Genomic DNA, 144,179 nt, shown 5'->3' on the forward strand with positions numbered 1-144,179 from the left:
ACAAGTCACACAAAGAAACACACAATCAAGCATCGGTACATGTGTGTGCGCGGAGCCACACGCGGAGCCACAGTGGCCTCACATAGCCCCTGCACTAACACACACACAAAATTTGACCACACATATGCAGCAATGCTCCCAGCATGCAACTGCACAGTAAAGAAGCTAAGGATGAACAACAGTCAGATGCAGGAAATGTGAGCCTTTTGTGGAAGCTAAAATCATAACAATTTTTGTGCCATCTCACTCATACGTTTAGATGACCATGCCGTTGCTCCAGTGGCCCATTTTTCAGAAACCCAGAGTTCGAAAAATGTTCCATTGACAGCCAATCATCCTGAAAACAAACACAAAACAAACGCAAATGGTTCTGAAGGCCCGTTACTCTGAAAATGCAATCTCCCCAACTTCCTAACCCTATATGTTGTCCAATAGGTGCCTATATGAAAACAGTTTTTTTAAGCATTCTGTGTATATTTGATTTGTTTTCTTACGTCAGGTTTAATATATCCATATGTTTTGCTCCATTTCTGTGTATTTTTTAAAAAAAAAATCTATAGTTATTGATAATTATTACAACTACTGGTAATAGTTTACTGTTTCAGGACCCTGTTATTATTTTGGACAGTAATTGTATTGTTAAACTAAAAAATATTCAGTCTCTATTTACAAGTCTTCGTCACAAGTGTCACCCACATTTGAGGGACCGTTGAAACAATGGGCCCTATCTTATACCTGGTACAAAGCCATTGCACTGGTGGCACAGGTGGTTTTGCTATCTTATGCCATTTTTGTCACTTCTGCAAGATAGCAAATGAACTTGCGTCGCCAGGGGTGTTTACTGTCTTGTGCCCAGCAGATTGAAGTAAACAACCACTTGCATCTTAGACCAGCTAAAACCTGGTCAAAGCACAAAGTCTGTGGCGCAATAAGTCTGAGAGAGATAGCAACCAGCGCGTTTGGCCGAGGCACACACACACATCTTCACAATCACAAAACACCTTCATTTATATTCAGTCTTTTCAGTAAAGTGTCCTTTGACCATATTTTGGAATTGGTTCACCTCTCCTCACGACTGCACCATCTCTCTGCCCCACTCCTCACTCCTCTACACCACGCCTCAGCCAATGGAGCTGCATAATAATGATGATGATCATAATGAATTATAAAATATAACACGTTTTCAAGGTGTTTCAGTGTAAAACATAACCAGTTACATATCTGCATGACATTTAAAGTTCATGTATTGCACTCCTTTTTGCAGGCGTTAATGTAAAATAAAGTATTTCCAAATGAAGCTGCTTTGGAGACGTCCTGCCGTCTCCATATAATGCACATTCTCGCACTTTAATTTCTCAAACCAGGATTTTTTGTCTCCTTGAAAATTTTCTTTTTGTTTCCTCCTGGTAATTCCACCATCTGGCTCGCACAACTTGCACTACTGGCACACCTGCTTTTTTAAGTTGATGAGACCTGACTTTCTGATTGGTTTATTGCATGCTCAGCCTAAACTCATCTGTGAATTAATGAGGACACTTGGGTACAACTGATACGTGCATCCCGCTGTGTGCTGGTGGTGCAAGGGACGGGGCAGGGCAGGGTACCCCTGCACTGCTGGCTCAAGATGGTAAAGGTGGATCTGGACATACCTTGAATAAATTAAATCTACTGCACCTTACACTTTCCACTTACTCTTTAGTATATATTCTATATTCTATGTGATACTACCTAATGTCAAAAATAACTTGAAATGTTTCAAAGCCCCTGCTGATTCAGCACCATGGACAGGTCCGGCAGTCATTGAACTGATAACTGCAGGCAGAGTGTGTATTTTTGGAGCAATGGGCCTTCAGAGCAATGGTTGTTACATGTTATGTGTAATGGGCTGTTTGATAAATGGGCTTTCAGTCAAACGGGCCATTCTATCAACCATTAGGGTTTTGGACAAAAGGGCAATTTCACACAATTAGCGTCATGTGTTGTATTGTATGTGTCCATTGGTAGCACTCCAGAGTCTTGTCAATTACTGCTTTAAGCTAGCATGCTAGCTCGCTAATCAAAAACAAAGCACATTTAAGAATACATACAGTAGTTATGACATCTATTTGACCATCATTAGAATTAACTATATGCTACACCACAAGGTGATTGCACTGCATTTTTTTATTTTACCAGTTACGTTTTTGATTGAACAGCGTCAGTTAAAAAGATAACTTTCTCTGTTTTGAACTCCACTATGTGAGCACCTCTTTAAAGGCCTACAATGTTCAAGACCTTTTTATGGTGAAAATTCACACTCACAAGTTCAACAAAGCTCTGGTCTGATTTAGTCTGCTGCTATTAAAGGAATCCACTAATTGTAACCATTCCAGTGATAGTAGGGATGGGCACAATTTGTTTTTAGTCCCATGATTTTGTTTTAATTCTATTTTATTATTGTACAGCACTGCTTAACTGTGGCTTCTAAGATGTTAGCCACTCATCACTAGACAAGGCTGCAGCACCCTGTCCTCACGTTAATGACTGGATGTAACCCAGTGAGGTGGGACATCCTGTAAAACCAGCATGGCTTCAGCAGTTCTGTATTTTGATTTAGAAATATAAATAAAGCTTTGCAATTGTATATAGGTGGTGTCAGAATATAAAGAAGCAATGTGTGTAACCACATTCAGCACAGGCAGGTGGATGGAAGCCACACTTTGTAAACCAGTACAGCTGAGTGTTTTCTTACTTTTAGACTAGTCGGCTAGTCTAAATTTGATATTCTAAATAATCAACAGTGGTAATTAGTTGTTAAGAACATCCAGTGCAAAATTTAGCTATGAAAGATGCTGGTGTGACTGGAGGTTCGGGGTGATACCTTGTGCATGTGAAGTATCAAAGATTTAAACAAACTAAAGGAAATTAGACATTTTACAGCAGGAAGACTTTTAAACTGATGCCAGTAAGTAATGTATAGAGGAAATACAGAGAGAGAGAGAGAGAGAGAGAGAGAGAGAGAGAGAGAGAGGGATGATGGGACAGGTTGCAGGTAGACAGGGAGGGTCAGAGGTGACAAGGGTCTACGTGCTTGTGCTTGTGCTTGTGTGTATTTGTGTGTGTGTGTTCTGTAGGAGGTCCAGGCAGGCTGCATCACTGCTGACACACTGCTGCTGGTAAATCCAGCTTAGTGTGTCTAAAACAGGACGACGAAATCTGCCATAGGGCCCCTAATGCTAGGGCCGCTGTCACCCTCAATCACTCACACACACCTAATCCGCACGCCGTGACCCAACACACACACACACACACACACACACACACACACACACACATGCACACACACACACATAGCCTGGCTACCCGATGCACTGGGCCCATTCAGCTTGGCAGGCAGTCCCAGTACCAGGAGACACCAGCCACAGGGTCAACTTTTCATATCGTGGGGGAGGGATGGAGGAAGGGGGTGGTGGTGGAGAGGAAATAGAACATGGAGTGGAGGAATAGGAGTTGGAGGGGTTTGGATGAGGAGGAGGTGAACAGGTGGAGGTAGTGGAGTGGTCAAGATGTTTTTATATCTGTAGCTTCCCAGTAGTGTTCCTTACATATTTTAGTACAAATGTTTTAGCATTAAAATGCTATTTTCCCAAGCCTTGCTAAAAGCGTTTTCCCACCTGACCTGATCTTGGTTTCCGCATGATGATGTTGCAATATATAAAAACCCTATGTGGCAACCTGCAGCTGCAGAGCCACATTCAGTTCTTTTGCCCTTCTCCAGTGTGGCTTTGATAAAGAATTATATGGACATGAATGGACATTATTTTTAAAACATTTTAATTGTTCATTGTTGTAGGCCCTAAGTGACATTCTTCAATTGCAAGCATTTGCATCCTAAACATCAAATAAAGCATCAAGTTTTATTATTTTGTCGGCTAAAATACGCCTCATGGCCTACATTTAGGCTGTACCTTTAAATTTTGCTAGTGGCTAGTCTTGAGTTTCCCTCATCTAACAATGGTTACCAAATATAAAAAAGAAAAGTTTCTAAGAAAAATAGAGAATTTAATAGTTGCAGCTCCAGAAAAATTTTTAGGGGGCAAATAGAGTAAAGGGTGCAGACTCCTGCCATCAGCACTCTAATCTACATCACAGCTTTTTGCTAACAGCTGAGTGGGCATTTCCATTTGAAAAATCCAGAAGAGAACACAGATGGAGTCACCCTTTAAAGCAGAAAAACACTGAAATCAGACATGATTTTGACATTAGACAAAGAAAACATATTAAAGGCAAGAGCCAAAACAATTAGCTGCAATTAGTTGCAGCTGGTGTCCCCCAGATAATCTACTAAAATCTATATTTAAAGAAGAGCAGGAGCCAGTGCTGAACTCAACCACTGAATTAAAATGCTATGCCAAGAGATCGTCCTGTCAGTTATCATGTGTTAAGTTACCATAATACTACGATTGACAAGGTAACTGAATTTAAAGTGGCTAAAATAGATATTTGTATAATAACAGTGTATCAAATAACAAAGTGAAAACATTGTGATAATGTGAAATGTGGCGATTTTTGTGATGAACGTACAGGAAATTATCACCTGAATCTGTAGCTCCACACAACTTTACTGAGCTTTATAGTGAGTTTCAGCTCTCTGTTTAGCTGTCCAGCTGCAACTTTACTGTGCAGTCTGATCACTCAATTTTAAGCAAATGATTTTAAGTAATAAGTTTTTGCAAGGTTTGTGTGAGACTACTTAGAGTGAGATCTGATGAAAAAGGAGACAAAAGTGTCTTAAAGTGTTTTAAAGTACCAGGGACTACTTTGTTTCCGCATGAAACATGATGCTAAACATAATGAAAATGAACATTTATTATTAAAAGTTTAGTATTGTTTTACATTCAAGACTTATGTATGCATGCATTTTTTAATTATTCTTAAAACTAACCTAGCCAATCTTACAATATTGAAAAAAGTTGTTTTTTGTGTTCGACAAGGCCTAAGATTTTCAAAAAAAATCTAGCCCGTTCAGCCGAAGCACACATTTTAACAATGGTTCTAATAAAGCGTTGCAGTAAACCCTGACAGTGTGTCAGTGAGCCAGCATGCAAAATACCAGAACTCTGAAACTGAAGCAGCTGAATGGAATTTATCCCATAATTCATAATTCTGAGAAAAATCTTATACCCCATAACCAGTGAAAAAGGATGAAGAAGCATCTAAGAGACTAGTGAACAACTTGCACATGTACAAGCCCCTGATTAACTTAGCCAGTCTGGACAACATACAGCACATACAACTTGATGATGTGTGTGAAAACATGGTGACATGGTGTACTGACTGCTGTGGATTGCATGATTACAGTCAGGAACTCTGCGTGACAGTCTGGCTCTCTGATGTCTGGATCTGTCTTCCATGTTTTTTTTTTGCACTCATGCAAATTGAATGCCTGTTGGTCGTAACAGTCCTTTTTGTTTTGTTTTGGGTTTTTTTTCCTCCCAGGTTCTCATGTGCATGCAGTGCCAGACATGAGGATGAAAAGACATCCATGAGACACATCCAGCTTCAAGTTCAACCGTCTTTCTGGATCTCTTTCAGTGAATTCAAGAAGCCGGTTTGTTTTTACCAACATCCTGTTGTGTCTGAGGATAGACCCACTGTATATGTCAGGATTTGTACCTTTATATACAGACTTTCTTTATGTAAAAAGACTGGAAATGCTCTGGCCTGTAAGGTAAAGTGGCCACAGAGAAGAATTAAGGTAAGAGTTAAGTTAAGAGGCCTATCAATGTAACTTAGCATCGTCTTGCACTAGTAGCTTTAAGGAGACTAGCAAGGCTTTTTGGTGCTCTTGCTGAAAATCACTAACATGAGCGTCTCAGCTTAAATCCTAATTGTGTCTGCAAACAAACTGACGATCCACTATTTAACAATATCTCTTCTCAGCCCTACAAGTGAGCATTTGTGACTACTTGGATTAGTTTTTTTTTTTTTAATGACTTACAATATTTATTCTTCCCTTTTAAAATTATTATCAGTCTGGAATTGGGACAGTAATCCTGCAGAATTACAAGATGGATCTTTTGTGTACAGTAACTAACTACTTACCTCCACTATCACAAATACACAGACAGGCTACAAATATAACTTGTCAAACTTCCCATAATGTCTCTAATGTTCACATTAAATAGAGAACTTTTTTTTAATGTGTAATAAAGCTGATTTTTTGATGACTTGTCAACAATGTAAAAGTAATTATGTTCTGTATCTACATTATTTCCTTCAATGTGTTACTTTCATAATTTTAATAAAGTTAAAGCAGATGCAGTTGCTGTTTTCTGTCATTACATGTGTTCATGCTGAAGTGTGAATGTGTATGAAAACCCCTTTTAACAGAGCTGACTGGTAGCTATTTATTTTTCACTTGTTGAAATTATATTTTGATAAGTTGAAATGTCAAATAATTTTGACATGTCAGTCTTTAATTTAATTATAGATATCAGTCATTTCTAACTAGTAACAGTGATGCTATTGCAATTAAATTTTCTTGTGCTGAAAAGGGATTGTGACTTGTGGACATTAAATTTATTTAACATTACATCCCACAGATATCAACAACTGTGTGTCTGAAATGTCCAAAAGATCAACAAACCCTTTTTGATATATCATTCTCATTAGCATATTCATTTAAAAAAAAAGCACATTGAAGATATCTAAAATAACATTGTCACTAGCGGAGATTTTTGACATTTAGACATTTTTGATATCTAAAATTCAGCTGTCACTGGTTATAACATGAACCACAGGTATCTCATAATTGTTGCTAGTACAAATTATATTTTAAGTGGTTACAGTTGTATTTCAGATATCTTAAATTCTTACTGGTAACAATTCTAAGCCAAACATATCAGTAACTTAATTTTGACTGGTCAGACTGTAATGTCAGAACAATTGTAGATGAGAATTTAACTGCTGATTTCATTAATAACATTTTGACTGGTGAAAACTGGGTTGTAGATATCTTCAATAAGAACTGAAACTCATCAAAATGACATTAAGGATATGTCGACTTGAGAATATAAAGTAAAAATCGTATAATATACATCTGTAAATGAGTTGGAACAGAAGTCAGTGGTGAATGTTGACTAGTTATAAGTTACAGGTGCCTACAATGGACATTTCACTGGTAAGAAACTAGTTGTTGATTTCAAGAATTAACAATTTGACTAGTTGGGAATGAATTGTAAACATCAAAATTACAGTATGGGTTGGAATTCCAACTTGTCAAACAGCAACTGTTGCTACGTTCAGTTAAAATGTGTGTGTGTCCAGAAATGCTCGCACATTCAGACTGCAGGTAACATTCAGTAATGGAACAGGACAGTGATCCGTATCATCAGACACACACGCACAATGAGGTGTCGTGGCAGGATTGGCTGTCTGACAAACACACGCAATCTCCGAAGACTCGGAAGTGTAATTGTTTACAAGAGTCAAAATAGGTTTCCTCAAATAGATAAGTACACACAGAAACTGAATTCTGTTATGAAATACTCAAAGATCGGAGCAGAGACAAGATTGCCACCTGCTGGTCATATGAATAGTTTTCAGATGAGCTGCAGTGGACAGAATGGATGGGTGACAGTACAGGACATTATACAGGACACTATATTAATATTCAGGGTGTGTACATGTATGAGCAGGTTAAATGTAAAACTTTTTTTTAAGACTTTTCCTGCCACTGTTTAATGAAATTTAGGACAGATTTAGCAAAATTTATAAACACAAAATATGCAAACACAGGCATAGTCTTGAACATTAAATACAAATTTTGTCTGTTCAAAATAATAAGTACATTGTAATGAAAGTAACTGGTTAAGTTAAAGGATATTCGTCCAAATACGTTTACAAGTGTGAAAAAAATATGTCTTTAATGATACTACACTTGTCTTATAGACAGAGTCTAAAATGAGTTTATATCAAGGTAGAATCACAATTTCTAATGCTAGACGACTATTTTATTTTTTGTGGTTTTCTGTTTTGTAGTTTATACATGGATTTTAAATAAATACATAAATGCCTTCCTGTCTCATTTAGCCAACAGACAGTTGGCAGTCTGTTGGTTAAATTAATCTAGTCATCTTCCTTGCTTAGACCGGACTGACGATTGCTCCACTTTTTCTAGCTCATCTTTTTCCCAACTACAGGTGGAGTTGGATAGTTATAAACCCTGTCTCCTACACATTATTCAGCCAGTATCGTTCCTCATACTTTAAAATTACAGAGAATGTAAACCCACAAAAACTGGACAGACATAAATAGCAAAAACCTAAAAGATAGAGGCATTCAAATTCAATTCTTGCTTCTTCTTTTTTTTGCCAAAGATTGAACAGCTTCTTGAAGTGAATTTTACTCTACATATTTCATCAACTCATTTCCAAATACACAATATCACTTGTTGGGATAAGTTGTGGATTAGTGAAATGTCAATAGCAAGGAACTCCAGGTGCTTTTATCGTCTCACAGATGCCACCTGCTGTTCAACAAGAGGAGTGTTGTTCAGTCAGGATATTTGGCAGAATGTGGGAATAGACCTGAACAATCTCTCCATTATAATGATAAAAATCAATGCACTTTCTTAACTATTTAATTTAAAAACCAAAACAGAGCAGTGTCACTGGTCTATTTGATTTTATTATGACAGTTGTTTTAAAGGGGTTCACAATAAATCTGACGGATTTTTTATTGCAGCTTTACAAATGTGGAGATGGCAACAAGGTCGATGTTATAAACATACTGTATAAAATAAGCTGTAACAAATATTTTGTACACATTCACATAACAGGGGTCACACTAAATAAGCAGGATCCAGAAACTTTGTATTCTAAACATGTAAATATGGAATGTGGAATGTGTTACTTATGTTGTTTGTCCACTAAAGATGGTTTAAAGTGCAAGATCAGAATTTAAACATTGTGTCACTGGTGTATATTGATTTTTGTCAAAGGCCACTAGAAATATCTGTTGAAACATTTGCAGTCAAACCTGTATCAATCCTTAATAAGTTTCTACTGGTGTGCACTATTAACCTCCCTGTATACATTATCTTCAGACTGTTGCTAACAGTGTCAAATTGTTAAAATGTTCAGTTGGGCTGAGTCAAGCACACTGAAAGTGAAACACTATGATGAATCGAGGTCTGAAGTTTGTGAGGGCATCTTTACTCCCGTTCTGCGATGGCGACCAGGTGGGCTTCTATCTCCGCCTCTGACAGCGTCCTGCAGGAGGAAGAAAAGTGAAAATAGGAATGATACTGTTGTGGTGTCGTGGGTGTAGTTGTGGCCCATCCTAAATGACTAGGAGGACATATATTTTCATAATTTTTTTTTTTAATAATTAAAATTAACATTTAAATACACAATAACCATGAAGAACTGCTGCCTTAAAAGAACATACTGTTTCAATGTGTCCTTGACTAAAATAACCCTGTTCTGCTTGTAATAAATACCAACTGTCGCTGGTGAATAATAAGCTATATTGTCACTGAAAATGTTTTAATAAAATAAGTTTTGGAATCAATCAGACAGGCTTGTTGCCTTCCACATCATGGTATCAGTCATTTCTGTTTTAGCAAGCGTACCAGTTTCAAATGGTGAAAGTAAGGCAGTATTAACTCCTGTACTTAAAAAGCCAAAATTACTCTGGATAATCCAAAATTAAAATCCTGGTGCCATGTCTGGAATAATGCTTGATGAACAAAGAACTAAGCGTAAGGAGTGAATAATGAGTGATGTAAGACAGATAATATCTGTAGGACAAAAAAATACAATGCACCAGGTGTACTCTACTTCAAAAATATAAAATCAAAACAACAAAGAATACATGACTAAGTTAAATATCTAAAAATAAAAGTCAACTGTCACATATACAATCAAACACAGTACAATGTAAAGTGAGATCCAGTCAGTATTTAATCCATCCTTGTATCAGGAGCAGTGGGCAGCTGCTGTGCAGCACTCAGGGATCAACACAATCTGAAAACTGTGCACACCATTTTCCTACAGTTTCCAAATTAAAGACATGTTTCCTCAAACCTGTGGACAATGGAGTGCAACAGGCTTTCAAGCATGTTTTCTCTCGTTTGGTTGGATGTGTCAGATGTGCTACCCAATGAGATGTGACCTATATATAAACAATGGCATACTAAAGAGGCATTGCAGTCCATTTCTGTACACAACTGAGAGTTCAACCCACCACTGTCTCAATAATCGTTTTGCTAGGAGCAAAAGCAAGTCCAACACCTTGGCCTCACCGTGACTATAGCTCATCTTTTTGAATTCACTAAATCATAATATCCATCATGACTGCTGTGAATTCATTGTACAACTCCTGACTATTTGGTCTGAAGTCAATGTACTGAGTGAAGTTACCTGAACTTGGGTTTCTCCTTGGTGACCACGCCAACCTCCAGCTCATTGGCCTTGAAGTCCATGGACAGGACGGAGGCCAGACATGATATGGCCAACTGGACAGAAAGACAGTTTGGTGAGTGTGCTGAACAAATCAAACACATACATGCTTCTCTAAAACCCCTTTTACATTTGGTATTATAATACAATCTGGATATGTTATCCAGATCAGGACAAATAAAGTTTAAAGTTGAAGTTGAAGATAAGGAAAAATGTCTGTTAATTCAAGGTGTTGTTATCAGACTGTGAGTGTATGTGCATGACCACATCTAGCCTAGCCTGAAAACATGCTGTGATCTGTACACAACATAACACTGACACAGATATTTGATTTTACCTAACATAAAATAGAGGTTTTTCTTCAAATTTGGAGAGGAAGCAAGAGCAAAGGCTCTAATTACTGATTAACACATCTATTCTGTTCCATGACAGCACCAAAATATTCAACAGAACCACATGAAAAAAGAAAATAATACTATGGTCGGAAATAAATGATACACAGTAAGAAACGACAGTGTGTGCAGCGGTATGTGCTTCATTCATTTGTGCAGCTGATCCACTGTTAACAAGGCATAATTTATCTAGTCAGAGTCTACTACACACTGGAGCACCATGTATACACCGAGCACCTAGTATGCTGTTGTAGTAATTTACCATCACCTTAAATTACTCACGCAGGTTTTGGTCTTGAGATCCGATCTCAATTAGGATAATGAAAACACATTAGAAATACCTGGTGTAAACGCAAACGCAAGATCGGCTAGTTTATTATCCAGATAATTTATCGAGATACAGCTCCCATTTTAATACCAGGTATAAATGGGCTGTAAATGTTCCTTTCAGTCAAGGTCACACTGGGAAATCTAGTAGTGGATTGAAGGATTCAAGGATGCTCCAAGTACACGCTTTAACTAAAATAAAATGTAGTAAATATTAAATTTCGTTTTCAAAAGTCTTTTTTGTCAAGAAATATGAAGCAAATGGGAAAACATTGGTTCAGTGTTTTGTTCAAAGAAAATTCATGAGGAAATGCAGCTGTTAATGGACACTTAAGTCTCTCTGTTAGAGGAAGGTCCCACAGGGGTGTTTATCAGGCCCAGTCTACTCTTTCTACCGTGGACTACAAATGAAAGAAATGTCTTGCTCAGTCGTCCATCTTGTTTATGCAGCTGTGTTAACCAGGTTTCACTCTACCTGTACTGTCCTGTCGTGGGTCAGCTCAGGCTTTTTCTTAAGCTTCTTCTCCAGGTAGCTGTTGGCCTCTGTTTGTTTGGCCCCTACTGCTGTTGCCCTGAAGCCACAGTAGTAGCCTGCTGGGTCACATTTATATAGGACGGGACCCTGCTGGGGGTCTATCGCCACCATGATCATACCTGCAGAGAGAGGAAGAGGAGGAAGAGAGGCAGAGAGGATGAAAGAAGGGATCACATCATTACAAGGAAGAGGCTCCTCATTTAATGTGAATTTACTGCATGTTTAGCCATTTTCAATGATTCCTTGCAAGCTTTTACACTTCAGTAGCCACTCATTTTTTAAGCTAAACATCAAAAATAAATAAAAAAAATATAAGCTTTGGGACAAGACAGTTAAAGGAAATTAAAATCAAAGAGAAACAAATTACGTCCTGAGTAGTGAATGTCAATATGAGGTAAGCTGTCACATCTGAGAAAGTGCTGATCAAAGAATTGAGCACTAAGAGGCAGAAATCAAGACTTCCACTCACAGCAGCCTAGAGGCCTCATTTCAGCGTTTTGTGTATAAACCTGGGAGATGTCCGCCAACCTGCGACACAACACGTCCGCTGTGATGTCATAACCAAACTTGTATTTCCACTCTCCTGCTTCCACTCGTGCCCGGTGAACCTGGGAACGACTATCCGCTGCGCAAGAGAGAAGAGGGGGAAACATCAGGGGGAACATCCCCAAGAGTTACAAGATACTCTAATACTCTGTTAACAGTAACAGTTAACAGTGTGTTGAATATATACCGTTGTGTCCAGTCATCACACAGCCAATGCGAGGGGTTAGTTTGAACATGTTGGTCACAGTGGATGAGTCCAACAGCTTGTCCTGCCATCAGGAAGAAGAAAGAGTGTCACAATAAACTTAACTTGTGCTGTCAGACATCAGTATAACACTGTACTTGTGAAAATATCAAAGCTGCATGTACAACAAAATTTAACACGATAAAATGTTTCATTTCAGTCGATATCAATATTTATTGATCATTTCTAGTGACGGCTGGATTTAACCACTTTATTTTGAATTTAACCACTTAATTAATCAAGTCGCACAAGTAATAACGATACCTGTGTGACTACCACAACAATGAAAACCACACACAAATACAACGTAAATTTATTTACACAACTGATTAAAAATAAATTATACACATTAAATACTGTCACAGTAAATGATTGGCTGTTTGTGCATCCCTATTAGCACGCTCCATTATCAACAGATATGATTATGAGCCAGAGCGCATTTGTTATGTGCTTTCAGGATGATTTGCATTTAATGCATTTAAGTGAAGCTGTTGAACACTTTACTGAACAGTTTTCTTGATAGTGTCTAATGCTGAAACATATCACTATTGTTTAATTGCCCAGGCCTCATCAGGAGCATCACTACACCAAACCAGTGAGCTGTGGTATTGTTCCCACCAAAGCTTTTTAACTCTGTAAATATTGAGTAATAATGTATGAAAGAAAAGATACTACATAAAATAAAGACACTATTGGTTTACAGATATATTATGTTGATCATGGGCTGCAATTCTCTCATTATACGAACTTCAACTTAAATAGATCTTTGAATAAAAATATTTGGATTAAGGAAAGGAGCAGTTGGCAGCCGCTGTGCAGCGTCCAGGAAACAACTCCAAACCAGTTTCTTTGCCAAAGGTACTGACAGGAGCAAACGTGTTTTTGATGGTGGGCATCGACTCAGGCATCCCTCTCTCAGGGAGAAACATGCAAACTCCACACAGAGAGCCACCACCCAAACCAAGATTCAAACCCTCAGCCTTCTTGCTGTGAGACAAAAGTGCTAACCACTGCACTGTGCCATCCTGAAAACAACTCCTGCATAGAATGGGGCATCAAAAAAATTGGGTAAAATTCATACTGTTTCTATCCGTGGAAATCTTTAGCTTTACACGATCTGAACAGAAACAAGAGTACCCATTATTATTATGATGATGATTAGACACTGAAAATAGAGGGCAGCTTGTGGCTGGGGCACGGCTTCTCTGTGTGGAGTTTACATGTTCTCTGCGTGGGTTCTCTCCGGATACTCCAGCTTCCTCTCACAGTCCAGAGACATGCGCCTTAATAGGTTAATTGGTGAAAGTGTGAATGTGAGAGTGAATGGTTGGTTTCTTTGTGTCAGCCCTGCAATGAACCTCAATGAACCACCTCTCGCTCAGTGTCAACTGGGATAGGCTCCAGCCCCCCGTGACCCTTGAAGGATAAGCGGTTACAGACAATGAATGAATGGCACTGAATGTGACAGGAGATGGACATAATACAACATTGCTTCTGTCCTCTTTTGGTATGTAAAAAAAGCTTGCCTCTCTGGCTTGGTAATGTGAGTAACAGTAGTATCTTGTTCATATACTTTATTTGAATGCCAGGTCAGCAAAAAGCTGGAGTCATGACTCCTGGGAAGCTTTGCTGTTTCACTTGAACTCACATAATCATCATTCAAGTCAGTGTCTGTAAGTGTGTGTGATCTCTTACAGGTATTTTCTTTTGTGTGACCACTACGACGCTGTCCGTCCCCCGGACCCCCACAGATGTCAGCCCGCCTTGGGAGATGGCTTTGAAGGCATACTCTGCATGACAGCAAATGTGACACACACACAGAATGAAATAAAACACAAAAGAAACATTTTTAATGTAACAGTAAAGGATTTGATCCTGTTCATGAGTGCAGAACTGCATGCTGGCTCCTTCACCAACAGTACATCAGTATAGCATTTCTTCACGGCAGCCATGTTGATATGAAATAATAGGTAAACACAGGTTTAAGTAATACAATTAATTAGGGTCCCATTCCTTTTAGCATAGCAGAGCACAAATGTAGAAACAGATACGTCGGCCAACCGATATAATCAGCCCTCTACAAGCCTATCGCAGCTATATCGGCCTATGTATTATATTGTATGTATTATATTCTGCATAATGTAGCAATATCAATTTTATAAAATAGTAGAAAATATCACTTTTTCCCAAATCCTAAGGTGACATCCTCAAATGTTTTGTTTTGCTCACAGAGGAGTAAAGAAACCCAAAAATATTAACATTTAAGAAGCTGGAGTCAGAGAATTCTTACTTTTTTTTCTTAAATAAATTACTCAAACCGTTTAATCAATTGTCAAAATAGTTGAGGATTCATTTAATAATTGGTTCATAACTGATTAATCGACTAATCGTTGCAGCTCTAAAATGTATTTAGTTACTTTTTCACCACTGCACGTAACGTTAGCTGCCACTGGAGAATTACATGGGATATAGCTTAAATAATGTTACTAATTTACTTTAACCTATAATCTGAGTTTACTTTCACTTATAATGGCGGAGTTTATTGAGAGAATAACTTTAGGTTTTACAAAAAAAGAAAACTTTGATATAAATTTTGTTGCTAACTGCACTTCACTCAATCACAACTGGACAAGCTAACTTCTTTAGCTAGCTAGGTAGTAACAATATGTAGCTAATACGGAACAATAGGAAATAACCTTTGCAATAACAGTAGTAATAATAATTCATAAAAGTAGTAGTAGACTTCTCGTGTGCAATATAAAGTATGTTTATGCTCCAGAACGAAATCACCGGAGAAAATGTGTCTCTTACCAACTTGGTAAAGGCGGCCCTCCGGTGAGAAGATGGTGATGTGTCGGTCGAAACCTGCGTTTGAACCCCGCGACATGTTTTTTTTCTCTCCGTGACCTCAGATGAACTTCGCAGCTCTTTAAGGTATGTTTGTGTGAATAACAGACCGAAAAACCGACAGCTTGTTTGTTTTAGATGGTCAGTAAATAGTAAACGGCATGTGTTTGAGCTGCTGCTGAACGATATGCAGAGTAATGGAGCCTGTTCACTTCCCTCAAGAAAGATTCTTACTTTCTCTTTCAGTTGTGCTCTGTGGTGCAGCTCCATGACTGGCCTCACTTCGTTATTATTGGATGGCAGCAACAAGGAAGTCAAGTGACTCTACCAGTTAGACTGGCCCTCCCCTCCTCTGTCTTTCCACTTTAAAGTTATCATGACTCTTCACGGGGGACAGAAGGATTGCTGAGGGTTTAATTATTAGGGGGAGGGATGAATGGAGGACACGTCCCCCTCTGTCTCTGACTGTCCGCTGTCACTGTGCTGCTGGTGGCCCCCTCACACACAGCCAAATGTCAGGCCGCAGGGTTGGCTTCTGTCTCAGCGATAAGAAGCGCAAGAGGATGAACCTGGACGCCTTTGCAGACCTCTGTGCGTAAGTTGATGCAAAGTTTTAACTTTTTTTATGCCAAATTTTAACTTTTAAAAACTAACTTTAACTTTTTTTTTTTTTTTTTTTTTACTTTTTAGAGATAATGGTTCAGTTGTGTCACAGGTAATATTTAAGGGGGCGGGTTCCATAGCAAAATAAGGAATATACTGACTATTATGGTTGCAGCTAACGATTTTCATTCATAATTTTCAAGACTAATTGATTGATAAAATGCCAGAAAATTGCGAAAAATGACAAATTACGTCCTCTTGTTTTGACACACCAGAAAATATTCACATTTGTGAAGAGGAGTCAGAGAATTTGGGTATTTTTTCATTTAAAAAAAAGGAAACGACTCTAAACAATTATTTGATTATCAAAATAATTGTTGGTTAATTTAATAGCTGACAACTAATCCATTTATTAACTTATCTTTGCAGCTCTATTAATTACATTACATTTTATTTTAGCACAAAACAGATTATTTCGGTTAGGGAACGTGTAAGGGATAATGTACAGTGAGCAGGTCATTATTGTGGAATAAACCCTGACAGGGTGATACAGGAAAGTGATGTGACGCAGAGGGTTTACTTCTGAAGGGGTTTATTTCGCAATAGTGACCTGTCACTGTACATTATACCACTTATTACATAGAAACTTACCAACAATCACTAATTTGACACAAAGTAATAATTTGATAATTTTGATTTTATGGATTTTAATGTGATTTTATTGTTCCTCCGGAGTCCAGAGATCAGGACTGCCTCCATAGCAACGGTCTGTTCCTCTTAGCAACAGCCAGTCATACATAGCAACAATCTGCTATGCAGAAATGAGAGACTTAAGAATGCTGTAAATGACCATTCAGAATCGAGTATTTAACAACACCACATAATAAACAATAATAACTTTCTGTAATAACAGGGCGACACCCTCAGTTTAATCTAGTGTACACAGTTGCGCAATTCTTTATCAACAGGCAACAGTAAACATGTCAGTATTTTCCCTGCAGAGGCCATGGAGTGGAGGTGGTGGAGGTGAGTGTTTGTCTTCACTTATAAAATTTTATAATGAAGGAATGAAAAAATGCCAAGTGTGTGGTGAAAAATGAGGAAGAGGGTTTGCCCTTTCTTAATGCTGTAACCCAACACTGTTTGTGTCTTTGTCATTGTTCCGTGAAAGTAGGTGTGTGTTTGTCTTCATGCAGGATTTTCTTTGCCATGACACACATAGCGTGTTGTAGGGCTGGGCAATGTATCTGTATTATATCACCGTCATTATATGAGACTAGATATCTTTTTAGATTTTGGATATTTTTGTATCATGACATGGCAAACATATCTCATTGTGTTAATATTCTGTGAAAGCATTAATAGTCATCCCACAATGCTGTTGCAGTAATGTCAATAAATAATCAATATCAAAGTATTCGGTACATATCACCTAGTCCTAGTATCTTATCATTTTATGCCACTGGTACTGTACAACAGTATGACAGTAGGGGTGTTAGTTTGGTCACACTGTGCAGCCACAGACACACACATGATGTGTCATGTACAGATGTCCACAACTTTACTAATCCATGTCACAGCCACCTGCAGCCTCCTCCAACAATCTGTGTGTAGCACAGCAGAGGAACAATGTACCCAGTGCACATGCATATGAATATCTGAACAAGAGCATCAGAGACACTTATACAGACGGTATAAAGTAGGCACGAGTATCAGCAATGAATATCAGAGGTGGTGTTCTTCTCGGGAGTAGAGGTGAAAAATAAAAATGGTGACCATCATTCAGTTGAATTAAAGAGGGTCTGTGTAGCAGGATGCAAACAACATGAAAATGTTGCATGTGTCAACTTTTATGGCTCATCTAGGGCAGTGGCGTTCAATTTTTTTTTTATGTGACACATTTTTTAAATATTGCCACGGTAACCTTAACTGAAATGAGAGACTATATATATAGATATATATATAATTTTATTTTAGCTGATTTTTGAAATGCACAATATTGTTGCAGCTGTTTTTTTTTATTTCAGCTAACTATAATGTTTTTTCTACAGTGACCTCACATAGGATATAAAAGGAAATGTTTTTGCTCTGTCAGATTGATCTCGCGCAGCCACTGGTACCCCAGGGACCCTTTGATGTCATCGTTCACAAGCTGTCTGATGTCATTGTGGAGGCTGAGCATGACAGCCAATCACAGCAGCTCCTCGCCAACTTCCAGGTAAGGCTGCATTATAAAAGACCAGCTTATTTGCATCTGTCCGGAATAATACTGTTTTTACCTGGTGCTGCTGGAGGAGTCCTGAATAGATTTCTGAGTGGACAAAGAGGGAAAAAATACAGTTGGTCACTTATCTGAAATGCAAGAAGAGGATAATGCACATACTGCTATTGGAGTACAGAGCAAAAGAGGGCGGGACTAAGGAAGGGTCACTACTTCAGTCATTCTTGTCTGTCATTTACATTACAGAGCTATGTGTCAGCTAATCCCAGTACAGTTCTCCTGGACCCCCTGCCTGCCATGACCCAGCTACTAGACCGCTTTGCCTCTTATCGGATCATGACCAAGCTACACAATTCACTGCGAGGTGAACTTCACCTTCATAATGTATACAGTAGCTAACTGTTGCTTGTAGATATAAACGCCTGACTTTCCTATTACCTCCTATCCAACAGACTGGCGTATCTGCAGTCCTCCGTACCTTGAGATCCACAGTGCCAGTGACCTGTCGTCCATTCAACAGGCTGTGATGACCCAGGGCCTGAGCTTTCCTCTCAGTCAGTTCACTGTCTGCCTGTAGCCGTTCGGTTCCTTATTCATTTAATTCTTATGTCTTTAATTTCAAGTTCAGCATGCTTTGTTTGGGAGTTAAAAGTCTCTGAAAAAAGAAAATGGTTGGACCAACTAAAATAAAACACAACCAGAAAACACGTCAGTTAATAACATGCAACTGAATACGGTTTTCATATCGAGTTATCAAGTTAGATTAACACAATTGCTTTCAGTTGGATGTGCCTAATAATCTGACTGCTTTCAAATAAATTGTTTGCATCAATGCAACTTAAATTAAAGGGAATTTCCCAACTCAATTATTTGATTAACCCAAAAATAAATACTGCTCCTTTAAAACCTGATAGTGTGGTTTCAGGAAAAGCAGAGCGATGAAAGTATTCTAAATATTGTTTTTTTTTGGACTTTTTGTTGCAGTGAATGCGTAAAGTCACTTCAGAGTAAAACTTGTCTGTAAGTGAAGTCTAAAAGCTCATCTGCACTATAAATAGTATAGCGACAGTATTAGTCAGATTATTTCAGAGTAGGTTTGTGGTCAGTGGTTTGTTAACCCTCCAAAAGTCTCTCAGGTTTGCATACTTTTGAATTCAATTATCCTTCTTTCCTTTTTGCTTCCCCATGAAGTATGACAGAACCCTTAAACACTTCCTCTCTTTCTCTGTCGACCCCAGTTTGTAAAACCAGAGTGGCCCACGGCTCGCTTTCCCATGAGGTGAGTGGTTTTCTTGAAAATTGTCCATGAGCAGTCACATTTGTTTTCTTTATTCTCTCTCATGTGTATTATCTGTGCAGATGTCTCTGATCTTCAGTGAAGGAAGTCTGGCTGATATTCATCCTCCCTGTGTGCTACAGAGCTTCGTCAACCACGGAGCTGTTCTGCACAAGGTGTTTGTTGTCGGAGACAGACACTTCTGTGTAGAGAGGCCCTCGCTCAAGAACTTTCCCTCAGGTCCATGTGGTCAGTCTGCACCACACCAACAAAATATGAGACATTTGTGTTCCTTTCCTATCTTGTCTTCCTTGCCCTCTTTTGTCTTGTCCTCTCCAGTCATTCCCTTCCCTGTCTTGTTCTTTCCTTCCCTTTCCTTTTCCGTTATTCTTTCTTCTACTTCCCGATACATATTTTTCATTTACTTGTTCTTTTTCTTTCCTTCCCTCTGCTTTCCTTTCCTTTCCTTTCCTTTCCTTCTTGCCTTTGTCCTATGTGATGCTTCCTTGTTTTTCTTTGCTCTAGTTGTTCACTGTATCCACTGTAATTGTGACTTCTGTCTGCCTCCAGACAGAAAGACCATCTTCTTCAACAGCCACCAGGTGTCCAAGCCAGAGTCGAGCTCCGATCTCACATCTGTAAGAAAATCAAGTGGCATCACGTTAACAAACTAATACCACCATGCACATGATTTGTACCACTGTATGCATCAAACTAATGATTTCAGTATTATAACATGTCCTCACTATATTTCCTAAATTCTTTAAGATGAAATACAGTACTGTTTTAAGAAAAGCACCACATGTTTTAAATGAACTTCTCCCCCTTTTTCTCACTTTGAAATTCTAACCCAAAGGCTAATTTATCAACAAAACTGCACATATGGCTTTTTAAATCAAAATTTGCAGTTAGACACCCACCCAAAAATGTCCTCTCTCCCTCTGTTTTCCAAGCTGGATGAGCAGATGCCCTTCCTGCCTCCCCCCAGCTCTGAGGCTGTGGCTGCACTGGTCAGAGAGCTCCGACTTCAGCTTGGCATGGCCCTGTTCGGCGTGGACGTCATCATCAACATACACACACACACCCTCACCGTCATCGACATCAACATCTTTCCAGGTACTGCAGCTGTATGGACCATTGACATATATGAAGATTTAAAAAAATCTTCATGCTGTGAACGATATAGACATACATACAGCGATGTTCTGATACACTCCTCTGTCTCTCAGGTTATGAAGGAGTGCCCCAGTTCTTCTCCTCTCTGCTCAGCCACATTGAGTCGGTGTTGGACAAACAGACTTCTGCTGGTCCGCAGGCTGCTGGCTGTCCTGAGTCAGTGCAGACTACAGTTGGTCCATCTGCTGCAACGACTGGTCTGTGAGTCAACTCAGCAAAAGGTTGAGGATCGTTCTGTGTTTCACCAGCTTCCTAGGGCAAATAAAGTCATTGGCTTTTTCACTGGTTTGTTGGGATCGAGATCAGCTGTTTTTAAGCCTTGGTTCTGTTAGAAGATGTTATTTATTTGTAATGTGTTACATGACTTGATCTGAAACTGTATCACATGTGGAGGCTTATTTCCACCAGTATGATGTAGGAAAAAGATCCTGTATGTCATTATAATGAGAAACTTTCTCAAGATAATGACTTAGTCCCCCAAAGTAATGGAGTAGTATCTTTAAGCCATTATTTGGGGAAAATTTCTAATTATATTTTGAGATTGAGTCATTTTTGTGAGGTAACCTTATTCCAAAAAAGCCTGAATGTCTAAAACATAAATGAAAACTGAATGTAATGACTTTCAATGTTTCAGGCTATGTTCAGTTGAAGTATGAAGACAAGATATATAATGTTAAAACTGATTAACTCAATTGTTTTTGTAAATATGAACTCAGTCTAAATTTAAATTTTTATGAGAAATTTGAAATTCTTTCCCATTCTGGCTTGATATACAACTTCAGCTGCTCAACAGTCCCAGGTCTCTGTTGTAATATTTTGCACTTCATAATGCAGCACACATTTTCAATGGGTGACAGGTCTGGACTCCAAGCAGGTCAGTCTAATACCTGATCTCTCTTCTACTATGAAGCCACACTCTAACACGTACAGAATGCGTCTTGGTATTGTCTTGCTGAAATGAGTAGGGTCATCCTTGGAAAAGATGCTATCTGGATGGTTGTTGTATGTACCTTACAGCATTAATAGTGCCTTCACAGATGTTTTAATACAACCCTGTTCTCTCACAGATGCTTGCTTGTGTGTTGCAAGTGTCAAATTCAGGATTGTCTGCATTTAAGTGAATAGAGGTCAAAAAGGATTTTCAAATGATCACATTTTGTTTTTATTAAGGTTTTAAAAATTTTTTTTTTTTTTGGAATCAGGTTTGTACCCCAATTTAATTTGTCATTATAATGGCTAACAGGATCTTTTAGTTTTTCATCACATTTCCCAGTAAATCACACTAATAATGACATGCTGTTAAGGAATTCTTCTTTATTTTCTAAGTCAACAAACCAAACAGATGACACATGATGGATTAATACATTTTCTGTTTATTGATTGACAGGTAGCATAGAAGAAGATACAGCAGGCACAAAATACAGCACTCTGATTGGCCAGTAATATTACAAATGGTGTTTTTGTTATAATTTTCTTTCTCCTGTTGTTTGAAATGCCCTCTACACCCTTATGTCACCCCCGGCAGACATTTCTTCTGTCTTTCTTGCTGGTTTCTAAGGTAGATACATTTTGTGGAAACATTTTGCACTTCTATAGAAAAAAAAAACTACAATACATTATTTTTTCATTTATTATCAAGTGAACAAACATCTCATCTTTGGAATAGACAGTAATGAGCTCATCAGTGTTTACTGATCATGTGTATTATTATTATTACTGTGTGTTGAAATACATAAATGTATTGTAAATCTTGGCTGTGTAGAAAAAGAGAGATTATATCTGCTATATGAGTACTGTATGATGTAGTTGAATACATATTTAAATACATGAAATAATTCATTATTTGGCTAATTATTGCATTCATATGTGCTGTAGTCTATATTGTGTTATTGCAGTAAGTGGGCCTCCAGTGGTAACCCTGTTAATCCTGCACAGTGTGCATTTCTACCCAGTGTCCTCTTGGGGGCGGTGTTGCTTCATATTTCCTATGACCTTGGCTTACAGACCATGATATCTGATATTTACACAAATGACATGACAGCCATGAAAACTGTGATGTAACACTACTGAGCAATTATCAATTTATCAAAAAGACAACAAAATGGCTTTAGTGTCTCCCTCATCCTTCGACTCCTCCTTGGCTTGTTAAGTTAAGAGTGCAAAGCTGGCTGAGAACCTGAAGTGACACTTTTAGACCTTGTAAGCTCTAAGTACATCACGTACTGTCACCACAAGACAAACTTAACATCTGACATAGGTGGCAGAATTTCAAACCTGATCAACTTCACCTCCGTGTTTTGTTGGTGTCACCCGGGTTCATCACAAACAGTCTGGTTTTAACAGTGCGTGAGCCAAATGAAACACAATCCTTGTTTCTACTTTATCATCAAAGAAACGAAGAGGAAATCATGACTTACTCCTGTGTAGAAATATCAGTAATGTATACTGTTAACAGTCAGAACAGCAGGAACAGCTTACACATAGTTATCAGTTATTATTGCACAAAATATATAGTGAATTACACATATTATTTTATAGTAGGGAATCTGATTTTCCCACTAAGAACACACCATCAAGGATGATTGCTTCATAAAAAAAACACTGCTTGTTGCCGTATTCATGATGGAGTTTATGTGGTTGGCAATCTGCAGTCAAAAATAACATCTGAATAAAAGTGCTGAATGCTCTGTATCCATGGCAGTTTACAACTGAAGTGAAATCACCTGTCTACGTTATAAACAGCATTTACTGAGACAGGGACACGAGTGGAAATGGATGCAAAGATCTTTGAGATTCTCTAGAAAACCACATCTCTTTTTCCTCAACGCTCAGACACATTCAAATGAGCACAGAGAAAAACAGTCACAGCCTTTTCCAGCCAATCTAAAAGCACAAATGAAACAACAGTATGTACAGTTTCTACTAATGTCTGTTTACAGATTTACATCTGAAGACAGTTCTCTGAGCGCTGTGGGGATTTGAAGGCTGTTAAATGGAAAATGTGCGAGCTGAATGTGCGACTGTGAATGCAACAAAGGGTTCTGTCAGTCTGTTGTGCGTGTGTGTTTGTGTGTATGTGTATTTGTGTCTTATCCTCTGCGAAGCTCCCTCAGCTCTGCAGCGACTTTGCGCAGCTCTGCCTCAATCTCCAGCAGCTCCTGTGGACAGACATAATGAGAATAAACGACACAGAAATGCAGAACACATGTCAAAGCTTTAGATTACAAAGTAGAAATATTTTGTACACATGGGGTAGTGCTAAAACCTAATTGGGACCCTGCTGAGAGTGACATAGAAGTGAATTACACTATAAATACTTTTGAACTACCTGATCTGACAGTGAGCCGAGGCTTATGCAGCATTTCTCAAACTTTTTACAGTCCTGTAGCCCTTCAGACATTCAACCTCAAGCTACGCAGGAATGGTTTTCAAATGAGTATATATCAAAAGGGATTAGCAAATTATCACCTTTTGTTTTATTTGTTTTACACAGCTCCCCAACTTCTTTGGGATATGGGTTGTAATGGTATTTATTGATGTTACTGACTATTGTGTAAATATAACAGAATCTTTACTTTGTATTAACAACCCTACGAAGACAAAGTCTTTGCAGAAACAGAGTTACGTTGTTTTTGCGACATGTGACGTTGTGTCAACCTACCAAGTGAAATTCCAGAGCATCGTAGCCAGCACGTTATTTTAAATGTCGCCGGTGTGTTGTCCCTACATTTCCACCACTTTTTGGAGATGTTGTAACAATATCACTTTAGATTGCTGGAATTTTGCATGCAGCATAACTGTTTAAGGGTAATGTTGCAGGAACATTGTTGCAATAAAACATTTTATGTGTAACGTTGCAGAAACGTCGTTACATTATGAATGAATGAATGAATTAATGAACATCACAATCAGGGAACATCATGCAGAAGACGTCGATGCTGCAAAAATACCATAGACTAACTCTTATGTTCTAACATTTAAACAATCTAGCTGCAGCGTAACTAGTGGTAACGTTGTAACTGTAATGTTGCAGTAACATCTTTACGATGTCACAAATGAAAAGTCAGAGTCATGACGCTGCCCTGTATACCCTGGACCTACACTATAATAAGGCAGCTTGACTGACAAGACATAAAAGCTGGTCTGATGATCAAAACTAATGTTCAAGACACTAATAAGTTTTCATTTTCCTTTCTATTTATATATTTGTCCTGATTTAAGTACACAGTGAGTATTTAATTAGTAGCATGTATATATACTTAATAGTTGTGAGCTGTAATATAAAGTGTTAACAAACAGACATAAAAACAGTAACATGTTATTTGCACCAGCTTACCTCCCCCTCATCTTCTTCGGCATCACCCTCATCATCTTCCTCCTCCTGCCCCTCCTCATCCTCTCTGACAAAATCATCCTCATCTTCATCTTCCTCCCCCTCCTCTTCCTCGTCCTTGTACCTCTCCCGCTCAAACTGCTGCGTGGCTTCATCGCTTGCTTTCTCCATCACTCTCTTCTGCTGCGGCTCCTTCACCTCTGCTGCTGCCTCCTCCTTCTTCTTCACTTCATTCTCTGCTTTCTCGTCAGGTTCTTTTTCTCCTTCGCCCTCTTTCTTTTCACTCTTCTCCTCCGCTGTCCTTCCCTCCACATTGTCCTCTTTCTTCCTACCTTGCGTCTCCTGCTCCTCTTCCTGCACCCGCTTCATCTTCCTGACCAGTTCTTCCAGCTCCTCCTGCTTCTCTTTCCTCTCCCTCTCCTGCTCTGGCTTGCTCTTGCTGTCCTGCTCTTTGAGCAGCTCTTTCAGCTCCTTCTCCACCTTCTCCTTCTCCACCATCAGCTCCACCTCATTCTTCCTCCTCTCCTCCATCCTCTGTTTCTCCAAGTCCTCCTCTGTTTTTCCCTCCTTCTCTTTGTTCTCTTTCTTCTCCACCTCCTCTTTCTGCTCCACTCCAGACTCTTTCTGGTTCTCCCTCTCCTTCACTGCCTCATAGCGTTTCTTCTTCAGCTCTTTAAGCAGCTCTTTGAGCTCTTCATCATTCTTCTCCTCCCCCTTCTTGGTGATCTCCTCAGCCAGCAGCTCCTCCAGCTCCTTGGCTCTCTCCTCTTCACTGTCGCTCCCTCTGTCTTCGATCCGTGGCTCTTCCAGCATCTTCCTCTTGGTGTCATCTTGCTCTTTCTTATCCTCTTTCTTTTCCTCTGTCTTTTTTGGAAGGTTGCTCACGTCTCTCTCCTCCTTCTCATCCTCCTCCCCCTCATCCTCCTCCTCCTCCTCCTCATCCCTCTGCTCAAAGTCGCTCTCATCGTCGGCCAGGTTGTACTCATATTGCTCCCTCTCATTCTCTCGTTCACTGTCTCTCTCTGCAACAGTCAGATTGCAACAGCAGATGTGGTGTTACAGTTTTTTCTTTTTTGTATCACTCTAAACCAGTTTAACCCTAATTTGTGCTATATGTTTGTGCCATTTGTTGATACAAGTACAAAATGAAAAATGACAGCAATCGTTTCCCCAAAGATAACTCCAAAGGTAACAAACAATGCTGCACTTTTTTTACACTCTTTTGCCCTGTAAAATACTATAAAAAAGAGACATTTTCTAAGAAAGTTTTTGTCATTAATTGTATCGTCTCATTCTTGTTTGTAGGTCTTTCAGTGCCCGTGCATTGTGGTTGACATTTAAGACCTACAATCAGCACCTAGACTAGACAAATTTAGGATTTAGTGCAGTCTTTCTTTACCAAAGAAATAATAAAGAATTTCAGCCAAAAACAGAAATATTCAGAAACAAAAAACTGTATTGTACTGCAATAAATTTTTTCATGTTATTCTTTTTGGCTGGACCACAACAGCAGGGCCAGCACTATATAGTAAACACAAACTCTGCCATGGCCTCTTACTATCCTTGTGTGCTTTTGGCCTCTTTGGTCCATGCATGCAAGTAGCAACACGGAGGTGGCATCTTTTGTGAACAAGGAAGAGTTATGCAGTTTCTCACAGGTGCATTACAGATTCACAGTTATGCAAGTAAATTCTATCAGCTGTGAAAAGATGTTTTCCTTCTGCTTTTAACACAGTTAATCCAATAGATAATTTGGGTCGTTTTATGAGATCTGTGTCAACTGTTTTGAAAAAGGGTGTGAAAATGTTTGAAACCAAGGAAAAAGTGTTGACACATTTGCAAAAGAAGACTTCTGCTGTGCTAATAAGGTGACGATGAAGATGAAGTGGATCCTAGTTTCATTAAGCGTGTCTTAGCAATTGAGAAAAACTGTAATATATATGATTGAACACATGTATGATTAATGCTGGAACTAAATGAAACACCATATTGGACTTGCAATGTTTTCCAGCTATGAAAAGTGTGTTAAAAATACACCAAAGTGAGTCAATGTCAATTTGCTCATACCATCAACAGCCAGCTTCTGCAGCTCCCTGAGCAGACCCTGATGTCTTTGCACTTCATCAAGTTCCTCTGCAACAATAATGAGACACAGCACTTCAAAACAAGAGCGCAACAAAACGAAGTACAGAACACCAACAGAGGATCTGTGGATCTCAACAGATGTAGACAAGTCTTTACACAACCAGAGAACTGTGTCGAAACACCCATCACACTCAACAATAACAGTAAATTTAGATTAATTACAGTAGTTCAGAGATGCAGACGAGCCATTGTTTTGCAAGTCACAAGTAAGTCTCTAGTGTTTGCATTCTAGTCTCAAGTCAGAAACATTGGTCAAAACTGTCCCAAGAATGTTTGAATTCTAAACAAGTCACAATGTGCTCTTTACCAAATGTAATCCCATTTCAACAACAGAGCCTCGGCTTGGTTCTTTGTGCGAATGAAATTGTCAGACGTTATTAAGTCTCCATCTTTAATTTTTAAAGCCAGACAGATATATTGGACAGCTGATATTACTGGCCTGATATTGGCCAAACACTGCTCTACATCTATATTTCTTCCAATCAGAGCTCAGTAACATCACATTAGTTCTTTGTGGTTCTGTGGTTCATTGGAAGCTGTCAGATTGCTTCAAACAAAGTGGATCTGAAAAATTAAGTGGTGACTTGCTGAGAATTAATACATAATATAATAACATCAACGCTGGCTGATTCAGAGAAAAACAGACATTTTAATCTTTGTGCTTGAGGGAAGGTATGAAGTATTTTTAAGTTAAAAGGCGCAAGTCCAAGTGAAGTCACAAGGAACTGGTGTTTAAGTCCAAGACAAGTTGCAAGTCTTTTTTTGATTTTGTCTAGTCGAATCTAAAAGTGACTCGATTGACAATTTGTGACTCAAGGCTGATTCAAGTCCAAGTCATGTGACTTAATTCCACACCTCTGTTATCTTGTATTTCTTTGTAATGTCACATTGATAGTTTATCAATCAAAGGTTTAGTCTATTTAATGTCAGAAAACAGTGAAAACATTATGTTACAAAGCTCCAGTTGGAAAAAATGATACCAAAGATAATACAAGAGCAAAGACTTATTTGTGACTGACAAAACAATGACCTGGTTCCATTTCTACTAAACCCTGCATTAAATGAACTGAGTATTGATGAGCAGATAATTAGAGATGTCACCTGCTAGCTGTGGGCCACACTCATGTTGTGACCCATCATCATTCAGTGTCTCCTGAATAATGCATTCAACCTGGGGGCACAAACACAAAAACAAAATTACAGGTTGAGTGATCAAATTATATTTATATTATGCTGAATGATAGGAGAAATAAAAAGGCATTTGTTTCTGACCTTTGCATCATTAAGGGGTGAGGTTACTGGCCGGCTTCCCACTGAGGAACAAAACAAAGAGGGAGATACAGAAAGTGAGGGAGAGTGGAAACAAACATCAATATGCTTAACAGTTCCGCAACAGCAAAAACTGCACCAAACCATGTTACAGAGCCGTACATATGAACTCATTTGTTTACTTAGCGATGGTTAGTGCTGCTCGGGCGTGGGTGGAGCTGTTCTCATTACAGTAAGCACAGTCACCCATTGGTAAGCAACACAGCAAAGAAGCTTAACCCCATGCATCTCTCTCCCTCCCTCTGTAGGATGCAGATATCCCAAAGGCTTTAGCTCGCAGGTAGTTTCCCACCAGGGCTAAATCAGTCACCAATCCCTGCCTGCCAGCACATCATTAAAGGCACACTAAACAATGCCATCAGTACCTTTTCTCATGGAGATACACTGAATCTAACAAGGGCCTAAATGTCAGTATAGATCACAGTTCATGTTCAGCCTGCAGTCCGTGACCTTTTCTTTTATTGTTATGTATTTCTGTGCATGGACTGGCTGAGGCACAAGATATGATGCCGATCAGTTATTGCACCTTCATTTGGTCATGAATCTAAATGTCAGCCTGTAATATTGTGGCCAATTTAGAAAGATTTTTATGCTTTCTGTCAAACTGTCACCACCATCAAATCAAATTAAGTAGATGTAAATTAAATGAAGCATTATTTTAAAAAACACTGCTGAAAAGAATGAGTTAAATATAAACTATACAAATCGTAGAAGAATTAATAAAACTAATCCTTTTTTCATTTACTTCACACAAATATACAAGTTTTATTTCTTCAAGTTAATTCAACACAACAGTTCATATTATAAACAAATTCTAACTTGAAGTCTTTTGTCTTGAAATGATGAGTTGAATGAATGCTCTGTGCCAAGTTCAATCAACTCACTGAATAAAAAACATGATCAGCATATTAGCAGACTTCCCAGCATGCACTGTCTCAGAGTTAAAACTCTCCTCCTTTTTATAGTTTTAAGAAAACATATATGATGAGTATTATATGAACATATATATGAGTACTGAATTCAGTCCCTACCCCCCACACTTAAAACAAACTGTTCAAACTGAGAAAATGTAAAAGGAAATCATATTTGTTTTTAACAAAACAGTTGTTGGTTCAAAGTAATATCTTAATATCTTTCTCAAGTAAAACTGGATTATTATTAAGTCTATTTGAGGATAAAAGTTAATTTGTTTTGAATCATTACAAAATTACCTCAACTTGTGTTTTCAAATTAAGTTAACTTAAAATTTTAAGGCAACCAGTACACTGTTTTTTTTTTTGTTTTAAGTTAAAACAAAGAGTTTAATGTTTCATTTCCATAAAGTCAACATATTTCATAGTGGATAGTTGTACAAGCATCTGAATGATCAAACAATCACCTATTTCATTTAAAACCTTTTGTGTTCGTTGTATTTTTTTTCTACTTGTTGTCGACTAAACACACTGCTGTTGCTTTAGACATTTTCTTGAGACTTTTCTTGAGACTAACCAAGTTTAGACCCCCAGACTGTGATTATTTAGCTAATCCATAGTAGATATGATACAGACTGATGCACTGAAGACTGAGGTCCATGCGTTCCTTCAACTTACAGGACACTTAAGGTATAAGGTGTAAGTTTGATCTAAACTCTGTGGTCAGTGTCAGCACAAAGCCAGATCAGTACAGATCAGGATCAATTGGACTAATTGACACCATGTCTACTGATGAAAACCCCCTGCAGACACGTGAGCTGCCAACAGTTTGGCTCTATAATACTCTGCCATGTCCATGTGATGTGTTTTTTTGTGTGTGTGTCTGAGTGAGAGTGTGTGTGTACTTTCCTAAGCTTGGACACCCCGGCCCCATAATTAACACTGTGATCTGGCTCTGGTGTTATTGGCTTGTCCTGCTGCTGCCCATGAGGGTCACCCAAACTCCAGGTTAAAAAGTTTAATTTTATTCATTGGTTATTTAAAACGGTGACAGAGTACAATAAATGTACAGCACAATGCTAATTTCCATCTGTTGCCCCTGTGAGTGTATACACATACAATATAAAAGTTCATGTAACACACATAAATACAGCTGTAGGACAACATTATCAAAGCCAACATGACTCTCTGTCTTTCAACCATTTTTTAACATTACTTTTAAACTGATTAAAACTATCACCCACACACAGATATTTGTAGGAGTAGTATTAGAGACTGACTGATATATCAGCCGACCAGTATTATAAGCCCTGCATGTCTCCATTACATATTTTTGTCACAAGTACAAGCACATTTGACAGATCATTCCAAAATGTATATGTCCTATATATTATATTCTGTAGAAAGAATATAAAGAATATCAGCCAGTACATCACTTTTTTTTCTCCTTGATATTTGCACTGGCCACAGAGATTCAGTATAGGCCCTATATATTTGTAATTTTTCACCGTCTTTTTGCTTTGCTGTTTTGTTATTGAAAAAAAAAAACTTGGTTGGAAGTATGAAAGTTATGTTTTTCATTAGCTGTATTTTTGTCATTCTGTCCTGACCTTTTGTATGAATTAACTTATTTAAGTTGAATCCTTGTTTTGTTGACTTCTAAATTACATGTTTAGCATGCATGAAGGTCATTGTTTCTAGCTAGCTCATGATGTTTTGCCATGGCTGATTAAGTGGGTCAGTGTATAAGCTAAGCAGCCATATCAAAACAGACCACATGACATTATTTTTCAGCATAAGGTAATCATTGTTTCAGATTTGTACAACAATCAATTGTAGTAAGTTTGTTGCATTGCAAATTGTTCCATTCTTTATGCCTCACACTGAAAACAACAGCATGTTTTACACATAAACTAACAAAACCGAACAGCTGTCATTTAATAAATATTATAAAATAAATAAATAGCAGCGCATTATTGTAAAACAATGCATATTTTCCACAACACTATGCTTTTTGAACAATATGTCACATATAACCATCTTTAAATGTTGCGAGTAATTAGCAGAGAGATGTAGGTTAAACATATACAGATTTGGTTGGTCTGGTCCAAACCGTCCCTCAATAATTGAGAGAAATGCAACAAGAGTTGCAACCATCCCCAGTCTCCCCTACTCGTCCTCTTGACATTTAATTGACGTCGAGCTGCTGGGGCATTTGAGATTATAATAATACCAACCGTTGCTGGTTCTGGGTTGATATGATTTTTTTTTAAACATAGTCTACATAAAGGTTTAATTTTATTTCGTTAGGGTGGGGTTTGACAGTTATTGCCTTCACACACTGCGACAGCAAAACCAAACATGAACCCAAACAGTTTACAGTCTGCTCTATGTAGGTTATCGGCTGTGTTACTGCATAAGACTGCGCCTAACCCCACTGCAGACTAATATTTACCCTATTTTTACACACACGCCTCTGTGGGAGGCTCACTCCCTTCTAATTGTCTCCTTATTGGGGGTCTGCACTTCTAATTTTAACTCATTAATACGTTTTTACGCAGCTGGCGCACATGTGCGCTTTTCCGCTCACCTGTGCGGAGGATTAGTTCCCATTTATGTTGTTCAAGAGGGCTGTCATAAATAGTCAAACATGCTTGTTTTTTAACCCCCCCATCTTCACCAGTGACAGCAGCGTCAGTCCAGCAGACAGAAACAGAAAGGTGGGCGCAAAACAAATTATGTAACAACGCTTTTGTTTAGCCTATTAGTCTAAACCCCCGAGGCTGTCGCAGTTAGGTTACAGCACACACCTTCAGAAAGTGTCATTATAACGCATGTAGTTTGGTTTGTTTCATGCCGGTAAAGGCAGTAACAAGGCTTCAGTGTGTGAAAGCGGAGGCTTGTCTCCGGCGGAGCCTGCTGAGAGCTGGAATCACTCGCAGCATTTTGTACCGTCATTTCACACTGAGAGCCCCGACAAACACACACTGAAGCCGGGTACAGATGAAGAGTGATGGATGCTTACCTCCGACGACAGCCCAGAGAAACGCTGCGGTTATCAAAATTCCCATAGGATCCGGAAAGTGAGGCTCCTGCAGGAGATAACCTTGAAATAACGGGCTGGATCTTCTTTGCACACCCGCCGAGCCGAGCGAGGTGGAGCCGAGCACCGTGTGTCTGTCTGTCTCTCTCTCTCTCTCTCTCTCTCTCTCTCTCTCTCTCTCTCTCTCTCTCTCTCTCTCTCTCTCTCTCTCTCTCTCTCTCTCTCTCTCTCTCTCTCTCTCTCTCTCTCTCTCTCTCTCTCTCTCTCTCTGTGTGTGTGTGTGTGTGTGTGTCAGGTGACTGAAAGCAGATCAAAGCCCAAACCCTGTTAAGGTGCCAGAGATGTCAGATGGTCGACCTGTACCTACAGTTTGTTAACAAAATGTTTGGGGATCTGCAGTTTAATCTGAGTATCTCATCGTTGCTTCTCAAAGCGGCTCCGTGGTCCATTTGAAGGACTTAAAGACAGGGAAAGAATCTCACTTAAAACATTTTATTAAGAGCCAAGTATGTGTATAAGTAAATGTAAAATAAATATAATCAGTGAAATTAGACACAATTCCCTTTTAAGACTTGGAGAAAATAACAGTTAAAGAAACATGAAAACAAAACAAAAGAAAAAATAAAAATGGCTATAGTTTGTCCTCAGTATTATATTTTTAAAAAAATCTTTCTACCTTTCTATTTTTTTTTTTTTTTTACAAAGGTTGGCATCATCTTGCCAGCAGAGATGAACAGACAGACCAAATTGTCCACTGCCAAAATTTGTCAAAAAAACCCCAAAAAACGCTACATTTAGTGTTTTATATCTTATTTTTAAGGTAATATTATGGTATTGTATACATTTAATTTAAAGACAGATTGGGCCCTTTGTTAAAACAATGTGGTTTATCATGTGGATGAGTTTGAGTAATGAGCGTCAGAACACTTGTCAGATATTTTAGGAGGGAAAAAAAGATACTGCAGTTCAATGCTCAATTTGTTTTGTTTTGACAGTAAAGTAATTTCAACAAGAAACTGGACTGACAGAGTGATCTGGGTCATATTTGTGGCTTTGTGTTGAATTCTAGTCCAGTTTTCACCTATGTGTTGGCGCTGACATTATTTTCTAAGTGATTATTGTTGGCGGTATCCCCTGGACCCACTAGCAGAGTTAGGACTCATGACCTGAGTGTTTTTAAAATCCCGGCTGCGGCCTTGCTCAGAGGCTTGAGGACAGAAAAACATTAAACTTCTCTGTAATTCCACTCTATTCAAATCCCACTAAACACGCCCAGTGAGAATATTACTATAACAGCTTTCAGTTTATTTGCAAAGTCCATGCAAACACCATCACCTCCCAGAGCTGCTGGTTAATTACTTTTGCACATCAATTATTCATACTTTGGAACAGCTGGTGGTGTAACAAGCGCCTGTATGTTACCATTGGGAGAAGTCTTTTTCACTGTGCTCCATCTGCAGGCCCTCCTCAAGGTCACAATGTCATTTGTTGTGTTTGTGTGGTAATGTACGTATGTATGATGTATATATTAGGGTTGTTCCAGTACCAGTATTGGAAAATGCCTCCAATACTGCCTATAATACAGGTATCCATAACTGTAAGTATATTAGTCCATTAGTCCAAATCCAATACCGTGTAATTTATTAACCCTGAACCCCAACAGAATCATGTATGTCTTTTTTTCCCAGGATGGTGAAGTCATGTTTTATTCATTGTTCAAATTTTATGAAAGGTTTAACTTGAGCTAGACCATACAAAGATTGTAGCAATCACGTCTCATTAATAAAATATCAGTAGTATACAGCTGTTAAAAAAATTGTAACCATAATATCTTTCTTCTTTTAATGCACCGGTACTGGATCAGTACTCTGTATCAGCCGATACCCAAATTTCAGGGATCGTGAAGGAAAATGTCTAACATACCTAACGTACTTAACAGCACTGGGCACAATAAAAGGCAGACCGAAATTTAACACTTTATTAGTTCTTTTTTTCATGGTCCTCCTCATACGCTGGACAACACATTCAGGCTTGTGTTCCTAATTTCATGACATTCAGCACGATAGGAAAGAAATATATTTACACTGACAGTAAACTGAAAGGTTAAGACCTGATCCATCACCTCAAAACACTGATGCACTCAACTAAAACAGTCAGACTGTATGAAGCATTTTTATGTGTATTAAATATCTGCTTCCTGTCTTGACTTGGTGGTGTAGAATGAGACCTGGCTCCCACCTCAGGTGTTCGTGGACTGGACGGTGGCTGGCTGTACAGCGCTACTCTTGTATTTGTGTCATCTGGTCTTGGGAGCAGGCCTGGGAGGTCGACTGTGCTGGTTGGGTCCTATGTATTTCAGTGGAGCGTACTTTGGCTTCTCGATCACTTCCAGACCCAAATAAGGCTGCAGAGCTCGGGGGACACGCACTGTTCCCTCCTGAGGAGATGGAAAGAAAGGGTGGAGGAGAGGGGTAGACAAAAGTAGAAAGGTCAACAAAAATTCGAATTAGTAAAAACACTGTGATGTTCAGTAAAGTGTACAACAGCATATTGTTGCCAAGCTAGAGAAACGTTACCACGTAACAAGAAAAGTTGATAAGTAATAAGTTTGTATGTCATAATAATGTGAAAATGTCTTGTTATAATGTGAAAAACATCTTATAATGAACGTCATGTGATACTGATCTCACTTTCCTTTTTCAGGCAGGACAGCAACATGCTTCCAAACAAGTAAGTGTAAAAAAAAAGTCCTGCAATAATTATATTGGAAATATTTATGTATTAGCTAGGTTTGCTGCAGTAAATCCCTAAAAACATGAATATAATCTTTTAAAAAAATGTAATAGTATTTGACATCTAGTTACTCTTTAGAGTTCGTTAAGGCTAATTTTTATGGAAGATGTAAAATGCACTAGTGAAACCAAATCAAACAAAGAAATAAAGTGAAATACAATAAACCCTTCACACTGTATTTTTATGTGTGCGTTAAATGAGAACTATATGCTGAGCAACAATTATGTAGTTATTTTCCAGTGTTTTCTCTGTAACTGTAATACAGCTGTGGCACTTTGAGCAAAAAATCTTGTTTTGTCTCACATCTGCTTGCTGTTTGGGTCTTAGTTATGCTTAAAATTCAAATTCTAATGTTAAATCTTTTTAATAATATAATCATTATCTCTAAAACATCTGAACTACAGGTTGTTTAGTTACAGATAACATTAAGGCTAAATTACTGTGTTTATACAGATGTTACCAGTGGTGGTATTTTTCTTGCTGTGGTGAAGCACCACTGTTAAATGAATACAGATGAAACACTGTAATGAACTGCTTGTCACTGTGACATGAATTTTCCATGCCGTGTTAAAATCAAATCACAAAGTGAGGAGGTGTATTGCATTCCAATGGTGTTCAGAAGGAAAATAAAACAGATTTAAGCTTCTGCAATATTTTATGGTCATTCTACAACCAAGACAGGCATCTCACGCAGGTAAAGAAAAGTGGAAACTGTTTAGTAACACTGAGAAAATTAATTAAAAATTAATATTTCAGTATGTCTAATGAAGTACATTACGATTTGTATAAGGATGTCTTGACTAACAACGGCCTCAAGGGGGAGCCGCTCTGCTACATTTGTACACAGACAGGTGCATGCAAAGAGATAAACATTTAACAAGGTAGCAGGTGAACAATAATAAGAGATAATAAGAGACGATGAAACTAAACTACTATTTTCCAAAAGAAGGTTCACATTTACACAGTTTAATTGAAACATTGATTTTTTTTTCCTTTCTTTGGTTCACTTTAAAGCTGGGAATATGCATGAAAATGGAACAACTACTGCTACTAAAAAATCAAAATATAAATCCCTTTCAGAGACCTTTCTCAGAGACTATTTGGATAAGACCAACAATATCTTTATATATTAAACTTATATCTGTCTGCTAATAATGCTAACCATTTAAAGATGGTTACTTATGACATATTATTCACAATTGCTGTTTAAATGGAAGAAGTCAGATGCTGCAACTGACCCCAACCCTGGCAACAGGTGCAACACAAACAAGGGATGGTTATGTTAAAAATACATTAAATTTCACAAATTGTGCTGACTTTTGCTTTTTGTCTCAACAAGCACGGTATTGTGAAAATATGCAGTTTTCCAAAATAATGATTTTATTATTTATTTATTTAGTGATATTTATCAAAAAAGGTCATTTTTGCTTGTTCACAACAGTGAAATAACTATGAGCCCAACACATGATATTTATTGCATCTATTCTCTCTCACAGCGAAAATTTCAGCCGTCAGACAGTCAAATATTTTGGGGCCCTGTGATGCCTGTTATGGTTCATATAACAACTAGACCATAATTTTGTTGCCCATAACAACATTTACCAGAAAGATTTAAGAGATTTTTTTTATCTATTTTGTCATTTCCAGGACCATTCATTGACAGAAAAATGAGCACATGAAAGAATTTCAGGTTTTTGGGAACCCTCATGTGTGAAGTGTGCCCTTACGATGACATCTTACTTTGGTCTGGTGAGTCTCCAGGATGGCGATGATGGTTCGAGGGATGGCGCATGCTGTAGCATTTACCTAGAGAAATAAAAGCAGAAACACATCATGGAGGTGGTACACTGCTGTGAGATAAACCCGCAGGAATATACAGCAGTCTGCCTCATCTGCAGTCTTACTGTGTGGGTGTACTGCAGGCTGCCGTCCTCTCTCTCGTACAGGATGTTGAGGCGTCTGCTTTGGTAGTCTGTACAGTTGGACCCACTGGAAATCTGATATTTATAGAGAGAACTACAATCAAAATCAGCACTGCTATTTAACCTTCTCCCAGGTTGATCACGCCCTCATTAGCTGCCTCTTTACTGGTTGTATTTGAGACATTTTTGTCAAGGATTGATCATTGCTATTCAGTGAACAAAATGTGCTATACCTTGGGAAACTAAAATGCAGTAGTCGTGAATGGCCTGCCCTGCAGCATATATTATCGCAAATGCACATTTTTACACAAGTTAGTAAGCAAATATCTCAGCTGACCTCCAGTCATTTCCTAATCATGTGATTTATAAGGTTGAAACATGGTGAATACGGAGGTAACAGTGCTATAATGAGACTGGCCTCTCCATAGCTGTTCCTCCCAGGCATCCAGGCTTCAATGTCATACTTCCTGTATGCTGGAGGACCCAGTTCCTGTGTTGGCATGTCCAGCACTCTGAGCGAAAACACACACAAATACAATTTAGGATGTATGTTTAAAAGAACAGGGACACTTAAGACTGTGACTGCGCCGCTGACAGAATTGTTGATTGTGTGTGTGTGTGTGTGTGTGTGTGTGTGTGTGTGTGTGTGTGTGTGTGTGTGTGTGTGTGTGCACTAACCTGTAGTGTAGTTCCAGGGCAGAGAACATCTCTTTCTGCAAAGAGACGAACTCGTCCAGCAGCTGAGAGCTCTCTTCTCCCGTCTCATCTGCTGTCACTCCAAACATTTCCACCTGATACACACACACACTAACAGTTATACAGGTTTATGAACTTGTGGGCGTTACCCTGTAAATTTGGGTGAATTTTGATGGTCAGTGTTTCTATCGTTCATCAGTTCTTCACCATCCATTCACATTTGCTGTTATCGTTATAGTTGTGGTGTGGATTCCTCCATCCACGTGGGTTGGAACAATATTTTAACAAAGTTACAGTGTAGTATCGTTCTTGGTGTGAACAGCTCTTCACTCTTGGTGGTGTCTCCAATGTTACCAGCCCCAGCTTTAATTACAATGCTCATTAGCATACTTATCGAGTAGGTACTTACACATATGCAAATTTGAATGCCATGTACATGTCACTTAGAGCAGTAGAATTATGGATGTTGTGTTTTGTGTATAAATATTCATACAAGCAGCTCCTGTGACCCTGACATAATGATGTTGGTCTTTTAACCTTGTTGAAGTGATGCACTCTGTAGAGCCCCCATGTCTCTCTGCCCGTGTCTGTCTCTGCTCTGTAGCAGGTGCTGCTGCACACTGTCCTGCAGCAGGAGGGAGACGACACGTCAGGTCAGCTATTATTACTATTAATATAATGACACTATCTATCTGCAGTAAACCAGGAGTGATGAGCGCTTCTAACCTGACAGGCAGGTCCTTCCAGTTTACTGCATGATCCATGAAATAGCCTGCAGAAAAAAAAGCACACATCACATAACCACTTACTACACAGCAGAATCAGAAACACGTTTAGTGCCAAATAGGTTTTCAAATACAAGGAAACTGGCTCTTTAGTGCATAAAATAAACCTAAGTAGTAGTAAGTAAATATAAAGAAAGATAAAAAGCAAATATTGCAATTGAAGAAGCTTAAATTGAAAATAGACAAGTGAGAAATATATATTATTAAAGTACGAACAATATGATATTGTATGCGTTTGTAACATGGGTGTTTCCACTTACGATTTCTGATTTCTGATCAATCTCAAACCTGCACATTTTTCAGCATATCAAGAGTTGTTTGAAAATGATGAAACATTTGATGTGAGCAGCTGGATTCAAGATTTTTGATAAAAAGCTTCAGCACATAAACATGAGTGAAGAATGAAGTTTCACCTGCCACCCCGACCTCTCCAGTCCCAGCCAGGTTGAGATCTGGAAATCGTGCTGGGTCCAGTGAATAGACCTGAGAGCGATGGGCGTTCGGCTGCATCCCACAACCTTCCTGCAGAGGGAGGGAACAAGAGGTCGAAGAGAAGAGAGGAAAAGTCAGGGAGAGGGACTTTGTCTGGATTAAAGATGTTTTGGTCTTTAAACTGTTATTTCTGAATTTTAACCATCTAAATATATATATTCCAAAAATCATTTGATATTTGATTTCCGTGCATCCAAACCCCATTTTTAGATATTAAGTATTTTTAAGTCTAATTGTGTTATTGCGACTACATTTGTGTAAAATCAAACATGTTAAAAACAATGGCACAGAGCTCTGGTACTCACAAACACTGCCCCCTTCAGCATGTCAGGCACAACCATGGGAATGAAGCCCTGCAGGAGTCAAAAGGAAAACTCAAGTTTCTTTTTATATTTCAACAGAAAAATACTATATATTCATTTTTTTTTTTATCAGACCAGGCACATGCTCACCCGTCGCTGCAGTGTGTCAAGGGCAAAGTTTTGGAGTGCAGTCTGCAGTCTGGCCCCTGTTCCCCTCAGATAATAGGATCTGTGGCCTGAGACATGAGCCAGATGTCTGCATGAGAGGACAGAGGAGCATTCCCATTCATATCAAAGAGGGTAGACACTTAATACCAGAATACAGAAGACTAAGAACACTAAATTAGGACTTTACAATTCATAGACAACAAAAAAGTATCAAAACTATCCAACTATACGATTGTCTTTAATGAAAATTAATGTATTTGTCCGCATTTTCTTTTCTCTTCAAAATCTATGTAGCCCAGATATTTTTCTCTTTTCTTTTTCGATTTAATATTTATTTATTTTGATGATTGTTTGTTTGTGTGTTTATATTTGTTTATGTACTGTTTTCTCTGAATTTCTTCAGAATGCCAGTCACAGAATACACGTCTGAATTATTGGTATATGTTAACATTTGTTGATAAAGTTTATTAAAAGAAAAACAGTACAACAAATGGAAAATCAAGATGAACTTAAAGAAAACAACCAATCAGAGTCATCCTCACCTCTGCCTGATGAGACCCAGCTCCTCCCCCAGCTCTACATGGCCTCTGGGCTTGAAGTCAAACTCTATGTCAGAGAGAGAAAAGAGCAGATTCTGAGATTTGTACTTAAACACACAAGGGTACAGCACTTTAGGTTTATTAATGATCTAATGTTGAGATCAATAATGGCATAGATAACGTCAATCACCTGGTTTCTGTCCAACCAACTCCACCACCCTCGCCTGGCTCTCATCTCCAACTGGCTGAGAAAGGAAAGGAAAGGAAGGCTTTATGACCTGGATATGAAGTGCTCATAACGCAAAATAAAATTTCTACAGTGAACACAGAGCTCCTTCCCTCTCCATTTACTGGCTTTACTCGCAAGTGCATTAAAGAGGTATTTCACCCAAAAAAATAAAAAATTCAGTCATTGTCTACTCACCTACATGCCAATTGGAGGTCAGGGTTACTTTTCAGTCCACAGGACAACAGTGTTGAAGGATCTCCCAAACAATTGAAGTGAATGGTGACCAGTTTTCAGAAAAAACAACCAAAAAACAAACCATAAAATGCCTCAATAAAGCTCGTCTGGTGTAATCCAAGTCTCCTAAAGCCCGAACATGCCAATGACTTGTGTGCGCACACTGTTACACCACACACACCCAGTTCAGACAGTGTGCACGAGCACCTGAATGTGGCTCCAAGCTGAGGATCTACAGTGAAGATTTAGACTAAAAACATGGTCTGAATAATGTCTTTCAAGTCAACTTGGCATGTCAGGACTTTAGGAGACTTGAATTATGCCAGACGAGCAGTGTTTTATGGACTAAAATACTAAACTCGACCTTTAATTGGCATGACGATGAGTAGATAATGACTGAATTTTCAGTTTTGAGTGAAGTATGCCTTTAAATAACCCAGTTATGAGGTATCACAAAATAATATTAGTTTCCGAAGAGACAAGACTCAACCTTCTGCTGTCCTCTCCTCTCATAAAAAAGTTACTTTAGCAGTGGTGTACTCCTGCTTCTAGTTGCATGTAGGGAAAATACTGAAACCACGTTTTGTCATGAAAACACACGCTAGAAGTGACATTAGATTATTGATACTGAAGCATCAGAATGCAGCATGTTGATGTCTCACACCATCACACCTGTCTGTCTTCACAGAGCTCTTTTGAAACACTTCACAGAACATCTCTCCACACAATGTTTGGACAAAGTGTGTGTATGTGTATGTGTGTGTGTGTGTGTGTGTGTGTGTGTGTGTGTGTGTGTGTGTGTGTATGCTCACCACATCAGGGTGACTGGTGTTGGGCAGTCTGAGTGCTCGTCCGTAGTGTTCCTCTTCCAGTTCAGTCTCTTTGGGGTACAGCTGATTCAGTCTGCTGCGGATCTCTCGACCCTTCTGCAGAGCCTGAGTGTACTCTGGAAGCTGCAACAAAGATAACCAAACTAAATAAACAACAAAGATTTGGTCCCGACTCTTATTTTCAACCGACCAGCAGAATGACACTTGCCAATATAAACTGATTCAATAACAAAGTATTGATAAGTTGAAAGTCTAAAGTGCCAAAATCAAACTTACATTGGCGAGGGCTTTCTTGTCGTTCTTGGTCTGAGAGGAAAAGATTGTTAATGTCACAATTATGGGACTGTCTTTATATACTTTTACATTGAATTATAGAAAACAATTGAGTGAAACATCTATCTGTAAACGGGTGACAGTGACCAGTGCTGAACTAACTTGTACTGACCACTAGTGCTTTGACTGTGTCTCCGATGTGTCTCTTCTGCTTCTCCAGTCCAGAGATTTCTGTCCTCACTGCCTGGAGCTCCTGCCACACACACACCTGCAATGTGGCCACACATACAGACAGTGATGTCAGCTGAAAAGGCACCCCAACTTTTCCACATTTCACCACAATGCTTTGATGCTTATTATAACTACATGTTTATGTTTGCATTTTTTTTTTACTGTATGTCTGCTGTATCATTATTACATTTGCTTTCAGTATGTTGACTATATACAGTTTGTCAACATATTGAGAGCTACTGGCTCAAATTCTTTGTGTTTGTCAATGTAGTGGATCAATAAAGTCAGGTCTAATACTAAATACTCCTTATTTGCTTGATTCCATATTTCGAAAAGGGAATATTGTGCTAACAGTTAGAATTCAAGCCTCGGTTAATATTACATGAAAACACCAACAGTCATCTCTACATTATTGTCAGAGTACCGGTATTAAGGATCAATAATGGATTTTACACAACTGCGATGTAGAAACCTGGAGCCTTCCTCATCATTCACAAAAGTAAAGATGGAAGACATAAAAGCTTGCCAAAAAAAAAAACTGCCCTCTGGTGGCTGGTTGCAGTATAGGTAATAAATCTCGCCCCCCTCTATGTTAGCAAATGGGACATCAGCTATTCTTAAAAATGAACATACATATCAAATGCATAGGTTTTCTGTCGTTTTAGGTAGTTCTTATCACACTGTTGTTTATTGAAGTGTTTATCTCTCATAAGTTTGGTTTTAACTAGTTATTTGATTTGTTTTTGTACAGTGGAAGGAAGGGGAGACATCATTCATCTTTATTTACATCTTTAGTGTATCAGATACAAATTATTATTTAAAGAAGAGTATTTTTATGTCATAAAACATGTTTGTAGGGGGTCTTTAATTTTAATATTATTCTATCATTAGGAGAATAGATTTGTATTTATTACATGAGACACCAACCATAACTCATTACTCACCAAACGTGAATGTGAATGTTGAAGAATGAATACTGTGTGTGTAAACACTTACAATTTTCCTGACATCGTCTCCTCGCAGGTCACCTTTCCTGTTCTCAATATTTGCTATGACTTTGTCGGTCTCTTCACACACTGGTATCATGTCCAGCTCCGGCTTGTCGCTGTAGCCTTCACGGACATGCTCGTACAAACTACTACGGGCTCCGTGAGACAAACGGTGCGGGATGAACACACTTGTTCTTTGCCTTGAACACTGTCTGACTGCCGGCTTCAACACAGTCAATGCAGAGCCTCCAACTCTTAAAACCATGCCCATGCAGGTCGCCATGTCTGTCTTGTGCTCAATGTTGCATTCATGGGGTGTAGGAATAATCTATAGCATAAATTGTGCTGGCGCCCTCAAAAGTTGTACGCTTGAATTCATGCTTGGGTATCCCTTAAATAAAATATTCTAAAATACATTTATCATAAAGTATAGCCATGTATTGTTCTATTATGTAACAATAATAATAATAACAATAATAATGATAATTCTTATTTTTTTCCGTTTTTCCTTTTATTTTGACGGAACTTGGGAGCAGTGTGGTTTAGAGGGAATACAGTTAATAATCATAACAACAAAAGAACAGGGAAAAGAGTTTTTTAAATGGGTAGGCATCATAAATGACCAAAGTCCCGGATTGTTTCCTGATTTAGCTGTCTTTTTAGTGTTTCAAAATACAGTTTAATTTCATGGTTTAATTATTGAATAGTAGGCCATTTGCATTTATGGATATAAAACTTGCCATAAAAAAAATCAAAATATTAAAAATGGCTTCTCTCCAAATCAATCAAAAATGTTTTTTAAATACACTTCACTGACTTTATTGTTAACAAACTATTTGGTATGACGACTCCAATTAATATTCTCAAGAGGATTTCCAATAATGTTTGCTACAAGAAACTGTGGGGCAATGTATCGAATTCCTAAAACAAAATCTATTATTACAGTTTTTCCTTTTCCTATATGTTAATGCCATCTAACAGAACTGTCTGAAAAAGGAACGTATCCGCAGTGAACGCACCATGAATGCGGAAATTAGCATTTCGGAATGTGAAACAATAAAACAAAGATAGAGTTTTTTTAAATTATGTCTTGAAAATGTAGCCGCAATTTTACGCAGAAATTATAACACAATGTCAAAGAATCAGCAGAAAATATTTTTTTTCCCAGCGACGAAAAAACGGCCGTATTTAGAGAGGAACTCTTGATTTACAAAACTCTCGCGAGGTTTGTAAGCGTTATCTCTTCATTGTACACGTTGTACAAATCAGTTATTTGTTATAATGTGACAGACGCTTTGATTGAAAATTTGGATAGGATTGAGGACAGAAAAGACTTTGTTGGGTCAGAGAAATGTCACAGTTTGAGTTAAAGTGATAACTCTCGCGAGATCTTTTGCAGGTCTGGGGTTCCCTTCAAGACACTACGACAAAGACGGCTCTCTCCCCAAACAGTCGTCACGAGCCAAAGGTCAGCCAATCAGAGGAGCGGAAGTTTAACGTTGCGGTAATCCGGTTCAGACGTGACAAGTGCGGCCGACTGAACCTGAACTCAGTCTTATATTTCTCCCCTGCAGGCTTTAGAAACTACTCTGTCCACTGTCTTACCACCCAGCTGGACGGGTGCACGTTATATCATGGTGGACTGATATTTGCGAGGAAGAGAAGCGTTTGTACAGCGGGAGTATTGGTCCTTTGTAAGCTAGTTTGGTCCGTCAGTTAGTAGTGATGTTGTGCTTGGGGCTGGATGAGCAGCGAGTAGCCTGACGCGTCTTCTCCACAGGCCGGGACGAGCCATTCAGCGGAGCCCCGGAGGACCAAAGACAGCCAGATGGGAGCGAGGAAAGCCTGTCCAAGCCTCTGGTAATAAGCGGGTACTTGGATACAGTTAGCCTGCCCCAAACTGCCTCACCAATTCCTGCTGAAAGTGAGACCCAACCAGCCTTCACGGTGGAAACGAGAAGAAGAGCAAAGGTACTGTAAGCTAAAAATCTTCCTCATGCTACAACAGCAGCCTGCTTTGTGTTTGTTAGTATTTATGAAAGACATTATGTTAATCCTTCTGCTGAAATGAAAATGCCATACTGTAACGAGCTGGAGTGAGTCTGCAGCAAACAATGTTTGTTTACCTTAAAACTAAGCTGCATCATGAACGTTGTCTAGAAAGCAACATTTTGGTCAGTGATAAGTGTTATCTGGCTCATATCTGTCACAGGCCTCTGTCTATAATACATAGGCCGGTCTGTTAAAGATAGGCCTTGCATCTATAGAGGTTTGAGTCTAAATCCCATACGCTTGAGTGCAATTCTAGCCCAGCTATGAGTGTTTATTTACATTGAGCAGTCTTATCGTTAAAATCACTCAGGTGAAGTGAAAAAAACATTGATCATCTCATTGCAATTGCACCTGTCAAAGGATGAGATGCAGGAAGCAGCAAGTGAACAGTCACTTCTTGTCCAGACATTTTACACAAAAGTGTGGGTCAAACTCAATGGACTGTGTGTCCTCAGAATGTTTTGAATGAAAGAAAAAAGTTTAAGTAATTGTATGAAAGAAAAGTTTTGAAAAGCCTGAATACGATCCTAACAGGGTTTTTTTTCTACAGGTATTTGTGAGAAAAAAAATCGGTGAACCTCACACACATTACAGCAGAAAATCTATGAAAAATAGCCATTAAGGTCTCCTCTACAATGTAAAAACAGTCCCAAGAGATCCAAGTGCTAGTTCAAATGTTTTTCTTAGTCATACCCTGGTTCTTTTTTTGGCACTTATCCATATAAATGCTGGCAAGTGATGATTAACATAAATTTAAAAATTTTAAAATAGCACTTTTATATTACTTTCCAAGTATAACTGCCAAATTGTCACTTAACTTAAATGTTGGCAATAATGAACATAAACTTAGAGAATTTAAGTAAAACTTGGTTTCATTACAAAGATATTCCAAGAAAATAAACCCACTACAGCAGGTCATTTTGACCCACATCTGAGAGTTAAAGAATTTCGTTTTGCACATGGACTGTTTCCATGTCCATGTCTGTTTCTGGTTGATTGTGGACAGCACTGAACCCTCTGTGTGGACATTAGACAAGAAGACATTCATAAATACTTTTTTTAACATGGGCAGTAATAGGAAATTGTGGCCTCTCCAATTTTTTTTAGCACTCTCCACTATTACACTTTGTAAATTATAGATTCATGAGACAGCTGAAAGTGTTTCTGATGCAATTTGTGTGGGGTCATGTTGCATAATGCCTGTACTATTCTTGAAGTTGTTGTGTTAGAAGTAGAGATGAATTAGTGTGAAAATTTCATATCAAGTTTAGAATGACCAAAACTGTCATTATCAGTATTATCATGAATTTGTTAAAATGTGGTGAAAATGTTCAAAAGGTGGTGATACACACACTGAAATCATTTCACTGAGTTTTGTATTGAAAACCTCTCACCAATTTCAAATGGCATCATGTCTTTTGTGATGTCCGTGTTTTCACTGATGCAGAGCAAACCCACATTTCATGCTGTGAAACTGGCTATGTATTCATCTCTAGTTGGAAGCAGGGAGTGTAAGGAATCGCAAGCAAGGGCCAAACTGTGATGGCTAGACTGGCTCAAAACATCTCTAAAACTGTAGGTTTGGTGGGTGTTCCCGATACGCAGTGATTAGTAACTATATAAGTGGTCCCAGAACATCAGTGAACCAGCAATAGGGTCATGGGTGCCCAAGGCTCATTGATGAGTGTGAGTTGAGAAGGTGAACCCTTCTGGTCCGATCCCGCAGAAGTGCTACAGCAGCACACATTACTGAAAAAGCTCATGCTGGCCATGATAGAAATGTGTCAAACATATAGTGCATTGCAGCTTGATGCATAGCTACAAAACAGTCAGAGCACCCGTGTCGACTGTTCTCTTGAGTGTCGCAGAACAGTGGAAGAAGGTGTCCTGTTGTTGACAAGGTGATGACCGGACCTTTGAAATCCCCACACCTCAATATGATTGTGGGATGTGCTGGAACAAGAAGTTTAATCCATGCAGGCCCCACCTCGCAAATTTCAAGACTTAATGATCTGCGGCTTGTGTGTAGAGTTGCCACGATCCCAGAATTTTCAACTTTGAAAACACTAGTATAAGAAAAAACAATCCTCAGTACTTGTTTTGATGCCAAGGCAAAAATGAAAAAAGGAAAAAAAAAAAATATTAACAACCTGTTCACAGTGCCGGTACAGCAACAGTCACTGAACACTGTCTGATTTTACTACAAGCGAAATTTCAGGCAAGACAATGAAGACCCTGGGGTCTTGAATGAGCACTTAGATCTTTCCTTTTTTTAGCTTAGGTACTTTCCATATTATAATGAACAGATACCATATTATTTTTAAAAAGTGGTATTTTAAAAGTATTTAAATATCTATACTTTTGACACTTACTTACGTGCCAGATATCACAAGATGGCTACTGGGGCAACAAGGGCACAGCAACAACAACATTGACAACAACAACATCATTATGCTATTAAACAAGTGGTTTTAATGTTGTGGCTGATCAGTGTATGTATACTGTACCTCAGATGAATGCTGTGCGGGGGGGCACAGTCACCTGGCGTCCCCAGCCGTGGCAGGATGGGGACGGGGGAGGAGGAGAACCTCTCTCAGACAGCGACTCGGAAGAGGAGGACTTCCCTGATGACAGCACCACACCGCTGGGAGACTACATCACACATGGTGAGACAGGAAACTGATGAGACTGGTGAGGGTGGTAGTGGGAATTAAGAAACCAGTCCTTGTAGAGTTAGTGTGACTCACCTGTCCTCCCAAGCCTTTTCTCTCCTGGTTTTTCTCTATTCTTGCCCTTACTCATCCATCCCTCTGTCCTCGCCGTCCTCTTTGTCTCTCCGTCCTCTTTCTGCTGTGTGTCTCAGGATTAAAGCAGCTCTTGGATGCTCAGCAGCTGTGTGATGTTACTCTACTTGTTGAGGGAAAGAAGTTCATGTGTCACAGGTATGACTGCCACATCCTACAAAGAAGCTGATAAAAGAAAAACACAATTGTGAATATTGTTGCTCAGAAATACAGTAAGAAATACAGTTGTCTGTCTTACACCCTTCTCTCTCCTCAGAGTCCTTTTGGCAGCTGTGAGCCCATACTTTCGTGCCATGTTCACTAGCCCTCTGGTTGAGTCTCGCCTCACTGAGATCAGGCTAGAGGAGGTGACACCGTCTGTCATGGAGACTGTCATCCAGTTTGTATACACCGGTGAGGCAGGGCTCTCTTTGGACACAGCTGAGGATCTGTTTGTGGCTGCCAACCGCCTTCAGGTTATGCCCCTTCAAGACCTGTGCTCCAGGTAAATATGCTGTATATGAAAGTGACAGATGAGCAAGTTTACTCACGCGGCTTCCTACAGCAAGTGAACTTGAACATGTAGAGCACAGAAAATTGTCCAGATAGACTTTGAGAAATGAAAGAGAAATGCACTTGTGGTTTCATCTTCTGCAACTGAGTAAGTTTAGTGTCAAAGTTGTTGTTTTTTTTTTTAATTGACATAGTCAAGTCAGTCTTGTTTAACTGTAGTTTGGGAGACAGTTAACTTACTTGTAACTGCCAACAGCCACCAGTTTTCCTTCCGACACACAGATATCCTGTTTTAAAAGGGCGCTGCAGATCATGGAAGATGCACTGCTTCTTATTTGCACATGTTACTCTGTTTTTGTCCAATCTGATTGTGACTGGTGGGGCAACAGACACTTCAGGATTGATTTTTGACAAATGAAAATAGGTTGGGTGTGAAGCAAATGCACAAAATTTCACAAAAATAGAACCATGTTGAGCATTTTTTGAAAGAAGCAACACATCACTGAGCCTGTTCGCTGATGCACGCAGCAGGTTAAGACATCAGTGTTGGGAAGAACTGATACAATCTGAGGTTTGCTCGAGGGCTGCCACCTAAAAGTTGAAGATTCAAATCATCAGTCAGAGGCCCTTCAGCTGATTGAGATTCTTGAAGTTGTGCAGTATTGTTTTTTTTCCTTTGTCAGTCAGCATGCTTCACAATAACAGGATAAAACAGAAATACACCTATAGAATGCACAGGGAGAATATTTCAGTGAGGAATTGTAAATAAGGGGCTTCATAAATATAATTTCATGTTATCAGCCACACTTATTTTAAAAAGTCCATGTTACAGCATGAACTGGTGGTTACCTGATGAGAGATGGTGTAATGAGTGGTTGGTAAACAAGTTTATGTTCTTGTTTTTTAGCTGCTTCATTGTACACAAAGCAATGTAACAGCATGACAGGCTGTAACTTTACAAGTGTTTCAAAATCATCACAAAACACAAAAGTAACTTTGATGGAAGTGGAATAGTAATGGAAATGGAGTGCTGGGGACATGCTCTGGGTTGTGCAGGGCAGGTGATGTTCTACAGTGGCTGATACACCGTCAGTAGCGTGGCTGGAGATGCTCCATGGTGAGGTGGGATTTTACACTTGAGCTACAGAAGAACTCACACATTTACTTTCTCTGACTGTGAAAATCTGAGTCTTACAAGTAAGGCATAGGCATGTTGGCTGATATAGAAGTTTAGTGTGGTGTTGAATTGGGAAAAAAAGGAATGCTCTTATTGAACAGCCAAATCTGGCAAAATTCTGAGTTGGTTACAGCCCTAGTTTGCCCGCTCGCTTCTTGGATCATTTCTAGTTAGGACGCAGTGGTTTTCACTAGACAGTTCTGGTTGCTATATTTTTACTTTGAAATTACATTTTAGTTGACAAACCAGCGTCTGTCTTCAGGCTTTTAAACCCTCTCATTTCCTCTCCTCTCTCCTCTCTATCTCTGGTTTTCTCTACTCTAATCTCTGCAGGTTTCTATTCGAGCACCTCTCAGTGGATAATTGTCTGGGGATGTACTCTCTGGCCCGTTCTCACCATGACCAGCTGCTGTTGCGTGCCTCCCTGCGGCTTGTAGCGCAGCACTTTCCCCGGGTGGCCCGGCAGAAAGACTTCCTTCTGCTGGACCACGGCACTTTAGGCAGCCTCCTGAGCTCTGACCGTCTAGGGGTGGACTCGGAGGCGGAGGTTTACGATGCAGCACGGCGATGGGCAGAGCATCAACCCTTGGATCGCTATGCCCACATGCCGGCGCTACTTCACCACCTGCGGCCGGGGCTGTTGTCCCAGGAAGAGAGTCGAAGACTGAGCCAGGAGTTGGGGCCTGCCGCCGCCGGTGAGGGCCTTGGGGGACCTCTGAGACCACGGGAGGGCATGTTTGAGAAGAAGATTGTGTGCGTGGACCTGACACCTCGGGAGGATGAGAATTTAGCTGCAAGAGACTATACAGTGGACTGCTTTGATCCTCGGACAGGGAAGTGGGAGAAGTTGGCGGCGCTGGGCTCACTGGTCAGCCCCGGCTGCACGGCTGTAGGTGACCGGCTGTTTGTGGCGGGGGGAATTCTGCGGACTGGCTCTGTGTCTGCAGCTGTGCATGAATATGACGCAGTGTTGGACCAGTGGATAGAGCGGCCTTCAATGGTCCAGCCCCGGGCTATGCTCGGCCTGCTAGGCTGTGGGGAGTCTCTCTATGCATTGGGTGGTAGTAACCGCTCAGCTTTGCTGGACTCCAGTGAGACCCTGGAGCTAAGTACACTGCAGTGGGCTCCGGGGCCTCGGCTACCACTCCCTCTGCGCGCCTTTGCCTGCGCAGCATTGCGTGGACGCCTTTACCTTCTGGGTGGAACCACTCTTGAACAGAACCGGGCAGTGGTCCACTCAGGGGTGCTTATTTATCATACCCTGACAGACTGCTGGACACGTGTGGCACTGGACTCTGGTGCCACCTGCCTTGCTGGAGGAGTAGCAGTGCGTGGAGGAGTCTGTGCCATAGGGGGCTACATGAGAGACACTACCAAGTTCCTGGATGGAAACTACACCAACCTGGAGACTTTGGATGCCACTGGACGTGTGCTGTTTTTTAGAGAGGGCCGGGGGTCTGGAATAGAGAGGGAGGTGACTGGGGGAGGGGTGATGGTCACAGCGGAGCAGCGGGGAGGTGCAGGTGGTGGAAGCGACCGAGCCCCAAGCCCTGTGGTATTTCCTGGGCTGCCGCGGCGGATTGCGGCGGGTGGTGTGGCCAGGTGGAAGCGCAGGATTTATGTGCTGGGTGGGGAGAACGGCTCACGCTTCTATGACAGTGTTTACTGTTGGAAGCCCGGCTGGCGCAGCTGGGTCCAGAGACGTGAGAAACTCCCCGGAGACACTGGAGGGGTGAGCCAGTTTGGTTGTACCACTTTAAAGTTCCCTAAGAAACACATCCTGTCCAGACTGAGACTAGCCAAAGAAAACTGCAAGAAGGCAGCCGACTAGCTCGATAGTTACCAATATTAGTGAAGTCACAGAGATGAGCTCCAGACTGAGTTTGAATTTGCTCCTCCTTGAACTCATGAAATGTCGATCTTCAGATGAAGTCACAAGGAAGAGACCATTTTATACAGTCACAGAGTTTAGCCACAGAGTAGGTCTACGATGGACTGGATGCAGACAGAATCTTATTACAGATAGTCAAATGTACAGGCAGAGAGCAAGTGGAGCCAGAAACTGGTTTAAAGTCAGGCAACATGCACCTGAATGTAACCTAATCCACTTTTTGTCAGAACAGTAAAGTCCTTTGAGAGAGAAAAGGGCCTTTTAATTGTTTTTGTAGAGTGTAATGTTATTTTCAGCTTTTTGCTGGTGTGATATTTTTAAGGCTGTTTGGAAACCATTTCAATGCTGTGAATTTTTTAGCAGCGTTTAGTTTAGACACAAGGATACCGGCACATTTCTGACTATATTATGTTCCACTTTAATTGCCTAAATTCAATTTCTTCTTTAATGTGGGCCTCCAAAGCCATTTAAAGCTGCAGTTAAGGGCTATACAAATGCATTTGAATAGAAAAATATCACAGGAAACAGATTTTTCATAAAACTATTTGCATGTGGAAAGTTACAATATTATGAACATTTGAACCTGAACAAACACTTAAAGGAGTCATGTATTACAAAATCTTCCCATCTTTATTTTATTTCTCAGTGATCCAGTCATAAAGTTTCACCTCTTTGGCATAGGACAAGCTTTTCCAGTTCTTGATTGACTGCTGATTAATCTGTCCATTATTTTTCATGATTAACTGATTGAAGTGTTCATCACAAAAATAACTCTTGTTGCGAAGCTTTTTATTGCATTTACAATGACAGTTGTCATCAACTCAAAAGACATTATCTTCATTTCACCTGTCTATCCTCTGCTCCGTATGTGGAGGGGCAAAATCAGTATTATTCTTTACATGCATGCGAGAGGCTGTGAAAGTCTATGTGACTTAAATTTTGTCATCAGAGGGTGTGCCCATAGTAGGTTTGTAAATGTGCATTTTCTTAACCAATAATTGAAAATATTAACAATTGATCGTGAATAAAACACAAAGTCCACACCTTTTTCTCGATTTAAGTTTTATTTTAGCAATTTTTCGCGCAACATTAATTATGTGACATGTGAAGTACAAACAAATCAAACAAACAGAATAATAAAACAATAAAGCTCTCGCTGTCCGTCTGTCCTTATTCAACAATTGGCTTTGGTAAATAAATAAATAAAACAATATTAAATGTGGTGCAGTAATTGCAGTTTCTACACTAACGAGGCAGACCCGACCAAATAATGAGAAAACCTTTGAGCTCCAGAGAAATGGTACACAAAAAAGACCTCATGAATAAATGAATTTTTGATCTGTTAAATTCTTGATGGCAATTAATCCATTCGTCATGGTCATGTACCCCTAATTTGTTGTAACCATGCAGACTTGTCCACACAGCTTCTACAGAAGCAGAACCACTGTGTGTGGAGTGTGTCCTCCAAGCAGGCTCCAGAAAGAAGTATAAACAAAACCAACAGGCATCCATGGTGTCCACAGCTGTCGATGTACACATCTGTTTGGGAGTATGATCCAGCCTTAAACCCTGCCGTTAGTGAAACACAGAGGAGAGGAGAGGAACTAGCATGTCTGTTAGTGACATCGAGCATAAACATAAATAAACATGGATAGCATAAATAAAATATTTAGTTTCTTTTAAATGAGGGTGGGCTGCAGTTTTAGCAAAAATACTGCAGTGGACAATACTGCAGAGGACATCAGTCAAATTCTTAGAACTGCTGAAAACTTCAGTGTGTTTTGTGTGGCACATCAGCGGTTCATTTGTTCAGGTTCCTCCCTCACAACATCAACATCTGTAACAACATCAGGATAGTCTGACCTACTTGTCCCAAGTCACTGCCCAACTCTTGCAAAACCTTGTTCACTGATCCTCACTACGGCAGCCCACGTGTTAAACACAAATCACATGGTATCTTTTCACTTGGTAGAAACTATCCTTAGGTTAAGTATAAATGTCCTGCCTCAATGAAGTGGAACACAGCAATGTGGGAAATGTGTAGATAGGGCTGGATAATATGCAAAAAACAAAGTCAACAGCTAGAACACCTTCTTCCATATTAACATAATAGACAATGAGTGCTTTAAGTAAAGAAGTTCCAGTTGTCATCGGTTTTGGTGGATGTTAATGGCTATAGGCTGCAAAGAAAACTTGAACTGTCCTTTTCAGCTAGCAGTGTTAAGTATGGGAAGGGGGTGGGTGTCGTCTAGCTCTTTGTGAAGATGACCCACAGTATCCTTGTGTCTAGACCACCGCTCTGTCCAGCACCTTTCTTAAATCTGAGGTGAACAGTTGTCTTTACTTGATTCAAGCAGCTGAGTCAAAGTCACATTTTTTTGTTTCAATTCCTCCAGCCACAGGACTTGAGAATGTTTGGCATGGAGATTATGGATTATCTGAACACATTAGCACTGCACCTAATTTATTGAAATGTATTTTAAAGGGTTTTTTTTGTTGTTGTTTTGAAATAGTAACTTTGGTTGTAACTGCAGTGTCCAGGCTTCCTGTACTGTAGGACTGCACCATGAGCTCCTGTCAAACAGGAGAAAATATGTTTAGATCTGAAAGTGACTGTTGAGGGTTTCAAAGTAACTTAAGTCTTTAGTTGTGATTTTATGAAAGGTCAGAGAGTTTGCCCAGAAATGTAAGCACATTGTTTTGCTGTAAGGCACTATGTTTTCTTCGACTTTTTTCGTCTGTTTTCCTCTCTTACTGATCAAAACCAGATACTTCTGCAGGAGATATGTGTGTATGAGAAACACTGCCAACTGTGACTGAAAAAACAGAATTCTACCAAAAGGGGCAGAAATTATAACTAACTATTGGATGTATTAGAATTGTTTATGACTCCTACCATCACAGAATCTGGAGTTAATAACTTTGGGTAGGTAGGTACGTGAAGATTTCTTTGACATTAAAAATGAATGGGTTTCAAATCGCAAAGTGCCGCAGGGAATTATTTTGGGAGTTACTTCACTGAGAGCTTGTTGGGTTTTCATTACTACAGACCAGATACTAGTTTTCAAACGTAACTTGAGAGGTGAGCAACATTGGCGGGTCACAGTTTAGCTACTGCAAATACATTATCAGCTGCAAACAGGAAATTAGAGGGGATGTGCTTCCGTAATTGCTCTTACTACTGAGATAAGACACAGTGTCAGGAGACCTGCAAAGTGGGTTTATTTAAATCCACTGAGGTATGTATTTTATTTTATTTAAAATTTTTTTGAGGGTTTTATATCATTTAATATCTTCTGAATACTGTTCCCTTCATATTCAAATCCAAACTTGTAAATTTTGGTTGAAGTATGTATGTCAAACTTTATTTTCCAAAGCCCCTCTAAAAACATTTTCTGATGTAATGTAGGTTTCTGCTGGGTTTGATATTAACTACGGCCCATGGCCACAAAAAGCTACTCTTTGGCCACTAGATATTCCATGTAGGTATCCCCCCCCAGTGGCCATCAAGTTTTATCATTCCCCAACACAACATTAAAGTTCCACAACCATCCTGATTCCCTTTGTGTCATTTAGTTTAACGTTTTACTAAAACAGCCTGAATTGGTATTTCTATTCGATAAACCTGGAAAAAGAACTTTGAAGAATCACCATTTAATTTTACTAATGGCAGTCTGACACTAAAGAATTTAAATGGAATGCATTTAGTGAGAAAGATTTTTCATATAACCTTACTAAAACAGACAACTGAAGCCAAATTCATGTATCCAACCCTCCCTCCAAAAATTAGACTGTTGTCAGGCTTGTCTTGTAACTCAGTTTTCCACTGAATCAACAAACCAATAGAATCAAAAGTACATTTCAAAACCTCCTTACAATGAGTCAGTCTCCCTCGAGAGCAGAATAGTGGAACTTCCCCAATTTCCCAGCTACAGTAACAGCAGATGTTTAACAACACTGTCAGGTTATTTCTAGAAATCAGAAGAACTCCCTGTGAAACAACTGCCTATTAACAGCTTGATTATAACACTGTGATCTCTGATATTCTCATATTCCTGAATATTTCTTCTTTCTTTTTCTGTCATCAAACTTCTGAAAACAAGATTGTTGTTCAGTCAGTCAGTATTAATCTGTTATCAGTGCCATTAGCAGATACCGGGGTTAATTGGTGAAGGTAATTAGGGCAAATCAGTTATTTAATAGGACATGATTATCAAAGTCCCGGGGAGTAACAGTAGTAATCAGAGGCAGGGTAGGACTTTCACGGCTGTCACCATGGCCATTCCTCCTCATTTTGCCTTGTGACCCTCAAAAAAATTATACATCCTGCAGCTACACTGCCCCATCTCATTTTACACCAGTGTCTTTTAAGTTTCTTACTGGGCAACATCAAGTGAAACAGAGCGCACAAAACCAGTAGTGGGTTAGATTTAGAGCCTGGTATGAACCACTCCAAGACTGGAGGAGAGAGCCCTCAGGATGAGGTGGGAAAGAGAGCAAGCATATGGACAAAAGCATTTATGTGATAAAAACTTTTTTTTGATCATGAAGGCTGATGTTACTTAAAAATTCAGTGGTTTACAGTGCAGACCAGAGTCTCTGTTAAAAGTGACAAACAGCTAGATTCACATTATATACGCTTGTCTCCTCTTTCATTGCGCTACTGGATGTGCTGTCTTCTATGGAAGCTCATTGCTGCCAATGTGATGGGAAAAAAGATCCTGAAAGTCATTAAAATGATTAACTTCCTCAAAATAATGACTTATTGTTATTAATATTTCAAAATAATGCATTGGTATCTCAAAACGAGAAACCTTGTCATTATTATACAATGACTGTTTTGAGAATTTCTCATTATTTTGACATATTAATTCAATATATATTGTGCACTATTTATTATGTCGCTATATAGATTGCCCTCTCACTGACCTCCAGTGTCCCTGTACTCAGTGTTGGCAAATTAGGAAAAAAACAGAAGTAAAAAATCATCCTTAATCCATAAATACATTACATTATTTCAGTGGACTTCATTCTTTTATTTGATGGCCTTATTCCCTGATGTTTAGCCTCTGTTCCCTCAAAATTGACAACACTAAAGGGCCAAGTGGCCTTGCCCCTAAAATGATGAAATTACAGGCCTGGTCAGAGGGACCATGTTTGAGCTCTTCTAATATTATAATAATTCATACCTGTTAGGTATGACCAGAACTGTGAAGTTGGTAAGGTTCTTGAACTTAATTTCAGTAGGATATTCACTACTCAGACACACAACAAATATAGCATATTTTTTGTCATTTAGTCAATTAAGAGACGTGAGCTTTAGTTCGTGTACCTCGCAAAAGTCACACCATCTGTTTCATTTACAATAACACGCTCTGAATTTTCACTTTGAAATGAATGAATTGATTTTCTTTTCCTTCGTGTGCTTACAGCTTGTATGACATGTGAAAAGTGATTGTGTGCGCATGCATGTTTTCTATGCCGAGGCGTAAATCTGTTCAACACAAGCTCTCTGCACATATGCACACCTGCACACTGTGTGTCCCTTCAGAGACGTGAAGCTGCCCCCATTTGTACAATCTAATGAAGTTTGTGAACTGAAAGGCAAATGGATGTTCTGATGAAAGCAGTGCTCTCAAATGATTAAAGGACTATTTGCTTACATGTTTCTTGCTGATGCCTTTTTTTTGCCAAAGCATTTGACTAATCGACATTTGAACGGTGGAGACGTATACAGTAGCTGTTTGGGCAACAGCGATACAAGTCTACATTTGTGCATGTAAAATGTTTAAAGTCCAGTGGAACTATATGACTGAAACCCTGTTTTTCATGGTTTGGTGTTAATAATTAGTCCAATGAATAAACTGCTGAATCTGCCCATTGTCAAAGCTGGCCAAAGTTCTCACTTGACACTGACCACCCAATATCACCTGCCCATGCACCGGTCTTCGACTAATAGTGTTTCTTTACTTGTTCTTATTTGGTCATATTGATATTTCAGCGTGGTTTTTAGCGATTTGTAAAAAGCAAAGATAAACCAAAGGCAGGTTTACCAGTAAAGGAAGGTAATAAAATCAAGCTACAGGTTAAATAAAGTAAAGCGATGGAGGATCCCTCGTCAGACAAAGTGACAATCAACAATCCAGCAGACATCACCATCATCGTTGGATACTTCATTATGGTTATAAGTGTCGGCATTTGGGTGAGTGGACCTGTGTTAATCTGAGACTAATTATCAGGAGATAATAATGACTGAATACAGAATGCTAACGTTGCATTTCATTCGTGAGAATCACAGTATTGTCCTGTCTGTGTTTTAGTCCATGTTTAGAACCAGTCGTGGGACAGTCGGAGGATATTTCCTGGCAGGGCGCACCATGACCTGGTGGCCAGTGAGTTCAATGTCAAGCTTAACTGATAAATATATAGCCTGATATTACCTTATTACTGTCAGCTTACATGTGTGGGTAGGGCTGATAATAAGTACAGATATGCCAAAGATTTGTTCCAAGTCATTTATAAACATTGTTACCATGTCTTAGTTTGTCCACCAGAGGGTGCTGACAAGATTATTTTTACACTGCAAAATGTTCTGCTCAGGATAGATCTTTAAAAATGACTCTTTAAATGAAAAAAATAGCAATTGAAGGAATTCATCTAAAAATGCATGTTAAAAAAAAACCAAAAGTCTCAAATCTGTTTTGGTCTGAAAAGAATCAGTGCTGGCCAGGCTCTACTACAGTAACATCAGTCTTTTTGAACTTTCAGGCAGCGGGAGTATTTTAAGGTTCATCTCTTCTTTTAGCTATGGAGGCCCATTTCTGCCAATATGATGAAAAAATAATACAGTTCTGGAAATAATGACTTATTTCTTAGATACTAAGTCTTTTTTTTTCTTATCATTCTGAGATAATAAATCATTATTTTAAGAAAGGTTCTTGTTATTTTGAGATTCTAAGTCATTATTTTGAGATAATTACAGTCATTTTCAGCTAATAAGTCATTATTTAGACAAAATAACTCATTTTGTGATAATAAGTCATGATTTCAAGATACGAAGTCAATATTTTGAGATACTAAGTCATAATTTAGAGATACTAAGTCATTATTTCAAGAAATTATAATCACAGGGTCTTTTTTAAATCACATTGGCAGAAATGGCTTTCCATCATTTCCTGGGCCCAGACGTTCGACTCCTCCCACTACACTGAGTGTACTGGAGTGTAGCAACTTAACAATTCAGTCTATTATCAAGCTACTTCTATAGAAAAGTTTGTCCAAATTCCGGTCACAGTCTTTTGGATCTTATTAAGCAACCAAATCTTGTGGTTCCTTCCAGAAAAGGGTCAATATATGGATATATGTTGATTTTGTTGGATCAATATGTTGCACTCTTTTCTCTATTTTGTGATGTTTGATGGTACTGTACTTCTGCAAGTCTTAAGGTCTTTGGGTTTGGTTTTGATGTGTTATTTTTTGTAATTCAGGTTGGTGCCTCTCTGTTTGCCAGCAACATTGGTAGTGGCCACTTTGTAGGCCTGGCAGGCACTGGAGCAGCGAGCGGCATCGCTGTGGGAGGGTTTGAGTGGAATGTAAGTCACACTATAGACTCACAACTCATAAAAGTCTGCAGTTTAATTCCCATTAATTACAATTTTTATAACACTGAATAGATGCATTAATCATTCATATTTGTTTGTGCCAAAAAAAAAAAAAAAAATCACCTGAATCCACTGTAATTTACAGTGTGACGTGGTTCTGGTCCCTCACAGTGGACTGGATGGCACAATCTAACGTGTTGTATTTCTAATGTGTCAGGCTCTGTTCATCGTGCTGCTGCTCGGCTGGTTGTTTGTACCCGTCTACCTCACAGCTGGGGTAAGTAGTGTGTCATTCACTGCTGTAATGACGACTTCTGTGATTTCCTGTATTGATACCCACTGTGAAATGTACTCTGTTGTTAGGTGATCACGATGCCCCAGTATCTGAAGAAGAGGTTTGGAGGGACCAGGATCAGCCTCTACCTCTCTGTTATTTCTCTGTTCCTCTACATTTTCACCAAGATCTCAGTGAGTCACCCTGTCTGAGTCGAAACATTAAAAAAAAAAAAAAAAGTCTGTGCTTCTTTCTTCACTCCCTCCCTTTCTGTCTGTGTCTCTCCAGGTAGACATGTTTTCAGGAGCTGTGTTCATCCAGCAGGCATTAGGGTGGAACATCTACGTAGCTGTCATCACCCTCCTGTGCATAACAGCCTTGTACACTATTACAGGTATGTATGAGAATGTGTGTTTGTTTATATAAAGTATGTACTGAATCTGGTACATAAAGTTATCTATCTAGATTCTTTTAAAGGGCCACGTCACCAATTTGAGGATCAATTTACTCGTCATGGTCATCCTCATTACAAGTAAATCTGATGTAATGGGTTTTTTTTTTCAGACTGTGAAAAAAGTCATATAATGTCTTCTGAGACACTAGAGGGAGCACTCTGACATTCAAGAGAATAACCCAGTGATGTCACAGTGATGTCATCAGGGTTATCTTGCCTTGGGCCTGAATACTACAGTTTTATAGCACAAATCCCCAGTTACAAACAGGTTGTAGAGAAGGTGTATGGGAATTATCCTATCTGTTGTATTGTGGGAAATGTAGTGTTTCTGGAGCTTAATTGACCTTTCCTGAGTCACCCTGTTTTGGTTCAGTGCTCCAATAACAATCGAGCAAGCTTGTTACCTTGCGCAACCTTGGTCAACTATCTCGTTTCCTGTTTCCTGTATGTGACTTTTTTTTTTCAAGGATGGCATGTCCTGCCCTACTCTGTCTCTGATTGGTTTACCCTGATAATCTTATCCTAGCCCCCAATCACACGCTTCATGCCAAAACCTACCCATGACCTACATAAACCAAACAACCCAAACCAATGAAAGCAATAAGTACTAGCCAATCAGTTTTTTTTCTTTCTGTACTTAGGTATTCTGCTAGGCTGTTTATGTTGAAAATAAGGTCAAATTGTGAAAATAGTTCAAATATGTTGCTGGGGGACCTGTAAAAGTGACATACTATAAATAAACACATTTAGTTATGCTGGCAAAACACTAACAGCTTACTAGCTAGGTAATGATTGAGTAGGTTAGCTAGCTAGATAGCTAGCATTTTTGCTCACATTAGCCATTAGATGTAACCAGCTAACTATGATTTATGTAGATTAGCAAACTAGTTAGCTTAAGATGTGATTATATGTTGGTTTTACAGGTCCCCTAGCAGTGCTTCCAAAATTTGGTTTTCTTTTTAGCATAAACAAGCCTAGCACATAGAGTCACTAAGTACAGGAAACTGGAAAGGAGAAAGGTTACCGAGCTTCTACCAGACAGAAAGTTTGTTCAAACCTCATTGGTGCACAGGGCAAAAAGGGATGAGGGTAAAAAAATGGCTGAAGTACCCCTTTAAATATTCAGATTCTGTCATTGTGTGTATTTTAAGCTGTTTGAGTGTGTATGCGTGTGTGTGTGTGTGTGTGTGTGTGTGTGTGTGTGTGTGTGTGTGTGTGTGTGTGTGCATGTGTGCGCGCGCGTGTGTGTGTGTGTGTGTGTGTGTGTGTGTGTGTGTGTGTGTGTGTGTGTGTGTGTGTTACCAGGTGGTCTTGCTGCTCTGATGTACACTGACACAGTTCAGACCTTTGTCATCATCACTGGGGCCTTCGTCCTCACTGGCTACTGTGAGTACAATATGTACAGCATCACATCTAATTTTTAGATAAATTATCTTCATTCACAGTACATACATTTCATGTTTTGGCCTCTGTCAGTCCCTGCAGGCTGGTGGTTAGCCTATGGTCCCTGCCCAGCAGCTTCACCACAGGACAGATTAACCAGGGTCAATAATCATTCATTTCACTGCAGCGGTGTGCAATAAGCTGACACTGCAGAGCCACAAAACTCTCCACCTCCCGCCGACACAACAACAACCGCCCCCTTACAGCTTTATTGATTTTCTCATAAAAGGTCAATAAATATCAGTCTCATCCTGGTGTAGATAACTGACAAAGTCGAGGAAGGAGGCCGACAAGATAAAAGTAGGTGAGGAATCAGTGGAAAAATAGCCACCTCCTTTTGTGAACTGGTGATGCGTTGAGAAGACACTGCTGACTCAGCAGCTGACTCATATCTTCAGCTAGGAAAGCATCAGACAACAAGAGATGTATGGAGTACTGAGGAAAGAACAAATACAGTGTGTTTATTATTTGGCATTAAACGGTTTTACATGTACACAGTACAAGAAAAGTTGAGAAAACTTAAAAAAGTAAAACAATTGGCTGCAAAACCTTTTTGACTTAACTTAAGGGCTTATTTTTTGTGTCAACTTAAGGATTTAACTCAAAGTGCTATCTTAGGATCATCCATAGATTCATAACAGCTCACCTCTGAATTCCATTCAACTGCCTTAAATTTATGGATATTCCTGTTCCACTGGAAGGCCTTGTGTCGGCATTGCATTTTTTGTTTTTGCATTTGTTCCCAATGAGGAGAGAGCATCTGTGGCAGCATGCAGCTGTCTGGAGAAAAGCGCTGTGCCCGGCGACTTTTTTCAGAGACATTTTTGTGCTGCCCTCTGAGTGCTTCTAATTGAAAGTCTCTGAACTTTTCAGAAAGGCACTTGTTGTGTTTTCATAAGTAAGTAGGTCCCCACCAGCAACAATAACAACACATTTCCTGCTTTTGCTGCTTCATAAGAAAAACTTTTAAAAAACAAAATATCAGGGGACTTTTATTCTGAAGAATTTATAATAAATGAATGTGGTTAACTGGCATTTTACAGCCACTCAACTGAAGACAAGCAGGTATCAAGACACACCTTCGAGTGATTAGCTCAGATGCAAATCCCCACCTTGCTGGGCTGACAGAGTAAAACCAAGCCAGCACATGTGTATGGAGCAAGTATCTTTCAGTCAGTCCTCATAGTGAAAAATGCCAAACAAATAGATGCAAAAAGATAATAGAAACCAATTCTAGGTTGTGCAAAAACAATTTTTCAAGATACCTTTTCAACCACACATGTGCTTCATCCCAGCGCTCCACAGCACCATCAGTGCCTTTATGCCAGCAAAAATTGCTATGTGGACACTGGCTCTAAAAAAAAAAAAGAAAAATTGAGAAAACAGCTGCTGAGCCTTTTTGACTTTACTCATCAAAGGGCTAGATTAAGATGTTCACTCAAAGTGCTGTCATAAGTTTGTCAAACCTAATATTACTATTCAGATCCACTCGTGTACTGAAGTTAAAAAAAATGCATAATTTTAAGTTTGACTAACATAAGATAGCACTTTGAGTAAACTTAGGTACATGAGTAAACCTGAATAATAATGTTAACTGACAAAACTAAGACTGCACTTTAAGTGAATGTCCTGGAGGACAAACGTTTTTTTTTTACAGTGCAACAGGAATATCCATAAATTTAAGGCAGTTCAATATAATTTCATGGCAAAATTTAGCGTCATGAAACTATGCGCCGGGAGACACCACTGTGATCCAGCAGAATGTACGTGTTTTTATAATCTGTCTGAACCAACCCTTTAAATGACAAAGAACTCTTCCTTTCTTCTTTTTATTTCTAGCTTTTGCTGAAGTCGGAGGCTACAATGCTCTGCTGGCCAAATACAGCTCTGCTATGCCAGGTAATTTCTCCTCCTTGGATCCTCAACGTTACAACATCTCTCCCCACTGCTACACCCCCAGACAGGACGCCTTCAGCCTGCTGAGGGACCCAACCACCGGGGACCTGCCCTGGCCTGGAGTCGTGTTTGGAATTGCTATAGTGGGAGGCTGGTACTGGTGTACAGACCAGGTGAATGTACCATTCAGTCTAAACTTGTCAGTTGAAATGCTTTGGTTTAGTTTCTTCATCTTAAAGCAATAGTTTGGATTGTTGGGTCATTGCATTAGTAGACTGTAGTAGATACACCCCCAGTTTGGAGAAGCAGCAGCAGTAGCCGTGTAGGAAGTTAAGCAATGAATTACTGTGGACAACTGCAAAACATATTTTAGCCACTTAAAAACCAACCAAACTCCACAAGTGAAATCGGTAATTTTACTTCACAGAACTCAGCTGCTGCTCGACTGCTGGCTCGTTCTGTTAGTTGTGTTAAGGTGTGACTTTGGTGAATCCAAACTAACCCTTTAAAACACTGGTTACACAATAACACACACTAGATAACCTTATATTTGACTCTAATGAAAGCTACATAACACTCATTCCCTTACAAACCTCAACTAAATTTTCTGTGTATAAAAATAGATGTATAATGCAAATATTTCTCACAAAATAATTCATCCTGTCTTGCATTTCTCCAGGTAATAGTCCAACGGTGCCTTGCAGCTCGTAGTCTGACCGATGTGAAGGCCGGCTGCATCATGTGTGGCTACTTGAAACTGCTGCCAATGTTCCTCATGGTGTTCCCCGGCATGATCAGCAGGGTCCTCTACCCAGGTCTGAGGCTTACACTTTCAAACCCACCTTAAACAGGGTTCACATAAACAAGAGAAAATGTCATAGACTACAATATGACAGCTCTGCAGTAGATCCCATTCTGGTAGAAGTGTTTTCAGTGTGTTGACTCAGCTGTCATGTTTGAAGCCCATTCGTCAAGTAAATGTATGACTTATATATAGGACAGACATCTGAATCTGTGTTTTTGTCCAACTGCAGATGAGGTTGGCTGTGTTGTCCCTGAGCTGTGTAAGAGTGTGTGTGGGACTGAGGTGGGCTGCTCCAACATTGCCTATCCTAAACTGGTGGTGTCAATCATGCCAAATGGTTAGGACATACAACAACAACTTATACCTTTTAAAAAAAAGAGAAGTTTTATCTTACTTTTCTCTCCCCTTCCAAAATTTTCCTCTGATCTTCTCTCTGTTGCCTTCTTCTTCCGCCCACCTCCTCTCCTTCGTGCTGTGGCTCCATGCAGGGTTACGAGGTCTGATGCTGGCTGTGATGTTGGCTGCCCTCATGTCATCTTTGGCCTCCATCTTTAACAGTAGCAGCACTCTCTTCACCATGGACATCTGGACTCGCATCAGGCCACAGGCCACCGAGCGCGAGCTCATCATTGTAGGCAGGTAAATGATCACCGTTATAGTGAGAAAATGTTACCTTAAACTTCTGTGCAATCAAATCGTTTGCATTTCTGCAACTCTTCTCTTTTCTTCTCTCATAGACCTGCCTTTCTCTTGTCTATTGCAAACCTTATGTAACTGGATGACTTTCATTCCTGAAAAATTTTACAGTCTCCCCAAAATTGAATGACTGATGATGATTCACTGATACAAACTGGAAACGCATTTTAATGTTAAACATGCGCCTACATCGATCCATGGACCCCATGGATGGATTTAAATGTAACACCATCACCATCAAATCTAAAGTCTGGATTTTATAAGAAGAAAATTGGACAAAAAGTCTGTCCATTTGTAAGGTCTGTCTAACAGTGACTGGGTACAGTGGTAGCATGACAAATCAAAACACTCACCTGTGGAGATGGTATGGTGAAACCAATATGGGAAACAAGGAATCTGTGGAGCTTGTACAGGTAGCACAAGACAAAGAGATATTAAACAGTATTTCCAGCCACAACTTGGTGAGTATAATCATGCCATCTAAAGTAAAGTCTGTGTTACTGGTATGGACTTAAACCCTTACAATGTAGCTGAAAGAGATGGCTTTTGTGACATGGTAAACAAATGTTAAGAATTATACTAGGTAGCATTGTGCTAAAATTCACTGAATCTTTCTGAATTAAAATGTAGCATCCCTGAATCGCATCACAGCCCGTACATCGGATCATCTTATAAGGGAGAGATGCATACCCCTATTAATGATAAAACATTGTGACAAATAATTTATGCTCATAAAAAACAGCATGTCCTTAAAAAAAGGACAGCATATTTTTTTTGTCTAATTTGGTCTTTTGGGTCGGTGTGTGAAGTATAATTCATCTGCAGTTGTTGACGTTGCGTAATGAAAAACTTTGGTTCAGTCATTTTTCTTTCTTAAATCAGTAAGCATAAAAGCGACTGCAATTCTTTTTTGATCCATCTTTTTTTTTCTTAAACAGAAAACCTTCTGCAATCAGCTTGTTCCATTATCGAACTTCCATTATCAAAAATGCTATAAAAGTCAGGCTTATTGTTTTGAAGGATCACTTCCTTATTTTGCATACAAGTTGCCAATAGCTGTTATTTTGTGGCATTAAAGATTTAAATGTTGGATTATTGCTGATCAAAACATCCATAATGTTGCCCTTGTTACAGACATGAATAGTGTATCAAAAGCTGTATAGGTAAAGTGTGTCCAGTGAGATGTCTTTAAGATAAGTGGACTAAATTTCTCAATTGAATCCGAGGACACAAATACTAATTTTAATTTGGTTAATACCACAACTTCAAAACAAGAGTTTATATTATGGGCTTCTGTTACAAAATCAGTGCAGTTTGAACCAATTATACATTAAATATGAAATGAAAAGTTCAGCATTTGAAGTGTATGAGTGTATGATACTCTGAATCAATATGGACAGGTTTGGACGCATCGCCTCCACCTTCCATATCTTTCTTGTTATTAGGCCTAACCCTGACCCTCCACCCCCTCTTTAGGGTCTGGGTTCTGTGCATCGTGGCCATCAGTATCTGCTGGATCCCAGTTGTCCAGGCGGCTCAGAGCGGTCAGCTGTTTGATTACATCCAGTCAGTCTCAAGCTACCTGGCTCCGCCCATCGCCTCAGTCTTCCTCCTGGCTGTGTTTATTAAGAGGGTCAATGAAAAGGTGAGATGGCACATTCATACGTTAAAGTCACATAACTATTGATGAAACACCTGGAGAAATCATATCAACACAACATCTGACTTCACCTCCAGGGTGCGTTCTGGGGCCTGATAGGCGGACTAGTGATGGGTTTATGTCGGATGCTGCCTGAGTTCTGGTTCGGTACTGGCAGCTGTATTTTCCCCTCTGACTGCCCGTTCTTGGTGTGTGGGGTCCATTACCTCCACTTTGGAATCATCCTCTTCTTCTGTACATCAGTGCTGGTACTGCTGGTCAGTTACTGCAGCGAGCCCATAGACGATCAACACGTAGGTGACGTCTCACTTACTGAGATCTGATATGTTTGTATAGCAAGTACACATTTCAGTATTAAATCATCATCACTAACAAAATTTTAGTTATATTAAGTTCCTAAAGACAAAACCTTATATATTAAAGGGACAGTTCATCCCTAAATCAGAACTACATATATGTTCTTTTGCCTGTTGTGCTCTCTATGCATCCTGATTGTTTTGGTGCGAGTGTAGTTCATTTGAAAAAACTGTTCCTACATGAAACTGCTCACAACAAGTATGTAAATAACACATTTTAAACACGATGAAGTAGAGAACACTCCACTAAATAATCACCCGCTTTTAGGTTTTACAGGCTGGTGTTTAAAAGTGTCAGTGTATTTCATGGTTTTACAGCTTTTAGATAAATTGTAATCTCTAATTGGGTTATTTAAAAAAAACAACAAAAAACAGCTCACTCTCTGATTCTGAGATGGCAAAGAGATAAAACTGCTGATACCACTCCACTGACCAATGATTTTTAATTGTGAATTCTTAATTTCTCTCTCAACTTGTCTGTGTGCACACGGCCCTGCAGTCTTCATGTCCTCATGCAGCCATTGGTGGGGTGTTTACCTATGCTAATTAAGAACAACTGGCACTTAGGACAGCAGCATTCATGATTCAAAGAACAAGGATACAGACAATACTGCAGTTTAAGAACACCTTTGTGCATGTGAGTTAGATTTTTCTTAGGACCATTCTTAAGAACAAATTTAAGAAAAAACTCACAAAGACATTGGTGAATGAGGTCCAATGATTCCCCTCAAATGTATTAAAACTGAACCGAGAAGCCTGCTTTGAAAACATTAAGAGTACAAAGTGCAATGTTCAAATGGAGTAAAGTAAAAAGTTGTCAGAAAAATAAATACTCAAGTAAAGCACAGATACCTGGAAACTCTACAGTAATTAAGTACTTTTATTTCTTTACTTTCCTTGTCTGGGAAAAAGACATTGGCATCTAGTTTTGTGTATTTCAGTGCCATTTATTTCTGTTATATTCAAGAGAAGACAGGCATCTCTGTGGTCATTATGTCCAAAACTCAGTGACTCACACCAGAACAATCTTGATGGATAAACAGCACTACAGGTAAGAGGAAAAAATAGGTATTTTGATTTGGGGGTGAATTGTCTATTTAAGAGATGTACCTTGTGTTCCTTCCAGCTCCATCGTCTGGTGTTCAGCCTGCGTCACTCCAAAGAGGAGAGGAAGGATTTGGACTGGGAGCAAGAGGAGAAGGAGAGAGGAGCCTGGAGAGAAGCTGAGGAGAAAAACAACAGTGATTCAGGTAAGAAAGAAAGGATGTCACAAAGACAAACACAGCTACACTCACAGAAAGTACTAACACATTCCTCTTCCTCTCAGTGGCTGAAGAGGAACACAGGTCTGGCTCCCAGGCCCACGAGAGAGACACTCCTGAGGCATCAGAGAAGCTGCCTGACATCAAGGAGGACCCGGTGTGGAAGTACACTGTGGACGCTAACGCTCTCATTATGATGGCTGTAGCAGTTTTTATGTGGGGTTACTATGCTTAACAGTCAAAAAAAGTGAGTAGGTATCTTGATGTGATTCAGTTTAATCAGTTTGTTGAGTCAATCTCAAAGATAAATATGACAGTGTTGCCATCTGTTGGTAATCAGTTGTCACTGCACTGTAAATCAATTAAAAAAAATGCAAAATACACTATCAGTCTTTCTTTCTTCTCTGTAGACTACAGTAGGTTGTGATTATTTCTCCAGTCTTCAGGTGATTGTGTGATGCAATCTAAAAAGGTTTTTATCAGGTTAATATGCCATTACTGTCTACTGTTTCAGGATGATTCAATCACAAGTCAATATGCGCCTGCTTCCTGCGCTGATATCAGAGGTGTGAGAAGAAAAAAATTATAATTCGGAAGGCAGGTAAAATTTAAACTCAATAAAGTCTCAAGTAGTCCTAAGAGTAGGTTTTTTTTAGCTACTTTGTAAACTTTGGCTCAAAAAAAAAAGTGGTCTGAGAGAAAACTTGACTTCTGCTCCTGCACTTACAAGGGTCATACACCTTTTCAAAAGTCATATTCTAGCACTTTTCAAGCTTTTCCAATACCTTACAACTGTGTTAAATTACATATAGATTAAAGGAAAATACAACAAAGTTTTGTTTCAAAATGTGTCACCTGTCTGTAAGCTGACTTGGCATCTTATATAACCTGGCTGAGCCAATATAAAAAAAAAAATACCTCAATCACTTACCAAATAACTTCAATAGAACCTTTTTACCCAGTTTTTCAATTTTGAGTTAATGTTAATTGAAATAGCAACAACACAGCATGTTAATGTCTGTTAGCTTCCCAGTCACTTTTCCATTAGAGGACACACATCAGCAAAGACTGATAGATCACACTAAATATCACTGCAGCTATATTTGTACTCTTAAAAGTTGTTTTGACTGTTCACACCAATTTCTGATTAGATATCAGGACAAATGATTTAGTCAATCACAGCTTTAAAGGAATCACTGGTTGCAGATTTAGTCATCAGGCACGACACAGACCAGGTAGTGATTCAGATTTCCAGTTTTAATCACTTCTGTTTTTATTTAAGCAGATATTTCCCATTAGCATTGTACATGTCTGGAACCTACAGAGTTCTCCCATGGCTACCCGACCATCTTCCCACCTCCATGCAGAGTTTCAGCATCATTCATTTCATTCAGTTCTTTAATGTCCAGTCTGTCAGCTTGCAGGAGTGGGGGGAGTGTAACAGCAAGGGAGAGGGAGGAGAGAGGAGAGGAGAGAAGAGGAGAGGAGAGAAGAGGAGGAGGTTTTTCCAAGAATGAAGAGTCAGAGCCATCACCAGGCACTGTTCATCTTACACTCCCACACAAAAGAGTTATGGGTGGATCCAGAAGAGCTGGATGGAGTCTTATCGAGCATCTGAAATCTAGCCGCTTACAGGGTCCTGTGCAACTCCCAATACTCTTGATCATCTGTGAGGTATCTGACGCCTCAGTCTCCTGCAGGGTGGGTAAGAGGTAGGGGGGCATTTAAGGCTGGAAGCTGGTGTAGAGAGTTTCTGCGGTCTGTGGTAGTTGGTTTCACCCGCTTCTAAGCATGAATGACGGCTTTGGCAAACGCTGCCCTCTGCCGAATAATCGGAGGACGGAGGGGAGGAGGGAAGGAAGGGAGAGAGCTGGGGGGGTTAAAACAAAGATGGAGTATTTAAAAAATACATCTTTGCAGGTTGAGTAGGGTGACAGACCGATACAGGGAGAACACAGTCCTCAAGAATAAAAGCAAATACAACAGCAAACATTCTCTGACATACACCCCAATAAAACAAAACAAAATGGCAAACAAGCAAGTCAATCAAACCATACAAAGTGACATCAGGCCTTTCCAAAGTGACATCAAGTTTCTCTTTTTAAATCCCATTCAATCCCAATGGTCTTAATTAATTAAAGTTCATCTCCCATAATTCTCTGTAAACCAGAAACGTACTTGTTGGCTCCTCTTTATGGCTGGTCAGCAAGGTTAGGGTCCACTCTGAAACAATGACAAGAACAGGTCTCAGCGATGTGGTGAGACTGTGCCTGTCATTAACCAATGGTATGGCTATTTCAGAATTAACATCAGTGACACAGGCAATGATTTCAGCAGCATTATCAGGGGACTAATCAACATAGTACAACGTTACAGCACATTCAGAGAGAAATAGAAACGCATGGCGCAGGACAGGTACAAATGGCAATCTTGTACAACGGAAAATCAAGTTTGCTTTATACAATCACATTTCTATAGCAACGCTGGACATTCCACCACTGAAAACTTTTACATCTGTTGGACTCGGTACAGCTCATTCCTTGAAGCACCATTGTACAGCTAACATGGAAGTTTGTGATACGACACAGAACATAGAACAAGTACTGGGAACAGTAAGCAGGCTCTAGGGCATTACATTTCTATGCGTCACTTTATGAATGCTAATCTCAATCAAATATAGACTTGCACCGATTAACCGGCAATGCTCAGAATCGGGCCGGTTTTCACGTGACTGGCCTTGACCGGTGACCGGCCGGTCAGCGTCACAAATCCAGTTCTGTGTCTGTCATATTTAATAGTCAGTGTCTTATTATGAACATATTTACAAGAAAAGTTGCAAAAATGTTTGTGAATGCTGTCAATTACAGTTCTTAGAAAGACTGAAAATCGGAACCGGCCAAAATCGGAATCGGTAGGTCAGACCCCTCAAAAATTGGAAATCGGAATCGGCTAAGAAAGTTGAAATCGGTGCAAGTCTAATGAAATACACTGCAAAGTTTTCACATGAATTACCTAACAGCCATGAATGGAGTTAGACAGAAACCCAAATGAGTAAGAGGCAGAAAGAGGGCTGGCTGACTGACTGACTGACTGACTGACTGACTGACTGACTGACAGCAGCAGGAGGGGACCCAAACCCTGGTACGCAAACTTTTAAAAGGTGCCACTCTGGAGCACAGTGGAGGGAGGGGGGAGGGATTCTGGAGGGCTTGGGGAAAAAAAAGGCAAGGAGAGTGACACACCTCTCTTCCTTCTTCACCTCTCAACCTCCCTCCACTGAGGGCAAGTACGAGAAGGGAGTGCTGGAGCAAAGAAAAACAAAAACAGTCCTGGAGTGCCGATTCCTCCTTTTACTCCTCTCGTTTCTCCCGTTCATCCTCTGAACGTAAAAGAGGGAGAAAGGAGGAGGTGAGCAGGAGGAGATGAGAGTTGTATGTGTGATGGACTCGCTCCTCCCTACCTGGCCTCTTCCCTCCTGTCCTCCCTCTTCGTGCGAATGGGCTGAGAGCTATCAGCAGGCTGCTGGACCCAGTTGTTGTCATGGAGCCCAACGCGGCAACCTGGCGTGTCCTTATCTGTACGCCGGCAGCACATCCAGTAGGAACGTCCGTAAGGCAGGTCGTGGTGGTAAGGTTTGGGGTGCCAACGACAGAGAGAAACGTCCCCGCGCTCATACTGCCGCTTACACTGCTTGCAGGGGTCGTCCCTGTAGAGAGGGTCTTGATTCCAGCGTGAATCCACTGCCCGCACCCCATACGTCTCAATCAGCACCTTGAAGTAATGGCAGGTGCACTTGAGAGCTGCCAGTGAGCGTGTTGGCAGGTAGCTGAAGATGTTGACCATGATGTGGTCAGGCAGCAGCAGCATGTACTGGCGGGGTTCAAGGAGGCGCTGGATCTGAAATCGGATCTCCAGGAAATCATGGGACACGTGGCGGTAGAGGCGACACAGCGAAGGGTCTGAACAGTCATCCCCAACACTAGGAGAATCTGGTCGAGGTGCCCGCTCTCCTGAACCCACCGCCACTCCTGTTCCGGGGCCGTTGTTGTTGGCACAGTCCAAAGAGCACATTCCTGACCCACTGCCAGTGCCCGTTCCTTTGACATCCTCCTCTGGGCCCCGAGGAGGCTGAAGGAAGAAGAGTTGTCCAGGCGGGGGATCATCTGATGAAGGGTCAGTGGAGCTGCCTACACCCCCGCCGCCCCCTCCCCCACTAGGCATAGCGAAACACACCGTCTCCTCCTGCACATTCTCTGTACTGTCCTTGCCATAAAACACACACTGGTCCACGGCACCTGTCACCACCACTTCCACGTGGAAGCCCGTCACTCGCTCCCGCCCCACGCCCACAGCTTTCTTCTCTGTGGAGGAGAGCTCCTGAGCAGGGTCTGGGCTGCCACAGGCCGGCCTGTCGGGGTGATGGAGGTCTCCATCTGGTTTGGGGGCAGCGGTTGTGGCGGCGATCAGCAGACTACTGGGGTCTCTTGATGAAGGGCTGACAAGCTGGTAGAGGTCACAGGTGATTTTCTCTTTGGCCCTGGCTGCTGCCTGGTTGCCCCCACCGCCACAACTCATAAACATACAGCGGGACCTGCCAGCTGGCTCCAACTGAGACCGCGGGTCCAGATTAGACACTCTGAAAGCTATCCTAACCTCGCCATGACTGTGGCTGGGAGGTGGAGGAGGGGTTACAACACCAGACTCCCCTCCTCTCCTACGCTCCCTATCTCTGTCTCGATTAGAAGAGTCTGTTCCAGGACCAGCACCAAGATGGAGCCGGTTCTCCAGGTTCTGGGACTCAAAGTGCGCAATGGCCTGGGCTACCCTACATGACTCCTGCTGCTCCTCTAGCTCCTGGTCTGTCTGGATGGGAGACGAGGACTCCTGGGCCTCTTTGGAGGGCTGGCCATTTGAACTGTCTGACACAAACACAGCAGGAGTGGGGTCCGACACTGTGCCACGGAGAAGGGTGTGCTGGTGGGGGGTAAGGCCCTGACTGGGAGTGGTAGTAGGGGGCTGGTGGTGGTGTTGGTTCCCATGAGCAGCCACGATTCCCTGGAGGGCCATGGCGGTCCTCTGCTCAACCAAGGCAACCATCTCTGCAACCGATAGCAGGTCCGTCTCGTTCACGCCTCCTAAAAGTGGTTCATCAGGGGTTGGAGGCACAAGGGGGGAGTCATGGCTGAGCTGTGGCTCTGACGCTTGGGAGCGAGTTGGAGGGTCGTAGGAGGAACATCGTCTTCGTCTTTTGGCTTTACTGCAGTCAGTTGCCCAGTTACCTTTAACCTGTGGAGAAAGAAAACAATTGAAAAATGACCAAATCGTAGGGCTGGGTGATGTGGCTTCAAAATATTATCTCGATGTTTTCAAGCTATTCTGTGATATGATATTTACCTCAATATACACATTTTCTCTAAAATAACATAAAGCAGATTCTCAAATAGTGCAAACATGTTATGCTAAAGTTAATAAATCACAACTTACTAAGGGATAGTTCAGATTATTTGATGTAGGCTAGTATTAGGTACTGCGGTATATTTCCTACAGTAGATGTTGACACACCCACAGTGTGGGGAAGCAGGATAGAGTATCCGCACAGAAGCGAGGCAATGAACGGTCAGGATTAGCAATAAAAGGTATTTCTGCAACTTGAAAAAAAAAAAAAACAATATCAGTTTAAATATGCACTACATTTGGAATATTTTCACAGCTTTACCTTGCTATAAAACAGCATTACCCGAGGGGAAACCCCCATTATATAAGCCAAATATATCACTCTCTCCAAACCAACCAAATTTCAGAGGTGAAATCACTAATGTTACCTAACAGAACATGGGAGTTGTTGGTCCACTGCTGTCTTGATCTGTCTGTGTTATTGTTTGATCTCTGTGAATCTGAACTATCCTTTTAAAACACAGAACACACACAACAGCACAAACAAACAGATCAAGGCAGTGGCAGCTGAACAACTCTGCGAGGTAAAATTACTAATTTTACCTCAGGACTTTGGTTTGGAGAGAGAGATTTAGTGTAGCAAGATAAATCTGTGATAATATTCTCAATGTAGCTTAGCTGAACTGATATGGATTTTTTAGGTGGACCTTTTTTTAAGAAGCTAAAATATGTTCTACTGACACTGTCCACAGCAGTACATTTCTTTGCTTCTGTACTGGTGTCCCTCTCTGCTTCTCCAAGCTGGGGGTATGCCAAATGGCATCGACTGTAGGTAACACACTGACTATTAATAAGAACCTCATACAACCCCAACTCATATTATACAAACTATCCCTTTAAGTGATGGACCTCATTAATGCCTCCACCTATGGTTTGCACACCCACAACCAAACTGCCTGTGTGTTAAAGGCCAAACCTTCCACTTTAAGGAGGCTGGGCTTGTGGGTAACGTGTGTATGTGACAGAGCTCTAGAGGGGGTTTGTTGTGAAAGTGAGCTAGTTAGGTAGCTGCTACCAGTCAGGGTAAAGGCAATCAGAATGTCCTAATACCAGAAGTCTCTTAAATACATATTTCAGAGCTAGGAGCTGCAGATGGAGCATAATGTTGTCACAATGCTGGAATATCTGACTTCAAAACAGTCTCTTGAAATCTCAATATTCAGTACCATTTTTGATACCACAGGGAGAACTTGACACGATCTCAGTAACTATTCCCTAAAAATTAAGGAATGTTAACAGCATCTATGTTAAGGACACCAGGGGCTATGTGGGCACTGCAGTGGTGTGTTTCAACTTGCTGTTGAAGAGAAAAGACAGCTAGGAAGTGCAGCTGATAAATCCTGGTGAAAATGATTATTGGAAGCATTTCAAATGCAATCAGATAACTGGTCATGTTTTCAAGAGGATGTGCAAGTAATGGTACGTAAACATAACATAACTACACATCAGCAATGACCAGCTGAAACACTAAAAACTAGAATATGACATATGACCATCATCTACAATATTGAACATTAATTCATACTCAAATATGTTGTTAGAGATTTTTTTTTCAGCTCCTTACCTTCATGGCGCTGGGTCTGGGCTGGCCTGCTCCACTGAACTGGTGTGCAACAAAAAAGGCAATCTTCTCCTTGGTGTTGCCTGGCTTAATGACATACCAGGTGTCTAACAGCACGCGGCCATCTTCCATCTGGGACCCGGCAGAGGGTGGTGAGGGAGGGGCTGAAGAGGGAGGAGGGGCCTGGCTCTGTGTCAGGGAGGTGGAGACAAGCTCAGGTTCGGGTGGAGTGTTCTCTGAGCCCACATCGTCCTCCTCTCCATTCTCTTCCTGCACCCCCACTATCATCCCCCCATCTTCGCTTCCATCCACCGTCCTTCTGGCATCCGGAGAGGGCTCAGCCTTGCAGAGGGAGGGGGACCCTGTCCCACCCCCACCTCCACCGCTGCCCCCTGAGCCCGGGCTCCTTGCTTTGTTCTGGGAGTAGGTGCCAAAGGGGCGCGGGCACCACAGACGGATGTGGGAGAAGGTGTCTCGGTCCATCAGGAAGCGGACCACCGGGGCATATCGGCATCTATGCTGGCCAGCAAACACCCAGAGCCAGAGCTCTCATTGTGGGCTCCCTGTCCCAGTGCCGACCTGATGGGCACTGTCTGTCACCGAGCTGACCGGCAACACTGGGCATACAACCTGCATCAGGAGGACAGGGAGAGATAAGAGGAAAGGGTGAAGAAGGGAATGAGAGAAAAGAGAGAACCAGCACAGTCATATGTCAGCTCAGTCACTGAGAACAGAGTTCATATCTCTACAGCAACAATCCCCATTACAGCCAGGATCAATTCAGATAATCAATGACCAATTGAGGCTGTATTGAATAGTTGCCTCGAGGTACAGTTCAGACAGGGTGTTTGCATTGTGCACCAGCAGCAGCCCAGCCACCAGACTCGAGAGAGCAGCCCTATGATCGTTCTACAAACTGAACTAATCACAACTGGCCTGTCTCCTACTTTGGTCAAACTGAATTAGCGATTACAGTTGCTGCTGTGTATTAAGATCATCTGCCCTGCTTTGGAGCCTCTAAATCAAATTAAAGGGATTCCATTTCAGGTTTGGTGTCTGCGGCCTGCACATGAAAGGGATGAAAGATGGAACACAAAAGCTCCAAATGGACTCTCCTCTCCTCCCTCTCCCTCTCCCCCTGCTCATCTCCTGCATCTCAGTGCTTCAAAGAGGACTTGCTTAATAGGAGGCAACACAGGGAGGAGCATGTAGGCATATGCTGGACCTATTTTTAGCAAACAGCAGGAGGGGGTGGGGTAGTAGTGAAACTACTGTAGCTGTCCTCCCTGTCCTCACCCCCGTCTCCCTGCCAAAGAGCCTATGCTACAGGCTAGGGGGGAAAGCCTTTAGTCCACCCAGCGTGCTTTGCTTCTGCAGCTATGCCAGCTGTAGGGGCTGCCAGGAACGTGCCGGCATGCTTAAGGAGAGGAACAAGTGGCAAAGGAGCAACATGTTTGGCTCACTGTTGATCTGAAGGCCTCCTCTACATCTGAGAACAGCATGAACCCACAGTTACGCCTTATCTGTCCCGAGTTTACCCTTTATACATTACATGTTAAAACTACATTAAAGAGTTAAACTGCACAGGAATTTTCTTTTTTGTACCAACTTTCCAATATTAACAGTATATTTTCCCCAGACCATTGGACATCAATATTATAGTTCTCCTGGTCCGGACATAAGCCAAAAAACAAATCATTGACTATCAAAATAGTATGATCGGTATGAATGATGAGATACTTAAAATATTCTAACTCATCAGCTAATACACAACATCCTGATTAAACAAAATATAGTATAACCACATGCATGCACATGAATGACTAGCCACTCCAGCCCTTGCATAGCTCAATATCTATGTCAAATTCCTTGGCACAAGGCATTTACATGTATTCTTTATAAGTCCTGGTTATTTTGCAAACCAAACCACAAACAACAAAAAATCTTTAATCTTTCACACATATCTAATGTATATAATGTAATATAATATATCTTATTATCTAAAGGGTACACTAAGGCTTTTTTGTACTACTTTGTACTGCGTTTGCATTTACCATTTCTGTGTAATGTAGAGATGCACTGATTTCAATTTTCTTGGCTGATTTCAATTTCCAATTTTTTTAAGGGTCTGACATGACTATTCCAATTTTGGCCGATTCTGATTTTCAGTCTCTCTAAGAACTATAATTGATAGCATTCACATTTTTGCAACTTTTCTTGTAAAAAAATAAATTGGATGTTCATAATAAAACACAAGCCTATTACATATTCATTAAAGACTATTTTATATTTTCTCCAAAGTCCTCCAAGTTACAGCCAGCCATAGCTTTATATTAAGATTATGAATAGGGGGAATGTGATCTCGCAAGATCATGGAATCCTGTGGGATTTGGTGGGACGCAATTTCAAGTGATCACATGTGCAAGCAGATGTAAACAAACTGGAGACAGACGTGGTGCAACAGTTTGGTGCAGTAAAACTTTGCTGTGAGAAAAACAGATGCAGAAGTTAAAGGAGTCTGGATGAGAAAATGTTTGAAGAGAGACAGGTTGTTTATTCTTCAGCCAGAACAGGAGGTGAGATTTTAACTGTCCCTCTGTGAACAGCAGTCTGCTGCTGGCTAACATTAGCCTGAAGAGCTACAAAGTTTACAGCTGTTCTGTGACATTGTCAGCTGCTCTGTCTCGTTGTAGACTGCCTGTCTTCTATTTATCCTATCTTTTTTAGGATAGGATAAAAACGATAGAACTTTTTTCTGTGTAGTGTTGCTCTTCACCTGTGATGATTTTGAAAGAAAACCTCAAGCAGTCAGCAGCAAAACTGGGTCTGAGTTGCCGCTTTGTCTTTCAACACACCAACAACCCAAAACATACGTCACTCCTGGTGAAGAACTACCTCCAGAAGACCAAAGTGAACGCTATTGACTGGCCTGCACAAAGCCCTGACTTGAATCCAACTGAAAATCTGTGGGGGTAACGGAAGACCAAGGTCCATGCCAGAAGACTACAACGAATGACTGCAGGCCAACAAAAAGAATACACAAATGACTATTAGCATCATGGGGGCTAATAATTTTGGCCCTGGTAGTTTTTGTTTTTTATGAAATAATTTTGTTTCTGTGTGCAAAGTAAAATAATGTAAGCATCCAAAATAAAACAATAGAAATACTTAAACAAAAAAAAAAAGAAAGAAAGAAAATTATATCATCATAGGGGGGTGATAATTTCATCCTCATCTGTATCTTTGTGTAACAGCCCCTAAAGTATTAAGGTATTATTTAAGTTAACACAATAGTTTATGTACATTTTGAATAGTGGAGCTAATTTTATGTCTCTACTTCTATTATTCTGTGTAAAGCATTAGAATACAGTTTTATTGTATTGCAGTTTATGACAGGTGATAGTGTGTGATAGAGCTAATTGGAAGTATGGATCAAGATAAGGTTTTGACCATGTGGTGATAAGATGTAATGATATATGCATGGTAAGACTGACTAGAACATAAAGTCAGTAATGGTCCACTCTGACATAAATGTTTGGAACTGCTGTGCCACTGTATTTGACATTCAAATAAATTCTCATTCAAGTGTACCTGCCTTGTCGAAGTGTACACTGGGTTTTTTACAAGAAGGTTGAATTTAATTAAGTGAAACACGAGTCAAAACAAGATACACTGCACACTAAGTGGTCTGAGAACTTGGACCACTACACTTTAATTAATGGAGAAATCTGTGATATATTTGTTGTAATAAATCATAAATGACCGTGTTGTGTCATCAGAGATTAAGGGAACATGCTCAGTTGAAATAGCTGCTGTGTGTTTTGTTCTCCTTGGAAATTTCTACTCCGGCCAGTGTTAGTTTGCCTTTGAATTAGAGTTGAAATGAGGGCTAAATGTTCGCCGAAAGAGTAAGTCTCTGTTTATAAGTTATAACAAAGCAATATGTTGACAGAGTCAGAGGTAGTCACTGAACTCCAACTCCGGGCTTGTTTCCAGGATAACGAGCTTTGGTTTATATCGACAGACAACTGACAGTTTTAAACAGCTGACTAAGTTACAGTGAAAGACTCATCGTCTCTTGTCAGATTACAGTGTTGCACACTGTATACAAAATAGAATTTCAACCGATTTAATATACAATCTATGGCTCCAAGTTCCTATTTGGACAGCAGTTCTCATTTTTGGATGTGCAATTGTTACATATTGCCCCTTTAACTTGTTTCTGATCTTCAACAGTGTTTGCCTGCCACAGCAGTAATATGATGAAAGTGTGTATTATTGGCAGGTAGCCAACTGGATAAATACAACAAAATAGCAACAGCCTAAAATAAAACAAATTCTAAACTTAAATTGGCTTCAACAGCACTGTCACAGACATTCCCAATGCAAGTTCACACAGGGTGCGTTTAAGCGCACAATACAAGCTAGTATTGCAGCACTTGATCCCACAGTGCTCCACGTGATTAATGCAGAGCTCTTTAAACAATCGTGTTGCATAACAAAAGGTTGATCAAAGACCTTATTTTGCAAAAGGCTGGTATGTTTGTCTCGTTTTCTCAGAGTTTTGACAACACAGTACCCTGCTTTCCATTTTAGTCACTGGACTCCTTAAATCCAGAGCCTGCTTTAAAACAGGTCATTGTGCTTCTGTCTGACACACCGAATGGGTGGTGCTTTGTACATTTGGACTAATGGAATGGCTCAGAGAGGTGCAAAAAGCAAACACCGCCCACACAGTGTGGTGAACCAATTCAAATGCTTCCTCTATAATCACACAGCAACAACTCGGCTAAGAGCAGGCAGATTATACTGTTGTGAAGAAAAAAAAAATCCTAGTGAACCTTTTTTTTTACAGCCCATTCTCTCCATGAACCCTCATGACTCTCTCTTTAACCACTTTTATTCTCTACCTCCTATCCATCAACTCCTCTTTTCTCCTCCCTCTCACTGCATCATGCAATCCATCGCTCATAACAGATTGGATGGCATTATAAGAGGGGCCAGAAGAGAGATGGTCCGCCCACTGCAGCGCTCCAGCACAAAGTTGCACACACACATATACACACACGCACGCACATGCATGCACATGCGTGCGTGCGCGCGCGCGTACACACACACACACACAAACACACACACACACACACACACACACACACACACACACACACACACACACACTCTACCTTAAAACTGCAAATTATTAGCTCTCACCTTCCTGTGACTTTAGGATGGTTGGAAGAGAAGCCATGTCCGTACTAGAGAGAAAAATCTGAAAACCCTGTTTACATGTAAAAATTATTTGTGTCCACACTGCGTTTTTTTCTCCACCTACATTCAAACTAAAAAAAAATCTCTTCTTCCTCCTCATCTGTTGGTTGGCAAACAACAAGACTGTGCAGTGCAGCCAAAATTTGGCAAGGAGTGCAACACTCACAGCCAGGTTACTCCATTCTGTTACCTCCTGCTCTTTGTGTTTCAGTACAGCTTAACAAACTGTTTTATTCGGTTGTCATAGTATAGCTTTTAAATTCTGTTACAGCATGATTGTGATTCATAAACTCTGCCAGATAACCAAGGTGAACAGCAATGTCTGGGTCATTGTATTGTCTATTAAGTCACTGTTAACTGCTGGAGATGCCATCTGATAATAAACATAAAGGTCAATTACAACATTTTTATTGCATGACTGGCTTCACTGGTACTGTAATCAATATGTGCGAGATTTGATGCAAACAAGAAAATTGTCTTCTTAAAAGCACCCAAGCTTTTTGCTGCAGCGATTATGGCGGGGTCTCATTTAAAAATTTTAATACCAGTGCTAATTAGGGCTGTATGATTTTGTAAAAATGAGAAATTGTAACTGATATTGTAATATACAAATATGAGGAAATTATAATCTTTATATCTTTATTCTCATTTTCATTGAAAACAATATTAAAGTGATAACAGTGTGATTTTTGCAAGGATCTATAGTTGAAAAAGATGTTTTCTTGGGTCACTAGAATATGATGTGTAGGCAGAGACATTTCTGCAGCCCATGAATATTCAATTTAAAATGGTATTTTGACACACGTTTTGCCTTTAATAAATATTGTTCCTTCTACAATTTTAAAATTGTAATATGCCATATTTCAATAGAATGTCAAATAATTGTTCAGCCATAGTCCCAATAGCGTTAAAGTAATACTAATAGCAAGAGAGTACTTCATTTGATACTTTTTTATCTACTTCATTCAATACCCATCATGTCATTGGATGCATTCCTGAGATGATCCTTCCACATTTTATATAGCCTATCTACTTTTATCAGACACCACAGGCATACAGTATCACCATACTTTACAATGTCTTCGTGGCATCACTCAGCATGCTGAACTGCAATATCCGTCAAATACACCACACTCGTCTTAACCACAACACAGACTGTATGGGTCGTTGCTGCTGTGGTAGTGGGCCAATCACACATCTGGATACAAAAACAATCATATGCAGGTACTGTTTGACTGGAGAAGTTTTGATATTACTTGGAACTGGGTTATTACAGTTGCAGTTGATACCAAAGCAGGGGATATATAACTGTTTCAGAAAAGCCTTGTTTTCTCGGTCCAAGTTATACACCAGTATTTTCATACTATCTACACTGGAGAGCATCTTTCAAAAGCTCAGTGTTGGGCTTAATGTGGTCTTAGATGCCAGTGAAAATCAATTTGTTTTTGGGTTAATGTGTAGTGGCAAATTTATGAACTTATTCTGCTGCTGTCACACTGCTCTTCAAAATATGCTACAAGTCAGTACAAAAAAAAAAGAAGACACAATTAACCGTAGGTCAAACAGCTGCTGTAAATGTTGAGAAACTTGCTGACATAAAAGAAAAACAAAAAAAAAAAACAATAATTCTATCCAATATCTCACATCTAGACACAGCTAGAAAGTCTCTCAATCAATTTTGAGTTCTCAGCATTACTAGTTGATTTAAGTTGGTACTGAGCTACTTTTACTTTTTCCTGCAAATCAAGGCTTGGGTTTGGTTTTTAAGCTTTCTGCATAAACCTAATCCTTCAAATCCTGTCCAAGCACAGTGGCAGCCAGCGACACCACTGCAATACTACAGCGCCAGGTCTACATCATTCAGTACTCAAGCTGTCTGACAACTTAACTGTCAAAAGAGAATGAGCAATTTCTGTATGCATCACTTAACCTACTCAACTATTTCTACATGTACATGATTATAAATGTAGTTATAAACATAGGTACAGGTCAGATTTCAAGGTATGCCCTGTGTTTTTAAGACAAAGGTGGCAAACACTGGAGAACATCTGTGACATGCATAATGTACACAGTTTGCTTAAATGACAAAGTCATGATGTGACAGACAAATATATCCCTAGGGATTTACAGTTTATACTTACATGAATCAAAGATTAAAAACTAAGGTTGTGACAAATGACTCTGTTTATTTTGGCAGGGGACTCAACATAAAAAACAATAAGTTGCAGACTGTGCTATCTTTCTGCACACATTTCTCTCTTCTGGCTCTATTTTTTCATAAAAGTCATGAACAATGACAGAAAAGAGCTTTCCAATGTGACTTCTGAACAGGTAACAACAGGTGGGACAAAAAATCCTGAATTTTAATTTAAAAAGTTACAATATGAAATAGAAGAAAAAAATTAAAAGAGGTGTGTCCTGTGTAGCAGGCCTAATATCATTTGCTATTGATTTGGAGTCACTGTTTCACAAGCTATTGAAAATAACTCAACTTATTTTCTATTAAAATAAATTAATTACACATTAGCAATCAAAATAGGTGTGCTAGATGAGACCAACTTAGTATATGTTTCTCAAAAGTCCACACAAAGGTATTTGCGTAAAAAATAAAACCTTTTTATTAAAAAAAAAAAACAACAACTTGGATTTGTCTTACTAAAATAAAGGAAGAGCTGTGTGAAGTGGACAAATGATACATAACAGTTCTGCCATTTAACTTTACTACAGATACATTATGTCAATAATACAGTGTACAGTGTTCCTCTATTGCCTGGGAGATTCTGATCTGAAGTTTTTCTAACTCTGAAAAAATGTCTACATACACAAATGGCTTAGCCAACTCACTGTTGTGTCAGAGGCAAATGCCTGTGGATTACTGCTTCAGTCAAACTCCACACAATACATACTGTACACACAAACACTGATAGGGAGATACTAATCTGCTCACAAATTACTATCCTGTTGTTTGCATAGTGAGCGATTGGCAGGTTTGTCCCATGACATTACAACTGAATTTCTGCTGGACTGGGTCATTTCCCTATACAAATCAAGCGCAGTCTGGCCTGCACTCACCAGGATAATGGTTTCACTATGTTCACTATGCAGTTCAGAACACCACATACTCATTAAATGGTAATTTAAGATTTAACAAGTTGGATTAGCAAATGGAGCACCAATTTCAAAGCTTGTGACTTTAAAGTTCCTGTTGTTTACCCTTAAACCTATCAGATCATGGGTCTAAGGCTACCCTTGTAAAAACGTCACCCTGATAAACACAGAAGTATCACTGCAAGTCAGCCCCCTCATTCTACCCTCCAGCTCTTCCTCACTCTTTTTTGCAGAATTTCAGACAGACAACCAAATGCTGACGAAGGATAAAACAGAGGCATGCCAAAAAGTCTTAGCTCAATCTCTCTCTCTGCATGTGTGCCCATGAAGACAATACAACAGAAGCATGGCCAGCAGGCCAGCTTTGCTGCAAACTGTCAACAGAACAATAGAGCTGACTGCATCACTCCAGCACACTGCCTAGAAAATGTTATTACATCAAGAGCAGTCTTTCTGTCAGGACACCTAGAAACTGAGTGGCCCACTGGCCATGCAGGGCTGTCTGTGTGTTTGTGCTGTAACATCGTCACAAGTTAACTTTGATGTGAGCTTTGATTCTGCAATCACAAAAGCCACTGTGTCAACACAGTGTATTATGCTGCTTGAGCATTTGAAAGGAAGAGGAGAATCATGCATTGCCTAACAATCAAATCAGACAGGAGCTAATCTGACAAAATTGATCACTGCATAACAACGTAATATTTTAATATACTACAATCACAAAAAAGCAAATCACTTTGAATTTGCTTACACATATCACCCAACAGAAACTAATATTAGAGCTGAACGCTATGATAAAAATGAAATCATACTGCCATTATTGACAGATATTACGATATGCATCAGAGTTAGAGGGAATGATTATTTTTGCATCTGAATTTTCACTGGAAAAAAAACTCATCATTAGACATGTAGACATCAACAAATGTCTATACTAGGAATGCGAGAAAATATTTCTACACTTAAGTATTGTGATCTTACATTTTGTGATACTATATTTGTGTATTGTGCCTTCCTGATACATGCAAAGATTTGTGGCAGTGGTTCATTTTGTGTTGTGTTGAAACCCTGACCGCTAGGTAGTAGTATTTTTATCTATCTTCAGTGCACTGACTGTATAAATAAATAAACATTTTTTCACTGAGATTTTATGCATATGGTGACATGTTTCAAACTATTTCCCCAAAATTAACAAAAATATAGGAATACATCACCTTTCTTATTGTGTCGCGATACACCACAATATACTGACATGTAACCTCTGTATCATGATATGTATTGCATTGCCAGATTCATTCTTAGTATCTCTGTGTACTCAGAGATACTAAGGATACTCTACAGTACTTTATTATAATACTGTTCTGTCACATATCTTCTTTAATCAAAAATGACAGCTTCTGCAATTTGGACAATGCACTTGCTCATATTGTCATTTCTTTAATATTTTGATTAATTGTACAGCCCTATGCTACACAGTGGTCAATTACTTTAATTACATATATCACACACAGTTTCGTAGATTTCTGCAAGACACTTTGACTCTTCCTGGTTCTGTTTACGATAACCTAAGATAACCCTACAAATCTAGCTGAAATAATGCCAACTTCTCCAGTGACAACCAACAAGTGTGGTGTCACAAACACCGTACAGAACAGCAACAGTATTCATTTGATTGTTAAACTTAATTGTGTCAATCACCTTTGAACGTCTGATGGGACGTCTTTGGCCAAACACCAGCTGGTTGCCCAACTAGCAAACACAGTTAGCTTAACGTCGTAGTAAAATGTTCAAAACCTCACTCACTGGTCAAACAGTCCATTAATATTTAACATAAACTAAGCCGAAGCTAACTATCCTTCTAGAGACTTTTATTATTTATCTAGTTAATTTATGGGTAGTTGCACCTTGTAAACAGATCCGTCATAAGCTAGCTCTAACGAGCTAGCTAACTGGGTAGCACAACTTACCTGCATAATAACATCACAGCGCTCGCTAGCAAGCTAACAAGATATTTAAAAAAAAACAATCAATGTTACATTTTGCTAATTTACTCACCTTAGTAGCGTTAATCTCCACAGGCAGCCTTGCAAACTTTCGATGCCAAGTGTTTCCTCGCTGTATTTCACTCTGACCAAACCAGTTTGTCTGGTTAAATGCAGGTGACACGAGTTAACTATCCGTGTCCACGTAGCTAAGCTAAGCTAAGCTAACGTCGACATTAGCCAGCAGCTACTTTCTGTTATCAACCTTGTGTAGTGATAGCTGATGTAGCGGATCGTGTGCCTGTCAGTTATCTGAACGAAGTCTAGCTGACAGTACGCTTTGTTAGGACTCTGAGCAGCCGCTCTCCCGCTATCTATGTAGAAGTGACACAAGCTTTTACGGTATGTTCTCGGGGATACCAAAATAATCAGTGTCAAACGGCAGGAGGAGGAAGGCCATCTTGTTGACAAGCAGCTGCATAAGGCCTACAGCCAATAGCAGCGCAGAGTCGGTGGTGTGCCCATATATGGCGTCTGCACAGCTCCCTCCCTCGACTTCCCCCTGCCCCCCCCGCCCCCCCTCACTCGCTACACTGTCTGGACCATACTGTAAAATACAATATCAAAAGGTCAATGTGTCAGAGACAGGTGGGAAAATCCATACACACCCGTAAAGCACATTTACATTTATTTTCAAATGCTTAATGAAACAATAGATTTTCAAACAAGGCAGGTTAACCCTGGTATTTAAAAGAAACATACAGGTAAAATAAATTTAAAGGTCGATCAAATACATGCAGTGGTCTTCAGTTTGAATTACGTTCTGGGTCTATTCATTTGTAAAACTGTTCTCATTGCAGCAGTTCTAAATTCATAAATGTCGGATTTACAATACAGTTTAAATTCATTATTTTAAAAAGCTTTTAAAATGAGTGGTGTTTTCCTAAGTTTAAAAATAAAAACATGAAAGTCGCAGAGGACTTTTAGTTGAATTAACCACTTGTCTGAGAGCCTTACTATACCATTTTCCATTATATTTTGAATAACCACTATACATTGTTGCAGAAAAGGCACAAATTGGTGTATGAAAACCATCAGAATAAACTTCTGTGCTTCTGACTCAGATTATCTTCTCCCTCAATATTTTTCATCAACAGTATTTCACATTGCATATATTCCATATTTCTGACCACATAACATAAACATTTTGCCGTAAATTCATCATGTATTCTCACTTTCTCTTTAACACACACACACACACACACACACACACACACACACACACACACACACACACACTTAATACATATAGATGGACGTGTGCATCTGTCTACAAACAGTAATTTTCTATTGTAGACCTTAAAAGGATTCAAGTCACCATCAATAACTACTTTTTAACAATCAGTCAGGTGTACTTAATGTATAAATCTGTTCTGTTCTAATAAAAAACTATTTTTGCACATTAGAAAATGCTACTTTTCCCACTTTCATTCTCTTGGGCTAGGACATAATTCAGTATTCGTAATTTTAAAAAGATTAACAATTTTGATGAATATTCAGTGTATTGATTATGGGATTCTTTGTCTCTAAGTTTTGAGGAAGGAAGACAACTATAAGTTTGAGTGTAAAATCAATGGGACATTGTACTCAGAAAGGTTGCTGTGCTTACACATTGTTAACATCTGAAGAAGAACTGATTGAATCAACATTGGTATGGAATCAACAACTGTTGCTTTTGTATATAAGGCAAGACACTGTGAAAGACCTTCAGAGAACTGTGCTTGAGTCTTCTCTCCATGTTGCATGAAGTAAAGAGATCTGATTCATCACATCACCTTGGTAATTCTTCAGAGAACTATCAACTCTCACTATTTGGACAAATCATTTTTACAAGAAGATACTATGGTAAAACGCAGCTTACTTTCACATGCAGTCAGTCAGGCTGCAAGCAGCATTGTACAGGCCATCACACTCCCATACGCATTAGGGTCTGCTGCAACAATGACCATGTCACTAGATGCCTGGTCTACAAGGTATTGAATTTTCATGCACTTTGGACACCAAAGGAAAGAATTTGATGTCACTGCCTGTCTCCACTAGGTGGTGTTATGACTACGACCTGATTGTCGTGTTCAGGGTCAGACGCTTATTAAATGTGAAGTTTGGTGTACATTACATCATTTAATCCAAAGTTATAGCAATTTCATATTTCACGACGAGACATCAAAACTGGACAGTACACCACAGCCACACTTTTCAACGCAGAATGCAGTCTAAATGGCACAAACTGATTTTGAAGTCAATCAGATTATTTCTGTAGGAGTTTTATATACATACATACATATATATATATATATATATATATATATATATATATATATATATATATATATATATATATATATATATATATTTAAAGCCAGTTTTGACCCTTTGAAGCTGCTGCAGCTATTAGTTTGTTTCCACTGAAGAAACACATGACTGAAAGTATGAGCACACATGTAATTTTATGTTTATCATGTGAAGTCATATAGATACTAATTTCAATCAGCATGTTAATAGCAATTCCCTATATGGTTAGCATCAAGCTAAGCAATAGAATTCATTGAAAAAACAAGGATGACATATTTTATTCTATATTCTCAATAATATAATAATAATTATAATTATTTTAAAATATTTTTAAAATGCAGAAGAATTGAACGATTAAAATGGCAAAAGAATTTTGAGTCCAGGCTAAGCGGTTGCAAAATAAATTCGGTTTTGATGTTTATGGCTGTTTGTTATTTGCAATTAAAAAACATAACAAAATATTGCTGCCTTAAAATACATATTTTACAAACATGCTGCAGGTGTATACTAAGAGTCCACACCTAACAGCACACAACACAACAAACATCTTGAACATAAAAGTCTAACTCCCCATCATCGCTTTGACAGCATCTGTACAACACACCATCCCACTTGTTCGATAACTGTGCCTAACTGCACGTGCATGTAGCCATCCCCCAGGACGACAACACCCCCTTAATTCTCATTGGATGACGTTCCATTTTAGGCCCGCCTTAGATTGACTTTAATTGCACCAACAGTCTGCTTTAGACATCCATCATCTGGTATTCTGTACTGCTATTGGCTTAATGAATACACCTTTTCCTGGGTTCCGCCTACTTATTAAAAATCGGGCTGTGATTGGTTTCCGGTTAAGTCAGTCAAATTTGAACTTCCGGGATTTCAGTCGTTGCAAAACAGTTGACAGTGCTGGAAGAGGACAGTGCCCGAGAAAACCCTGGATAACACAGCTTTAGGAAAAGTAAGTCACTTATTTTTGTAACAGCAGAATGTACCATTCATTAACATATTTTTTATGTAGAAGAGTAGACACTGTTTATAAGTGTTTGGATGTAGCCAGATTGTGAGTTCAAGCTTCAGTTTGAAGCTGCTTAAAGGTCGTGTCTAGATGGGAACCCCAGACACGCGGAAGATCGCGCGAGAGTGATCAGTTTTACTCAAACTATGATCTTTCCTCAGGCCTAACTAAGTGATTTCTGTCCAGAAACTTACCCAGAATGTAACCACAGCGTTGTCACATTATAAAACAGGCTTATTTTGTATAAGGTGCATGACGAAGAAAACAGCGCGTCCAAGACTCGCGAGAGCAAATAACAGGTTCCTCTCTAGACACGACTGTACTGACGTTACACAACATGGTTAACACTAGTTGTGATACAGGAGCTCGCCAATGAGCTAGTTGATCCCAGCGGTAAGAATTTAAAATGTTATCTTTAATAATTTAAATCTGTAGTAAATTTGTATTTACGAGAATGCAGGTCATTTTGGCACCGGTACTGTAGATGACACGTGTCCATGACCAATGAGCATGTCTTGAAACATGGGCAGCTCAAGGGCAAACCATCTGGCACGTTGAATAACATAATACACGTTTGTTACAAAAATCTTTACATTGATCTGTTACATTACTTATATCTTAACAGATGTATTAAACATGTACGAATTTGAGTTAAAGGGTGTGGTGGGTGTGTCTGTTTCTTTATGTACTTTTAGCATATCCTACAGTATATCGTCACTCCTACACCAGCTTGACTCCCTCCTCTCTCTCACCTCTCTCTGTGTGAAGGGATGTTGTCAGAAGTCCTGCAGGTGCTGCGTGGGGCAGGTAAAGTGGGGTCTGCCCTGGTCACCACCCAGGGAGAAATGCTCCGATTAATGGCCTGCAACTCCTCCATGGGAGCAGGGGTCAAAGCTGCTCAGGATGTGGTCGAAGGACTAGTGGGCACTTTTATGGGTGGCAGCAGTGCGGTAAGGATTCCCCCATAGACCTATAATCCATCACTTTGGGCACTGGGAACCTCTGATGGGCATTTGAAATGATCTGCCCACAACTTTATTTAAGTTACTCGCCACTCAAAAATAAGTTTTGCTTCTTGTTCCTACAGTTGAATTTTTGACCTTTACTGCACAGAATTATATATATGCAGAACTTGATATAAGATGGATATTTTCACGTTCAGCTGCTGCAACTGAAAAGTTTCTATGAGCTCATTGAAAATCACATTTTCAGGGGTATGGTCTTTAGACATAATTTGTGACAACACAAATAGTTGGACATCAATCCTGGTCCAATCTGCAGTTTATACAAGTTTGATGTAGAGACTTGAAACCTCCAGTGCATATGTACCGAGAATGGACTTTATAGAGAGTTGAACTGCTGGACAACAGGTGTTTAAATGACTTGCATTTAAAGATTCTGGATTTTTAACAAAGGAAATGGTGTAGATTTTATTTAAAAGCTTTTAATAAGATTTTTGAACTTTTGTGAAAAGAACATATCAGATACAATTATTCAAAGTAGAATTTATGTACATGGTAAAACATGCCTGGAGGGGCTCATTAAATAATGAACATAATAACTGATAGCTTAATTGCTAAGAAAATTAACAGTTAAAAAGTTATATGTACATCAGTAATTATTTGGCTAAATTATCTGTCCAACTCTGCTGTTTGTAGCAACAGTCAATAAAAGAGGACGTGTTCCCGGATGCTGAGGGTTGGGACAATATGGATCCCGATGAAGCAGCCAAATGGGCCATGGGGTCTGAGTTCCCCTCTGGTACTCCAGAGCAAAGCCAGACAGGAGCTGGAACTGCAGCAGAGATGCCCACAGGTACTGTCAATATCAGCTTATTAACATGTACTGGAGGTGACACTAAAAGTGTTCTTGCATAAGAATATCTCATAACTAATAAATGCAATGTTTGTTTGTCTTTACCGTTTATTACATTTTACCTCAATAAACGCATTCATAGCAAACAGTTATTTGAGGCAAGTCATCAACTACAAAATAGTTACTCTGTTATAACTGAAGAGAGTATACAAAACTCTCAAGTTTCACATGTTTGTCATATGTTGTTTTACCTGTTATTGTGCGTCAACAGGCCAGACACACAGGCCAGTATGATAAGACTTCAATAGAGCCACACTATGATTCTCTATTGTTGATTTCATGTATTCAGGGTGCAAAATTAACTTCTGTCCACCAGCCAAATGCCTAGTATATTTTCAAATTATACCAGCTGCTCAGTAATCTGCCACATATATTTTACGAGCATTTGGTTGGTGGCTAATACTAGTATGGTGTCCTGCATGTCTTCAATAAAACATTGTCCTCTCTTTTCCCTACTGCAGGAGTTCCTCCTGCCCCTGGCGTTGCACCTGCAGGGGCAGGCCTGTCAGGACAGAGCGCTCGCTTCCTCCACACGAACCACAGACTCCACCGGTACTACTACCAGACTAGGTCTGTCCACGACACAGTAGTTGCCAGACTCACACCAGAGGACATCAAGAAAGCCAGGGAGGCCAAGCAGGCACTGGTCAAACCTGTCAGACAGAAGGTTGGTCACAGGACATGATCATCAGATTGACTCTGATTTGAAAAATATATATATATATTCTATATTCTCTATGATAATATCTGCAGATCCCACTAGAGCAAATTATGAAAAGGCTTCTACACACAGTGATACATCCCTTAGTAAGAGATAGTCATTCTATGATTTAACACTCAAACATTTTGCCTTGTCGTGTAGGTGACTGTTTAAACAGAGTAAGGCTTTAAAGCAGTGTGTGTAATAAATGGTTTAGAATCTTTAAATGGAGAAGTAATTATGCATAAACAGAGCAAGTAATTGTCACAGACTCTTACTGGCCAATAGAATTAGTTTTAAAATGTTTTTATCAATGCCTCATGATGTGGTTTTTGTCTTATACACACATGTTGGATAAATAACTGGGGCTGTACCTGAGTCAGAATTTCAGTCTCATTGGATTTGCCCGTTCAATACAAATATTTGACACATCAGTCCTTTCTTTTTCTTTCACCACCACATTAATCTCATATGTCAGCCTACATGACTTTGGAGGTTTAGCCTACCTTACATTTAAAAGCCTTTTGTCATCATGTGTGATGTGAAAACACTGGCTTTCCACACAGTCAGAGAGAGAGTAAAAGTTTGCTCCCTGCTCATAGTTCAGGTATAAATTCCCAGCCCACTGTGAAGCATCTCTCTAGCCGGGCAGCAGACAGTGGTCAACCACGGTCAGGCGTCACACTGTCCTCTGTTTCTATCTGTTCCATCACAGCTAGTTTTGTGGTGATAATCAGATAATCAGTGTGTAAAGTTTACAGCCTGCCATGTTTTTGCTCTGTTCTGTGTACAATGACACAGCTGAAAATCAAGAGCTGGAACTTATTAACCAACTACACCTCAGGTTTCACCTTCTTTCATCAGTTAACCATCAGCGCATGTTGGCACATTTGATCAAGTGTGCCAGCTAATATAAAAAATATGTTTCCATTTATTTCTAATTATTCATTGTAATGTGCCCCCTGTACATTTTGTAAGCCTCTTTTCTTTTATCCTGTTATTGTAATTCACACTGATGGACAAGAAAAAAAGAAACCACTGCTTGACTTAGTCGACTGAGCGGTCTCCAACTGCTAGTTCAACTCAACGACTTTCAGGGCTCAGCCCTAGGAAACAGTAGTTCTATATTCATATTGGTAGCAGGAGCCTGTATAGGACATGAACCACAGACATGTGCTACGACAATGTTTTGAGTTGACTCATGTTATGTAATGTGTGTCATACACAGTATGTTGGCTTTTGTCATGTAACTCAAGGTTACTGTCTGAAGAGTCCCTTTGTTTCAAGTCAAAAGAGGAGGAACAACAACCTAACATAGGTATAGGAATAATTTCAAATAATAATATAATATAATAATTGTTTTTACTATCTTTGTATGCTTTCGCTCAGCTGAGTGACCGTGCCCGAGAGAGGAAGGTGCCTGCCACAAGAATCAGCAGACTTGTTAATTTTGGGGGTAAGAACATTTTAGTTTTTCATTAGCTTTTCTATTTTTGTGCTTACCGTATTTGGCAAGAGACATTGGTCATACACTACAAGGCTGTGTGATATGACCAAAATCTCATATCCCAATATATTGTTAATTTTATACAGTAAATAGTAAATATCTTTAAATTCAGTGAATAAATAGTTTGTATAAATTGACTATATGGAAAAGCCCATTTCTTAACTTTATTAACTGTTTTCCTGATGAATTATATACTCAACTAATACAAGGTAATTCCACATTTAATTATTTTTCTCCTTTTCTGTAGATTTTTTTTTTTTTTAAATGCAACTGAGCATGTAGCAAAATATAAAATATTAATTTATAAAATATAAAAAAGTAAATAGTAAACACTTGATCTAAGTCTGGAGCTTGTTTTGATCACTGGACTTTGCTTTTCTGGCTCTTATTTGCAGATGGTTAGTGGTGTTTGAGTCTGCATGCAAAGATTTGCAAAGTACGGTTTTCTGGTCCGTGCCGGACTTTTCATACCCAATTCACATCCATGAGACAGAAGTAGCCCCTCTTTTATGTGCGAGCTCCTCGTTTTGTCCTGGCTGGTTGGAGTTCTTCTCTTGTTTGGAATCTCTTCTTGTTTGTTTTACCTTCATGCATAATTCCTGACTTCATTCATGCTTTGTGGAAGGATGCAGAGTCTTTGTCCAAATGAGAGCATCCTTCTCATTTCACTCCAGGTTGTCACATGGCTCTAAGCACAACAGGACAATAAAATGTCAAGCTTATGAAACACACTGGCTTACAGTCTGTTATAAACACAGAGCACTGAGTGCAGTAATTACACACATGCAGTATATTAATAAAACAAAATGTTCAGACTTCCCTTGTCCCTTTGCAAGACAATGTTTTATCCTTATTTTACCACCACTGACAGCGCATTAAAAATATGAGTGTCTCTGGGGGGTTGTCACACCTGTTTCCTTTTGTGTTTGCAAATAAAGGGAATGCTCTGGAATTTTTTAACAGCAATTTTAACATACAGGATTTCTCAGTTGTCAGATTTTTTTTGGCAAAAGATCCCAAATATTATTCCACTCTTCATCTAGCTGCACCTGTTTCACATCAGTGTTTCCCTCAAGCATCTGTTAAGTACCCTTATATTCAGTTGTGTCTTGTCTCTCTGCTGCAGGACTGGCAGTAGGACTTGGGATTGGTGCCATTGCAGAGGTGGCAAAACAGTCATTGGGAGGCAAACAAAAAGGAGGTATGTGTATCTTCTTCTCACTTCTCTCTGGTCCTCTGCTGCTCTCTCTTCCCATCCTATAAAAGAGCCTTTGGTCCAGTGCACACCAGGCAGATCCAGCAGACAGATGGACAGCTGGTCGGCCCTGGAGAAGTTTCTCATGTGTCAGCACCTGCCAGGCACAGGACAGGCACTAAATCAAACCTGTTAACAGGAACAAGCTTTAATACGTGTTAAATGAGCAGTATTTAATGATGTCAGTTTTTACACAGTGCTTCTTACAGCTGGCTAGTAAGAGCTGCAGCTTAATTATTTACATGCAGCAGTTTGAAGATAAGTGTGAAGACAAATTACTCTTGTTTATGTTATTCTTCTTGTAATATGCTAGGCTTTATATCAAAGTTAATCATCTGTTTCTGTTTATGTGTGCTATATGTTTTGTAGACATGAATGCCCTGTTAGACTCTCCCCTCCTGTCAGAGGCCAACGCTGAGAGAATAGTCAGCACACTGTGTAAGGTCCGTGGGGCGGCACTCAAGATTGGACAGATGCTCAGCATTCAAGGTACACACTGAAGCAACGGCACCACTACCAAATGATGTTCAGGGTCCTCAGAGGATTTGTAAGCAATGACTTTTTTTATGACAACTTCTCTATTTATTCTTGTTTTTTTTCCCAGACAACTCCTTCATCAACCCCCAGCTACAGAAGATCTTTGAGAGGGTCCGGCAGAGCGCAGACTTCATGCCTACCTGGCAGATGATGGTAAGCATGAACTGACCCTCCTGTCCCTGACACTTAGGGCAGGTTTACACCAGCCATGTTTAGTCTGGTTTACTTGAAGTCAAACAAGCGAGCTTGTCTGTAACATGACAACAGAAAAACTAACCCTTTTGTGGTGTTTTTTATGTCATTAGATCAGTTGACTGACGTTCATATGTGCAGTCCTCTTAAGTCTGCTGCTATGTGCTCCAGATCGGCAACATGAACAAAACCTGATAGCGCTTCACAATGTGCATTATCCAGGTAGAAACTGGGCTGTTTGTTGTCTTTTTACTTGCGGATTTAGTGACCAATAATCAAAACAATGTTTCCACCACATGACTTGTGTTTACAACTTCTGGGCTGTTAAAGTTTTGCCTTTGTGAGCCCAAACCGGACCAATTGGAAAATTGTAATAATGTTTCATCCTCACATTGGTTAGATTCAGGCACCGGACCTTTAGGTATGAAGCTGCCCTAAGAGTTCTTTCACACTAGTTCAGTTCATTTTGTCTGGACCAAAAGAAAAAAATAATACATTGTTCTTGTTCACTCTTGAGTTTTTTTATAGTAACGCACCAAGAAAAGGAGACATGAAGTGTTATAGATTGACAAGTAACTTGCTGTTTTGATAGGTTTGGTGACTGTCATCCTGCATTGTTGTGACTCATTTGGGGAAATCAAATTCTGATGACTGAGAGAAGTTTATTCAGCAAGACTTTAATGCTTCTGATGTGTAGATTTATGTTCTTTGGCGCCACAAAGATCTCACAAAGAAGCAACTTGTTGTAAGCATTATGAGTATTATTAGACTGTAAATCAAAAGCATGTTATGAGTAATGACTGAAAGGTAGAGACGGATGACAGGGAGGCATCTTGTACAGTAATGATTCATGCCTTATTATTGTGGGAGCACTGTTACACACTTTATAGACTTAATGAACTGACAAAGTACACAGAGCAGGATAAAAGCACATCAGTTTTGACAGCTTTTGACCTATTAATACTCCTGTTGATGTGCATACTTGTTAACCTTGGTTAACAGATGACTTGCATACATATATACAGAGCATTTATAAGATCTCCTCCTCAATAGATTTTACAATCATTAGATAGATATATATTTGAATTTCAGCATTTGAAATCATGCTAAATTTACACATCTGCTTCAAAAAAATCCTGTGGCGGTTTTGTGTGTTTTTCACACCACAAACAAACTGTATCAAGACAACGTTTTACACGTGTTCTCGGTCTGGTTGTTTGGTCAGCATCAGGGTTCTGGTTTCAGTTTTCACACCAGCAGAAATGAAGCGTACTAACCAAGAAAATGCACCAGGCCTTGCTTTAACTGAACCAAACAGGCAATGTGTGAAAGCAAAATCGTCAGAGGAAAGTGGTATAGTGTGTGTGTTTCTAAAAAGATGAGATTATGACAAAAGTTTGTTTTATCAGTTCTCAGGTGCAGCTTGATGTATGTAGACATTTGAGGCCAGATGCATGATTTTAAGACATCTGTTTGGGTCTGATTGTGTAGAAAGTTCTTGAGGAGGAGCTGGGGCCAGGCTGGCGAGAGAAGCTATCGTCCTTTGAAGAGAAACCATTTGCTGCAGCATCCATCGGCCAGGTGCATCATGGGGTGTTAAAAGATGGTAGAGAAATCGCCATGAAGATCCAGGTATTCATAAACGCTCTTTTTTTTTTTCTGTCCCCTTCCCTCGAAACCTCTGTCTTTGTCTGTTTGCAGTGATTTAATCTGTTATTCTCATATTTCTTCCAGTACCCTGGAGTGGCAGAGAGCATCCACAGTGACATAAACAACTTGATGTCAGTTTTGAAAATGAGTGTCGTCCTGCCGGAAGGTAACAACTGCATCAGTACTTGTTTTGGTGTTTATTTGTCCCCTCGAGACTGTTCAGTGAAAAAACACTGATATGTAGAGTATTTATTAAAACACAGCTCTGTTTTGAAGTCAAAGACATAAATTTACACATGAAAGGCTCTGGAAATTGTCATATTCTGTTGTTGCTGGTTCAAGAGCGCATTCATTGTTATTTATTATCTAATTTATATTCATCAGTAGGAGTGGGTCTGAAAAGTCTCTCCACGTTGCAGCTTTATGATGCAGAATTTAAGCACATGAGTAGCAACAACAGTTGTTCCTCTGTGTAGCTTGAGTTCTGCAGGTTTGGATAAAAAATACAGATTTAAAAAAAAAGGCCTGTTATCCCTCTTTGATTGTATCCCATCATTAAGTTGTGGGGTGATTATAGATGTTCTCTTTTATTCCAGCATTTTCATTATACAGTACCATGGGGTGGCGCTGTTGTTTCAGGTCAAAACCAGGTGGCACATTTGTTACTCAGTGACAATGAGGACATCTGCATCATTTATAGAGTTGTTACTTGTTTCCATGTTATGCCCAATCCTACACATTTAAAGTCAAACAAAAACAGATATTTATCATAACTAATGATTATAATTTTATTTGTTGTCCAGTGATGTACACCACTGCAGTCCTCATACAAGGTTTTTTATTATATAATTATGATAATTTATTATCATCATACAACACAGGGTTGTATGAACAACACAGGGTTGTATGATGCATCATGAAAAGAAAGTTTTAGTCCCTTCATACTACACACACATGTAACATACATACAGATTAGGATTGCAACTAACAATTATTTTAATTCTCGTTTGATCTGTTGATTATTTTTTCAATGAATCGATTAGTTGTTTGGTCGTAGACACTGCCCATTGTGATTCACTAGGTACTGAGCAGGCAGGACGGTCACCTGTCTAGAGCTTGTGGTAAGCCCTACGTGACATCATAAGGAGAGGCAGATCTGATTGGTGTTTTGAAACACACGTTCTAAAAGAGAGAGCAAGCAAAACACAGAGAAGATGGCAGTTTCTCATATTTTGGGGGTCTTAAGAGACACAGGGGACACATTTTTGTTGAAATACCACAAAAAAAGTGTATTTAGCACAATATGTGACATTATAAGATGTCAGAAAGTGGGGAAAAAAATGTCGATCAGTGTTTCCCCGAAGCCTTTTTTTTTTTTTTTTTTACTTTACTTTCATAGAGGAGTAAAGAAACCAGAAAATATTCACATTTAAGAAGCTGATATTTGGAATTTTTACCTTTTTTAAATTACTTAGATTTATCAATTATCAACATAGTTGGTGATTCAATTGAATTGATTTTATTGATTCATAATTGATTACTCGTTGCAGCCTCGGGGTTTCCCCAAGCAGAGTTGTTAGGCCTGGTGGCAAGTTTCTTTTGACGAGGGCCAGAGACAGTCTAATGGCAGTGTAAAGTTCAGGCCCTGTAGTTCCTACGATAATGTAAGAATGTCTGGAATTTTCGAATTGAGAATTTTGAAAAGCTATGACACAAATTTCATAGGGCCCTACATTGAGTTGTTGATAAAAGCTGGCTGGATATTTGAAAATATTTCTATGTAATAAGTCATTCATTCAACACACATTTTAAATTTTTTTACAAAGAATCTGACAGTGTGCAGTCTTGAAATGCTAAATTTCAATGATGTGTAGGCCTTGTTGGAGTTAATTCAAATACCAATGGGCCACTGAGCTTACCATACACAGGGGGAAACCCAGAGCTCTAATACATAAAATCAGAAAAGAACAGGATAAAATATATAATTAAGAACAGTGTGCAGATATTTATATACACATAGACACATACACGCAGGAAATAATTCTTTAGTGCCTGAAATGCTGTCTATCAACTTTGACAGCATTTGTGCATGAAGCATCATTGATTTAAGTACAGCTCAGAACTGGTCCGCCCGTCAAATGTTGCACTTTGATGAGTGCAGCACACTCTGGTTTCCCGTTGCTTGGCCAGCCAGAGTCCCGTTACGTCCATTTAATTTTCCTGACCAGACAGTAGCCAGGAGCAGCCTTTAGTCTCAGCTGGGTTAGCATGACTCATATGCCTGCTGTCCTCTACATCTCCTGGGGTGGTCACACAGCCGGTGGTGGTGCGTCCAGCTGATCTAGCTGGGTGGTTAAAAGATGCTGTGTGCATTTTTGCAACGCCACACTCCTTTTGCAATTCTACAAGTGTATGTCATTGTATCATCATAGGCGATGCATCTTTCAGCAAATAAAACTAAACAAATAACAGATAAAAGTAAAAACATAGCGAAATTTAAGGTGCTGTTATCCACAGCATCTGTTTTCATGCAGAGTAAGAATTGTTGTCATGCTTTGCTCATTTGCAGGAAAAGGATTGTTTTGTGTAAAGATGACACAGTTTGTATGTTGTCTTTAGTTTTCCCTGCTGAGTTTTCCACCATGTGTTTTTCCACAGGTCTGTTTGCAGACAGCAGCTTGGAGGTTCTTCAGCGGGAGCTGGCATGGGAGTGTGACTACAAGAGGGAAGCGGAGTGTGCCAAGAAGTTCAGGTAGGTTTATGTGGTGTATCGAACCTGAAAGCTTCCTACACTGAAGCCCTCTGGTGAGCTGCTACGCACCATTTAACTGTGCAGAATAGAAATCCCACCAGGTTAGCTGTGAAGTTTCAGGATGGTTACTCTAAAATTACATCTACAGTTCACTAAATGTTTACCACTGTTACAAAACTGCACGTATATATTGCACAGACACTGTATCTAGCTCTCCTCTTTTATTAAAAACTTTGGTATGTTGGCTATACTTTTTATACTGTTTTCAATTTTTTTTTTTTTTTTTATTGTTTTGATAGGTATTCTACTCCAACTACTATTACTATGAACTGTATCCCTATGAATTATTATTAATATTTTTGTCACAATTTCAATATTGGAGACGGGCTACATTTCTAATATATATAGTTTGCCCATGTACAGACAAAAACATTATGTTAGGCCCGAGTATTTAGTCACTGTTTTGGTCAGTTGTTTTCTACTGGATTTCATTTATATCATGAATTGAATCTTTATTATTTATTTTTCTTTCTTTCTGATTATTTGTACAGGTCCCTTCTAGAGGGAGATGAGTACTTCCAGGTCCCTGAGGTGATCGATGAGCTGTCTGGTCGCAGGGTGCTGGCCATGGAGCTGGTACAGGGAGTCCCACTGGACCGCTGCGTAGACCTGGACCAGGAGACCAGGAACCAGGTATGAGCTGACTCAACAGGCACATGGATGCCATTTGTCATGAAATTTCCTCTTTGTCATTGAATTGTGAGTGGTGCAGAAGATCTTACAGATGATTTTTGCACAGCGATAGCAGAATGCTCTTGATAAGATGAAATTATCAAATATTATTGAATTAGGTGGTGATGCTCAGTTTTGTTTCATCCAGCTTTTGTACAGGTGTTGCATATCCTTGAAAAGTGCTTGGGTAAAGTGCTTGACATGGGATGAAATTATAATTGCATTACAATTACAAATTTATAACAAATTGATATCTGACTTGATTGTTCACTTTTTAGAAAAATAAATGAAGTCAACTGTGTGTGGCTGTGCTTAGTGTGATCTACCCTCTGATGGGACAACAGATGACAACATGCTGGGAGGTTGCAGATGTGAGAGAAAATCTATGGGCAAGAGAAGAGAGAACTGAAGGTAAAACATGGCACACACAGCCTGTTTTATCTGATGAAGGTCTAAAGACCAAAATGATGGATCTATAAAGTAAGTTTTATACAAGTAAAGGAAAGTGTCCGGGAGTTCTCTCTTCTCTTGCCCTGTGAGTCTTTGCTTGAAGTTTTAAATACAAATGATGGTTGGAACAAGCACCGAATCCTGAAGCAGCTCCCTGTAAAGTCTGGGAGGAGGAGGGTCTGCCTTTGAGCAAGGTTATGGTTAATATTAGTTATGTTGTCGAAAAGGTAACTGTTACTTTGTATATTCCATAAAAAAACATGCCGTAATTGACATACAATACAGGTACTGCCATACTGTATCACCCTCCTGAAATTTGACTATAATTTAACCTGTGCATTTGCCAGCTAATCAAATTTATAGCCAACTTTAGTTTAATGTTAGCCGAAATTGGCTTATCACTTAAGTGGCTGTAAGGTGCTGAACAACCTTGACAATGCTCCTTGGAAATACTTGAAAAGTGCTTGAATTTGACCTTGGATAAGTTGTGGGAATCCTGTTTATCTTTACAAAAGCTTTATCACATCAGGAAATAAAGGGTGACAAAGTAGTGTGAAGTTTAAAGAAAAGTGCTTGGATCAGTAAATTTATGAAGAGAGAGTAAAAAAAAAGGTGCAGTATAAGAGCCATGGTGAGAAGGCTGCATGGAAGACTGCGTGGCTGAAAGATAAAGCCCATCATAGTCTGGACCTCTAATTGCAGGAACCAATTAGAGCTGAAATCCTCTGACAAGTAGAAGGAGCAGACTGGTTAGCGCTGTTCCTTCACTCTAGGCTTTTGTTGAAATTTGATGTATATTTGTATTCCATCCCTTGTTGGTAGTTGGAAGTGTATTGTAGATCACTTTTAATTAGAAAATGTGTGGCATATGCTTTAATGTGACAAGTGCAGAACTGAGCTGATGCATTAACTCCCAGAGACACAAGATACTTGCTGGTAAATTATACAGCGGGACCTCAAAAAACCCAGCGTGAAAAGGACAGCAGCAGTGAAAATGACTGTGTCACTGTAAAAATATGCATTTAACAGTTGAGTTTTATGGTCTTGGAGCATGACCTGCAGCAAAGCCGCTTCTTTAGACATGCTGAGTGTGTGGCAGCTCACTGCACCAGAGATAACCACAAATAGAACAAAACGTATGTATAGTATGAAAATGTCACATTGATGTAATAACGGCATGACAGTAAACACAAACCTCTGCTCTCCTCCCGTCACCAGATCTCTTTCAACATCCTCCAGCTGTGTCTGCGGGAGCTGTTTGAGTTCAGGTTCATGCAGACGGATCCAAACTGGGCCAACTTCTTCTACAACTCAGACACCAACAAGGTGAGGGGACAGACAGGGAAGCCAAGGTGACAAAATATTAGATCTGATTTTTTTTTTTTAAGTGGGGTTATATGAGGTATTTATTGATAGTCAGTTTATTAAAGGGCGGTCAGCATGCCCCCCCAAGCAGAGAGGAGCATCAGCACAGAAGCTTAGCACTGCTGTGGACAGGTTCAACAGCAAAACGTATTTTAGACAGCCATTTCTGAGCATACACCGCTGTTTTCTAAACCAAATATCACTTTCTCCAAACCAACTAAACTGGTGAAATCAGTCATTTTACCTCACAGAACATGAAAACTGCTGGTTAGTTTGTTTGTGTTATTGTGTGACTTTTGTTGAAAGATGTACTTAGATTATCCCAAATGTTGCCAACTTGGGTTGCAGGTTTTGTGTATTTTCCTTAACCAATAATTGAAAATGCTAACAATGAATCAATCATTAATAAATACTAACATTTTTTTTTCTTTACGTTTTCTTATTCAACAAATATCGCCACCAGGCAAAACAATTTCAAATGGGTGCAAATACTGCCATTTCTACACTATATTATCTATAATTATCTGTTATTATCATTATTCGCAACACTGATAAATTGATTAATCATTAACATCCTTATTTCCAACAATGGTCAAACCCAGAGAAATCAATAATTTATTCAAGGTAACGGTTCATTTCCTGCAAGCTGCTAGTTGCTATAACTTTCAAGAAAACTCAGGATACATCAGAGAGTGAGGAAGGAAGTCAGTAAACGTGACTGGAACAGCTTCCCTAAACAACTCCCATTTTCCCACACTATTTCACAATGTCATCAAACGATGTATTTTGTTATTTTATGAATGTAAGAGAGACCACTAGAAGCATAACTTGATACGTACGTCATAAAATCCTAAATCAAATAACTGGAACTATCCCTTTAATAAGCATTTGTGTTTGTCTGTACATCAGTGTGAGAGTTTAGTCAGGCTTTGATGTGTCACTGAGTGAAACATTGCGTTGGGCTTGCCCAGTCATTGTTCCCTCAATTGCAAATTATCCAAACCTTCTATTGTACCAAAAAAGAGAAACCATCACAGGCAGCAGATGCATAATGCTGATGCATTCCCATGCTACTCTGATGGTCCCACTTTCAAGTTTTGAAGTTGTTCTCCTGACTTTATGATGCTACAAAGGGTTGGGTAGGGCTGTTTTTGTTGTAGTTGTTGTAGTGTCTCTAGGTTGAAACTAGCGTCCCAGTGAAGATTCATGTTGCTGTCTTTCCAAGTATGTTGAAACAGTTTGAAACTTTATATTACAAAGTTATTTTGTACTTGATCTGTTTCTGCACCAGTACATTTCCTAAAACCACTAAAACTACTATTAAACTACCTGACTTGTTATGAGGATTAATTCTAATTCATAACTTTTAAAGTCACTCTTTGTAGACAGGTGGCATTTTAGCTACCTGTAAAAGATCAGCTTTTGTAAACACTATATTTAGAATATTCCCTCTTCTTTAAATTACCATTAAATAGCTTTTTCAACAGGAAACCACTGTTATATAAACCAAATATCACTGAGAAGATACATAACACATTCATCTTGTCTGTAGGTTGTTTTGTTGGACTTTGGAGCGTGCAGAAGCTACCCAGAATCCTTCACAGATGACTACATACAGGTATGACGAATCGAATTTTAAGACACCCACCAGTGAACCACACAACATGATTTATGCAACAAGATTTCTGTGAATAATTAAGCACTGAAGTCTTTGGTTTAATTTTGCAACAGCCAACGAAAATCACACACAATCAAATCCGTGTGCACACCTTCCTCTACTCACAACCTTAAAGAAGAGCTCTTTAAATAAATATGATTACCACATCATCATTTTCTGTGTGTGTGTGTGTGTGTGTGTGTGTGTGTGTGTGTGTGTGTGTGTGTGTGTGTGTGTGTGTGTGTGTGTGTGTGTGTGTGTGTGTGTGTGTATTCAGGTGGTGCATGCGGCCTCCGTGGGTGATCGAGCCACTGTTCTTCAAAAATCGAAGGACCTGAAGTTCCTGACAGGCTTCGAGGCCAAGGTGAGGTATTTCAGTCCTTGCTGCTGTGCTCATTTATTTTTGATATGATTTACCCGACTCTGTCTCTTCTGTTTTCACCATTTCATTTATGTCTTTTCCTACCTCAGTCTCACTCCCTCTGCTTAGTATTGTTTCCATGCAGTCATAGTACACAATCCTTTCTCTTTTTTTGTATCTTTGTTAAAGAGGTCATGTTTCTAGCTCTGTCCGCCAATAATCCGTCTCAATATTCATGATCAGATGTCTATGAAATTTGGTGGACACAAGTGAGTGCAGGCAAAAGGATGACTGATTCACATTTTAATAGTGACCGTAAAACTTCATGGAACTGAAACCATCTCAAATCAGTTGTATTTACTTTAAGTGTCAGGAAGTATATCTTTAAGTGAGCGCTGTAATAAGTTGTTCAGTGTTGGCTGAACTAGTGTGGTGTTTATTAGGGCTTTATGTGGTCTGTTATGGATTACAATAACATATTTCATTTCAGTCAACATTGATAATTACTGATATTTTTATTGGCTTATTTTATTAAAAAGACCAGGAGAAAAAAGATTAAATTTAACCACTTAATTTATGAAGGCACACAGGTAATAATAGACTTACTAGTCTTGGAAAAACAACAGCCTGAGCTGAACAACACACGTGTGAATTGATTCACAGTTTGTTTGCGTGTCACACTCCATTATCAAGGGATATGATAGGCTGTTTATGAGCCAGGGTGTATTCATTGTGCACTTTCATGGCAGTTTGCATTTAAGTGAAACTAGTGAACATTTTATTGCATAGTTTTCTTTTTGCCATTGATGATACACATCATTACTGTTTTACTGCCCAGGGTGAGTATGAGTGTTGTACTTATGCGACTGGATAGAGGAAAATAGCCACAAAAGGGAGAAAACCACTCGTGCATTAAAAAGAAAACCATCCACTTTATGTTATAATATCTCTAGTCAACATTTCCTCAGACTGCCTCAGAGTGTAAACGCTTAATAATGCAGCTTAAGGTCTGTTTGTGTTCTTCACATAGACAGTAAATAAAGATGGATGATGCGTCTCCCTCTGTACAAACATGAAGCCAAAATATCCCTGATATGAGTGCAGCCATCTTAAGCTAGTGACGTAATTTGGAGCCAGAGTCTGCGCAGTAGCGACTGGGATGCAGCCTCAGTATTGAGAATATCCAAATTCCTTTGTAAAGAAACCATGAGGACATTGGCTACATCATTAGTTCAGTGCCACTATGATTGCACATGCATAATGTGGTATAACTACAAAAAAATAAAAGACAAGCTTCAAAAAGCTCAGAATAAACTAATGAGGGTCGTCTCTAATCTTGCTCGAAAAACACATATTGGTCTCCCTGTGGAAGGTAGATTTCATCAGTTGAAACCTATTATGGTTTTTAAGATTTTACACTGTTTATGTCCACATTATTTTACTGGGTATTTTCAGTTTGTTCAGCATTCTCAATAAAATATTTATTGTTAACTTTATGACTGTATATATCAGTGTTTGTTTAGTTTGGGTGTATTAGTGTAAAATATGATAGATCAGTAAGCAATTTATCAAATAAAGTCAATTAATCTGATCACCGCAGCCCCCAGGGTGTCATCGAGATGTTTTAGCTTCACTTTTGAGGAGCATAAATGTCGTCCGTCTTTATATACATCAGTGGTTCTACTTAACAGCTTCTATATGGACATTTTAGTCCAGTTGATCATTATGCACGCTGGCAGTCATTGTAACGGCTCTTCATGCTGCCTAACAGGCCTTTGAGGAAGCCCACGTGGAGGCGGTGATGATCCTCGGTGAAGCCTTTGCTTCATCTGAGCCCTTCGACTTCGGCACCCAGAGCACCACCCAGCGCATCCAGAGCCTCATCCCCGTCATGCTACGCCACCGCCTCACTCCTCCACCCGAGGAGACGTATTCCCTCCACCGCAAGATGGCCGGCTCCTTCCTCATCTGCTCCAAACTGAATGCAAGCATACCATGCAGGGACATGTTCCTGGATGTGTACAACAGCTACAACCAGAGGAGGCAGGCGGAGCGAGCAGCACAGGCCACCGCTTAGACACTAAGGGACAAGATAACTGCTTAAATGTACCCAAGACTTTTTCACAGTCTACTGTTAAGTAAAGGGATGGAGTCTTGAATCTACAAGTGGACACTGGATCAGACTTAACCTAAAACTTAACGCCATGTCAATATGTAACAATGGCAACATGCTTTAATGAGGACCATGACTGTGCTTGACTGTCTTGGCCCGTCTCCTTTCAGTGCTACAGCTCACTGACTTCAGCATGAGGGTACAGTGATTGGTGATCCCAACCCAATATTCAGATTATTTGATGGAGAGTTTTAGTAGTCAGTACATCACGAAGAGTAGATGGTGGTCGGCAGGTCCCAGTTTGCAGAAGGAGAGACCAGCAAGGAAAGCTAAGCAATGCACTGCTGTGGACAGGGTCAGCCAGTGAAAAAAGGTTCCCCTAAAAAATTGATGTAAGTGTACACTATATTTAGAATATTTTCACTTCTTTACTTTGCCATCAGACAGCCTTTTGCCTTACAGGAAATCACAGTTATATAAGCCAGACAGTGTTTTCTCTAAATAAACCAAACTCCATAGGCAAAACCAGTAATTTTACCTCGCAGAACACAGAAGTTGCACGTCTACTGCTGTGTCAATCTTTTTATTTGTTTGTGTGACTTTGATGAATCTGAACTAACCTTTTTAAAACTCCAAACTCACACATTAACACAAACAAACTAAAAAATCATGGCAGCAATACACCAGTGACTCGTGAGTTCTGCAAGGTAAAATTACTGATTTCACCTATAGAGTTTAGTTGATTTGGAAGGAGTGATATTTGGCTTATATAATGGCAGTTTCCATTCAGAAAACGGTGTCTGACAGCACGGTAAAGCAGGGAAAATATTCTAAATATAGACTCTTGTTGCTGAACTTGTCCACAGCAACCATCTTCTTCTGTAGGTAATACTCTGACTATTGGTGAGTATCTAATACAACCCCAGTCCAAATCATCTTAATTATCCTTTAACTATGCCATGGAATGAAAATTATGGAGATAATTATGTCCTCACAAATATATGCTGATGGCCAGAGGCAACATTATTGATTAAATCTGTATATTAATTGTAGAGAGGATTATTCGATTCATTGTGAGTGTTGGTGTGTGTTTGATCATGTTGGCCCAATGGTTACACCCTTCTGTCACAGCACACACACTACACAATAATACTGTACACTCAAGCCAGCTTTGAGTGCAGTTTCTCAAAAATCCAGATGTATTATTCCCTGTGTGTCCACCATATTTCCAAATTGGTATCTTCTGTCTTTAAGGACACATAATAAGCCCTGTGTTGCCTAGCTGAAGCTGCCAAGTGCTGTCTTTTGTTAGAAGGACTTTGTGTGCTGCTGCCTGATGAGTTGGCGAGTAAAGCTTTCTCCTAAATGTGATGACTGGCAGACTAGATGAGCAGATTATTGGTGGAATTAGTGAAGACAGTCTGTTGGCATCCCAGTGAGTAATGGCCTTGCATCATAAAGTTTATTTGACATAATATTTCCATAATGTGAAGTACTGTCAGTCTTTTTTTTTTTTACATTTCTTTATGACAGAGATGAGTACTGTAACCTAAAAGATGGTGTGCTGTGCAATGTTTTTTTTATGAAATAAATATAAGAAAGATTTATATGTATCATAAAATTGAGCTTTACTGGAAAGTGTCAAGAAGAGGCTAAATGCCAAGGACTTCCTACACTCTGTATTGATCTTTACCTTTCAATTTTTGTCCTTTTTGGGAAATGTCATTGATTGAAGGCCATGTTTGACCTCATTCTCCATCTACACCTACACCTATTGACCGTTAAGCATCTTCATACAATATTTTTGGCTCACAAAATGTAAGACTTGAGCTAATGGCAGCATTGATGGGACCATTTTTCCAGGAGCTATTTTTGTTTTGTGGCCGTGCTTTCTATTTTGTCTTCAATCAAGCCATTACAGGACTGCTTGCTCACTAAATGTTCGCATTCACACCACACAGGAGTTTTCATTGACGTTGTACAAACTTAATGGAGAAAAGATGCAGCCATTTACTGTATCTCCATGAGCACTTGCTGTTAGCGTCCCTCCGCTGAGTTCTGTGACGTGCTGTACAGTACAGCTGCTGAGCTGCTCCTGCAGCAAGGCTGTTTCTGATATGCACTACATCAAAATCACAGTTTATTTTTCTCAGTTTGGGAATTGGCCACAGTTAATAAGAGCAGCACATGTTAGAGAGAAGAAAAGGCACATTCTTCTGTTTTAGTTTCACGCAATGGAAAGTTGGAGTGTTCCTCTGCATGTAAGAAGCAGCTGGCTTCAGTTTATTGGATGAGAATTGGCCTCTTTTTGGTCACAGTCTCAGACTTTTCATTAGGGCTAACACTGGACTAGTGAGGGGTTATTTCTTCTAGGAGCAATTCATTTATGAAGTTAAAGCATGGTGCTCATCAGGAGACACATTCTGAGGGATTCATTGTGTTTACATTATGTTTGTGCAGAGGAACATCTATGGTTTAATAGTTGTTGGTGTTGCTGAATGAAAAATAGTGTGATGTTAGAGTTAAGATCTACTGGGGACCACAGTGTGGACATTAAGGGACAGTTAGCCGTGTCTCTGCACAGTAGGCATTTACTCATTTACTATTTATATTATATAGGCTGGCTTGGCCTAATTATATTTGAACTTTACTGTTAGTTTTCTGTCCACAGCAATTAGGATTCCCTGGGGATTTTTTTTACTGGCAATAGAAACCTTATGTTAGCCTGTTTTTCATTTTTACTTTAAGCCCAGATGAAATCACTGTCATGTTTATCAGCAGGGCTGTAGCTACTACTGTGGACACTGAAGTCGTCGCGTGTGCAGTTTTGTGCAGAATATGGGGAAGTATGTATTTATTATGTAAGGGTTAAAGTACGATCATTATGGCAAAATAAATCCCAACAGGGTGTTATGACCTGCTCACTGTACATTACCCTGCTTCTTACATGGTTACTTAAACCCACAATTTGACACAAAATATTAATTTTAAAGTGATTTTATGGATTCAAAAATGACTTTATTGGTCCTCTAGAGTCAATGATCAGAACTGCATCCATAGCCACAGTCTGTTCTTCATAGCAACAATCTGCTAGACAGAAATAACACTTCTATTATTTTATTCTTCTCCTCCAATACATGTCATATAATATTCTATAATATAATACTTTGAAAGAAGCTATTCTTCACAATGAGTTTGTTTACTTTTTGATACTTTAGGCAAATTTTGCTGATAATATTTCTGTACTTTTACTTAAGTAACATTTGGAATTCAGGACTTCACATGTGAAGGAGTATTTTCTTCTACCACTGATCTGACCTGACAAAACATCTTTGAGAAAGGCACCTGTTCCCTACCTAAACAGTACAGGCATTATATGACACGCAGTTTACAACAGCAACTCTCAACTGTTCAAATGTCATGAATATGTCATTTAATAACAGATCAAAATCTGAAGAAATCCAAATGGGGTGAAAGTATTTAAAAATACTAAAATAAAAAAATGTTTACACAAAGGGTTCAGTACTGTCTACAATCAACTGAAAACTGTTCCACATTAAAACATGAAGTTGGACGTAGTATGGTGCATGTGCAAAAAGAAAATTCTTAAGGTGTGGGTCAAAATGACTAGTGGATTTAAGTGATATTTAAATTATTTTGTTTTAAATTTGTTAATAAGTGCCAACATTTATTTGAGTTAGTGCCAATTTATGTTGGTCTGTATACAAGTACACTAATATAGTGATACTGATTAAAATAATAATAATAAAAATCTTTGTATGTTATAGAGGAGAATTTTATGAATGAATTTTCTGTTGAAACCTGTGTGAAGTTGTCTGCAGTGAAGTGCATCTTTTCAAACTTTCACTTCATACAATACCTTAAAACTTTTTTTTTTTAAATGTCATATAAACTATGTTGCCAAAGCATCAAATATAATAGGCTTTGAATAATTAATTAAAAAATAGTTAAACTTTTTTTCTCGCACATTGAAGACAATAACCGTTGTTTTTTAGGTTGCAATTTATGGGAGTTTGACCTACACTTTTGGGTAAAGTGGTGCTGTTCAGCCTGCAGCTGCTGTCCCTACAGGGCTGACTGGAGTAACTCATCATCACAGCTGCTGGAGACGCCGCACGGTGGCGCAGTGGAGCGACTGATAGCGAGCCCTGCTGTCTTTTTTTTTTTCTTTTCTGGAAAACATCAATGGGGAGAGTGGATTTGCATGTCCGGCCGTCTGTGCCAATGGGCGCACTGGGAAGGCTGGGTTAGCGGGTGGAGCCGGGGGAAGCAGCCCAGTAAGTGCACAGTCAACAACCAAAGCATCAGAGATTACTACAGACACACCAATTCCACCGAAATCTCCCCTCTTGAATCGCTTTTTTTTATTATTATTTTGTGTGTGTGTGTTTGTGTGAGTGTGTGTTTGTATGTGTGTGTGTGTGTGCGGCGACCGGGTTGATTTGCGGCTCCACATCGCCTCCATACATCGCGTTCACAGTGCGGATGAAGAAGCTTTTGTGAAATTTACCATTTGCAGATCATTGTGGTGTGTATAATATATTTCTGGATTTACACAGAGGAGGAGGAGGAGCGGGGAGCCGACCATCATCCGTCGTTCTCTTGGGTGAGTTCACTGCTTTCCCGTCCATCCATCCCTGTTTACTGGCACTTCCAGGGTTTTAATGTCTGTATAATGAATGAATCCACGACCGAGAAGTGCGCGATCCACTCCAAACGGTCTTTAATGCTCGATTTGTGAGTTGACGGGTAATTATAATGTTTGGATACAACTGCAGCGCATTTTGGGTTTGGATCTCGCCAGCGGGCCCATGTATATGTGAAATGAATGAAATGTGGCAGCTCCAGCCTTTGATAACGGGTTACATCCTTAATAATACATAATGAAAGAGAAACAAGTATATTCTAGTGGGCGTCTGATCGGCTGTGAGTCAAAACTACCGGCACACATGGTCCAATTATGAATATTATCTTATCTTACACTCCAGTGATGCTGTTATAATTTTAAAAAGCTGTAACTTTATAGGCCTACAATTAAAATATCGCTTCATATTGTGAATTTATACCACCGATTATTAGGAATTTACGTTGTTACGTCATTAATGGTGTGGGAATGAGCTATCGATTGAGCTGTAAAAGAGTCATTGCAGGGTAATTATTTGTTCATGGGGTTTTGTGGTGTTTGTGAGCATGGCCGCTGAAACACGCGCCCTGAGTTTGAATATGTACGATCATAACTCAACCTGTCTGCAGGATTGTCTCTGTATCTCCCCGTTGCATCATGCTGTGTGGTTAATTGTGTCTTTTGGGCTTGGTTGCATCATTTTCAAACTTCTTAAGGGCTCATTCTTTGTTGGAAAAAGTGCTGCAGCTCACTGTGATGATCTCTCCCACACTTCTTGTTCCCTGACATGAATGGGAGATTCATAGAACATGAAAAAGTATGGCATTCAAATGGCTAAGAGACTGCAGCTATAGTGCACACACACGCACACACACACACACACACACACACACACACACACACACACACACACACACACTCCCTTACACACTTGGCACATGCCTTCGTATATAGGCCCAGTAAATGCATGCAGCTCTATTGTCTGTGGAGCTCCATCTGTTCCATGACATGGCATTCCTCAGACAGCCAGTCATGCTGTTAGGGGGTGGTCTGCCCTGACCCACTGAGAGAGAGAAACAGTCACATGGGGTGTATTAAGAGAGTAGGTGCAGCGCTCAGGGTGTCTCAGTCCACAATCCCTAGACCACCTGCACAGACAGCTCCTGGGCCAGGATGGAGACCCAGTTTTGACCCAGGATTGGGCTTGGTGAAGGGCTAAATTTGGCCTGAGATTAGACTGGAGGATGGGTAGGTTCGGTCTGGAGCATGGGCTACATCAAGACTAGATTTGATCTAGGACTAGACTAAAGCAGGGCCAAGTTTAGTCTAGAGTTGGAGCTAAAGCAGGGTCAGGTTTGGTCGGGAGGAGAACTGGGTCTAGAGGTTGACAAGGTTTGGGTTAAAAACTGGGGCCAGAGAATGACAATTGGTTATGGACCTATGTAGTAGATTAGGCTAGCTTTAGGCTGTGGCTTGAAGTTATGGCCTGAGGCGGGGTAGATTGGGCTAAATGAAGGCTGAATTTGGTCTGGTGTATAACTGGGCCTATGAAAAGCTAGATTATTCCGTACCTATGTCTCTTGGAAGACTAGTTTTCGTCTAGAGCTGGGCCTTGAGGACGGCTAGGTTTAGATTGGTGCTGGGGCTAAAGGGGGCTAGATTTGGTCTAAAGTTTAGTTTAAATATTCCAGAGAAAGCTTAGGTTTGTTCTGGAGCTGAGGGTGGAGGGACACTAAACTTGGTCTATAGATGAGACTGCAGGGACTAGATGGTTATTAGGTTTAGGCCAAAAGCTGGGGTCAGAGGATGGCTAAATTTGGTCTAGCTTTAGGCTGTGGCTACAACTAGAGCTGGAGAGGGGCTAAATTTGGTGTGGAGCTGGGGCTAGAGGAAGGATAGGTTTGTTCCATACTTGTGGCTAGTTGAAGGCAAGGTTTAGTTTTGAGCTGGGAAAGCAAGTTTTGGCTTTGAGATGGGGCTAGAGGAGGGTTAGGTTTGGTCTAGAGCTGTGACTAGAGGTAGGCTAAGAACGTAGGCTGAGTAATTCATTGTAATTTGTTAAGTGTTGTTGTACTTGTTTTCTGATAAAATTGGTGTTGACATTTGGCTCCTCCTTATAGTTTTAGCATGTTGAATCAGACGATGTGAGTCTCCAGTTTGTTAGACTCTGTGTGTTGAAATGTTGGTCTCTTTATAATAAAACAATCGTTGCCTCAGTCCATGTGCTCCAGTGCTTTTGGATCAATCTTCCAGTTTTTTTCCTCTGACTAGAGGTAGGCTAAGTTTGGTCCAGGACTGGGGCTTGATGAAAGCTAGATATGATCTCGAGTTGGGGATACAAGAAAGAGAAATTTCCAAAGTCCAAACCAAGGGCCTGCTGGATAGAAATGGACTCTGACGTAGCTAATCACTGTTGCAACTCAGTCATCACAAGCAGAGAATAATTACACCACCCCCATCCACACAGCATTAGGCACACATAAATGCATACACACATACACACTCTCCATTTCCCTTTAGACCATTTCCCCTTTTCCACCGCTCTGATTGCTGCATTAGGACTTGGCTGTCTTTTGTTGTCCACACACACACACACACACACACACACACACACACACACACACACACACACACACACGCACACACACAAGGGGGAGGGTTGGGGCAGCTGAGACCACAATACAACGGGGATCAAAGGTCATCCAGCTGGCCAATCAGGGTGCTGTCTAGGCTGGCTGGTGGAGGAGGAGGGCGTTGCCCCCCCTTTGTGCTGGTCAGGGTGGGTCTGCTAAACAAGCGGCTCCACTTCCAGCCCCGGCCCTGCTACTGCCGGCAGCCACGCTGTGCTTCCTCAGATCCAGTCACACCAACCTCTGGACACTCTATTATACTGCAGGTCAGAGACTTATCCAGTTTAGAGAAAGCACTTTATTGATTTCTTACTGGATTTCTGGGTTGTAACCAGCTGCTTCTTGAAAACTTGAACTGTTGAACTTTTATGGGCTTTTAGAGGATTCACAGTGGTCCATTGGCACTGTTCATTTGTAATGGATGACACCAAACCCTGCAACCAAAACCCGTACAGCGACTACAGAATTCTATTTCTGGGGGTGGGATTAATTAAAGAAATAAAAAAGGATAATGAGATTTGAAGTACTTAAAAGATGAAGAGAGGACGGATGGAAAGAGAGGAGTGGTGGAAAGAGGAGGAAGTGCTTTAGAGACTGCGCAGGGTGCTGAGGAGAAGAGAGAAAGAAACCGAAATTAGGAGCAGCAGAGAGGAAGATTGAGGCTGCAGAAGAGAGAGTGGTGATGTAAAAGAAGAAGAGAGAGACGGACTGAACAGTACAAAGAGCGAAAAGTGGGAATTAGTCGACAGGGACACAACAGGGAAACCATTTGTCCTCCGGTCACTGTCTTTAGTTTGTGGATGTGATCAGTCTGCGCAGAACCTGTGATACAGAATCAGGCAGCCACAGTACTTGTCCTCTAACGTTTACGTCCACGTCATCCTCCCTCTCACTTTCTCTCTCTCACACACTTCCAACTCTGCTGTCTGATGCCTAAGTGCCTTCAGTATGTGCTGAGTGGAGTTATCTGATTTCTGCAGGCTAGTTAAATGCAACCACTCCTTTCTCCCATATAGTTCCATTACTGCACACACTAATGGCAAGCTCACAGTGCACAGACATAGGCCTAATGTTTGGTCTGTGTGTGTCTGTTTGTGTGCATTCGATGTGCTCTTATTGCCGTGCATTATGTTGATCTGGATTGATAAATGATCGGAGCAATGGATTTGAATGCCTGTCTAGTGGACGCTCATGTGTGAAGGCAGCGATTTGTGTTTCTCTCTGTGTGTTTGGCCATGCGTGTGTGTAAATGTGTGTGCGCGGACGTGTTTCCCTGGCGATCAGCAGTTTATTTCTTTGCTTCAGTGGCATTTTTCTCTGCAGATAACAAGGAAAGTGGAAATGGTTCTATCTTGGCAGCCTTAACTCCAAGTGGTGCGCTCATCGCAACTAATAACCGTCACTCTGAGCTGTGAGGGTTGCATTTTTTATCTCATTGGTGGTTTATTTATTTTTTGGTGATGACCTATTTCAGCCTGTTTTGCTGGTGAAGCTCAGATGCAACAGCTTGATGAGGGATGTGTGTCAAACTAAAATACTAAAAAAACAAGCCTCTGAAACACCACATCCCTGCCTCAGGGTCCTGTCTGATCTATACCCTTTTCCAAGCTTTTATCAACTGCTTTGATCGTTGCTTGTCGATTATTTTCACATGTTTTTGTCCCCAATTACACTTAGCACCTACCATGAATGTCCAATACAGAATGCTTTTAACTCCATGCCGCCTTCTCCAGTGTTAATACACTGGTATGCTGGCTTTGCACAATTTCTACAAAAAAGTGTTGACTGCTCACAGATGACTCACAGTCCCACTGTAAGATTCATAGCAGAATGTCAGAATTGCCAAATAATTAATAATCTCTTCTATCCATCCATTACTCCACTGGTAAAATCTGAAAAGGCAAACAGGGACTGAGGTAGATTTGCCTAGACCCTAGGCTGCAGGTTAAATAGCTTAGCTTAGCCTAAAGACTGGTGGCAGGGGTAAAAATCTAGCCTGGCTCCTCCTAAAGCTTTATTCAGACTGGGCCTGGATGATACTGCTGAAAAGTTACATATTGATCAATACGGATCAATATCGATAGTTATCTATCATGTAGGTTATAACTGGCGACATGTTGTGAACTCCAAAGGTGGTAAGCAGCTAAGGTGATAAATAAGTTTGCTGTATTACTGGTTGGGAAGGTATTCCTGCACACAAAAGTGCTCTGATAGTTGTCCATATAGCCGTGGCAGCTGGCTGAACATGACGTCCCTGTCCTCAGCTCCTCCATCACAGCTGGCCCCTTTCGATGTGAAGGAGCAGCATTTCTACTGCGATCTCCCTCCGGGTACCTGAGCCCCTCAGTCTGATAGCTGTCTGACTTAAAAACCAAAAAAACTGACCCGCCGAGCTGACCTGTCACTTTTTATCTACACTCACTTTTATTGCTTTTTCTGTTGACTTATGTGTAACTCCATGCTGTTTGTTGACTCTCGTGCCACTCCATGCTGTTGTCCTCATGTATCGGTGGGTCTGCTGGTCGCATTAGATTTAACAGTAGAATCTATAAACAACATATAGTCTAAAAATTTTAAATCCCTTCTAACTGACACATTGCCCACAGCAAAACTACAACTTGTTCTTTACCTTTGGCTTTTGTTTGTGAGCTGTAGAGGTGGTAAGCTGTTCCTTTAAAGAAGCGTGATAATCATGCATGTTGACAGTATGAATCCTCCAACCATCTTGGAAAATTGAGGTATTGAAATGAATGAATCTTGCCCCTCCCTTCACAACCGGTATTAATGTCCTTGAGCTGAGCTCCATTCCCTGTCTGATAGAAGATTATAGCTCTTGATTAAGTTAGATTACATTTAGCTGTGTGGAGGTATGGCAGGAGATACTTCCAAAAAATTATAGGTGCTTTCAGCTTTCTGTAGATTAAAAGAAAGCATGATTGCATAATCAGGATTCTCCATTTGATGTATTTGTTGAGGTAAATGAGCCCAGATGGCCTGTCTGCACTGTAATGAATCTGAGGAACGCCGCCATTGTTAGTTTCTAATCTTGTGTTATTTACAGTACCTCCAGCCCACGTACAATAACTTTCCACTGCACTCTTCTGGTATAATTCAAAGCCTGTACAGTGGGTGTGTGTGCAGCTGAGCTTTAGTCTCACAGTGTGGAAAAAAAACACTATTTAATATGACGCTGGCTTCTTCACTGCACTATTTCAGAGTGACGCCGAGGGAGTGAGATTGTTAGCGACAGACAGAATCCAAGTTAAATGTTCCAGAGCACAGAGGGGCCTATTCACTGTGCTATGTGAGGAGTGGAGAGGGGGAAAGAGAGAGGTGGCAGGGGAGTGAGGTGGGGGGGCGGGGGTGGAGGAGCAGGGTGACAACACTTACAGCGGTTTTTCGGTTGATGGCATGCATCTGTGTGGTGTGTGTTGTATGGCTTCACAGGCCTGTCTGAATCAGTCAGAGATCCAGAGACAGAGTGAAGGATGGAGGGCAGCTGAGAGCAGTCGTCTGCTGATAGAGGACACATATAGGAAACACATATAGGAATCAAGCTCTTTATGCGTGTGTGTGTGTGTGTGTGTGTGTGTGTGTGTGTGTGTGTGTGTTTGAGTCAGAAAGAGCAAGATAGAGGGGGCAACTTTCAGTTTATGTGTGAGGGCAGCCACAAGTTACCTCCAGCAGAAAAAAAATATGAGTCACCGGAGAAAACGGGTACATGTCTGTACTGTTTTGGCGCACATGTACTCTGTGTCATGTGTATGTGTGCAAGTAAACTGTGCGTGTAAATGTGTGACAGCTTGAGCACTAGATTGCGTATGACAAATTATGCCAAGGCCTGACAAAATGAAGATCATGACTGTTTGAAAAGTCTATAAGTGGTGAGGGACTGACACAGGGGAGGTGATGGTGGTTCTGGCGTTATTTTACATGACGTTTTAACTAAATGCCTGTGAAGTCAAGGTATCAACGTCATTTATTTGAGGAGTATTACATGCGAGGGTATGCTTTAATGTCAGCATTAGCACGATAGTAATGTGGTCAGGAGCAAGGCTTTCAAAAAAAAAAAAAAAAAGAAACCCAATATACTGCAAACTCCATTTCTGAGCTACGTATGGTTGTTACAACATGGACTTTTTCTCTAATAACACTGTTGTCACCAGCACACTGCTGCAATCTGTGTAGCTGCCCTTAGCCAGTTAGTAGTCCTTATGGAGTGGGACACAGTGCAATGACCACCAATACAGCGCTTGATGTGATCTGATGTAACCGTGCCTCTGACCGTACTCTGACTCCGGGAATAATGACGACATGGTGAGTTCAAGTGGGGACAGAAGATGTGAAGCAGCTGAGGAGAAAGTTTGTAACATGAATGAACTAATAAGTACAATCACACATTGTGTTGATAAGTGAGATTATTTGTTTTTGTGAAGTTGGAAGTTACTTATTCCCATCTTAAAAGATGTGGTTATACTATATACCCTTTTTGCTGTTAGCATTTAACAGGTGGCACTATGTCCCCTCAAAATATATATTTAAATAATTATATTAATGTCATAAACGTGCCACAACTTGTTGATCAATGGCTTGAACTAACAAATACTGGTTGACTAAGAAAATCTTTAGCTGCAGGCAGCCCTAGTAATTTTAGATGAATAAAGCCTTTGGACAGACCTTTTCTTTGTATTTCATGTAGTCTGAAGTTATGTCTAACAGTAATATTAGCTATATTGGCTCAGTTTTTGAGTGTGTATGGGATCAAATAACATAATAAGGAACATTTTGCATAAGTTTAGTGGCCACCGTAAAGGTTGACTGGGAAGAGTGAGATGAGGGGTTTGCAGTCTGCAGTCCTATAAATTGATATCTTGAGTTACAGTTCTGTTAAGATTTAATGCCAACGTTTCATTGCCTTTATTGTTACATTTGGTAGAAACTACTTTGTTCAATTGTTGTTCAAGGACTATAATTTTTGGTGAAAGGATCAAATTACTAACTACTGGGTAATAAAAAGGATTAAAAAGGAACATACTGCTGTCCATGTGTAATTACAACAGTGTACAGCTTGGTAGTGATTTTTAGATCAGCTGGAATCCACTTTGTATCTCCTTTTGGCACTTCTTACCTGGTCTTTGGTCACTATAGTAAATCAGGGTCTTTCATTTCTTCAAGACCGTCAATCAGGTGTTTCAGCTCGTGGCCCTAATGTGATCATGTAGTGTCGTTTTGATGGAGAGCAGAGATGAAGCAAAGAAATTGAGACCACTTGGAAGTGACAAAATCATATCAGGGGAGCACACTGACCAAATCATACTCATACTCATTGTTTTCCCTTTGTCCCAAGAAATTTAGATAGAGTACTAGCAGTTTCTTTTCTTTGGCTTTGGTGACAGCTGATATTAAAAACTTTTAGAGAATTGACTCCTCTGCTAAAAGTCATTACAGATGCCAGGGGAGATAAAACAAGGAATCCTTTGTTTTTCGGTTCTTCCTGTAATGTTTACTGTAATCTCAGTAATAAATCCACCTGTAAACAATGAGAACACCTCTTGTGAGCGGCACATGTTCCTCTCTGTGCCGACCCGTTTGTGGCTCACCTCCTGCTACAGTATGCTTGTAAATGTGTAAATGTGCCAGCGAGGCTTTTGGTTTATAAAACATTTCTCTCTGTTTACCGGCGCTATGACTCATGGTTGCTATGGCGAGGAGCTCTGACAGCAACGCAGCTGATTAGGAGCATCTGACTCCACATGACTGTACTCCTCTCTGCCTCCATCAGTCTATCGCTCTGGTTACTGCCTCTTTCTTCTTCTTCTGTGCCACTCTCTTTGTGTTTACCTTTTTTTTTTTTTTTATCAGAATTGCAGGTGTCACTAACCTTCATTTATCTGTTCTTTCACTCCTCCTTTTTCTACTCCTCCTTCTGTCCCCCACTTTAGTTCTGCAGCACTCAACAACCTTTAATGCACCTCATATAGATTTTCTTATCACACCATCGCCCTTCACTACTCCCCTTTTCTCCTCCTCTCCTCTCTGTCTCACCCCTCTGCTTGTCTTTCAATGGTGGCCAGCTGCGTGCCAGATGTAGCCCACTATCCCAGCTGCTGGCATCATGCTCATGAAGAAGAGAGGAGTGAGATGGAAATGATCCCTCATGAAGGCGTAGTAATCCTTATAATACACGTAAGAAGGATAAAAATATCGGGACGAAGGAAGGAAGAGTATAATAAGGCACACCAAAACTATTAACCACAGCCTAGTAGAGATTAACGTGAATAACCGTCCAAAACATAATGAATATCCTGCCATAACATATGGATTAACCATTAGCCAAAACTGATTATCCAAATGAGATTTAAAAGAAGCCAATTATAAATCCCTGAAGGAACATTAGAGGCTTGCATTCATTGGAAAACCACATCACAGAGAATATGCCACAGCCCAGAAAGAATATGGCAATATTTTCTGCAAAACCCTCACTTTGATATGATGGATTCATTGAATCTGAGAAAGAGGACTACGAGAAATCAGAGGAGGCGTAAAACTAAAACTACAGGCTGAACAGTAAGCAGGGACACAACAGATGAACAGGTAGTGAAGGAGAAGAAGAGGATTATCGCTGCTGAGTGAAAACATATCACCCAAATGTCACCTTTCAGAGAAACCTTTCACACTACAGCCCACAGGCCTCTCTCCCTTAAATGAATAGTTGGATTGTACACTTTGGGACTTGGAAAATTCACGTGAAGCCCCCTCAAGTCGGAATACCAACTCAGAAAGTTGTAGAAAATTTTGTTATACAAGTTGAATTGTTGTTTATTGATTACACACTGCATATCAATTTTTTGCTCATGTAATTTGTATCAAATTGTAACCATTAGTTCCTGTCCACATAGTTACTTAGATTAATTAGAAACATTATGTATTTGCACCAACTGTGATAACAAGTCAAGTAGCCTTCAGACGGATTCCTTGTAACATCCATGTTGTTTCCACATTACAACTGAAAAGCACACAAACACACCGAAGTTAGAATAACAACTTCCCTTCTCAGGAAATGAGATCATCTGAGGAAGATGCGAAGACGCTATTATTTACTTTCTTGCTGAGAGCGACTTGAGAAGACTGATACCACTTCATGTCTGTCCACTAAATACAAAGCTACAGCCAGCAGCTGGTTAGCAGGTGGCAACAGGCAGAAACAGCTAGCCTGGCTCTGCCCAGAATTAAAAAAAAAAAGCCTGCAAGAACATCTAAAGCTCATTAGTCAACACGTTATATCTGGTTTATTTAAAAACAAAAACCAAAGTGTAAAACCAACAAGTTGTTGACAACTTGGAAACAATGAAAAATGTTTAGTGGTATTATATACAGTATATTGGTCACAACGAATAGTAGCAAAAAACATGTAGTACACGTTATTATATATTTGTGGCCTCTAGTTAGCACAAGTGTTAGCTAATTTACCTGTGGGTTGTGTTTACTGTGAGAAGCGTCCATATGAACTCATGTGGTGTTCATGGCCTCAGAAGTGAAAATTTTCTGAATGCTTCAAGTTCAAAAGTTGTGGACACCGTGGAAGTTCATGTTTTGGTGGATGCTAATGTAATATATTTCAATTTCAGTTGTACTGGAGTTTTTTTCTTCGTAATTTTATAATGTTTTATAATATGTCTGAGGTGGTGGTCTCATCTTTTTATTATGCCTTTGTGTTTCCTGCATTACCTGCTTGCTAGCTTGCTGATTGCTAGCCTCTGCGACGTCTAGCCATTGACTATTTTGGCATCCAGCTGCTGCTGCCTGACTGTGATCTCATAACTTAGGTTGAACGTATGCTGTTTAACCACATAACTGTGCTCATGTAGTGATAATTTCTGACATTGTGCACAACCATCACTCCAAATGGATGCAGGGTATGTGAGGCAGCCATGATGTGGATGGATGTGTATGACGACGCACAGTTAGAAGCAAGTGTGTCTGTGGCCTTTAACACCAAGCATATGATGTATTTTGACCACAGACAGGCCTATTAGGTGTGTTTACAACACAAAATTTCCTCTTGTGTGGGTCTCACAATCCTCACAATCCCACATGATCTTCTCAAGCTGTTCAATTTGTGAAAGACTATTTTTTTTGCTATAAATCATGTGGGATAAGCTAGTACATATTGTCTGCTACAAAAATTGTTCTTTTCAAAAGAGAATTAAATGAGATGTAATACATTTAAAAAACAAATAACAGCATTTTAAGGAGGGAGTACTCTGAAATATGAACCCAGGAGAATCCAAATCATCCAAACAGGTTTTCACATGACAGCACTTATTTGTAGGGGCAGATGGATGAGACTGAAGGCCAAGAGGAAAGAGGTGAGGAGCCATTGTAGGTGCTGGAGAGATGGACAGAGCAGATGAAAGGAGGGGAGACAGAGGAGGAGGGAGAGGTGTCTTGTTTCACAGGCGAGCCTGCAGTAAAATGCCACCGCCTCGGTGAAAAAAGAAACAAGCGTGGAGATTGTTGATAGTGTTAGCATTTAGAGTGGATTGTTCCTGTTGTGGCTGAGGCTGTGAGGCAAATACTTTGTGAAAAGGGCAATAGAAAGCAACATTTTGATTGATTGTAGGTCATCACACCAGAGCCACATTTGACTATACTGCCCCACAAAGCCAAAATGCTTTGTGTAACTGTATATTAAGTCAAAGCTTTCAGCTTAAGATCCAAATCTGACCTCTAGACATTATAAAACATAATCCCAAAGGAAACAGCATGTTAAATTTGCATTTAAGTGAATACAAAGCTGAAAGTCAAGCCAAACAGTCAAACAGCTAAACCTAGCTAGAGATAACCACAACTAGCCTTGGCTGAAGCCCCCAAACCATTAAATAATTTTTAAAATTACATTTTGGTGATCTAACATCTTGGTAAATTTGTTTTTTGTATCCCAAATAATAAGTACAAAAAGAAATAACATGAAGGGATCATCCATTTGCTCAAAATTGTTCTTGTGAACCAGTAAATTGTGGGCGTAGCCAGGCTAGCTGTTTCCCTTTCCCTTGCCTTTATAGTCTTTGTGTTCTGCTAAGCTAACTGTCTCCTGGCTGTGGCTTTAAAATTAAACCAAAACCTCTAAAGCTCACTCTAACTAACACTTTATCTTAGTGTGTGGTTTTACGGGTGGTTTTATTTGTTGACTTTGTATTGATACTTTGGTTATATTACCTGAAGTTTTTAAGTTTTTTTTTATGTATTTTATATAAAATACAAATACAAAAAGACATTACATGAAGGAATTACATCCTATCCATCTGTTACAGTTTACCCAGTCAGCCTGAAAAGTTTAAACCCTTTTTTCTACTTTCTTGTAGAGCAGTATGTACAGCTATTAGACAGTGGCTGACCTGCAGACCTCTTCTCACACTATACTCTTTTTCTTCTCTACTTTTTTTTAATCCTCCCTGTTTTTTTCCCATTTCCTCTCAGCTCTCAGTTGTTAAAAAGCTCCCCCAGTCTTTTCTGTTCTGCTCTTTATCTTTCTCAGTCCTCTCCGTTTCCTCTCAAAACATCAATTTCTTCATCAAGCTCACTTTCCCCCCCTTCTCTCCGTCTGCCTCTCCCGGTCAGGGGAAGTGGCAGTCGCTGCCTGCTGGCTCCCAGAGGAACAGACCTGCCTTTGTCTGTCTGCACTGTAGGAAGATGAGTAGCCGGTCCACCCAGTAAGCCCAGAAAGCCCAGAAAGCCCAGTTGGGATTCAGAGTTTGTCTGCGGCGAGCCAGCCACCCAGAACGCCTGTAAATCAGTCAGCCACTCAAGCCAGGGCCTCCCGGTCTGTGCAGCTAGCTATAGTCAGTCAGTCAGGTATTATGTTAGGCACTCGTGACTATTAGAGAGAATGGATGTGAAAGCACAGTGCAGACGGAGACAGTAAGACTGCAGGCCCTGGTTAAAAGTTTTCCAAGCATAACCAAAATGTGCAATGAATTTGAATGCTGAACAGAAGCACTGCCATTCAAAAACTCCCCTACTTATCCTACTTGGACAAACTTCAGAGTGTGAAATTATTGCAGCCCAATCTATTACCTCATGCCTTGAACAGAGAGCAACCAGTGGGACCTGACAGATGTTTTACAATGATACATGACGTTATGGCACTATGACAAGCAGACACTACTTGTGTCTTCCTTTATTTTGCTCGTTGAATGTAATTAAATTGTATTTTTCTATCTTGACTGTTAATTTAACATGTCATTTAACATCCGTCAGGCATTTTTAGACATTTTAATGCAGAAATGTTCCGTATTATATCTTTAAGCTGATTTGGACAGTTTTTGACAGCGCCAGGCTAGCTGATCCCCTGTATAGTCTTGTGCTATATGCTAAGCTAATAATTAAACCTGCACATCCAAATCTTATTATAATTAGGATGTTATATCTGTACATGTGTAGCTTTGTGTGCTGGATTATTTCTTGGCTTTGTCAGTATCAGTCTGGTTGTGCCTTCATATTAAATGGAGAGTGGTATAAATCTTCACTCAAGGAAGCAGTGATAGCCAAGCTAAGCTAATCGGCTGTTGGATGTAGCTGTATATTTGATTGATAGATATAAGAGTGGCATCAATGTTCTCATCTAATTCTTGGCAAGAAAGCAAATACACATCTTTCCCATATTGTTTAAGTATTTCCTAAATGTCCCAGTCAGAGGAAAAGGCACAGTAAAGATCGAAGAATTGGGAGTAAATGCTTACACTGCTCTCTCTAGATTGCGGTTGTTCTGAGGTTAATGTAATTTACTTTGTTTCACTGAGATAATAAGTCATCAGTCTGCTTCTCCTTTGGCAATGGGAAGATTGCAAGTGACACTCCAAATCAACTAAATAAATAAACTTAATAAAACCAAGAGAGAAAGAGAGCAGAGCAGCAGTTTTACAATAAAGTGACCAGATTTCTCAAATGAAAACCAGGGACATATTTGGTGGTCAGCATATCATTAATATATCCTATATTAGGAAATAAAAAAGGAAGACAATTCTGGTTTCATGTGCTTTGACCATGATAGCTGTTGTACTGTAATTAACTCTGATGCAGGCTGTTTAATAAAGCTGGGTTCTAGTTTTAAACTTACGGTAAACTATGAAACATTGATTTGTGTAGTAAGGAATTTTGGCCATAACAAGCGTAATTTTCAAGATAGAAAGGTTGTCTACAATTCAAAACAGCTCAAACCAAGGCTTATGAAGTTGTGCAGTCTGCAGGGACAGGTGAGAAAGTGATACTCCCTGCTCAATATCATATTTCTATTGGGGTGGAGTTCTGGGCTGATTTTCCTCAGATTCAGTCCACTTGACACTGATTTTTGGCACAGATTATCCTGTAATATGGAGGGTTAATTAATTAATTGGTTATTAATTAACCATTACATTAATGTGCAACTATTTTAATAATCAATTAATCGTTTTGAGCCACTTGTTAAAAGAAAATCTCCAAAGTCTTTGATTTAAGCTTCTGAAATGTGAATATTTTCTGGTTTCTTCACTTCTTTTATGACTGTGCATCTCAACTCTATCTAAAACAAGACATTATAGGACGTCGTCACAGACTTTGGGAAACATTTTTCACCATTTTGTGACAGTTTATGGACCAAACAACTAATCAATTAATCAAGAAAATAATCAACTGATTAACTGATAATGCAAATAATCGGTAGTTGCAGCCCTAGTTTGCAGATCCAAACTTTTTTTTTAGAAAATTATTTCTAAAAGCTACAGTGAGTTGGCCTGCTACACCCATCTCCATTGTTTACAGCTGTTTCCACATGAAATCATGAAAGATCACTTTCTTCATGAAATCACATTATTTTCAAATCTTGTAGTGTGAGTGTGTACGATTTTAAACCTCCTGTAGTGCAGGGCCAGCTTTACCATCCTGTGTTGGCCCAAGGTAAATACTCCCTGGAAGTATTTGTGTAAAAAAAAAAAAAAAGATAGCAGGAAACATCTCCTCCGCTGGCCAAAACAAGTACGAAGTGATCGAGATGTCAACCGGGGACATCTGGTTACCCTAGTTCAAGCTCATGTGATCACACTACTCGTTTAGAAAAGGTTCCTCAGTCTGCGCAAAATTCCTCTCCTGACCACATCCAAGCCCTTTCAGGATCGGAAACCGAAAACATCCAGTAACATTGATTTTCTATTATATTTCAAAGCTAGAACTACTTTACATCATTACGCCCAACATGATCCACACTGATATCACTTTCACAGCTTTGACTACACTCTGAAATTACTCTACAAGCATGATGAAATCTAGAATAAAGCCAGAGCGCTCTGTCTCTTTTTCTTTTTAGTTATGTTTTAATGGATGAGGCTCCAGGCACCTCAGGCTTCAACAAGCCTTAACAAGGAGATCAATAGAAAGTATATAGACCGTCCTCCCACAGGCTGTGTCTGCTCTCGCCTCAGATCACAGAGGAATATTGTGGTGATGCCAAGGCGACACGCAGCCAGTGCGGAAATGATTTGATGTAATAGGAACACTATGGTGTTATTAGTGGAGCCTCTCTGCCTTCATCTCTCACCCTGTAACACCCCTTCACTCTCTGTGAAGTCAATATGTCAGGAGAGGTGAGCGTGCATTTACCATTCTCTTTTAACCCCCGCTGCCTCCCTCGACATCACCCCTTGTCTCCCTGTTTTCAAAGGATGGTACAAGGAGGGCAACAGTGGAGAAGTGTGGGGTTACAAGAAGGGAGGAGGAGAGGAGAGGATGGGGGAGACGATAAGCGGTTGTGAGGAGAATAAAAATAAATGGCTGCAGGGCTGGACAGCAGTCGGACTCAGTCATGTCCTGGATCGTCCACTTCACCAGATGGCTGCTTGATATGTGCAGAGAGAACAGACCAACACACACCAGACCATCCGTTCCTCTCTCTCTCTCTCTCTGTGTGTGTGTGTGTGTGTGTGTGTGTGTGTGTGTGTGTGTGTGTTTAACATGCAATCCGTCCTATGTTGCTCTCTGTGCTACACATAGGGAACGTGTTATTGCTCTTGCTCTGCATTCCTAAGAAGCAGAGGAAAATCTCAACCCCTTTTAACCCCCCTTCTCAGCTGTAGACCAGCTTTGAAGTTTTGTTCTCTTTCTCTTCTCTCACTCACATACATCCACATACACACACTCACATGCTTACACACTCCACACAGCTCTTTTCCTCACATGGATTTTTGTTTACATCCCGGCAGCCGACTCCCACAGTACATGTCTGAGACAGAGACTTTATGGAACATATCCTGCAGGCATGCTGAAGTGTTGTTTCATCAAACTGTATTTGTGTGAGATGATTTGGCATCAAAGTCATAACTTTGACACAAATGCATTTTAAGCTGTTTTTGAGAGTACTGGCTGTTAACAGGGAGATGGCACACAGTAAATAAAAAGTTGAGACAGCTCAAAATTTCAAGGCAACTTGCTGCAATAGATTTTTGAGTTTCAAGCCCAACTCAAACTCTTAGTATTTGAAATAAACTAAAAAAAAGTTTTTGCAACCTATTTCTTCTGTAGATAATATTGAATCTTTAAGTTTTAGAAACTCAAAAAAAATGTATTTCAAAAAATGGTCACTGTGTGCTGTGAGCCTCATTTCTCATTATTTGGGTGCCTGGAAATTAGATGCTTTCAACTGAAAATATTATAATATTTATCACTATTCACTTTCATTTTTGAAATACAATTTTTTCAGGGTTTCTAAAACTCAAAGATTTAAGTTTATCTGAATGATAAAAGTCAATTATCTCAGCAAATGATTAGTATCTTGTAAAGCTTTTTCAAAACTTAAGAGTTTGAGTTGGGCTCAAAACTCAAAAATCTGTTGCAGTAAGTTGCCTTGAAATTTTGCGTTTTCTCACCTTTTTCATTTTTACAGCGCAAACACCTTAAAATATATATAAGTACATAAGTATATTGTACTGTTTGGCCAGTTTCTTACCCTGATTTTTTAGCCGCATGTTACATTTTAGAATCTGACCAAATATCAGCTTTGTCATGCATCGTTTGCTGTACAGGAGGGAGTGGTCCCAGGTTCAGTTCCTGAACGAGCCACCAGTTGGTATAACCTGGCCCGGACACAACAAATGGGAGACACACCATGATAACGTCTAACAAAGAGACATTTTATTAATCAAATTAACCAAATTAAAAGGCCAATTAAATATTTACATTATGGGGTGCTGAAATCAATTGTGGTGTGTGGTGTGCATGAGTGGAAATGGTGAATTGATGCAGAGCCATGAGTGGACTCCCCAGGGTCAGTGCTTTATTTCTCACTGCACCTGCATGAAGTCGAAAACAGAGCATCTGAAATCGCCATGGCGACACAATGTGTCATGTGGAGAATATTTTTATTATGATAAATATTATGATTCCTGTTTACTTTTTTTCTGTCCTGTACCGGTCCCGAAATGGTCCAAAATGGACCCCCATTCTGCAGGAATCAGGTCAGAATCAGAATTCCTGAAAAAATGTCAGCTTCCAACACCTGTGCCTTATTTTCTTTTGGAGGTTTTGGCAGGACGGCACTGATGATAAAGGCAGCACGGTTCCCCAGCCTGAACAGTACCAATGCCAGGCCATTTTATTTTATATTTTACAGGTACAGCATGAGCACTCAGGTCATGGCTCGACAATCAGACCATACAATGTGAGCACATAAATTGTGAGATTTAGATTTACATCACAGATGATTAACTCCTACAGTACGAGTTGGAATTAAACAACATCTATAAAATCGTACGGTGTATGCCCATCTAAACATGCTGTTTTTGTTATCCTCACATGTCCCTGTAGACTTGTTTGGATGGACAGATATCCAGCCCACAGAGAGACTGCATGTGCCCTACTGCCTGTGAAGTGCGGGGCTGTTTATGCAGGATGTATTTGAATGATGTCTGCTGCACCACAGCAACTCCTGCACATTGTTTCTACTGAGGATTTCTGATCCATATCTTGTTTTCAGGCAACACCATAATCCGTTGAGCCCTACATTACCTTTATCATAATGTAACTCCTAATATGAAAAGCCAACTGTGCCTGTGTGCGCGTGTGTGTCCTTCCGTCTCATTTAGTGAATTAGATTAGATGTTCAGAACCCAGATGCAGCGCGTACAGAAACCATCCTATACATGCATTATGTATTCACATTCATATCCCTATTATGCTCCACTCTGCGTCGCTCTGGACTCATTTCTTTTACACAAATCCCTCAGCGCACATCCACAGTTTTTAAACCTTCCCTAACATGCAAAAAAATCTTCTAATCTAAGTGTTCGCCTGAGGCCCCAGCTTTACAAAGTAAAGTTAGGAGAGATTTGGTTAGGCCCCCCAGTGTGCTGTGTGGGCCCCTCCTTCCCATGCATATCAGCAGGATATTGTATGTGCATGTCTTACAAGATATGAAACAGAAATATGAGAAATATGAGGAATTGTTATGAAAAAAGGACGAGAAACAGCACAGTGTTCTGAGTGTAATATTACAAAGCATCTACAAGTAATTTAGTCTGATATTCAACCTTAATATCTCACAGAAATGACTTTTCAGTAGTTGTTTATAACACTGTTCCTCTTCTTAAAGATATTTAAGTGTCAGTCTCATCTGATACACATTAAAGCATGAAAGCATTAGCATCTATACCAAATTAAATAACTTTTATATTTATTTAGTAAAACGTATTGTTGTACAGGTACCATTTAATTTAGCAGCAGTGAAGTGTTCTTCAAGTACACACTTAAGACCATCTGTGTGTTAGTAAGTCATGAAGCTCCCTGTGTGTGAATCTGTGCATGGTTCCATGTAGGTCTGTGTTATCTAATGCAATCTGTCCCTATCTAATATTCACACTGCTAACCCTGGAGGGGAAAGGGACTGAGGAGAGGAGAGGAGAGGAGAGGAGAGGAGAGGAGAGGAGAGGAGAGGAGAGGAGAGGAGAGGAGAGGAGAGGAGAGGAGAGGAGAGGAGAGGACTTTGCTTGCCAATAAACAGAACTCTTCCTGGAAGTCTCCTGACTTTAAAAGGGAATCTTACACAAAACAGATTTAATACACACGCAAAAAGTCTGCACATGCACACACACAGATACACAGACACACAGATATATATATATGCACACACACACACACACACACACACACACACACACACACACACACACACACACACACACACACAGGCAAATGCTATTGCACTCAGTCAGCCAGTCCTCAGTACAGTATGGCTGCACTGAGCTGCAGACACTCCAGTAGTAGATGGATTAAAACAAGTTTCAGATGCATGTGTGTGCAAGTGACTTAAAGGTCCAATGTGTAAGATTTACAGGGACCTATTGTCAGAATATGGGGCAAGTATGTTTTCATAAGTATATAATCAACTTAAAGTATGAATTGTTGTGTTCTCACTATCTTAGAATGACCAAACCAAACACTGGCTCCAGATACAGACTTTATTTGGCATAATGCCTGCCCCTTAACCAACCCCTACCCGTCACAACTTAGTGCCTAAACCTAAAACCAAGCACCAGCCCTCAAAGAGCTCTTTAAACTTGTGGGGTCCAGCTTTTTCAAGCTTGTCAGACCTCACAAGTATAGTGGGCTCTGTGAGCTATTTTCTCAATCAGATTATTTTAAGTTTGATTACTTATTTTTAGTAATGATGTCCTACATAAACACATTTTTCTGCCCAGTTTTTAACACTTTTGGTTAAGTCACTTGAGTTATTTTCTGTATCTTGGATGTACATTGGTTTGAAGTGGTCAGGGAATAGTTAAATAAAGGCAGTGTCACGCTTTAATTGTTTCCCCCAAACTTTCATATGGTAGCTCTATTTCATTTGCATATTTGCGTATACAAAGTATGTGGTGGCCAACCCCACCCCCCCCCACCCCCCCCCACACCCCAAAAAAAAAAAATGAATTGCAGTCTGCAAAATGTGCAGGTTGAAAATTACAAATGGAGATGCAATAACTTCCAACTCAGTTTGACATTTAAAGTGATACAGAAACAGTAAGTCAAGGCTAAAGTTAAAGTAGTTAGAGAGCTAATGCTTAACTAATAACCTTTGCTGGACAGCTAAGAAACTATAAATCGATGAGGCTGGAAACTCACTGCTAAATTCTGAATCATTTAGGACTCTAAACTCAAAGTTTAGGAGTTGGGACTTTTCTATCTTGATTTAGGACTTGACTCAGGTGCAAAGACTTGGAACTTTAGGCTTTGAAAACAATGACGTAGTCCCACATCTGATATTTAGTATTTAGTTATGAATATTTAATGCTTCTTAAGAGTTGAAACCACCTTTCAGGAGCTTTAAGAACATTCCTGGAAAACATTAAAGCAGCAGAATAGGCTGAAAGACAGAAGACGCTTTTATAGACTGACTGCTTGGGAGCAGAAAACCACTTGCTTCCCTCTAATAGAGTCCATATGCCCTGCAATGTTCTGTAGCATGGACCAATCATGTTTAATTTACGCCCAGGTATATTGTTTGCTTGTATTGTTGAGCATGTAAGCATGTGTATGTAGTTATGACTCTAACCAATCAGTGTGTGTTATAAAACACAATTAGGTGTCCTGTGAGGCACATAAGAAGACAAAATAGAAAACGGGTCCAATAATTTGAAGCTGTTTCTAATAAAATTCGAAAGAGATTCACTATAGCTCTGAAGTGACTTTCCTGACTTTGTCAGTGTTTTGCCGAACTCCTCCACTGCCTCAGCTTGGTCCTAAAATATGTTTTTTTTTCAGTTTCTCTTTCTGTAAAGCAATCAGTGTTCTGGCCGTCTCTCCCTCTTGTCTCCACTCTGTCTTTTTTTCATGTTGTTCTCTTCCGACACAGCAGATTCATCCCGCCAGCCACACATGACGGAGTGAAAAACAAGAACAGAGCTTGAATCAATTACTCTGTGGATGCACTTGATTTAGTGGTGCTCTGAATAAGCACTTCTGAAGTGATACTGGCTGCATCAGGCGAAGCTGATTTTTTATTTTTTTTATTTTGTATAAATCAGAGCCTGATCAGTGCTGATCTGCTGTCAGCCTCGATTCAGATCATAATGAGGGTGGCGGCAAACAGGGAGGTGGTGAGATCCATGAGTCAGCCTCTCTCTTCCAACGGGCTTGATTTGTGAAATATGAGATCCACTGTTGGAATCACAACATGGTCTTTTAGCGAATCACCTTAAAGGGATAGTTTAGGTTATTTGATGTAGGGATGTATGAGGTACTTAGCCATGGCAGTATATGGCCATTGACACGACCCCGATGTGGAGAAGCAGAGAGGAGGACCTGAATGGAAGCTAAGCAATGTACTGTTGTGTCGACAGGGTAACGGTCCACCTAAAGCAAATCAGTATTATTTTAAGTGTACGATGTATGTAGAATATTTTCACCACTTTGATGTCAGACAGCCTTTTCTGACAGGACACTGCCATTGTATGAGTCAAATATATCGCTCCCAACCAACCAAACTCCATGTGTGAAATCAGCTCCCATTGAGTATGGTGAATGGTGATTCTTCCCCTAAGTAATTGTAATTATGCAGTATTATTTGGCATTAATTGTTTATTTCTCTTACATACATAATAGAAGGCATAAGTGAACCATGACCTGTATTCAGAGATTGTCATAGGGCATTGTATAAACAAAATTTGCATATGTTTTTAAACCTCTGTAATGTTATTCTGTAATATGAAGAAAGATTTTCAGCTTTCAATCCGGCAGAAGGCACTTTTGCTTTTGCTTCTGCATTACCTAACTCTGGTGTATGAGTCACAGGCTTTGAGCCGGAGCGATCTAACCAGGGAACCTGTCTCTGGGTTTGAAACGTCAGTGACGGGGCTTGTTGGAAGATGTCTGTTTAAGAATAGTTCCATATCTGCAGGGCTTTTGTTTTGGGCGTGGTGCTGTGCTTTACCAAGACCGTCTCTACACCGTTATGGAGCAATCAGAGAGGCAGCTCTCCTCCTCCTGACAGATGGTCGTGTGTGGTGTGTGGTGAGTGTGTGTGTGTGTGTGAATTTCTGCCTACATTTGGGTGAGGATTCTGGTTTGTGGGGGGAAGGGAAGTGGAGTTTGGGGCAGGAAGAGGAGGTGGAGAAGTGTGGGGAGAGGTCAGTGGAGGCACAGCTGGTGAGACCCCCACTCCAACCAGCTGCTGCCTCAAAAGAGCCCGTCAGCAGCCTGCCTGCCTGTACGTGCCGACCCCTCTCCTTCTTCTTTCTCTTTCTGTCCTATCAAACCCCACACCCCCTTCAGCTCTCCCTCTGTCCTGTCCCCCTGCAGACTCAGCCCAGCTGTTCCAAGCTTTCTACTCTGCTCCCCTGCCACTATGCACCCTGACCCCCAGGAGAAAAAAGAACCGCCCTCCTCTGCATTTACAAACAAGTGTGCATGCTCCTGAGTGTGCACACACACACCGAGCAAGCACTGATAGATTCTGCCCAGTCGAGTCAGTAATCCAATAAGTCACATCAAAGGTGTCTCAGGAGTGGTGCTGTATCTGTAAAGCCTGTGTTGCACTGGCGAGTAGACGCCTGAGGCTGGAGTAAATCCACCAGCTGTGTCTGCGCCCTGCAGGGTGGACTGGGTTTCTGCTGAATTGTCATGGGCATTACAGTGAATGGCAAAGTCGCTGCCACTTAAAGAGCCATGCAGATGCTTTTGCACATTTTGCACTTATTAACTACAAATTGTGAATATTTAATGTAATACTGAACATTTTCCTGTATCATTTTAATATATTACAGTTTGAAACTCAACTTGCCATGACTTGAAACAAGCTCAAGATGGGTAATTTTTCATCACCTACACATCATCACTGTGACTGGAAAACTTTGTAGTGCTGATGAAAAGTGGTAAATTAATGAATGCTATTATTGAAGTGTTCCAAAGAAATGCCCAGGCATGTGGGCTTACAGTACAAGACACTGCTTCTATTATACAGAGGCAACAGAGGACAAATTGGAAACCAAGGGCACATATGACCCTATATCCATATGTGTCACAAGACAGTATATCACATACAGTAACTTGGCAAACTAAACATTAAATGTTTCAATTCATCGATTGTAAGCGTTTACCAAAATCTGAACTCAAAGGCCCTGTATGTTAAAATGTTAAAAGTCTACAACCATGATAGCGCTCTGAGGCTGTTGCTGGAACTTTGAACTAACATGCTATCATGCTAACAATAACACAATGGCTGTCCTTAACTAAAAAATGTTCTTGTTGACTAGGAAAGCCGCCTAAGTTAAATGCTAACAGCAAAAGTGCTAATGATCTCAGTGTTCAAACATCGGAACAAATAACTTGGGAATAAATAACCAAAAACAAAAACTTGTGTATTTATCAACACAATTGAATTGCTGCAAACTTGCCCCTCAACTGCTTCACGCTGCAATAAATCACTCCGGTCATGTGCTGCACTCCCAGTTGTCACACTGGCCACCATCTTGCATGCTGTGTCCCAGTTTAAAAGGACTGGTAACTGGGCTAACTTGCTAATAGCAGCTACAGAACCGTTAGGGTCCTGATTATAACAGCCTCCTGATACAGCCCCTGAATGGAGTTTGGGGTGTTTCTTTGGTTGACCAAGACTCTTCACCGACTTATGGCTTGATTTCACTGGGGATGGCTGTGTCGCGTTTTGGCTGTGTCTTGAGCACCCAGAGCTGTTTTTAAATAATGCTTGTGATTCCCTTAGAGCCACAGAGCAGATCAAGCGGGTAGGAAGTCAGACACAGAAACAGCCAAGAGAATCCAGTCAGTTTTCTGAATAAAACACCCTGTCCAGACTCCTGATCATAAAAAAACAGTCAAAAAAGAAACTACTCAACTACGTAGCCTATCAAACCATGGAAGAAGCAGAAAAAGCAAGGAAAGAATCTGAGCAAGTCAACCTAATTAGGCGAGCAAAACACCCCATTTCTGAAACACTGCTGGTGGGGCATGAAACCGTGTCGAGAATGGGTCAAAATCATGGGGCAGACGTGACATGCTCGGTGGAATCAAGGAGTGACAGTTTGGTTCAGCAAAACACAATACAGCTGAGGAATGTCCAATAATGGATGTGAAATTTTGCTGAAAACCACAAATTGTACTCCAGACTAAGACGGTGGATGACTACAGTCAGGAGGATTCATCCTCTGGGGAGCATGAATGTCTTTAAGAAATGTCATGGCAATCCATCTGCGAGCTGCTGAGCAGAGTGATGGATTGGACTTGCTGACAGACATTTAGCTTGGCTAAAAAGTTTATTGTGCAACAATAAAGGGGATTCCTTGAAAGCAGGAACAAATTTAATCTTTAAATGTTCCAAGTGCCAATACACATTAAAAAATATATTGGACATATTCTGGATTACTGATGATACGGATTTATGTCTCTGCATGCTGATTCTCACGCTGTTCTGAAATGAATGCATGGTGGTCAGTCTTAAAACACTTACAGTACAAGGTAGGCAGTAGGCATGATTTGATTAAAAAGTCAGCAATCATTTAAGATATACATCATTTGTGTTTAATATACCGAAACATGCAAAACCACATGTATTATTATAAAAGTTAGCCACAATTTGGTGAATTAATAATAATTTTTTAGCCTCACCAAATGTACACAGCTCAGCGGGAACAGTGATGTCGCATCTTTATTTGATGTTATTTTTTCTATTTTTATCCAATGGCCTACATATAGATTTGTGGCTTTTTTTGCCCTCCCTTAACAACACTAAACACTACAAGTTCAAATGTGAACTCAGGCCACCCAGGCTGCACCTCACCATCCCCAGTTGCAGTGGGTGCTGCTGGGGGTGCCACACCCTCTCCCTCCCTCTCCCCCAGCGCTATTGTTCCCCCGATGACAAGGCCCACGTGCCCCCCTATTCAGCATCCTGGTGGGGGGTAGGCGGGCTCTTTGTCTGGCTGCCATTGTCCTAGACACACGCTTCCATTTGACGGACACACGTGCTGTCAAAAGAGAAAGGGGAGCGGAGGAGGAGGAGGAGGGGCCACCGCTGGCCATTATTCTCGGCGGTGGTGGCAGTGAAAAGACGAGACGCGCTGGCCATCTGTGGTGCGTGTCTGTAATCTGTAGTGACTGAGGGTACTGCGCACAGACACACACACACTTCTCGGATTCTAAAAGAATCACTCTCTTTTGTCTCGCCACGCTTTTCTTGGGGCATGATGCCTATTGAGGTGGCTTCCCTTCGCTTTTGATGGGGTTTTGTTTTGCTCTAAAGTGGGGTGTGCAGAGAGAAACAGAGAGTGTGTGTCAAAGGGGCCGATATGGTTGAAGTGAAGAGAAAGTGACTACAAGAATGTTCTGTATCCTCTCCTCTCCTCTGTACGTCAAAGTGACTATTGTTAAGTGCCTGTGTTCTACCAACAGGCCTGAACACCAGTCCACTTGTCTCTCCTCTATCTCTGTTTCTTTTTCTCTCTCTGCCGGCCTTGGATGACCCGGTGTGCCACAGGGTCTTCACTTCAGCAGTGTTTACCCTGCGTCCTCACAGTCCCCCTCCACTTTCCTTTCTCTGGAGGTTAACTGATGTGAACTGTAGGCTCTAACACGGGCGAGTTTCTGGAAGTGGGATGTTTTCACTGAGATAACTGTTCCAACTTGTTGCCCAGTAGAAGACCTCCTCCTTAATTCCTGCATTCATTCACTTCCGCACTTTCCCATTGTGTGTTCCTTCCCTTCATTCTTCATTCACCTTCAGTTGTTCTATAGATAATCCTCTCTATTTTTCCATCCACCCTTCTAGTATTTATTTTCACTATTCCTGGTCCTTTTTCTTTTTAAATCTTCTTTAATTATCCCCACCAGTCCTTACGCAATTCTTGCACTCTCTTATGATAAAAGAGGTGTATACGGTTAGTACAGCAGGGCAGGGTATGTCCTTCCATGAGAAGATAAAAACTGTGAATTCATCATTCTGAAACATTTTGTCTGTGTTGTATCAAGAGGCCAGTATCATTTAAAATATTAATAGCATTTGTCCATAATGCAATATAATCCATTACAATCCATTATACAGGGTTTGTAGAGGTGAATGAAAACATTTGAATTTTGATGTGGTGTTTCCAAGGTTTGAAAAGTGTTGCATTACTTTCATAATTTGCTATGATTGAATAGTTTGCTTTTTAGATAAAGAAATCAGTTGGACAGAGTGGGACAAGTTTTGCAACATGAAACTTTGTTGTGTTTTCCTTTAATTAGTCATGCTCCTATATGACCCTACCACAGAACATAATTTTGTCTGTTTGCAGCAACAGACATTATAGCACAAACAAATGTAATGTTTACTCCAAAGATATGGTTGAAATACATTACAGTCATTTTATAATAATCCACTTATGAAAATTTAAGAGCTTTAAATTGTTATATGTGGTCCAAATCATTAGTAAGTAGACCTCTGAGCTTTCTCCTCACCATGTATTGTCTCCAAATGTTAAGAATGGAGATCCACATGTGGATTATTATTGAATATTTACTCAAGATATCAGCTATCAGACGTGTCGATCAGCTATCAGACGTGCTGCAGCGCCACCACAGTGCGTGTCTGCCTGAATTTCTAAACCCATTTCCTCTGCCTTTGTTTCTGCGTGACCAGCTTGGGCTTTTAGCGCCGGTCGATAAGACACGACCACCCTGTGAAGGTCGTTCAGTCTCGCCTCTCCGCAACAACCAAAACTCCCAAACCACTGTAAAGTCAGTCACTGGCATTGTTTATCGCCACAATGATGATACAGACTGACTGTAATTTTCTTCTCATGTCTCTGTGCTGCACTGTAAATGACATTTTCTTCTATTGTGTCTGTGTCACCAGATGTTGCTATAAGGATGATTTGTTGTAGTGTAGGGACACGACTGCTTCCCTGTGGAGCAGAAAACGCTGCAAGACACAGATTTGAGGGCAAGCAGACAGATGGTTGGTGTCACCCGGGCAAATAGATAGATTGACAGACAGATGGATGAACAGATAGATAGATAATAGATGTATATATGCAGAGCAGGTTTTTGACCACAGCTGCAGCGTGTAGAAGGGGGACAAGTTCAAAATAAAAGTAAAAATGCAAAAATATAATTACACTGTTAGATATAAGGGTTACAAAAGAGTTCTTCCTGGAGGGCTGATGCTCTACCCAGAACCATTTGCTTCTGAAGAACTCCTTTTTGAAGAGAGGGTTTGTCGTAAGAGTAAAGGTTCCATTAAGAACCCTTTTCATCCAAAGAACCCCTTTTAGAAGGAAAAAAATGGAGGACTGTTGAAGGCTTGGGTGTTAAAAGATCCTCATCCTTTAAATATTCAAATGTTTACCCATGATTCAACTGGTATTAACCCTCAGAGTACAAGAGGATTAAAGATGAACCCTTCTACCCTGTTGGGTTCTAGATGAAACCCTGAATATTAAACAAATGAAACCTTCAGAAGGTGCAAAGGTTCTGGATAGAACCCCTAAAGAGGGTACTGGGTGGAACTATTACAGATTGAACTTTTTATAAAAGGGTTCTACCAGAAACAAAAAAAGAGTTCTCCTATGGGGACAAGCTGAAGAACCCTTTATGGTTCTAGTTAGCATGTTTATTTGTAATAGTGTATAGAATTAAACTACTTTAATTTGATTCTAACAGATATCTGGAGAAACGATGATACATTTAGGAGCAACATATTGTTGCTGTCAGGAAGAAACCTCATATGTTCAAAACTGTTACTTATCAGGAAATGAAAAATAAAAGTTTTTAAACTTCTTAGTCAAAGTTTGTAGCTCTTCTTAATACTTTTCAATGGTTAAATATCTGTAAAACCTATGACATACAGGACTAATAGCATTAAAAAAAATCTAAATATGGAGATACAAGGTTTGCGCCCAGCAGCATCAGTATGTCATTTTAACTTGATCTGACTTTAAATAGGGACCATCAGTTCATCCTTAAGCCAACTTTCAAATGTTTGCTGTTTAGGAATGCACAGACCAAAGACAAACAGCAGCTCATCAGACGGGCAGTCAGACAGAGAGTGATGTTAAAAGCTTTAAAAGCTTTATTGATTTTAGAGTTGTATGCTTGTATCTAGTTGCTGTACATGCATAAACATACATTATGCATGACTGTTTTTTATTGACAGTTGACACCAGAAATCTGAAGGAACGTGATTTTACATGGAACGTGTTATGCATGCATTCATCAGTGCAGACATATGTGTATGTGTCAGCAAAAAAAAACATCTACTCCTGTCTGGACAGATCTGACAGGAGGGCAGAGGTCAGAGGTCACAGACTGTGACCTCACACACACATTCAAATACACAACATGAACACAGGCAGCTGGCCTGTTACCATGACAGTGTGTTACTCCTTTTGTCCAGCAGGGGCGCTGTCACACAGGCAACAAAGACCTGTGCTGTGGCCTCTCCTCTCCTCTCCTCTCCTCTCCTCTCCTCTCCTCTCCTCTGAAAATTAGATTACTGCCCACAAATTACAGTATAATTGTGTACATAGAGCATATCAGTAAAAATAATTACTCTGCAAAAATGTTAGGGAATAAGTGGGTAACAATTTTATATTATTTATTTGAAAGCTATAATGTTCTCAAACAAATAACTAGGAAATGACAATGTAAAAAGTTTTTGGATATGGATTGATTAACTACAGTCCACAGTAATTCTGTTACTGGGAATAGTTGTGTGTGTACTTTAAAAAATGATAAATAGCAGAGGAACAGTAATGTGGTTTTTGGATCCATATACCTTTTATGTCCTGACAGTAAAGCAGCTGAACATATATATATGTCACTGAGACCAAAATGTAATTGAATTTTATTGAACAACATACAGTGTAGCATGATATTCTTCATTTGTCAGTTTTCATTCATTTAAAAAAGCATGCATTAGTAATTCCAGTGGAGCAAACGGCTGTTATCTGTTCATGACACAACAATACCATCGGGACAGTTGTCCTCTAATAATAGTTTAATGAGTTTGGTGCCTGGTATATTGGAACCTAAGTCAACTTTTTCCATTTCTGTCTGAAGTTGTAAGTTGAAGCCGGGAAGGACGTCACCCATGAGGTGACTGCGTTCCAGCACAAGTCAGGAAAAAAAAGTTGATGTTTGAGTTTTTTCAACACATGGTATTTTGCACATACAAACACTGTAGCAACATGTACATATAGAACTTGGACATTACTGTGTGTACAACTGATTTACCGAGACACAAAAGACAGAAAAACTAATAAACAGCTTTCATTACTGTTGATGAACAGAGCAGCTGAATTTCCTACCCCAGTAATCGTTCCACATGAGGTACTCTAACTTCCCAGATCAAATTGAACACACCAATTGATATACTATGTGCTAGGCTCATCCATATCGTGGGAAAAAAATGAAGATGGTTAAAAAATGTTGGGGGAACTGTAAAAACAAGTTACATCTTAAGTTAGCTCATTTTAGATCATGCTAACTAACTAATTAAGACTTGATGTAGATTAGCTACGTAGACAGCTATCAGATGTATGACTTTTTGCTAATTTAAGCTAATTTAAGATGTGACTATAATATGTCACTTTTACAGGTTCCCCAAGGAACATCTTTTTCAAAATTAGCTCTTGTTTTCAACATGGATGAACCTAGAACACAGCACATCTAATCACATCACAGTTTACCAAACTTGCTCAAACTGATATTGGATCACAGCGCAAAAGTGGGTGGGACTTAAGAAGGGTCATTTGCAAAGTTTCAGGTCCCTCCTAAATTTGTTACCTTATTCCCTGTGCTTCTTCTCTTAACAGCTCATAAAATGATTTATTGTTCAAAGTATTTAGTGTATTTTGCAGACCGTGATCTAAAGTGTTATTGGAAATTATTGAGAGGATGAGTTTTCCTTCTGTCCGTATATTCCTCTATCTCACTCTCCTCCCTCCCTCCCCTCTGCTCCTCACCAGGAAGACCTCGTAGTGATCAGCGCAGAGGGAGGTCTCCTTTCACCCACAATGTTGTCACTGTCTGTCTCTCTCTCCTCATGCTCATCTGATCTCAGCACACTGAAAGAAGTGTGTGTGTGTTGACGTATTCATGCTGCTCCGCTACTTCCTCTGCCTTCTTCCCTCCTTCTATTTTTGTTCTTTTCCAGAGTTGAGGTTTTTCTCCCAAATATCTGTCACCCCTCCTTCCTCTTCCCCTTCACTCTGCTCTCCCTCTCTCTCTCTCTCTCACCCCACAAAAAAACCCCATACCACTGGTTGCCATGGGATCTGGTTGCCATGCAGCAGCAAGGTTTTCACATGGTCCTCGCGTGTGTGCGTGTCTGCCGTAGCGTGACGGAGTGTGGATGCCATGTTGATTGGAAGAAGGGGGAGAGATGTTGAGTTAGGATGAGAGGTTTGAAAACTAGCCGCTGCTCCAAACCCCAGGCCCATATACAAACACAAACGCACACACATGTACCGTAGAGGACGGAGAGCTATTGATCATGTAATATGGTGCCGAGCTTGATCAGTTGACTTACACCCAGCCTATGTGTGTGTGAGTTCAAAGCCACTTGAAGACACACTCCTCCATCATCTTACATTTGGTCAATGAAGCTTTGTTTGTAACTACAGGCTTTGCGCTGGTCTGGAGAGAAAGATAAGTCGGGGATAATGGAGACATATGATGATGGAGAGTCATTGAGAAGAGGAGACACGGATGAGGGGAAGGAGAGAAAGAAAAAAAGAGGGAGAGAGTGGTATTGATCAGAGGCAGAAATCGATGAGCAGTCTGTCAGGATAAGGCACTGGATTTGACTGTCACGACTCTCTATTGGACAGCCCGTCCATCTGAGTGCAGTTTTTTTTTTACACAGTGCGACTGGAGGAAAAACAGGGGTTTGGAGGATTCTTTGGCAGAGCTGATTGGCTAATCGAAACGTATCAGGCAGTTTCATCAGCAGATGATTGGATAGCTTGTGTTTGGCTTAACAGGAGTCACAGCAGTGGTGACACAACATGATGATTGATGAACTGGAGCAGCTGAAGTCTCCCAACAAAGCATGTAGAGTAAGCCCACTTAAGAGTTCTTTAAACTGCATATTCTTAGCCTAGGGCTATCCCTAGCCTGGGATAACTTAGACCCCTTTCACACACACATTGTTAGTCCAGGGTTACAATAAGCCCTGGGCTATATGATTCAAAGTGCATTTCTACTTCGCTCTGGTTTGTGTCCGTTGGTACAGCAGCTGATGTGAACATTAAAAAAAATGACTGTGGGCACCTTTTAGTCCTGGGTCTAGTCAATTTTCAGGGGACAACCCAGCAAACTCAGGGCTAACCCTGCTCTGGAGCAGGGTCAGCAAGCCCTAAGCTAAAGCCCACTTTGAAGTGAACCAGGATTGTGCCAGTGTGAAAGCTTTTCTCAGCCTCCTGCGTCAATCGGCAGTGATGGAAACATGAGACCCGCATGGACAGTTTAGTTTTGCACATGCAATACTCACTATTCCATTGCAGTGCTGAGACATGCATTGATGTTAGAGACATTATCACGTAAATAGCCAGGAACATTTTTTACTGTTTTTTTTATAGACATGGGAACAATGTGCAACAGTGATTTTGTTGTTCATATTTTGCAAGATGCAAGTAACCTTTTTTTTCTGGTGCATTTGTGACACTGAATCATCAGCGAGGAGGAGATGATGTGGCAATGAAGGCTTGTCACCTTTGTTAGTAACCTCTGTGATTCTTTTTCTACTTTTTCACGTGTTTCACATCACTGTGTATGTGCCCTCATTTTGGTGTAAAATTGAGTAAGCCTAACCCAGTAACCCCCTAACCCTAACCCTAACCCTAACCCACCTAGAGTTAACTCTTCACTGACTACATCTTATCAGATGCACTATTTACTATGTAAGCTGCACTGATCAATATTTTTTATAATAGATTTAAGGTGAGAAGTCACACTTTAATAGACAAATCCACAGCTGTCCGCAGGTTTCCGAAGGTGGAGCTTGATTTAGCGTTTTTGAGCTGAATGTTTTACTGTTCTGAATTACTGGTCTTGTCAACCTTTCAGCTTCAGCAGGCAGCAGTTTTCAGCAAAACAGCTCCAATAAACCCATTGTACTGTACTTGTCCAGCACCAAACGCCATGCAGAGGTACAGCAGACTATTTACTAGCACATTTTTTTAGAACAACTTTATGAGGTGATAACATTTGAGTGTTTGAATGTTGTATTTAAAGGGTGCTGCGCTGCCCTCATTCTGAGCTGTTTGATACCACTAAATTAAAGAGCAGTCATTACATGTTTTATGGACACACACACTCATGCACATATTTACTTATTGAGGTTTGGGGTACATGCCTGAAGCATGTGGTATGTTCAAGGAAACAATGTCATAGAAAGTGGTTGGTTTTTAATTTCCTCCACTTGGCTCAGTCACAGTAATGACAAACAAGAAAACACAACTTTATTTATTGGTTGTGTAAACATGATTTGTTCTCTTCTGTTGTTTATATTGTACTCTGATTTATGATTTCTATATTACTTTTAATGAAAAGAATACTCACCGTATACAATTTAAAAAAAAAAAAGAAAAATTAACTTAAGTTTTGTCCATGACTTTAACTTAATTTTAAAAACAGAAATTGGAGCTCAAGTTTGTATACTTGATTTTACTGGATCTAGGAATGTTAATGATTAGTCATTAATTGATTATTTAATTCAGAATTTAACCAATTAAAAATATATTAATAGATATTCAGTTGACAGTCTACAGGGTTTCCCCCAGCAGAGTTGTTGGGCCCCAGTGGCAAATATCTGACAGACTGATGGTCACATTTAGGACTGGCCCTGTAAGCCTCGTTTCTGTGAGAATTTTAAAAAGCCATAACACAGATTTCACAGGGCCCTACGGTACATCAGTACTAAAAGCTGACTGGAGATTTGAAAATATTAAAAAATAAATCCCCTGAATAAAATCCCCCCATCTTTAGGACCAGCAGGCCAACAGACTTGCAACACTTTGAGGGGAAACCCTGATTTAGAAATTGTAGTAATTTCACCCCGTTTGAGCAATAGGCTGAGTAAGGAAACTTAAACTTCAACTTTAAATGAGAAAAAAGGAGAAAATGTTAATGATTAATTGATTATTAGTGTTTTCAACTATTGGTTAAGGAAAATGCGTAAGATGTTTTTGATTTTCTCCTAATCTTGTAAGTTAAAATTGACCTAATTGCCTCAGTTGTGTAAGAAAAACAGCAGCTTTAGGATAAATCAACTCTAATTAACATCCTCGAGATGAATGACTTGCTCAGTAATCACACATCATTTATTTCAGTGTTGTTAGGGTTTCCAGCGACGGTACAGTAAGCAGGTTATTGCTTGTTACTGTAAGCAAATGTGTGCTGGAGGCCCTGCTGGCCACTGACGCATGGGAAGATTGCTTATTTGCACATAGAGTTAGATTATTGAGTATTTGTAACCCCACAGATCATTAATTGTGGTTGTGTGTCTCTGTGTGTGTGTGTGTTTCTGTGTGTGTTAGGAGGAGCCTAATTTACATTCAGACAGTGTTGGTTAAAATAACAGGCTGTTATGGAGTCACTGAGGCATGGTGGTTGTAAAACCACAGAGTCTCAGATTTAACATGTTTGCAGACACAAACATATTACACACACACAACCGCACACACAGACAGCATGATTAGGTTTCTCTGTTTCAGCACTAACTGGTGGAAAAGCTCACTTGAAACACGTGCCAGAGGGCTTATTTATTGTGAGCAGGAAGTGTGTCTGCCACCACCTGGCTGGTGAGATCATCGTGTTTCATAACTACACAGCAGCTTTAATAGGCTTATGTTAGTGTCTACCCAGTAGACAGATGCACACACTCAGACAGATGAATATGCATGCACAAGCAGATGCCTTCACACACAGTCACACACACACAGAGACACAGCACTACAGAGATACTATCTGCTGCACCTTCCTCTGATTAGCTGAAAATTCAGGCCGTTTTGTCTTCCTTTGTGGCTTTGTCTTTGTCTCTCTAAAATTATTTTTAGATTCCTTTCTTTCTCACCCTCCTCCTCTTTCTGTGTGTGCATCTCACTCCTGGAGGAGTGCAAAAGAAAAGAAGGAGGAGGAGGAAGACAAGTTAATAATGACGAAGAATAAAGGTTGATAGAATACAGAACAAATGAGGAGTTCTTACCTTTACATCTTTATAAGCTAACTGTGTCTCAAACAGTAACACAGGTGTGATCACAGTACTACATACAGGTTTGTGTTGTC

The 144,179-nt window shown here is 40.0% G+C and overlaps 9 protein-coding genes and 1 long non-coding RNA gene across 10 annotated transcripts in view; 5 read left to right on the forward strand and 5 right to left on the reverse strand.

The window, feature by feature from the left end:
• Positions 1–8,872: 8,872 nt before the first annotated feature.
• LOC146328193 (proteasome subunit alpha type-6-like) lies at positions 8,873–15,550 on the reverse strand. Its single transcript, XM_084717067.1, has 7 exons — positions 15,301–15,550; positions 14,185–14,279; positions 12,433–12,514; positions 12,169–12,324; positions 11,640–11,818; positions 10,407–10,501; positions 8,873–9,254 (listed from the first exon to the last, which is right to left on the reverse strand). Exons 1-7 carry the CDS (start codon positions 15,374–15,376, stop codon positions 9,197–9,199), a joined length of 741 nt encoding a protein of 246 aa, XP_084573193.1. The 5' UTR covers positions 15,377–15,550; the 3' UTR covers positions 8,873–9,196.
• Positions 15,551–15,784: 234 nt separating this feature from the next.
• On the forward strand, positions 15,785–20,983 carry LOC146328194 (inositol-tetrakisphosphate 1-kinase-like). The gene is made up of 10 exons (XM_084717066.1): positions 15,785–15,931; positions 16,941–16,965; positions 18,035–18,157; positions 18,407–18,524; positions 18,613–18,714; positions 19,399–19,439; positions 19,520–19,685; positions 20,007–20,074; positions 20,390–20,552; positions 20,666–20,983. Exons 1-10 carry the CDS (start codon positions 15,849–15,851, stop codon positions 20,815–20,817), a joined length of 1,041 nt encoding a protein of 346 aa, XP_084573192.1. The 5' UTR covers positions 15,785–15,848; the 3' UTR covers positions 20,818–20,983.
• A 982-nt stretch (positions 20,984–21,965) lies between these two features.
• On the reverse strand, positions 21,966–32,534 carry LOC146328195 (uncharacterized). The gene is made up of 6 exons (XM_084717068.1): positions 32,356–32,534; positions 28,363–28,403; positions 28,192–28,261; positions 27,013–27,078; positions 24,949–25,967; positions 21,966–23,770 (listed from the first exon to the last, which is right to left on the reverse strand). Exons 1-6 carry the CDS (start codon positions 32,399–32,401, stop codon positions 23,702–23,704), a joined length of 1,311 nt encoding a protein of 436 aa, XP_084573194.1. The 5' UTR covers positions 32,402–32,534; the 3' UTR covers positions 21,966–23,701.
• Positions 32,535–34,337: 1,803 nt separating this feature from the next.
• On the reverse strand, positions 34,338–43,156 carry sars2 (seryl-tRNA synthetase 2, mitochondrial). Its single transcript, XM_084717071.1, has 16 exons — positions 42,864–43,156; positions 41,809–41,904; positions 41,640–41,669; positions 41,346–41,486; positions 40,261–40,315; positions 40,074–40,137; positions 39,514–39,619; positions 39,367–39,414; positions 38,983–39,091; positions 38,511–38,556; positions 38,322–38,409; positions 37,767–37,879; positions 37,507–37,600; positions 37,071–37,163; positions 36,907–36,972; positions 34,338–34,810 (listed from the first exon to the last, which is right to left on the reverse strand). The coding sequence occupies exons 1-16, from the start codon at positions 43,137–43,139 to the stop codon at positions 34,670–34,672; spliced, it is 1,566 nt and encodes a 521-aa protein (XP_084573197.1). The 5' UTR covers positions 43,140–43,156; the 3' UTR covers positions 34,338–34,669.
• Positions 43,157–44,232: 1,076 nt separating this feature from the next.
• On the forward strand, positions 44,233–51,667 carry LOC146328197 (kelch repeat and BTB domain-containing protein 8). Its single transcript, XM_084717069.1, has 5 exons — positions 44,233–44,827; positions 47,421–47,574; positions 47,772–47,850; positions 47,969–48,196; positions 49,715–51,667. The coding sequence occupies exons 2-5, from the start codon at positions 47,421–47,423 to the stop codon at positions 51,210–51,212; spliced, it is 1,959 nt and encodes a 652-aa protein (XP_084573195.1). The 5' UTR covers positions 44,233–44,827; the 3' UTR covers positions 51,213–51,667.
• Positions 51,668–56,431: 4,764 nt separating this feature from the next.
• Positions 56,432–68,012, forward strand: slc5a2 (solute carrier family 5 member 2). Its single transcript, XM_084717070.1, has 15 exons — positions 56,432–57,474; positions 57,593–57,664; positions 58,760–58,864; positions 59,091–59,150; positions 59,237–59,341; positions 59,436–59,541; positions 60,907–60,987; positions 62,884–63,113; positions 63,620–63,755; positions 63,975–64,082; positions 64,234–64,384; positions 65,918–66,086; positions 66,179–66,394; positions 67,584–67,707; positions 67,785–68,012. Exons 1-15 carry the CDS (start codon positions 57,376–57,378, stop codon positions 67,952–67,954), a joined length of 1,932 nt encoding a protein of 643 aa, XP_084573196.1. The 5' UTR covers positions 56,432–57,375; the 3' UTR covers positions 67,955–68,012.
• Positions 63,648–65,088, reverse strand: LOC146328199 (uncharacterized). Its single transcript, XR_014769974.1, has 3 exons — positions 64,795–65,088; positions 64,140–64,367; positions 63,648–63,782 (listed from the first exon to the last, which is right to left on the reverse strand). It is a non-coding gene; the product is annotated as an uncharacterized LOC146328199 (long non-coding RNA).
• A 2,837-nt stretch (positions 68,013–70,849) lies between the features above and the next one.
• Positions 70,850–85,568, reverse strand: fbxo46 (F-box protein 46). Its single transcript, XM_084717073.1, has 3 exons — positions 85,166–85,568; positions 74,738–75,364; positions 70,850–73,005 (listed from the first exon to the last, which is right to left on the reverse strand). Exons 2-3 carry the CDS (start codon positions 75,215–75,217, stop codon positions 71,176–71,178), a joined length of 2,310 nt encoding a protein of 769 aa, XP_084573199.1. The 5' UTR covers positions 75,218–75,364; positions 85,166–85,568; the 3' UTR covers positions 70,850–71,175.
• Positions 85,569–89,232: 3,664 nt separating this feature from the next.
• Positions 89,233–107,215, forward strand: coq8b (coenzyme Q8B). Its single transcript, XM_084716277.1, has 15 exons — positions 89,233–89,412; positions 90,121–90,277; positions 90,799–91,004; positions 92,427–92,493; positions 93,671–93,745; positions 94,169–94,288; positions 94,404–94,489; positions 96,020–96,160; positions 96,263–96,344; positions 98,837–98,930; positions 99,482–99,623; positions 101,331–101,438; positions 103,030–103,095; positions 103,412–103,498; positions 105,267–107,215. Exons 1-15 carry the CDS (start codon positions 89,233–89,235, stop codon positions 105,570–105,572), a joined length of 1,917 nt encoding a protein of 638 aa, XP_084572403.1. The 3' UTR covers positions 105,573–107,215.
• A 2,608-nt stretch (positions 107,216–109,823) lies between these two features.
• numbl (NUMB like endocytic adaptor protein) overlaps positions 109,824–144,179 on the forward strand; it is a 75,246-nt gene continuing 40,890 nt past the window's right edge. Inside the window, exon 1 of the mRNA XM_084717079.1 lies at positions 109,824–110,235. The gene's annotated coding sequence lies outside the window, so the exon portion shown is untranslated. The remainder of the gene's footprint in view (positions 110,236–144,179) is intronic.

This window comes from Lutjanus erythropterus, chromosome 4 (genome assembly GCF_056507025.1).
Source record: "Lutjanus erythropterus isolate fLutEry1 chromosome 4, fLutEry1.hap2, whole genome shotgun sequence".
Classification (NCBI taxonomy): domain Eukaryota; kingdom Metazoa; phylum Chordata; class Actinopteri; order Lutjaniformes; family Lutjanidae; genus Lutjanus; species Lutjanus erythropterus.

Coding starts and splice junctions, on each gene's coding strand:
- LOC146328193 (XM_084717067.1), bottom strand. CDS start 15,376: ATGTCGCGGGGTTCAAACGCAGGTTTCGACCGACACATCACCATCTTC. Junction 12,325..12,432: donor TGTGATGACTGGACACAACG/GTATATATTCAA, acceptor TCTCTTGCGCAG/CGGATAGTCGTTCCCAGGTT. Junction 10,502..11,639: donor CCCACGACAGGACAGTACAG/GTAGAGTGAAAC, acceptor CTTTCTGTCCAG/TTGGCCATATCATGTCTGGC.
- LOC146328194 (XM_084717066.1), top strand. CDS start 15,849: ATGTCAGGCCGCAGGGTTGGCTTCTGTCTCAGCGATAAGAAGCGCAAG. Junction 18,158..18,406: donor AGCTCCTCGCCAACTTCCAG/GTAAGGCTGCAT, acceptor TTTACATTACAG/AGCTATGTGTCAGCTAATCC. Junction 20,553..20,665: donor CGACATCAACATCTTTCCAG/GTACTGCAGCTG, acceptor TCTGTCTCTCAG/GTTATGAAGGAGTGCCCCAG.
- LOC146328195 (XM_084717068.1), bottom strand. CDS start 32,401: ATGGGAATTTTGATAACCGCAGCGTTTCTCTGGGCTGTCGTCGGAG. Junction 28,262..28,362: donor CACCCCTTAATGATGCAAAG/GTCAGAAACAAA, acceptor TTGTGCCCCCAG/GTTGAATGCATTATTCAGGA. Junction 25,968..27,012: donor GCAGAAGCTGGCTGTTGATG/GTATGAGCAAAT, acceptor TGACTGTTGCAG/AGAGAGACAGTGAACGAGAG.
- sars2 (XM_084717071.1), bottom strand. CDS start 43,139: ATGGCGACCTGCATGGGCATGGTTTTAAGAGTTGGAGGCTCTGCATTG. Junction 37,601..37,766: donor GCCCTGGAACTACACTACAG/GTTAGTGCACAC, acceptor GTTTTCGCTCAG/AGTGCTGGACATGCCAACAC. Junction 34,811..36,906: donor TGGAGACTCACCAGACCAAA/GTAAGATGTCAT, acceptor CCATCTCCTCAG/GAGGGAACAGTGCGTGTCCC.
- LOC146328197 (XM_084717069.1), top strand. CDS start 47,421: ATGAATGCTGTGCGGGGGGGCACAGTCACCTGGCGTCCCCAGCCGTGG. Junction 47,575..47,771: donor GGGAGACTACATCACACATG/GTGAGACAGGAA, acceptor TGTGTGTCTCAG/GATTAAAGCAGCTCTTGGAT. Junction 48,197..49,714: donor CTTCAAGACCTGTGCTCCAG/GTAAATATGCTG, acceptor TAATCTCTGCAG/GTTTCTATTCGAGCACCTCT.
- slc5a2 (XM_084717070.1), top strand. CDS start 57,376: ATGGAGGATCCCTCGTCAGACAAAGTGACAATCAACAATCCAGCAGAC. Junction 59,151..59,236: donor CCGTCTACCTCACAGCTGGG/GTAAGTAGTGTG, acceptor CTCTGTTGTTAG/GTGATCACGATGCCCCAGTA. Junction 63,114..63,619: donor GGTACTGGTGTACAGACCAG/GTGAATGTACCA, acceptor GCATTTCTCCAG/GTAATAGTCCAACGGTGCCT.
- fbxo46 (XM_084717073.1), bottom strand. CDS start 75,217: ATGGACCGAGACACCTTCTCCCACATCCGTCTGTGGTGCCCGCGCCCC. Junction 73,006..74,737: donor CCAGACCCAGCGCCATGAAG/GTAAGGAGCTGA, acceptor CTTTCTCCACAG/GTTAAAGGTAACTGGGCAAC.
- coq8b (XM_084716277.1), top strand. CDS start 89,233: ATGTTGTCAGAAGTCCTGCAGGTGCTGCGTGGGGCAGGTAAAGTGGGG. Junction 92,494..93,670: donor CAGACTTGTTAATTTTGGGG/GTAAGAACATTT, acceptor TCTCTGCTGCAG/GACTGGCAGTAGGACTTGGG. Junction 103,096..103,411: donor TCACAGATGACTACATACAG/GTATGACGAATC, acceptor GTGTGTATTCAG/GTGGTGCATGCGGCCTCCGT.